The sequence below is a fragment of the Astatotilapia calliptera genome, chromosome 7 (genome assembly GCF_900246225.1).
Source record: "Astatotilapia calliptera chromosome 7, fAstCal1.2, whole genome shotgun sequence".
Classification (NCBI taxonomy): Eukaryota; Metazoa; Chordata; class Actinopteri; order Cichliformes; family Cichlidae; genus Astatotilapia; species Astatotilapia calliptera.
The window spans coordinates 52,594,127-52,699,492 of NC_039308.1; the positions used below are offsets into that span (position 1 = coordinate 52,594,127).

Genomic DNA, 105,366 nt, shown 5'->3' on the forward strand with positions numbered 1-105,366 from the left:
TGAAGTCTAACGACGACTGAATTTAGGAGCTGTTGCTGCTCGAATTTCCGGCTTGATCCATTTACACTTGTGCTGTTTTCTCTCTTTTCCCCCACATATTTGGAACACAAATGTTTCCACAAATGTCATTTAATAAGCATCTGGCTTCCCCGGAAAGGAAGGGAAGAGTCCTTTAAAGGTTAATAAAAATATATAATTTTTTTCTCTAAGTAGGAGGTTAAGGTCCTACGCCATGCAACAACGGGAATCAAAGCGGTCATATTCATCCCCTAATTGCATTAATGTCATGTGTTGTATCTCCCGCGTGTTTACAAAAAAAACTGTCCCCCTTCTGAGCTTGACCTCCCATTTCTACTGGCTGCATAATAGCGGAGGTTGAAGCTCGGTGTGGGCCCTACTTCAGACGTGCGTCGAGCCTGAAGGTCGGAGTGCTGCGTGTGCGTGTGTCTGATCCACTGTAGGCTACTGAGGCGGCATCAGCTTGAGGAAGGCATTTCTCTTTACCCCGACAAACCTTCAGGGGGCTTTTAGCATTTGTTCAGTCTGCAGTCTCTGGAAAACATCTGATTCATTTTTTAACCAGTCCCAGATGCGCCAGTGTGAGAGTGTGTGTGCATGAGCGCGGCAGTGTGAGCCTGTCAGTGCGAGAGAAATTTGGGAGAATATCTGCTGTCTGTAGAAGGGGAGGGAAACAAGAACCGTGTGGATTTTTTTAAAAATATATCTTTTTAGGTATGAACGCAGATACGTGCGTCTCATACTGCGATATGACATCGATGGATTCATATTATAGTACATCTACTGCGCAAAGTAGAGATCACCAAGCGAACCCTTTCAGGACTTTCCCAACCACTGAAACAAAATACAGTCCCACGTTCATTCCGGGTAAAGGGCAGGCTTACGGAGAGAAGTCCAGGAGTCCTTTCCAGCCGGACTGCCAGTCACTGGATGGCGCTGAGGAGGGCACCTTCAACAAATACCAGCTCTTCATGCAGCGACCGACCTGCAAAACTCCCCCGGAAGGCAGCAAGCTGCACCCGGACAGCACACACAACGGGACGCTCATCTCCTGCTATGGTGAGTGCGCACAAGACAAAGTGCGATTTCTGCAGGGAATATATGTGTTGGCCAGAAATTTAACGGAAATGCGAGGCAGGACCGGACATTTGCAAGCAATAAGTGCAATTTATAGTATTGTCTAACACACGGTGTGAAAATAAGCTGTCAAAGTAGAGCAGAGAGGAGGAGAAAGTGTGCGCATTAGTGTTCGTTTGTTGAACCCATCAGCCTGACTGGAGAAGCCGAGGTATGAAAAGAAAACACATTTTGAAAAACAGACCTATTTTCTTTGAGCATAACTGGTTCTGACTCAGGAATATAACCTTCACATTAAAGCCCTTAAATCCGGATAATTGCAGAAAAAGTAAATATTAGAAGTAGGCTGATTTTTTTTTTTTACAAGTCTAGTGAGATTAAAGGATTTTAGGTACTTGTACATCTGCAAGGTGACTTATAATTAATGCATCAAACCTCTGGGTTTTATTTTGATTTAATGAGGCGCTTTGACCAAAGGCAGTTTGGTATTTTTGTGCCTTTAAATCGACTTTTTGTCCGTTTTTTGCGCACTGACGCTACAAAATAAAAGCACTAACGCAGAATTTTGTTTCCTGTGTCTGTCACTGCATCGCTGGACTGGCGAGCCCGCAGCACCGCTGTGACTATTCTCACTCAACTACAACTGCAGCATGTTATCGTCAACAATAAATTATCTTGATCGTTGACAAATAAACTCAACTCGTGGAATATTGCTGTTATTATTATTATTTGGGGCACTTTGAGACCTGTCTGCGTTACGCGGAACCCTCAGCCTTACAGCCTATGAAACATAAGGCTTAATTTTTGGAGAATTTTTTGGATGTGCAGGGCCTATAATTTTCTTTCCAGCAAGTCCTGCTTATTCTGTGAGAGTAAACACAAAAGGGCAAATTCTTCTTTTTTCAGGTGTCTTTGTTAATATTAATTAATCCATTTGATGGAGGTTTATAAGCCAAAAGCAATGCTTAGTTTATGTCCCTTAATTGTCCGTGTAGTCAACTTCGTACCAAATGCATTTAAATAGCGTTTATAATGAAAGCTTTACAGTTTTGCGACAATCGACAATTCTGGAGCCACGCTTAAGGTCGGCAAAAGAAAAGGTTCTGCTTTTATTAAAATCAAAACAGACAACTTTATTAAGCCGATGAATCCGATTCAAATTATTCCGAGTAACAAAATGTCAAAAGGGCAATAGGGTGAAAAAAGTAACAGACAGTAATCTTAAATATTTTTATGTCATATCTCTATAATATTCTACATCAAAAATCAGATTTTGGTGAACACTGAGGCAGACCGGTTGGCGTCAATTCCAGATGTTTACCACAGTGATATAGACGAAAACATCTGTTGGGATCACAGCTAAAACTAAGTGAATCGAGTCCTTTGCAGCAATCCATCCTAAATGCATCTAATGCAGTTCTCACTGAAGTTCAGAAAAGTTCCAAAATTTGAGATCTAAAAACTGCTCATTACACATAATGAATAAAAGTGCTTTGGTCTAATTCTGCTCTGCGTGATCTGCGAGGAGGAGACCGGCAGTATACATTTTTGTATAACCACCATCACACAGCCACAAAGTGCAAAGTGTTCTTTTTTGTTCTGAGAAAAAAAAAATGGTGTCACTCTTCACTTTAGTCTGAACTGTCACCTTTTCTGCCTCCAACATTTTCAGCACCCCTGCACTGAACTAAATCGACTTGGCAAGTGCATTGACAGAATCATTTAAACACCATCATTAAATGCAACATTGCCTCCCTTGAGGAGAGCTGTGCAATGTTAATATTGAAAATGTTGCAGCCAGATGAAGGCATCGTGGCTCTGGGGAGGATACTTTGGGGACTTGCCAAAGCCTCAGGCGTCAACAGGGTTGTGCTGTTATGTGTGGTCCTCAATGGGAGATATATTGCTCAATACTGATGCTTTATCTCCATCATGATGACAAAACTGTCTTGTCCCCAAAGGGAATTTTGAATGTGGTAACTTCAGCTACGGCTCTAAAGCTGTTTATGGCAAATCTCTATGTCATTCTGAAGATTTTACATGAAATTGTTTTCATACATCAAAACACCCAAAAGAGAGGCAACCAGCTAGGCCATCTCTTTTAGATATGTATTAAAACTGCCATTTTTTAAATATACATAAAGTGCAAAGAACTGGAATTTTATATTATCGTGGAATGTATTTAATAACTGCTCCATAATATCCACATTTCTTCTTTTAAATTTACACCTTTGATTTAGGAGATCCAAAACCCCTGAAACACCTTTACATTCACATGATTTCAGTGCAGCTCAGTACAATTCATCTGAGAAAATTGTAAAGTTATAGAAATCTAAGAAATATTTTAAAATCCAATTTAAATATTAATCAAAATATTTCAAGCTTTTTTTTTTTTTTTTTTACTTTATTAAAAAATAACATCCAGGTTCAGGTGGTGTGGATATACTCTTAAATCTTGTTTATTAATAATACAACGTTGTCTCATAAACCACGTGTGTAGAAAAAGCAGAAAACAACCCTGACTCAGCAAGCATGAATCAACATGCAGCCGTGCACAGTAGTGGCTCCGATCGGTGGGACTGTTCATTCTAAGCCTACGTTAATCAGGTAGACTGTCCTGCAGTGAAGACAGGGATGGAGCCGACTACCTGCTCACATGGCGATGAATGAAATAAAAATCCCTGGAGCTGATCGAGAGCTGAGGAATGCAGGTCAGCGCCGCAGGAGAGGGCCGCATTAATGCAAGGCAGATGTGCATTACTGGATCCTATAGTTATTATTCATACTCCCCAAACATCAGATCTCCGAAGCTACAGAGAGTCCCCAAGATGACAAAGTGGGACTGGTTTACATAACCCTGTCTCAACAATACCTTGTACAAATAAGCAAGGAGTCAGAAACAGACATGGAGATTGGGTAATGATTTGAGAGACTCGAGAGAAATGAGAGGGTTTCCAGGAAAGCGGCACATGTGTGGGAACGACTGTTTACGTGCACAGCACTTTATTGAACTCACTGTTTAATTTTAATTAATTTCAGTTTTTTGCCTTTGATAGGGGCTGCTCGCTTCAGAGAGGAGATCATATTGTTTCATGAACATAAAGCAATCATTAGAGTATTCTCACTCAGTATTTATAAAATGAAAGTAAGGCTTAAAGGTGGCAATCAGAGAGACACTAGTATTGTGGTAATACTAGTACAACTCGGGCTAAAGGCTCATATCCTTTTCGCCTCTTCACAAAATAACCAAAGCAAATTATACACTCCGAAAGTACAACAATTGTCAATCTTTGTACTTTTAAACAACCCCTCCTCCTCCTCAGTGGGACATTGAGCATCCTGTGATATGTAAAGCATTTTCTCAGCATATGAAAACCAAAACACAAGCTCAAAAAGTCCTGGCAGCTCTTTAAAAGCGTCCTGTCAAAATACAGTATTCTAAGTACGCATTAAAAGGCTTGGGGAAGTGATGTCACAGGATACACATGTGCTGATGACTAACACATTGTGTTGATTTTAGCAAAAACGCGAGCGCCAGAGTGACACCTGTGATCGTACCAGCATGCTTCTGCGAACCAGAATAAATTCGAATACGTAATGAGTGAATGCTTGGAAGCAGTGGCTCATATAAATGTGTGACTCGGGACGCAAAGGAGCAGCAACTGGCCCGCCATGAAAAGAAATATACATCCATATAGCTTTGGCAACCCGAGATCTTGTACTGTGGGGTGTTGTTTTTCTCAATGTCAAGTTCCTGCTTGTATCTGTTCCTGCATTCACTCTTTCCGCTGTGTTTTGCTGCTTTTATGCTTAAACATTCAGTCATCCCTCTTACAGGCGAAGGTAACACACATACCAAAAATAAAGCGACTGACTCGGGCCAGCTGGCACACACTGTGGGGCCTGTTGTGCTGAGTCTGGCTCTGTGGCTTCACCTTTACTACTTTCATCAGTTAAATCTGACTCTAATCTAACCTCTGCAGGGTTGTTGAACAATGCGAACATATGGCCGCGCAGGACTGTAGTGTGATCAAAAAGAGACATGGGAATGGCAAGAATTTGCTTGCCACTGTGATCTACTAGAAGAGAGGGATTTTGTAATGACCAACCTAATTGTAATGTTGCAGCATTGCCACATTACATTGCCAATAAATAACATTTGCCAAGAGTGGCAAATGTTATTTATCTTAATGCTTAATATGCAGTTTATATACAGTTCAAACACGTGAATGTTTTTCTCAAGATTCTCCACGTTTAAGAAAGACACTTGTGTTCTTCTTCCACTAGTTTCCCCTCAAACGACCTTAACCCCACAACTATTTTTTGCGCATTTTGATATGAGACAGTGAGCGACCCAGCCCAAGGTAATATGACAGCAGTGAGGTTTAACAGAAAGACTTTTTCTGTTTCCCAGGGAATCTGCATTCTTGCATGAGCCGCTGGCATCGATCTCTCCTCAGGAACATCTGGGAGCCTCCCTTCCACTGAGGAAACAACAGTCAACATCAGGTCTTAGAGCGCGGTGCAGAAAAAAAATAATCCGGGCCGAAGCATGTCTGCGAGCCGACATTAACTGTAAATTAATAGTCACCTGTTGACAACCAAACCTGAAGGAATATTTGACTTTATTTGGTGGAGTGCTGCTGTCAGCTCCGAATGCTTTGAGAGAACATTTCAGAGCACTTTGTTTAAAAGCATTCCCTTCCCTATTTAGTGTTTGGTCATTAACCCTTCCCCAGGTTACTAATTTATAGTGTTTCTTTTATTTGGCTTCACTTGACCCTCCCTGTCCCGTTCCATAAAAACCGAGAGGGTGCCCTGTTGCTTTACAACCAGTTAAATTACACTTTGATGTTTTCTCTCTGTTTTCAGCAGTGATTAAATTGCTGACCCTAGTAAACATCTGACCTCGGCTAAATGAAGAGGTCTGCAGCTTGTCACAGAGAAACTGGCACATTGCGCAGATGGTGCGTTCACATATACGTTGCTGAATGCTCAAACTAGAACAACTGTCAAAAACACATTCCTGTGAATGCCAAAAAAATTCGGAGCCAGCGCAGTGGAATCTTGGCTCCCAAAAGAAAGCAGTGTGTGATGGCTGTGTTCTCCGGAGCAGCGTGCAGAAGAGACAGCTCAGCATGCGGGAAAACTGAAAGATGCTTGTGGGAAAGGATTCTGTGTGGTTAGCGTGACAGAGAGAAAAGGGATGAGTTTGGCATACTAGACAGACAAAAGATGTTGATTATTGCAGATTCCAGTGTAAAATATGGTGGTAAAAGACTGGGTTAAGCTCAGAGACTTAAAGGGAGAGTTCAGCGTGGGAAAATCCCTGATTAAGTCTCTTCTTGGATCTGATGGATGAGACAGTTATTAACACTTATAGGGATGTATGCTGTAGCCAGTTAACTAACTGTAGACTAGTAACTAGTTAAGCCCAAAATACATCTATAAATAGATTTCAGGAAGAGCAAAATACAGCCAGGTGATCAAAACTGACTCGCAACAGTCTCAATTTCTCCTGCAAAATCGCCAAAGAACAACGAAAGAACAACAAACAAAGTTAAGGAATCTTGAGGCAAATGATTGCAAATAGTCAATACTGCTTTATGGGATTTCCAGTGCAATATACTGCAGTATAACAACATCAAATCCCAACCTAAATGAATGGAGAGAGACTCATAACCACAGTTTAAACAGTGTAAGGGGCATAAAAACACACCACTCAGATCTGATGAAATCTGTTTAGATGAGTGACTTTGCCTCAAAAAAATGTTCCCCTTTAACGTTATACCTCCACCACGCTTGAGCAAAGTTTTACCACATTATGGATGAATTTACAACCCAGTCCTGAGTGCTGACACAATCACTGTCACTCGGTTATCCCATCAGAGTGCTGAAAATGGGATATGAGACACAGCATGCCACCACACAACTGAAAGGGTCATGAAAGTTAAATGTGTGTGTGCATCAGTGCAATAAAACTGGATTGAAATATATGTTTCTGGGTTCAGCTGATATAAAGCACGTAGCTCAGGATGGCTCTTTGGATGCAAGGGCAGGACAAAGCCCCTCTTTGGTAGTATCTTTGGCAAATTCCCCTATATATTTCTATTCAGGATTCTTTGATTGTCATACCCTACAATGTTTCTGTTAAAGGGCATGTTTTTTGGATCTATGCACAAAGAACTGAAAATGACAAAGTTTTTACCAGACACAGTCCTGTGACAAATTAAGTTCACCCTTACTGCTTCCATGGGAATTAAGAGGGTAAGTAGGAGCCAGGCACTGCTAATCAAATGCATTTGAATAATTGATCATTAGCAAATGTGACCACCTCTCTAAAAGTAGAAGTTTTAGCACTTTGCTGGTTTGGAGCATTCAGATGTGTGTTAACACAATGTTATCATTACTGTCCCAGAAAATCCACTCCAAGGTCAGAGACAAGAGCGACATTTCAAACTCTACAGTCCTCACTGAGCATGTTAGATGTTAAAGTTCAAGGCAGTACAATTAGAAAAAGACAGAATAAGTATGGCTTGTTTGGAAAGTTACTCTTCTCTCTAAAAGAAAAATTTAAAAAATGGCAGTACGGCTTAGGTTTGCACAGTTGTATCTAAACAAACCACGAGAACTTAGTGACCTTTAAGCAGAGGAGGCCAAAGTGGAGATGTCTGGCTATAATGCACAGTGCCACGTTTGGTGAAAAGAAAATGCAGCAGATCCACACAAACACCTCATACCAATTGTCAAGCATGGTGGTGGGGGGTTGATGATTTGGGCTTGTTTGGCAGCTACAGGACCTGGGCACCTAGGATCACTGAGTCGACCAGTGAACTCCTTTGTATACAAAAGTATTCTAGAGTCAAATGTGAGACCATCTGTCCAAAAGCTATAAGTTGGGCAAAACTGGGGTATGCAAACAGACAATGATCCTAAGCACAGCAGCAGATCTAAAGCAAAATGAGTGAAAAAGAAAAGAATAAAGGTGTTACAATGGCCCAGTATAAGCCCGACCTCAACGTAATTGAAATGCTCCAGAAACCAAAGAGACCTTAAGTTCTTGCTACAAACCTCAAGGCCAGCAAACCTCAGTAAAATGAAGCAACCTTATAAAGAAGAGTGGGCCAAGATTCCTCCACAATGATGTGAGACATTTGGTAAAGTCATACAGAACACAATTATTTCAAGTTATTGCGGGTGAAGGTGGTTCTACAAGCTACTGAATCATGGGGTGTACTTAGTTTTCCTCTTTTACATGACTATATGTTATATATATGTTACTTCCTGGTGGAATTTTTTAGTGACAGGCAAGCAATTTACCTCATCTTTCCAGTCCTTATGCCTTTAGCAGGCTGCTCACGGTAGCCTCACATTTAGTTACGGTTATGGGATTGGCATTGATCAGTGGATCCAATGTCTGGATAAGAAAAGAAATATGTGTATTTAACAAAATGTTAAATCATTTTTTTAATTGCACTGACAAATTGGAGTACCTCCCACACTCCATCCTACCCTTTTCCCATCTCCTCATCTGTGTGCAGCTGCAGTCTCACAGGATATGTGCCCCTTGCTCAGGGGCATAACTGGATTTTCTCTCACAGATGCAAATGCCAGACAGGAACCTGGAGTTGACCTGTCTTACTTTACTAACACTAGAGCCATGCTCCTGCCCAGAGGCAGAATAAAATGACTGTACGTAGCTCGAGGATACGAGGCCAGCTCAGGGGTTGGTGATGTCAGAATATCTGCCTGCATGGAGACTGTAAAAAGATCTGACAGGTAGGCCACTGCTGTATGAGGACATGAACTCCAGTTGGGCAACGCTGTGTTGTTCCATTAGTGTTTCAGCCCATGTAGGTCTGAGCCAGAAAGCAGGGAAGGGCTGCAGCAGTTCTGAGGGGATGACTATTGACATCTCATTGTGGGACACACAAGCCCAAAGCGTACTAATCCATGAAAACAAACATGCTTGTTGCAGACAACCACCGCCTAACTTCATCACCCTAAAACTATTCAGTCATCTTGTTAACCACTAAAAAACAAGACTCTGTGACTCACTGTGTGTCAAAAGGTGTCAACTCTTTCAGTGAGGTAACTTTCTAAGAATGACACACAGCGATTACTGACGTTACTCAGAAGAAAAATGCAACGTAACAAAAGCAAATGCATGCATACAAGCCCATAACTTTCAATCATTTGGCACTTCCTAACTCTGAGAAAAATTCTGTTGGATTAAAGTAATGGTGGTGTTGCACAACACTCACAAGTCTGTTTATATGGAGGAGACCATTATGCGCTGGTTTCAGACCAATACAGTTAGGACAGGGCACTCTCCATGCCCATTTGCAGGAAAGGCAAACAGAGGCTGACCGAGCACACTGTTCTCACTGGCCTGCAACCAGAGCCCTTCTGCTTATTTATTCACACGGCTGTTTGTTTATTGAAGGAGAAGGGACAGCTTTCTTCATCTCTTAAAAGGAAACAAAAAGCCAGCATGTGCTGACAGGAACAGAGCAAGGTCTGTAACAAAATGGATGCACTGAAAATTGAAGGTGACAAACACAATGTTGTTTACATCTCAGGGGGAAGGCCGTGGGGTAAGCGTGGTTGCCCCCATACACAAGGCCCGCCATACACACGGCCCGAGACGCACAGGATTTTGTGTGGCTCGGATTTCAGGTGGCGTGATTGAGAGATGTGAGGGGAGAAGGGCTCGAGGGTTGTGTCGCAGGTCACACCAATGCGTCGTGACATATCTTTCAAACTTTCTTTCCTGCTGCACACAGACGAGGCCTTTGAACCTTAAAATAAAACATCACAGAGATGATGTGTGCTTAAAGTAAATGTCATTTGGCGGGGATGCTGTAATGTGACGATGAGCAGACACTCTTGGTGGCTTGAATGTGATCATTCAGCCACATTTTAAAGACACGTTGCTCTAATGAATGTTCTAACTGTAAACGTGGGACTATTACTGAGAACACATGGCGGTTTTTATTCATCTGTGAGATGGTCAGAAAGATAACTGTCTGTTTATTATTACACAAATGAACTGATTTCACAGTAAAGCCACACTTTAGTCAAATTTGAGAATGTTTTCTAAGTTGTTAACACCTTATAATACGAACAGCGACCAAGGGTGTAATTGATATTTAATCAAATGGAATTTCAGCACATTTCATTTAAACTTACAAGGCAATTATATTTACATACAAATACTTAAAGGTTGGTACTCTAGAAAGAAAGGGGGTAACAAGTTAGGTTTTTACAGGAAAAAAGAAATAATTATACTGTCAGTAAATTTAAGTCGTGTGTGAGTAATTTTAAGAACTACGTAAATATCGTTAAAACGTTGCACTTTTTGGGTTGCATTATGGAGTTACTTAATCTTGTCTTTTTATATCTTTATATTTCTACATTGTTATTTAAAAGTCCTAATGATGGTGAGCATCATGGTTCATAATTTTGTATTATTTAATTGTCCTTCTCTTGTAATTAAAAGGCAAGGTACCTACCTTTAAGTATTTATATATAAATATAATGACACTGTAGTTTAAATAAAAATACACTGAGATTCCATTTAATTACAGGGGAATTACACCTTTAGTTGTGGGTATAGTTATAAAGTATTACCTTCATCTTTTAATGCTTCACCCAAACGCTTGTATTTTCACATTTTAAATTCCACATTAAAGTTTTGAGCAGTAACAGGAAGCCACAGAAGGAGTACTTGAGCGATTTAGTGCTTGAGAGCATTTTGAACTAAAAAAGAACGTATAAAATTTGTGTGGTGCCCCTTTAAAAGAACAAACTGTTAAAAATAAACGTTTTGACCTCTTCTTTACTTTTCTTATCTCCAAAATACAGGAAAGGACAGCAGCAGCCTGACAGAGTCTGAGTTGCCCCAGAGCGTCGACCCTCCTGGGATGGAAAGCAGCTACCTGAACCTAAAGGACACTGGAGTGAAGGGGCAGAGCGAGCGCCCGGGGTCGGACCTTTCTAGCCCACTGGAAAAAAGCGAGGCCGAGAGCAACAAAGGCAAGAAGAGGCGCAATCGCACTACGTTCACCAGCTACCAGCTGGAGGAGCTGGAGAAGGTTTTCCAGAAGACACACTACCCTGATGTATATGCCCGTGAGCAGCTGGCACTCAGGACAGACCTGACAGAGGCCCGTGTACAGGTGAGGATGAAGTCAAAACAGAGGGTTACGCTTGAAAAGCACCTTTCTGCATTGACATAAGCTAAGAAGTCCTTTATTTATAAGAGAAAATGAATCTCTGTCATCTAATCAAAATATCACCAGATTTTATTTATGTCATCGAAACAAATTACTGTAATACACAATTAATCTACTTTATGACATATCCCCGTGTTGTTGTTGTTCCTATATCAATCACAAAAATGTTGATCCAGGATCAAGATTGCAGCTGACCAAAACTATCACTAGCAACTTGCTAATATATTTATTATATTGTATACATTAATTAATAAAAACAGTTGTAATGCTTGTCCCAGAAGAGACTTTTATATGAACAAAATAATTTCTTTTCGTTTTCCTCGACAGTCCAAAGCAACATCACAACAGTGTGATTGGTTAGTTGCGCTTGTGGACAAACATAATTATGATGATGTAAGAGCAACACCAGCATAGAGATGTCAGACAGACTGGGTCACATGCATACCCCCCCACTCAGAGTCATGGTTCAGGGAAAAACAAACAAACAAACATTAGGTGTTTTGATTCTATTGGCACTGTAATAAAACATATGGTTTAGGAATGAGCATGATCGTGTTAAAGACAATGTTGCATTGCGAGTGGGAAATTAACAACTGTCTGTCCACTGGAGAACTTTGAGACTTTAATACAAACATATGTCATTTCCGTGCACTTGCTGAAGCAGCTGATGGTGTCCTTCTGTCTTGTTAAGACAGTTTCCATGAGTACAGTTGTTTGCACGCTGATAATCATTGGGGGAACTGACAGGGAAGGCTGAGAGTTACAAAGACTGTTCCTAGCATTAGACAGCAAAGCCTATTGTTCTCCATCTGTCTTTGTGCCTGCCAGTTTTAGATCAGAGTGGGATGGAGGAGACTTAGGGAATACGCTGCTCTTAGCACTTACACGGTGTAGACTCTGGAAAGGGTCAGAGGCCAAGGGTTTCTCCCCACACCGCCATGTTTAAACTACTTCGCTGCACAGCTCTGGAGGCAACGAGGGAAAACACATGGAACACCATCAAAGCTATTTTGGCATGGATATAAAAAACACTTTGAGATGCCAGTTTCAATTTCCACACATAGTCCGAGACATAGTCAGGGACAGAGAACCGGGCCTGGTCCTTGTGATGGTACAGTAAAATAAGTACATTCATGTTGCATTCACACAGACCCATCTATGCCCCAGATGAATATAATTAACGTCTTCATCTGACAGGCACACTGCAGACTCTGTTGAGTCACTGTGAGGTTTGACCCATACTTCTAAAATCAAACCCTAAATATGCACGCAATCAAGACTAAACCCCACAATTTCAACTGAAGGTACATTGAGACAAAGTCCAGGGATATCCAATTGTTGAATACCAAGGGGCACTCGATGCTCGGAAAGCTATCGAGAATCCTTTTCATCTGCAAAACAACAGCAATTGAAATCCAGAATACAGATGTTTTCTGCCAAATTGCTAGTGTCAAGGTCCTACGGTTTCATCCTCAGTTTTGATGTTGAATGTCTTCATAAAATCAGGCTGCAGCTTTCCAATAACACAATCTGTGACTTCTGGTGCCATTACTTTCTTTAGAAGCAATTAGCTCAGAGCCTCGTGACTTGAACTTCACCATACGGCCTACTTTTTATTGAGGAGGAGGCTGTACGTGATTGACTGCTGAGGCAGTCTATCAATTGCAGTGGTCCTAGATGACAGAGATGAGGTGAGACGGCTGGACTTCAAAGCTGCTTTTGGAGTTGTGGACTCTGCCCTCCCTTTCTCCCTCTTCCTTTCTCTCTGCCTGCTGGCTCTGGAGCATAAATAAAGCTCTTTAATGGCTCTGTAAGCTGCATTTCGCTGTCAGCGTCTTTAGCAATTACTGTATCACCGCCAAGCTATTTGAGCTCCAAGACCACTGAGCCACCTTCCTTGCAGATGTCTGCTAAAATAAAATAAACAGGAGTCGTGAGTGTGTGTAGTTGGTAAATAGCATCATTTTGGGTTTTATATATTATTAACCACTGGTGTTCATCATGACAAACAATTAAGACAATTTATGTTAATTGGAAAACTGTTTGCACAAAGACAGCAGTGACCAGTTTCTCAAGAACTGCATGAATTTATAAGTCAGGGACTATGAGAGATGGAGCAGCAAGGGACACATCTGACTCCACAATGTTCCCCGAATTATCTCTCTGCCAAACTATTTGGCAGGGGTCTTGTTCCTACTGCCGTTCAAAGGAAAAGCTACGTAGAGCAAACTCTCTGTGAAACATTACACACTCAGAAACCAAGACAAGGGAAATATATGTGCTCAGAAACTGTTTATGAAAAAGCTTCCAGTAAGTGCTTGAGAGGGTCCAGGTTAAAATACTGCATTTTTTGGAGAGCAACTTTGAAATGTGAGTATAACATGGTATGCAAATGTGTGTGATTCTGTGTGTATGTGTGTGCACGCCTGGTCCACTGCTCTTGTCTGCACGCCTCTCAAAGGTCAGAGGGGTTAGCTGCGGAAAGCCGAGGGCTTAGGCATCAGGAAATTAAACATGAAATGAAAACAAGCTCCAGTTTGAACATTCTCCCATCTCACTTTCCAATATCCCCACTTCCCCTCACTGACTTAAAACGGAGGGAGGAGAGAGACATGGAGAGAGGGGTCGGAGTTGGGGGCGGGGTGGCGAGGGACAGAAGAGCCTGAGCTTCAACACAGGAGTGGGAGTACAATAACGGCGCTGGGTGACTGACAGCAGAGCTTTGAAATATGCGATTTTTAAATATTTTTGATAACAATCTAAGACCAGAATCAAGAAGGTCATTCATCAGGCTCTGTTGCTATTCTGACAACATTTCCTCAAAGAGTTTTATAAATATTTAAATGAAATGTGACTATTTTCATAATACAGGTAACCAAAAATTAAGGCTAGTTTACAAAGACGGAGGGAAGGGCAGTACGACTCTGATGGTTGATCCAGCAGATGCTCTTGTCCTGCATGTATCTAAATATTATAAAAATCCAGGAAGTCTAGCTACATATCATGTGGTGCCAGCACAGTATGAAAACTGAATGAGGCATCTCTATTTGTCAAAATCACAATTAAAATTAAAAACTTAGGTTTGCTGAGAAAGAAACACGTATTTTTCGTGCAGGGCCCTGAAAAATTCTTGAAGAGTCTGAAATGGCTTTAGAATATAAGTAAGTTTACATTGTGATTAACTGTTTACAATGTACCTGGCTTGTACCAATCACTGTTGTATCAATAGACTGTTACATTTACTATAAAACTAAATGAGGGTACCGTGGACATCATAAAGACCTTGTGGTTTACCTGTGGCGAGTTAGTAAATGGACAAACTTATACGCCATCTTTCAAACTTTGCCAGAATTGCATATATCTGGAGGAAAATTAAGTCCTTGAGCTGGTAATACATTAATCACATTAGTAACATATCTTTGTAGAACTGAGGCTGTAATGAAACTTAATGTTGCTGTTTTCATGTTGGGGCTTATATTTGGAAACTTGTGATATTATGAGCTTGTGCAACCAAAGAGCCACCAAAGGAAAGGCATGACAAATCTTAAACAATAATAGATCCCAAATCCTCAGGAGGAGTATAAAATAGACCCACAAACCTACTTCCAAACATATGATATAATTCAAAGGGCTCCAACCCCTCACCTTGACATTGGGGTTCAGTCACAACCTCACATATCAGCTTACCACTCAGTAAGGGTGAGCTGTTCTCTAATCTCACCAGCTGACCCAAAGAATGTCGGAGTCAGACGAGACTTCTTTACGTCAGTTTCTTGCAAAAATACAGACATATGGATATGTTATTCACTTTGACTTTGCTAGGAGGTCAATGCATCTAAAAAAATGAGACGATGAGTTTGCAGGTTAGGGTGCTTATAGGTGGTCTTATCTCATATGTTTAAAGTCAAGTCCTTACTATAAGAAAATCAGCATTTTGCAAATATGCATTTGTACGACAGTGCTCAATTCTGCCACCAAACTTTATTGTTGACTGAGAGAAATGGCCAGAGACAAGAGTGGGGATTTGAAGGGGATGACTGAAGGGAAATTGCATGTCAGGGACTGTGAAAACCACAAGCTGATTGGGCTGGGAATCAGCCCAACAATCCAAGTCCTAACCCTTGTGTCAAACCGAGGCTGCCCTCTCTTTTCTCTTTGAAGAAGTTTCCCCCTTCTCTCCAGGGAGGATAAGATTCAAACAACCAACAAATAGATACAGATAAACATGTGGAGACTCCCAGTAACCCCCTCTGCTTTTTCTATTCTCTCGCAAGGAGATGTGAGAAAATTCTACAGAAAAAAAGTTTAACGAAAGATGCAGTTGCTGTGATAATCTGTATGGTTTAATCTGTATCTGTTGACTATTTTGAAACATACAGTACTGTATAAAAGTCTTGGACTACCCTTTATTTCCTTATATTTTGCTTCCAAGGCGCCAGACTTTCTCAGAAGTTTTTAAAATGGTCTAAGGTTTTGTTTGGACATTGGCTCTTTTTTCTCTCTCATTTTCAGTCCAATCTTTCTAACTGACCATTTTTAGATGAATGTTTTTTCTTGTTTGTTAACCCAGCTAACAGTGACTTATGCATCACTCAAATATAAAAAAAGCATCTAACTCAAGGGATATGGGGACTCAAGGGAACTCAAGGGAACCAGTGTTGTATGTAAAACGCATCTTAGTAAAGAATCACTTTTAAATTTTATCTTTAGGCACTTTTTTACTAGCCAACTGTTACAAAAGCGCATCATTTGTTCATATTTATTTTATTGAATCTACAAAAAATGCCAAAGATAACACACCATGGCAGAAGAAGTGGCAAGTCTATCAAAAGGTCAGGTCCTTAAAAAATAGGGGTGGAAATCCAGCAAATACCTGACACAGGACATGTGAGATCCGTCCATCTACTGTTTTACTGGAACCACATCAGAAATTGCCTGAGTGGAGGGGTGGCTGTCAAGAAGTCATTCTGAAGGTAGAGAAACAGGGAGAAAAGGCAGAGGTATGCCACATTACACAAGAACTGGACTGAAAATCAGTGACAACAGCTCTTCTGGAGTGATGAAGGTAGATTTTATATTTCTGGTTGTCGATATGTACGGAGAAAGTGAAGAGAGAGGTAGTGCAGCCTCCTGTACAATACAATGGAGGCTCTGTCATGGCTTGGAGCTGCATTTCAGCCCATGGTGTCAAGGACCCAGTGAGATTTTGATGCAATATCGTCTGGAAAGCATCTCATTGGCAGCAGCTTCAACATCACAATGATCACAAACATACTGACAATGCAGTAAAACTATACCTGGATAGAAAAAAAATACACTGTAGAACACTACTGCTTATGTAATGGCTTCCCCAGAGCCCAGACCTCAAAATCTTCACAGAGAATAGAACAAAAGACCGCTAACACCCAAAAAAGACCTTTAAATGTCCTTCAAGAAGCCTGAAGAACTATTCCCACAGACCGCTTAAAGAAACTACACGCAAGTTTGCCTGAGAGAGTTCAGGTTGTGTTGAAGAATAAATGTGTTCATGCCTATGCCAAATAAAACAGTACTTTTGCAAAGTACTGTTTTATTTGCTAATCATCTTCTTTTCATTTTAGTTCCCAAAACAATAGGACACACAACTGGGCTACATAAAACAGAATAGTACTAAGTTTGCAACTGAATATTATTTTCATTGTTTGTTATTAGAACAAATGAATTCTTCATTTATTAAAACATTAATTATTTTACCAGGTAGTTGTATGTGTGTAATCAATATCTAGTATGTATTTTTCCTTATTTTTATCCACACTCATCAATATCGTGTAACCCTAGATAAGGAAGAAACCTTTGGAAGAGCAAAAGTGATGAGATTTGTCTTCCAGTATGTAGAACATCATGAATTTCTACAGTGTATTAGGCATCACATCAATTAACACTAAGATTTTAGGGGGGAAATGTTCTTGGGGAGTTCTTTTAGGCTTCAGCCTTCATAGCCATCTTCTACTTTGCAGTCATGGAGAAGTGGACTAAGCAGCCTGCACTTGGTCTGTCAGTAGGTTCCCGAAAGCTCAACCCTCTGAGAAGTAGCAAGTCTACAAATCTGAAGAGCAGTAGTCATTTCATGTGCTACAAACAATGCTCAGTAAAGCTAATGATGAATATACACACATACATATACTCTATGCTCATATATACAGTATATAAGATAAGATAAGATAAGATAAGATAAGATAAGATAAGATAAGATAAGATAAGATAACCTTTATTAGTCCCACACGTGGGAAATTTGTTTTGTCACAGCAGGAAGTGGACAGTGCAAGAGTTATGAGGCAAAAATTAGAATACAATAAGAATAAATACAGTACACAACTGTACAGAATAGAATAAAATAAAATACTATATACAGTAGAATAAAATAAAATAAATATACAATAAGATAAAAATAGAATACAAATACAAATACTATATACAACTGAGTAAAAATACAACGATGCCAGAAAGGATTATTGCACTTAGTATTATTGCATATGTATGGATGTGTGTGCTTGATCAGTTAAAGTCTTTATTATGGAGTCTGACAGCAGTGGGGAGGAAAGACCTGCGAAATCTCTCCGTCCCACACCGTGGGTGCCGCAGTCTCCCACTGAAGGAGCTGCTCAGTGCTGTCACAGTCTGCTGCATGGGATGGGAGATGTTGTCCATCAGGGATGACAGCTTAGCCGCCGTTCTCCTGTCACTCACCACCTCCACTGGGTCCAGAGGGCATCCTAGAACAGAGCTGGCCCTTCGGATCACCCTGTTCAGTCTCTTCCTGTCCCCAGCAGAGATGCTGCCGCCCCAGCAGACCACGCCATAAAAGATAGCAGAAGCCACAACAGAGTCATAGAAGGTCTTCAGGAGTGGGCCCTCCACTCCAAACGACCTGAGTCTCCGCAGCAGGTACAGCCTGCTCTGCCCTTTCCTGTAGAGGGCGTCTGAGTTATGAGTCCAGTCCAGTCTATTGTTCAGATGAACACCAAGGTACCTGTAGCTGTCCACAGCCTCAATGTCCATACCTTGGATGTTCAGTGGTTGCAGTGGAGAATGCTTGTGCCTGCGGAAGTCTACCACCAGCTCCTTGGTTTTACTGGCGTTGATCTGGAGGTAGTTCAGCTGGCACCAGTCCACAAAGTCTTGGGTCAGACCTCTGTACTCCTTGTCGTCCCCATCAGTGATGAGGCCGACTATTGCAGAGTCATCAGAGAACTTCTGCAGGAAGCACTGGGTGGAATTGTGGGAGAAGTCTGCAGTGTAGATGGTGAAGAGGAACGGAGCCAGAACCGTTCCCTGTGGGGCCCCCGTACTGCAGACGACCCTGTCCGACACACAGCCCTGAGTCCTCACATACTGTGGTCGGTCGGTGAGGTAGTCCAGGATCCAGGTAGTGAGGTGATGGTCCACTCCAGAGTTCACCAGCTTGTCCTTTAGAACCGAGGGAAGAATGGTGTTGAAGGCACTGGAGAAATCAAAGAACATGATTCTCACAGTGCTTCCAGCGGTCTCCAGGTGAGCGAGGGAACGATGTAGGAGGTGATATATATATATATATGTCCTGGTCAAAAGTTCAACATTTGTTCCATGGATTATACAGAGGATTCCCCACTGGATCCCACTGTGCTGACATGTGGGAGAGAGCACACCTTTCTCAGAGTGATTTATGCACGGCTACAGGCCCAGATGTGGATCTGTCGACGCGGGCAGCCTGAAGGGAGGCAGACGTCTGTGTATCAAAGGGAGGAGCTGAAACATGCAGCACCAGGGGAGACTCACCATTTTCACATCAATAGCTCAGTGTGGACGGCACTTTAAAGACACGTCAAGTCTTAAAATCGGGTCTCGGACTTTCATGTGCGGGAGAATTTATTTGCTTCACTGTCCTCATTTTATGTGGTCTTTTACTTTGTCTTTCTTAGCAAGAAGATGGCCCAGTTTTCTGTGGGAAAAACTAAAGCACTCTGTGTACTTTTTAGGAGCTTTAATGGCCTCGTTTAAGAAGGATATTCACATTTCTGTTTGATAGTGTTTGGTCTCTATTTGGTTAGAGGTATTTTCCTGATAGTCTGTTTTCTTCGCAGGTGTGGTTCCAGAACCGCAGAGCCAAGTGGAGGAAGAGAGAGCGTTTTGGCCAGATGCAACAGGTCCGCACGCACTTCTCCACAGCTTACGAGCTGCCGTTGCTCACTCGACCTGAGAACTATGCACAGGTAAATGTTCAGTCCTCAGTGGTGTGCACATTACAGATACACCTGATGGCAGATATCAGAATTGCAGTTAGGAAGTGTGAAATTTGCTCTCTCTTAACGTTTCTTCGGTCTAAGTGTTAAATTTGAGGGCTTCTACTATTAACAGCAGCTGATGTGGCAAAAAAATCAAATCAAATCAAAAATAATTCTGTGCAGGTGACTATTCCCTCGGGATGAATAAAGTATTCTGATTCTGATTCTGATTACTATGGCGGGACTAATATTTTTCATGTGTTCATTTGAAACAACAGTTATTATGAAAATATCTCCTCCTTTTCTTCTCCAGATCCAGAACCCTTCATGGATAGGGAGCAGCAGCGGGGCATCTCCGGTGCCCGGTTGTGTCGTGCCTTGTGACTCTATGCCCTCCTGCATGCCCCCTCACCCTCACGGTCCTGGAGGCGTCTCTGACTTCCTGGGTGTACCAAGTCCAGGAAGCAGCCACATGGGACAGACTCATATGGGCAGTCTGTTTGGGGGCGCTGGGATCGGTGGGGGAATCAATGGCTATGATCTCAATGTTGATCCAGATCGAAAGTCCTCCAGCATAGCTGCGCTGCGTATGAAGGCCAAGGAACACAGTGCAGCCATCTCCTGGGCTACATGATGTTCCAGCCCGATCCCAACCTGCCCCCATAAGGCCCCTGCCCCGGAGCAGCCGTCAGCAAGCACTATGGGGGGAGGAGGCGAGCACTAATGATAACACAGGTCAAATGAACAGGGAGAGACTGTGGAGATAACAGAGGCCACCGCAGCTGCCGATGCAACCAAGACAACTGTGTCTATGATAATCAGCAGATGCTGAAAGTGAGAGACAAGCAGAGGTGTGACTTAGATGAGAATATCACCTAGATGTTCATTCTTGATTCCTTGATCTCTCAGGTCTCATGCAACTATGGTGTTTACACCCCAATAAACCGTTTAACATGACGCTGTTTTCAGTAAAATTCAGCAAACCCAAACCTGGTTTTATTAATGTCCTCATAGCCTTATAGCCTATAATGCCAAGTACGGTATCGTCATTTAAAGAGCAGATCTTGATTCACATCATTTGCCTTCTTCATCCTATCTTTTATACCGACCATCCCACCACACACCATTCTGTTCCACTGCATAAACCAGTTCATTTCTGTACATTTCACTAGTATGTTGTTGGGAGTTTATTTCCCTGCAGAGAAGGGCAGAGTAAGTGAACAGAGTCTAACTGAGCGAGAGCAGACATGGCCTGCCAATTGAGTCTGGGTGGAGGGCAGGGCTTGGATTGGCAGCAATTTCAAATGAAGTTGTCATTTCCCTCCCAGGGTTCCCTCCACAGGTTCAACTAATAGGCTCAGGCTTCAGGTTACAGGAAATGGTGTCTCCATTGGCACAGGAATGCACAGCAGCAACCTTCAACACCAGCTTACCACGCCAGCTCTAATCAGCAACCAGCAGGAATAGACACAGTTAATTAGCATCAAAATGAGCCTTTCTGCCCTGTGAAAGCTGCAGTACATCACAGTCTACATGGTGAGGACATACGGTACACACACAGAAGTGATCGCTTCATCACTAGACGCGGGTTCAGCAGGGATGAAGGTTCGATTCATAGCTTGGTAACAGAATCTTATACATGCCAGAGACTGCAGGCCAAATCAGTGGGCCTAATCGTCCCGAAGAGCATTCAGTAATGTTTGGTCAATGTGATGACATTAGAGCTGGACTACAGGAATGTGGTGAGCATGTCCAGTGATTGTAGGGGTATCTGTGTGTGTGTTACCCCGCCGGAATAAGCTTGTCACCAGAGCTGGGCTCCAGGCCGAGGCTAGAGACAGGCTTCATTAGCTTTTTGGCTGATCTCTCTATGACGCATGCTGGGCTACATATCGGTTTTCTTTCCTCCTGCGTGGATGATGGCAAGAAACCCAGTGTGACGTCTTAAAATGTCTCGCTGCCCAAAACCCAAAGATATTCAGTTTATGGTAACATAAGATAAAGTTAAACATCAATTCAACAGTTTGTTTGGTGCTTTTGCTTGACAAATGACTTCATTGATCAAGTGTATATGATTATAGTGGTTGAGTTACTGTGACCCACTGCTGCAGTCACATCTGAGATTTCAGCAATATAAAAAACCCTCTTTTAATGGTGATACTTGTCTATTCAACTACTAAATGTTGCGTCAGCATCTCAAACCAAAACAAAAGGGCCCGCTGGCCACTGCTCACCTCCCTCATTTCATATTTCAGTTACAGTTAGGAAGGTATTTTACATGACAGCCAAAAACACCAAAATCCAGTCATGATAATTGGCTGACGTCTGCATTGTGAAACTTATTGCATGGTAGCCATGTGCTTTAAGTCAGCTGATCATGAGCCCACCGTGGTGATGAAAGTTTGTGTTGCCGTTCTCCTTTTCCGTTCTGCTGCGGCTGAGGTGGTAGAATAATTTGACAATGAAGTGGAGGGTTAGCAGTTTGATTCTCCTCTCTGGGCAAGACAGCAAACCCAGTTTAATCTCAGTGACAGGCCCACACCTTGCATGGCTCTGTCCTCTTAGTGGTTGCTTACTGGTCTTAATCTTCAAGGTTTAGTTTCCTGGACTTGGAATAATTCTAGTCCTGGACTAAAACGTTTTTCAGCGGGGATCCTTATCAACGTTTTCTTTTAGTCTTGAGCTAGGCTTAATACAAGCCTAGGACTGATACAAGCAAACGTGCTACATAAGAACTGTCCATTTACTACTCCTCTGCTCTCTGTCTCACTGTGTGTACAGTGCGATGGAAACAAGCACAAGCAAAAGAGAGCAAAACAACAGGATTCAGATAATCTGAAATGATGTGACTGCACAGAAAAAGATGGATAAAATACTTATTTGCTTCTTGGGAAAAATGCTGATTGCTCAGCCTCTACATTGTCTTTTCATTTTTAGTGTCATTCTGGTCTCTTTATGAAGACGTCCCAAAGAGAGGGACTCACATGCACTAGCATGTACAACCATGTTTTCCGTTCAAAACATCAAAAATGTTAACGTTTACCTTTGTGTGTGCAAGGAAAGACCATTTAAGGAGGACCAGATGATGATGTCTGTATTCTCTTTATATATTCCCTGCAGAGGGTACTCAAACCTCAGCAAAGTAAAAGACAAGGACCTCTAAGATTAGAAATGTGTGGCTCAATCCTTACTTTGTCAAGTTGACCTTGCGTTGCCGGTACTCCCTCAGTGCTCCACTCCTCTGCAGCTCCGTCCGTGTTGATACTACTGAAATAAAGCAATTGAAATCCATGGTTGTAATGTCATATTGTGTGAATATGAACAATATAAATAATATTGTTCATTTGCTTGTACATTTGTTTTGCTTATTTGTCAAATAATGGACCACAAGAGATAAGCCAATGAAGTATTACCTTAATATTGCCGAGAAATGTAAAATTATGTTCTTTGTTATTTTGAAAAGTAGCCATGGAAGAAAGGCTGAAAACTTGTTCACATTTTGTTTATGGCTTTAAGCGTTTTTTTGTATATTAATCAAATATTTCCATGTATGATTGTGCCAGTGCAATAAGTTATTGCACTTAGATTGTCCGAGTTTTTTTTTAATCATTATTTTTGCCTATTCCACTGGGACGCTTCCTTTAATAAAGCCAGAGACTACGTGGTTTTGGTTTTGTCCCAGGAGAAACTAAGAAAAACTAAAAAAAGAGAAAAAAAACGAAGCCCGTCCATATTTAGCGCTGCTCATGTGCTGTATTTTTGTACAGAAGTAACTCGCTGTGTTTGTTAATGATGGTTTCTAAATGATTTTGAAATAAATTGATCTCCAGTGGTAGAATGAGTGCAAATAGTTTTGTTTTTCTTTCTTTGAAAGGTTAAGAAATTTAACTCATGTCCACCACAATCATTTTCTGAAAGAGAAGGAGTTTGGTTTATTTGGGCTGTTTCTTTGGGTGAGTGAATGCTGGCTGTAGGATTGTATTTAACGGATAGATGGACAGCGACTTGTAAACAATTATTAAACCGACACATTGAAAAACCAAAAGTAGTGGCTCTATAGTTATAACTTTTGGAGCTACTTGGTGTTTTTGTCCCTTGTGAATTTGGGAGCAGCTGAAAACATTTCTTGAATAAACAATAAGAAATAATGTTGTGCAATGTTTTATGTTTTCAGCAGTAGCACAATAAAGAGAAAAGTAAAATTTTCAGACTCTAAAAACACTCAGCAGTGTACTGCATGATCACAACAGTGACCTACGAACTTTTCATACAGTATATGCAAAAAAAGCACTGACAGTAGAACCTATTGTTTAACTGTTTATCTATGGTCAGCTAGTTAAGAGTAGATCATATTTCTTCCATACAGAGAGAAATCATCTTTGTTGGTTTCTTGTTAAATTCAGAATCCGTTTAAAATGTGTCTCCTTACATAAAAAGTTCTGAACGATCAGACCTCATAATAGTTACCTCAAATCTCAAAAACATCAACATATTTCCATTTGAATGCATAAACATTCTGTCTTCTGTATCTCTTCTCTTTCTCCTCATTCCCAAACCAGTCACGACACATAGCTGCTCCTCCCTGAGCAGGGTTCTGCCGGAGGTCTCTTCCTGTTAAAAGGGAGTTCTTCCTCCCCGCTATTAGTAAATTGTTGTTCACATGGGATCATGTAATTGTTGTGGATCTCTCACTAAAATTGTAGGGTCGTTTCTTTATCTTGCAACATAAATAGCTCTTATGGTGATACAAGAAAAAAATGTAACTGAACTGAACATAAAATTACACGCATTTATTAACATAAATAGAAAAATACAATAGGTGCCTCTAAAAATGAAATAATTAACATTTTTAGTGATGTGTGTGTGCGAGTGTGGATGTGTGTCTTTCTGTCTTTCTGTGTTCTTGGGGTTGATATCCGATTCCATCCTTTTTCTCGCATCAACAGCGTCCAGATGGGATGCTCTGCCTAAGCCATTAGACTGAAAGTTAAGCCTAATAGTTTGAATGTGCTTTAAATACCTACAGGTGGTCAATCTAGCTGTAGCCAGAGCTAGAATAAACTGAGATGTAAGAAAATATAGAACCTCTTTTCACACAGATGTTCTTTGTTTTTGCTTTACAAGTCATGAGACAAGACAGTGTTCAGGAAATCTTTTCTTATAAATGCTCCAAAATATCTTTCCTACACTGCAAAATCTCTGTGTGTAATCAATCCCCCCGTTATTACCCTTTGTTCTGAAAATCCTTCAGAGAAGGAGCAACCACTTAGAACAACTCTCATGTAAGAGGAAGAGAAAGCATGGCCAGGAAAAAAAGAATAAAAACAATTATAGAAAACCTGTGGCAATTCACATCATGCCACTGCTTTGGTCTTTGGCCTGGAAAAAAAGAAGAAAAAAACATTGCACTGAGGCACATCCATTTCTGTTTGCTCCCAGAAACAAATGCTAACTTTTCCACTGCGCCGCAACAGTTTACTGGAGCACTTCGATCACGTTACAATGGCAGAACTCATGAGACGCCTGCTGTCACCCAATAAAGCTTCCATGTCTAGCAGAGGAACTGGCAATCGTGAATACGAGAAAAACGGCTTCATTGCAGGCTTGCACATTTCAGACAAAGCATACAGATTTTTCAGAACAACGTAATAAGTAAAGTTTACTTAGACTAGAAAGTGCTCTTTAAAATTCTAAATGGTCTGCACTTATGAGGCACCTCTTAACCTTAGCAGTTCTACAAAGTGCTTTACAATGTGCTTCTCATTCACCCATTCACTCACACACTATTGGTGGCAGAGCTGCCATCCAAGCCTCTGGCCTGCCATCTGGTGTTTTCCAAAGTCACTTGGTCAAGTTGGAAATGCCTGGGATGGACCCTAAGATTAGAAGACAACCTGATCAAACTACAAACAGCATTAGGAAGCCTCATAGTGTTCTTACAATAGCACTACACAAAAGGACAGCAAACTCTAGTGTTACCATGCTTTTCAGTACCTTTTTACCTTCTTATCTTGTCTTTGACACCCAGCTCTAAAGTAAATCTTAAAGCCAATCACAAACTTTCTCCAATTAACTTGGTAGTTGTGTGATTCTGATGTTTTAATACTTTTTAAACAAAGTAAGTCTGTAGATCAGAACAATTTCAGTGTTTTTCCACTGCAAGAATATGGAAAATACAACATAATTCATCCTTGTTAACTGACCATTAATCACACAGCCCTATTAAAAAGAGAAAGACCCACAGAATAAAATGGACTGTGAGCGTAAGAGACATTGCCGCTGCCTTTGCACTTTGCTTCAGTCCAAAACACAGCTAGACGAGATAAATAAACACTTACAGAGAGGAAGAAGAGCAGCCTACTGTGCCCTTAGCAGCACTCGTTAAACCTAATAGGTCACGCTGCTCCAGCCAGGCTCCACTGACACCCCTAATAGAAGCCTGCATGGTTAAAGGACCATGAAGACCATTAGGGCACTTCAAAGTTCACCCCACTACATTAGGGCCCCGCTGATGTGGCAAAGAGGGGACAGATCCAATTCCTCATTCAGTACTTTATTTTTCCATCAGTTGACCTGTCAGTCAGTCTGCCCTAATAAACAAGTAGATGCCTGAGCTGCTCATTAAGGGCCATCGTTAGCCAGGCTAAGGCTGTAAATGAGTGCTTATATCAGCTTTCAGCAAAGATTTCTTATAGGTCATATTTTAGAGCTGGCACTTGCAGTGTTAAATGATCCCTTGGTTTGAAAAGAAAGCTGCTGCTTGCACTGTAAATCAAATTTCTGCACACATTTTTGGGCCAATGAAGAGACCTGCAAACTGTAAAGGACTGTAGCCGAAGCAAAAAGACGTGCAAGCTCTCCAGTAAAAGGCCTCACTCCTAACAGGCTTAGACATGCGAATTCACACCAGTCATGTTCACTGCTCTGAAACCAAAGGATACCGCGCTCAAATAAGGAGTTGTCATTGTTAATCTAAAGAAGCTGATTTGTTGATTCTGCCCTATGGGAAGTATAAGCAGCAGCAGTCCCCTGTTGTGGCTGTACATCAGTGCGGGGGAGTAGGCAGCAGAAGATAAATGTCCAGCAAAACATCCCAGTAAATAACTCAGATTTATAATTTTTGACACACATAAGAAACTAATCCTCAAGAGGATAAATAATGAATGATCTAAGAGAACTGACATCTGTTTTTAAGTAGGCTCTACAACTAAAGAAGGAAAACTGACAAAGAGCGTGATCGAGAAATGCGATGATACTGCCTAGAATACATTTTGTGACTTGCTGTAGTATCCAATGAAAATTTTGCCTCACAAAAACAGAAATCACTGGGGCCCAAAATGTGTTGTGTCTGCACAAGAGCATGACATGTCACAGGTTATTGTGTTTGCAGTAGGAGATAAATGTTGCAGGAGGATATGGCTCACAGCTGAGATTAGAGAGGCGAGCGGGTGAAGCATATATACCTGCCTTCCCTGGGCTCCTTCTAATGGGGTCTTTGGCTATGAGCCAGCTTTTGCTATTACCTTTAACTGAACTATCATTGAGATCAGTTTCATGTCTTTTCATGCTCATACAGAACATCTGCAGTGTTGTAAATTTGCATTTACAGCAGTTATACCTGACGGGCACATGTGTTTTCTACTTACTGTTACTGTCTGCAAGAAAGAAAAAGTGTTGAACTTTTTCAAAGGATCTAAACCAAGTATTATTCTCCTTGTTGACTTAATTAATTTCAATTAAATTATCTATCTATCTATATATATATATATATATATACATACATACATACATAAAGCGATAGATCTTTCAGTCCAATTCTACTTTTTCTACATAATCCATCATACAAAATGTAATCAAATGGAAAAGTCTCTTTTTTTAACTTGTTTTATCAGTTTTAATCTTTTAACTTTATGCATCAAGCAAAAATTTAATTATATGCAACATTCTCTGACTTGAATAAATTAGTTTAACATTTAAACCTATTCTCTGCACATTCCAGCACATAAAATAAAATATTTTTTGTGTTTACACTCACTCTTTCAAATAGATGCAAGTAAAACACAGCAGGAAATAAATAAAGTCAAAGACTCAGCGGTCCTGTTGCTCTATTTTCACCTGTAAAGCAGGACTGGGGGTAGGCGGAGGTTTACCCTGGTGCAGGTGTGCCGCGGTCAGTTGAAGAATCCGCGAGTTTCTCTGTGAATTTCCCATTAAGTCGTAGCGCACTCGGTGCTTGCTCGGAAGTTTAGGGGGGTTTTTTCGCTGTAAAAAGAAATTTTCTTCCCACGCACGATGGACGCTAATGTTTTTGTCACTTTTTATGGAATCAAACTCAAAGTAAGGTCAGTACTTCCACGCTTTAAACGCTGCACGCTCATACTCTCTCCCACAATTGATATGTGATCCATTGTTGATCTGCACACAGCTGTTGTCACTAACGGCGCACTCGCTTACGTCACTGTCGTGAGACATTCTCGCAAAAAATCACGGTTTTAGTAACGCAGTAACGCAGCGTTCCTACGGGAAAGTAACGGTAATCTAATTACCGTTTTTGCAATAGTAATCCCTTACTTTACTCGTTACTTGAAAAAAGTAATCAGACGCGTTACTGCCCATCTCTGTACACACACATATATATATATATATATATATATATATATATATATATATACACATATACATATATATATATATATATATACATATACATATATACATATATGTATATGTACAAATCAAAACAACGGTGCCTCAAGGTGCTTTATCCTACAATAATAGAGAGAAAACTCCAACAATCAGACAACTCCCTATGAGCAAGCTCTTGGCAAGAGTGGTAAGGAAAAACTTCCTTTTAACAGGAAGAGACCTCTGGCAAATATGGTGTAAGGGAGGCAAAGGTTAGGGGAGGGACACGGGACAAACTCAGCACTTAGTACTCAAGTGGGATTATTGTCAAAAATGGAGATTCCCAACTAATGGGCCACAATTAGTCCTGCTAACAGTCACTGCCAGGCTACAAAGAAACAATATAATTTGACAAAAAGACCCTCAGAAGATACAGAAAAGGCTCTCCTGTGAACTTAACCTTGGCAGAGTCTCTCTTTGCTGCATTTTCTCATCTCCACATGTCCAGCAACAACACACAGTCTTTTGTAGGTATGCAACACAACAATCTTTCTCAAACCAAAATTTGAATGTTGTCATGAAAACTTTGGTGAATATAGGAAGTAATCATCATGAAAGACAGTAAATAATAACTTTATTTACTATTTACTATTAAATAATAATAAAGTTAAATTTCCATTCACATGTTCTTCCAAGGTTTATTTGTGCAATAGCAGCAACAAATTTGCCAACTTCCGCTTATCCAATTCAGGGTCATGGCTGCCGTCACAGGTGAGAGGCGGGGTAGACCCTGGACAAGTTGCCAGTCTGTCGCAGGGCTACTTTGCCAACTCGAAAAAACAAAACTCCCGATTGAAAGCCTAAACGAAGGCCCAGGTGAGAGCAAGCATACTTGGAAAGGAAAGCACAGTACACATGCGCTGGGTTGTCTTCAGCCATCAGCTGATGGTGGCCACGAAACACGCCACGGTCAGAAGCTGCTTGACAGCCATCTCTGTGGTCTGTAACCATGGAGATGGCCTGGCTGCAGTTCCCATCCTTCACTGGCTCTCACTAATAAAATCTAGTTTATTACAGTGTGGAAATGTCTAGTGTGGCTTTTTGACATGCTAACATAAATATAGAGGCAAAGGATTTAAAGTGGTACTGGCACGTGGGTGTAGGTTTGGGCAGGCTAAAAAAGATGAACAGCATCAATGTAAAAAAACTGGGTTAGTGGGTTAAACCAGCACTCATGTACTGTTATAGGGACTGTTAAGACACAAGAATAAAAGTGCATATTTGCAGAAGCATTACATTGGAAGAACAGCCTGGTTGGGTTTATAACAGCAGCTTTTTGCATTTACTAGACACGTGTTGTAGAACATGAATAATACGACGGATAAAACATGCTTCGACTGTGAGCTGGCATGCTGTAGCCATGAATGACTCACTGTGGTGATTGCTGTAGTTTTTTACTCTGCCTGAGTCAACATACTGAAAGCCTGACTGCAAGTTCCACCCCAACACCCTTCAAGTTTGCTATCAGCCTGTGTTTTTAACCCCTCTACGTCTTCGCTCTGGAGCAGCCTTTCGTCTCTCCGCTCAGCAATATGCTTCCAATTATGAATCCTGTGTATATGGGGATAGTAAAGCGTTCTTCTGATTTATTACGCGCTCAAGCTCAGTTTTGTTCAGTGCATTTGCACATGGATCCCTCCTGCTGCAGGGCTCAAAGGTCAGACATACACAACAATTGACCTCTCGAGGACTCATGTGCGCTGTGTCACTCTGGATGTGATTGACAGGCAGAGATGATGGCTCAGCAGCGAAAGCCAAGAGGCCGACGCAAAAGCTGCCAAGCGCTGCATTAGCCTCACGTTGTGTGGAAACTTTGGAACGCAGAAACACAAGACAAACAGTGAAACAAAAATAAAACAAACAAAAAACCCCCGACAATGATACTAATCCCAAGGAGGCTCCAGCACTCACTATCACCAGATTCATGGCCGGCCACTAAACTTTATTTTTCTCATTTGTAACCATAGAACACTTTGCGGTCCTCTCACATGGGTTTGCTGGGGCCATCTATTTGTAGTCATCTGTCCCACGGACTGAAAACACATGCTCCACAAGTGAGTCACAGATCTCTCAAGCCAGTGGTGATGCTTGGCCTGAGAAGCAACTCATCCCCGTAGACTAATTTCCCGGCCTTTCTCGCTTACTTCCTGTTTCATGTTGGGCCGTAGGCACCGCATTGTGCGTCACAAGTGCGGCCTGGTCAAGTCCAAAACTGCTGTTTCTGTGGGACAGTTCTGATGTGCTATACCACAACACTGCACAGGGACCTAGAGCATTACCGAAGCTATTATGCTGTCATATGCATTTCCTAGATCCTTACATTTCTATGAGGGTTTTTGTGGATAGATGTGAATCATCTCCCGTGGTATAGTTTCTGCTAAACGGTCCTCAAGGGCTTCTTGTTGAGCACTTCAGCTCTGCACCGGATGTAACACCTTTCACACTGGATCAGCAAAACACAAAAGAGAAACCCAAGTTTTATGTTAAAGAGTGGGTTATTACATGCAGGAAAACGACTCTCTGATTCCACTGGGAAGCTAACCACCCATAAATCACCAAGCAATGAAAGTTTCCTCTCCAAACAGAGGGCTAAAACAAACTGAACATGGAACCCCTCGGCCTCACCTCACCCCCATCCTTCACTCCTTCGCTCTCCTTCCCGGTAGGAATTTTTATGAGGAAAGAAGATATGCGGCGGTGCAAACATACACTCGAGCAAAGAGGTAACTGCTACGACATCAATCCTTTAAGATGACCCTTTACTATAACAAACCGAATAAATAAACAAATAATAATAAATAACTCTAACAATATTTTAAGACCTTTTAGGTTCTTAATCAGTAATGAATGGACTTCAAATCCAACCCCAGTAACTCATAACTGGAGAACAAAGGCGTATTCTCAAATAATGCCTTACAGGGTTTTGTTCTTCTATTAGAAAATCCAAAAGTTCTGGCAGCACCAATTAATATGGAAAATAATCACACACTGAAAGCAGTTTTTTCTTAAAACCACAAACTGTCAATTCATTTCACTAACTCAAAGCAAAAATGTTTCTTTTGGTGTTCTTCCCTTGTATGAAAGAACTCTCAAATGGAGATCGAAGATGCCAGATTTTGAATTTCAGCTGGTTTTAGTTTGATTTCATGGGTCCAAATGTGTGTCGAGCTATGATATCCCAGAGGCAGAACAGCAGAAGGATATCACAATAAATGTCACAGTACACTGTCTCCCGCGACTTTGTGCAGTGCTTTTTGGAGCCTCATTAACATATAACGATGTGACCCGAGCGTGCTGCAGAGAGTAAACACCCATGATGGGGAAGCGCTGCTGAACACCTGTAAGGCTTCACTGCTGAGATCCTGAGCAGATCCGAACATTTCAAATGACAGCAAAGGGAGTGGAGGGGGCACAAGCATACACAAACTGCTACTGGTGCTTAAGTCATTAACAGAAGGTCAAATGCAAAACGTGCTTAAAGCACCACATTGTTTAAATTTGCTTCACAGTCATGTCATGTTTGCAGGATTAAAACAATCAGGCCTCTTGAGAGGTTTTTCACTGTTTACAGATCTGATGAAATGTTACACTTTAACACATCCACTGGCGATGCTGCGTTTTGTGGCGATCCTTTATGCCATTTTAAAATACAAAACAACCTAATCTATAGACATTAAAGATGACAGATTTACACTCTGGGATCGACGTTAAAACACTCGCTACACAAAAGACCCTTCTTGTTCATGCTTAAAGAAGAAAATGTAGCCTCAAGAGAAGTGCATGGAGCAGGAGTAGGAATGCTACTGCCCTCATGTGGTGAATTAAGTCCCTGCTGCCTTAAAATAACCACAATTTTAAATAAATTGGCGTTATTCACAACTAATTTAACATCTACAGTGATGCGTAAAAGTGAATTTATTGGAACACGTGCAAAAATAAATGGACATAAGACACAAATGGAGTTGGAACAATTATTAATTAAAAGCTCTTCTTCTCTCAGCACAACCTGCTGACGTGTGTGAGGTAATCACCCTTTCAGCTAAATACATTTGGCATTTTTGTAACAAGTGGTAAGTAAAAAAAAAAAGTGCCCCAAAGTGCAAATACAAATGGGTTCTTTGTTAATTTTTTAAAAAGTATCTATTCCTTGGGTTTGGTTCCCTTTTGCTTGAATAATTTATCAGTCATTTCTCTGATAATGTTCAGTTACAAGAAATGGACTGAAAATGAGTGAAAAAGCAGCCAATGCCCTAAGAAACTTTCAGAAAGCTCAGAGAACTATTGATCAAGAGTACTTTCAAAATGACAAGAAAGTCTGGCTTGAAAGCAACACATACATTAAATTCCTTAAATACTGCAGAGTGAATAATAATGCTGCGGTTTCCAAAACCTCCAAAATAACATCCCGGTGAGCTCTAATAATTGAACTTGGACTGATTCAGTTTGGCAACAATTCACTTAACACCGATGGTTACTGTTTGGGACCATTTTTTAATGCCTTTGGCATTTCTGGAACAAGAAACGAAGCTGTACATTCTTCTTTTATTTGAGGTGGCAGTAATGAGCTCCAGTATATGGTAATGAGGCAGCGAAACTAAAAGAAGTCAGCTGGTCATTGTTTGGTACACCTTGAGCTTAACAATTATTCATGCATGTGTAAAAGTGCACTCTTAATAGGGTCATTAGGAAAATTGTGATCATATGTTGGGTCGGGTTGAGTTTTTGAGAGACTGTGAACAGTGTAAATGGTTTATAAAGAAAGGATGAACACAAATTATACATACAATTAGAAATGATAGATTGTATAATAAGACTGAATAACAAACCAGGTTAAAAATTAGAGTACTTTTCAACATGCTCTGATTGGCATGTAAAATGATACGATGCCTCATTTAGAACTAAAGTAAGTGAGTGCTGCAGTAACCCACTGTACCATTAACATGACTATAATATTATGAGCTGCTATATATTCATTTTTGCTGTAAAACTAGCCAAATGACAAAGACGAATGACAAACCTAATGTTGGTCATCCATTTTTTCTTAAAAAAAGCAAAAAAGCAAAAAAACCTCACATCACGCAGATAATCGTAATCACACTGGATATACAGTCTGTGTGTGGCATTCCCGTCTTGCCCTGGGGAATCCCAAGCACAGATTAGTGAGGATGATTTAAAGTATTAAAGTATGGATGATATAGCATCGGTTCATTTTGCTTTAGTTGCTAAATCCAGTTATAAAGTATGCTATATTGTCACATATATACTGTAGGATGCCTGCAGTAGATGACTGTAGGCAGCTGTGTTATGTTGAGGTTAATCCAATCGTTTAAAGTAAAGCAAATACTGATTTTCTTCATGTTTGGCAAATCTAACCTTTTATTAAGAAAATCAGTCTCAGTTAAACAACAACATATGACATATTATACTATTTATTTAGCAAAACCTACACCGGCATTCAAAAGCAGCATGTAATAACTACAATCCTGCTGCGTCTATAGGAATTAAGAGGGTGAGTAGCAGCTGGGTTCTGCTAATTGTATGCATCATCACCAGGAAGTGTGAACATCTCTGTAAAAGCTGAAATTTGAACCATTTGCTGATCTGCAGCATTCAGGTGTGGTGGTAATAAAATCCCAAAAAGGAAATAAATCATATCTTAGTTGACATACGAGACCAAAGTGGAGATGTTTGACCAAGATGCACAGTGCTGTGTTTGATAAAAATCAAAAGCAAATCGGCACAAATACTTTGTGCCAACTGTCAAGCACGATGGTGCAGGGTGCTTGATTTGTGCTTGTTTTGCGGTCTCTGAACTCCTCTGTGAACCAAAGAACGGGATAACTATCCCAACCACATCAGAAAATCTACAGCAGAATGGCTTCAAAACACCAGAGTTATGTTTAAATAACTATATGACATGATGTGATGTGTCATTTGTTTCATCTCAAGTTGTATTTACCTAATTTCAAGACCTGCTAAGGACTTTTTCATTATCTACAAACAGAATAGAATAGTCATTTTGTTAGGTGCAACAAATTTTATACTGCATCTCTCCTATGATCATCAGAGTGTTATCAGTTCAAGTTATTATAGCGTATGAGTGGGGGGTTAAAGGGGTTTAAAAAAAGCGGTTCCTTCCTGGCCTTCTTCCTAAGATAGTTAGCTCTATTGCTATCACACGCTGTGTACTCTATTATCTCCTGATATGTAAAACCTGAGAATTGACAGAGGGTGCCATTTCTTTGTACCTCCTTATTTTGTTCTTTGTTTGGTTTCAGTAAAAGGTTTTCTGCTGTCATCATGACAGCTGAGGAGCTGAAGCCTGGTTAATTTTTTTTTATTTTAGATGGAGAAGAATTCTAAGTGACATCAACAGAGCCAAGAACCACAAAAGGTTGGTGCAACTGTTGAGCTGAAGCTTGAAATTCGACTACTTGTTAGACAAAAGACAGATTCAGTGTGGGCATTTAAGAAGACAGACAGATTTAAACATGCAAAGAACTCTTTACCTTTTTTGACAGTGGAGGTAAAGAGCAAGGGGTGAATCTGAGAGACACTGTACATTCGTGCTGTAGCAGCTTGTTAGGAGATAAAGGCTCCCTGAAAACAAAACCTGCTTTTTGACCTTTTTAACTCTAGGGGAGGGGTGGGGGCTAATTCATAAACTAAACATTCTGCTGTAGTCAATAAAACATGAAGCTAACCCATAACTCATCAGGAACGCGTTTACTAAAACAGAATATTATCTGTCTGTCACCACTGAGAACCTAAATAATCCACAGAAGTTCTGGAAAATCATTAAGTCTCTTTCAGTGAGTAAAAGCTCCCACGCTCTACCCACCTATGTTTTTAAGGATTCTGTTCCTGTTTATGATAGGAAGGAGATTATGAATTGTTTTAACAAGCACTTTATATCTTCTGGCTCTTTGTTTGACTCTCTGAACCCAGTCTCTGTAAAATCTGGCACAAACCTTTCGGTGTACACTGGTCAGCCATTTAACTTTGTTCCTTTCTCTGTGCAGGAGGTCTGTAAAGCTCTTAAACTGTTAGATCCTAGAAAATCTCCAGGGCCAGACTTACTAGATCCTTACTTCTTGAAACTGGCAGCTGATTTTGTAGCAGAGCCTCTCACAACACTTTTCAACCTCACACTGGATACGAATAAAATTCCCTCAGTATGGAAATCAGCTTTTGTTGTTCCTCTATTAAAAGGGGGCGACCCAGCAGTGTTAACTAATTACAGACCAATATCTAATCTATCTGTGCTGGCCAAAGTTCTTGAAGCTCTTGTGTGTGAGCAGTTAAAGGAGTTTTTGCACATCAATGCCATTTTATCTGAATATCAATCAGGCTTTAGGAAGAATCACAGTACTATCACAGCTGCAATTAGAGTGGTAAATGATATTACTATTGCACTTGATAAAAAACAACACTGTGCATCCCTTTTTATTGATTTGTCAAAAGCATTTGACACTGTTGATCATTGTATTTTAAAACTTAGACTCTTCCAGTCAGGACTCTCTGAGAGAGCAGTGGCATGGTTCTCAAACTACCTCAGTAACAGGACTCAGTGCATTAAATCTGACGGTCTATGTTCTGACTTTGTTACAGTGCACAGCGGAGTGCCACAGGGTTCTGTATTAGGTCCCCTTCTATTTATCATTTACGTAAACAATCTTAGTCTACATGTGCCAGATGCAAACTTGCACTTCTATGCTGATGATACAGTTATTTACAGCTGTGGTTCAACTCTTGTCCAAGCCATCGACTCCTTGCAGAAAGCCTTTTCTGCTGTCCAGCACTCATTACATCAGCTTAAACTTGTTCTCAATGCAGACAAAACAAAGCTCATGTTGTTTTCTAAATCAAGGAGACGAGCCCAAACAATCCCATCAGTAACCACTCTTGAAGGTAATAAAATAGAGTTGGTTCACACCTATAAATATCTGGGAATCTTAATTGATGACTCGCTTACCTTCAAACCACATGTAGAGAATCTTGTGAAAAACCTGAAGTTAAAACTGAGATTTTATTTTCAAAATAAGTTGTTTCTCTTTTAATACAAAGAAGCGGCTTGTTGCTGCAACATTCTTGCCTGTGCTGGATTATGGTGATATTCTATATATGAATGCTTCTGCTCAATGTCTTCGAATGGTTGATTCTGTGTATCATGCTTCTCTGAGGTTCATCACTAACTGTAAATTTCAGACTCACCACTGTGAGTTATACTCTCAGGTAGGATGGCCTGCTTTGGTAAGTCGGAGGAACTCTCATTTATACAGTTTTATATATAAGGCGATACTTGGGTTGCTGCCTTCTTATATATGTTCCCTGCTTGTAATGAAACATGCTGGTCGGTATTCTCTTCGTCCGCATGGTTACTTGTTGCTTTCTGTTCCATTTGCCCGAACTGAACTTGGTAAAAGAGCTTTTGTCCATTTAGCACCCTCGGCCTGGAACAAACTGCAGAAGGAATGGAAAATGACTGAATTCATTTCATTAAGTGATTTTAAATCTAAACTACGAATCCTTGAGGCCAAGTCCATAACATGCAACTGTTTCAATTAGATTGATTGTCATTTTAACTGACTTTTTATTTTATTTGAATTTTATTTTTATTTTATTTGTATTCTTTCACTTATTGTTGCATGTGTGTTGTTGCTGCCTGTGTTTGAGTAATTTCTGTAACTGTGAGACATCTGCTGCTGCCTATCTTGGCCAGGTCTCCCTTGAAAAAGAGGTTTTTAATCTCAATGGGATCTTCCTGGTTAAATAAAGGTTAATAAATAAATAAATAAATACTGAGATCATCAATCAAAGGAGCCAAAGGGTTGTTTTCCCAGAGATTTCTTGTTGTAACCAGAGGCGTCGCCCTCTGCTGGCTGTAAGAGAGACTGAAGACTTTACAGGCATCACCTCGCTTTTCAAACGATTAAGTTATGTCCACCTCTCAGAAATGTTCTACAATGTGAACCCTTTCAAGTTGACTTCAACATTAAATTGCTGTTACAGAATTCTTCCATAAATTCAGGATTCTCTCAGCGCCATCTGTCTTCTGCACAAAGTCTGTGGGAACCAGCATTTACAAGCCACAAAATACAGCCTATGTACTTTGCACAATCGGTTTGCTTGCATATGCAAATAGAAAGATTAACTGTTAGTAGCACAACCCTCAAACACTATAGCAAGCTAACAAGCAACACACAGCAGGAATGAGGTTGCAAGCACTACTCTAAAAATAATATTTATGTTACAGAATAAACATTTTTGCTTCTCTTTGGATATCACTTACCAGTTGCTATGATCTTGTGTTTTCCCCTCCAAATGGCTACATTTTGCTGAAAATGTGGATTTGTTACTAAATGTCAAACAAAGCCATACTTGGGTTTTTAGTAGGCTTTGTCATGCACGCTGTTTGGAGGGAGTATGCAAAAAGGTATGCAGTAAAAAAGATGAAAAAAAGACCACATTTAAAAAAATAAAAAAATAAAAAATAAAAAATAGGATGGCAAAACAAGTGAAAATTCATGTATGTAGGAACTAACCTTCATTTTTACCCATGTTAAAAAGTTTTGTGTCTTTTCAATTTCCATCGGTTTCTTTGCTCTGAATACTAATGCAAATTCCACAAATGAAGGGTTTCATTTTCATCCCTACCATGCTTTTTTGTTGCATTGCATGCCTCCCCTTTTTTTCCTTTGATGTATTCTTCTGCCATTTTCTGAGGCTGCTGCAATAGATCAATGTCCACAGGCATTTCTAATCAATACCTTTACTTTTTTTTGCAAATAAAATCAATGCACTCCAGCAATATGGTTGAGATTGATTTCGTTACAAAAGCTACACCCGGAGTCATATAAATATATATGGACACTAAAGGCTAATGGCATTTTCTTATGGTTTGGCTATTCAGCAAATAAAACCCCTTCTTTGTTTCCAGACTTCAGTAGCACAGAAGAATAATTTCATGTGGGAAATGTGTAACAGTCACATGTATCCTATAAATGATCATAAATGTGACATAAGCTCTTAAAAGTTAAGCTAGTTAGTGATCTAGACTTGATAAGCAATAATCTTTTAACAAACACTTGTTTTTAATTATCCTGTGATGCAATATCATTACTTACCAGTGTCTTTATAAACGGGGTCGAGCTTTCATTTAAAAAAAGAAAACGAAAATGGTGTGAAATTGTGCAACCAGCTTGAGAAAACACACGGGAAGGGTCAGGTAAAATGCCATTTATGTAACTTACTTTTCAAGAATCTAATACAAAGGCATACACATTTCACCACCAAGAACCACATATAACCACTAATGCAATAAAACATCACCATACAAACAGGAAAAAAAGAATTAGAGTAGTTGGCTTTGAAGCTTGGGAGAGATCACGGAGAGCCACAAGCTCACATGCATACAAATAGGCTCATACACATTCATAAAGAGCATTCAGTATATACACGCACACTCATACACACTCGCACACACACACGCACACACACACACACACACACACACACACACACACACACACACAAATAAACAGAGCTTATATAATACAGCATTGAAGAAGTGTGGCTGTAAAAAAAGGCATGTGGAGGAAGGGAGGTTATTACATTATACAGTATGAAAGGGGAAAGGATAACAGCCAGAGTTTACAAGAAACACATTTTTCATTTTTACAGTCAAGCCAACTTTACTTAATATAAATATTCTTCATCCAAAAGTCAGTGCAGTGCCTTCTGCTCAGGCTTCACCTGGTCCTCATCCCCGGTCCACTTTACACCCAATCTGCTCAAGACCTGGTCCACAAATTACCCTTTCCACACAAATCTTTTTTTTCTTTTTTTCTTTTTTTAAACATCAGTTTTCTCTCTAGTCTAGTCTCAATGCAATGTGTGTCTCTCTATGTCTGTGTGTGTGTTTGTATATTTTTTTAATCACCCAGTACCTCAAAAGTCCAGCTGTGAAGTACAAGAGTTTGTTTTTCTACCAATTAGCCAATAGAAAAAGAGATCCACAAAATTTACAAATGTCCTTTTTTTTTTTCTTCTTTTCTCCTGAATTCCCTTTTTGTTTTTTAGAGAAAAAAAAAAGAAGTTCGTGGATGGAGCAGCTCTACTGGATTCCCCTGAAGAGACACATTGCAAAAACCATGGCAAAAAGCTGAGGAAAGAGGGAAAGAAAAAGAAATAATGAGCACACATACAGAAAATCCCTCCCTCCCAAATTGTTAATAGAAATAAATACACTGTACTGTCCAATATTCACCTCATTTTAAAAACCACTATGTTCTGTGATACTGAATTTTAGCACAAGGTGGCGATGTTGCTATTCAAAAAGCATAACACTGGCATATTCAGGCAAATAGCCTTGGGTTAAAGCAGCCTTGCAAATTTTCTAAAATGAATATTCAGAATACACTGGAGGCAAAAAAAAAAAAAAAAAAAAAAAGTTGCATATTTTAAAACTTGCTCATACCTCAATGGTTAGCACCACTATGGCCAGGGCTCCAGCCACATAGATGTACAATTCGAAGTAGTCAACTACTGCAGAGTAACAACCCTGTGGACACAAAGACGTGACACTCAGCAGAGAATCAATAGGCTATAAACTTGCAGAATTACAGAGACAATTAAAGTAACATCACAGCTTCAACTGAGTGAGAGTCTGAACAAAGGCCTGACTGAATGAGTGGGAAGGAGGGCCTCCAGCCTCACTGGCTTTTAATGAGAGCTCTTTGTGTGAATGAACAGAGCGAGGCACACACGGTGGATATCTCTCATTGTTCTAATGGGCTGAAAAACAACAGGTGGAGACTGCAGTAAAAAAGCTCTTCCTATCAGCTTTCACTGTAATTACACTCAAGGCTTCCTTTGTGCACATGGAAGCCATGTGAGCAGGGATGTGGGCATGCACGTGTGTGTGTGTGTATATATCTCACACAAAACACACGCACACATCCACACACATACATAGCGCTGTTGTCTCTGTGCTCTACCACACAGTAAGATGGTCTTCTGTGACACCCAAAACACAGAAAAGCACTAATCAGCCATGGAGGAGTCAGCTAGTCCCTGGATGTCACCCCTCAACCGTCTTCAGCTCTAATTAAGCCTTGAGGAGGTTTAGAAGAAGGAAGTGAAAGTGAGAGAGAGAAAGAGAGAGCGAGAGAGAGAGCGAGAGAGAGAGAGAGAGAGAGAGAGGTCTTGACATGGTGGATGTGAAAAGTTACCTTATTATTACGGAACATCATATTGCCCGATAAGCACTGCTCCTGGCTGGTATAGGCTGACTCGGCAGTCTGAGCGGCACGCTGGCAGCAGGCTTCTGGCACCACATGATTTTGGTTCATCATCCTGAACATGCTTTCCTTAAAATCCTCTGGGCTGTTCACCCCACAGCAGTCAAACTGAGAGGAAGGAGAAGAAGAAGAAGCCCTTATTGTTAAGCGCCCATTTGCGCACTGGCCTGTGGTCCACTGTGTGCGTGCTGCAATCCAGCATGAATATTGACCTAAATGTCTCGGATTTATCTATAAAATATAGCCCTGGCTGTTAACCTTAACGTTTCCACAGACTGTTTGGTGGAAAGGGTGAGTCGGTAAAAGCTGCATTACGTCAGCTCTCTGCCATGTGTGCGGTGGTCTTACTGTAGTCATGATGGCGTTCCATGTGGAGGTGAAGACGTCGCTGTTATTGTAGCCCTGATAATGTTTCTTCAGCTCTTTGGTGAAGTACTCTCTGGTCAGCTAAAGCGAAGGCGCACGTGTTAGCGTCACACAGATAACATCGGTTACTTCGAATGATTTCACTGAATTCTGGGTTGGGCTGAGTGTCATTTATATTAGGGGACTGCGCTAACTTAACACATTAAAGTCTTCTCAGGGAAATCTGGTGGTGCTACGGCAAAATCTAGTGGTGTGGAGTTACAAAGAAGTGAGCTCACCAGCAATCTTCTCCTCATATGTGTTTGGGGCTACAGACTTGAGGCTAGATTAGGCCAAATCTTTGTGGTCACACGCCTAATGAGTAATGTACCAAACAGGTTTTGACATGGAGAATTAGAGTGCATCTCTGGTTGCTGAATAGAATTTGATCCCAATTTTTAACTGTGCATCACAAGCACAACATTGTTATAGGAATGCAATGCTATAAATACAAACACTTGTGCAATACCTGAACACCGTCAAAAGAAATTTTCAGAATCATGATTTAAATTAGCAGCTGTCAGGTCCGGAAGTACAAAAAGTAAGAATCTGAGCCCTTGCGTTTTGACACTCAGCCCAACTGCAGACTTGTGATCAAAGGTGGGGTGAACTTTTTAAGAAACTTACATGCTCCCGGAATATGAAGGCTAGGATGGCAGCAGCCAGCTCTGCTAAGAAGATCAGGAGGATGAGCATGAAGAACTGCAGTAAGACAAAAGGAAAAAGGAAAGGGTCAGAAAGAGTATGACAAGGTAGATGAGAGTGAAGACAAAAAAGTGCATGTTCATGTGTTTAAAAAAGAAAAAGAAAGGAAAGTGAAAAATCGCATTTTGGTGGTGCTCACTTCACTCAGCACAAAGACAGCATACAAAAGCATTTTGCTCTTTTGGCTTTCTGTTTCAAGACTGACAGAGAGAATAATCAACACACACACACACACGAGCGAGTGGTAACACAGCTATGTTTCGACTTTGTCAGCCAACTCACAAAGAGGAGCAGACACTTGTTTTCACGGATGGCTCCACAGCAGCCCAGGAAGCCGAGGAGAAAGAGCATGCCTCCCATACCAAGGATGATGTAGACACCGGTGAATAGCAGGGGGTTGGTTGCTACGATTTCCCTGAACCCTGTGGGGTCCACCAGTACCCACACTCCCACTCCAAGGAGGAAAGAGCCCCCCAGCTGATAACGACAAAAGGCAAAGAGTACATTACTTAGACAAAATAGAAATCGACAATTCAGAAGATATAGTAGCTTTGTATCCCCAGCAACTCAAAAGATTCAACCAGAGGTCATACGGTGACTTTTTTTCTCCACTGTTAGCTATGCAAATACCACAGAGGTTGGAGGTAAAGCTAAAATAAAAGGCTGGGTATCTACAGAGCCACAGTACCTCAGTGGGGGTAAGGGTGGATAAATCTACCCCCTTGAACTACTCCTCCCAGCCTCCCCACCTGCTAAAGAAATGCAATGAGCTTCCATCCTTTCCCATCCTCCCTTTAATAAAATCCTCTCTGCAGCCACTGTGGGGTGACTCATGTGATTAAGAAAAGAAGATATTGAGTCAGGGGGAATAGATCTGAGCTTCCAACATTTTTACCCCAATCCCCTTCTTCCTGTCACCTGGGGTTTGTGCAAATGATAGCCACTCTGTGGTACGAGGAGAAGAAGCAGCCATTTTCAAGGCACTGGGCTTTAAAAGAAATGCTGCTGAGTTACACGAGTGTGAAACGGCCTTAGATAGACACACTTAAAAAAATAATAATAATAAAAAGAAAGCTGTGAAAAGTAGTTGTTACAGTGATGCCGACAGTCAAGTTCATTCTTTGCTCTGCTGGTTGCATTATTACCCCAGCCTTGAGCAACCTCATCTAAACAGAGACTAAATGGTTTGGTTGTGCTTAATAAAGCAGGAAAAGAGACAAACCTTCTTACTCTGACCCTCCCCCGCTTTACGGCTTCAGACTAACAGGATTACCCTTGATTGTCTGATCAAGACCGATAAACTCAGGTGCCAGTCACAAACTCCACATGGCACAATGTGCCTCAGATGTGTGTCAGCACACTAAAATTTAATCAAAAGAGAATTTGATAGAATCAAGATTGCCTCATCTAATGAAATGCAAATGTGGCTCCATTAGTCAGTCAGGCAGGGAGCACGCAGAAGCCCTTCTTAAATCATTAGATTGACACAAACTTCAGAGACGGCCAGATTAAGTGTCTTTGAGAAAGAGATGAAAAAAAAAAAATACTCACAAAGATGAGGAAATTGAAGACAAACATGAGGTACTTGATGCAGCTGAGACAGTCCCCCTCCATGGTTGTCCCCCGTGCTGAAGCCTCTCCCTGCCCCTAAAAGAAAAGACATTAAACACAACATAAAACGTGCCACTTAATGACTCCTGCCAAATGCTCACAGTATTCCCCACTTTCCTGCACCCTGGATAAGCATTACGCTGAAACTGCCAAGAAAAGGATGCTCTGCCAGAACCTGCTCACATTCTTAATGAGTTCTGTCAGTCAAACACACAGCACACACACGCACGCCTGTCAGCTGATTTGGTCCAATTTCAGATGAAAATCCTCATATTATCCCTTTAGGTGCATTGTCCCCAGCTATAGTCCTGGAAATCCCCAAGCAACTACGAGATTAGGCAGCACAATGTCAACCTATCTGACACATCTCATTTTAGCGTGCTCTCAAACTTAGCCGTCTGTCAGCTCCTCCTGTCTCCGGAAAAATGGCAACCCTATGTTAGTGCGACTGGAGGGGACGTCCATCTCTGAAGCATTTTAAGGAAATGAGTCCTGACAGGGGTTCCATGTTCATTAGCCGACAAGAGATGGCCTTTGCTATGGAACTTCTTCTTCTTCTTAATGTAATGAGAGGCCTTGTGCTCCCATCAGCCACCCCTCCATCTGACACAAACACACTTTGCTTGATGAAGACCCATCCTAGAAGCACTCCTGGTTAATGAAGAACACCTCTCCTGCATTAGCAGACTACACTGGGGCGACAGTGTGTATGTGGGGTGGGGTGTCTAAAAATCCATGTCCCAGTACACCTAAAAATGCAGCGTGCCCTCGCTGAAGCAAATGTTTAACCTTTCAAGCTGCAGATGAAAAGATTTCTCCCTCAGCCTTTGTGAGCTAGGGACTAGGGCTGTGCGATATGACCAAAATCTCATATCTCGATATAAGACATTTATCATCCGATAACAATATAAATCACAAAACTTTAACATTTTCTGTAAATTCTGTGAATCTCGGGCAGCTCGACTTGAGTGAAGTGTTTCCAGCTGGGCGTTGTGTACCTGGAGTCAAGTGTTTTAACTGATGCATGAAACGATACATTTTAGACATAAGTTGTAACAGCCGCCGTTTTCTTTGTGAGTATTTATTACACAGGGTGCTGCGGGGAAAAGCCTGTTCTAACGTTTGAATCTAATGTTTATTTTTTAGCACCTGACGGCTCTTTTTTGCTTCTCAACAGTAAGCACTCCACATAGTCTTTCACGTGGGTAAGTTTATTTTGAAAAGTCTCAACAGGATCTTGAGCTTTAGTGTGAAAGGTTTATGCGGAAAATAAACAAGCGGACATGCGATGGCTTTACCATCGTTGTTGCTAACGACAACGCATAAAAACAGGCGCTTGTCCATCCCTAGTGTGGTTATATTAAATATAAGAGAAAGAACTTTAAGAAATTAATATAACCACTACAGTGACCATCAAAACGATGAAAAGATATTGCCGTAAACTGTTTATTTTGCGACACCACGAAACAAACCATAGCATAAAATGAAACGATAGACGTTTTTATATCGTCATCCGGTCGTTATATGGAACAGCCCTACTGGGGACTGTGTAAGGACTCATATCTACATATTCTGCACAAACTGAAATGAAAACAATCTGTGGGGCAGCTGTAATTGCAGTCTCAGTGAAGGAAGAAAATTAATTATTTGGCAGAAATGAATTGGCACTCTTTGCTTTGTACTTTCTGATTATTAATTTGCTCTCCCATAGTGATAGCCAGGATTGAGGCTGGCTAACAAGCGGATTAAAAAACGATTTCTCAGAGGAATTGTAAATAGGTTTACACAGCTACACACTGCACCTGCAAATTGAAAAAAAAGAAAATCTTTAAATGCCTTCTTCGCACTTCTTTTATCCGTACTTGCAGAACATCCATCAGCTGTAATTTCATAACGTGTAGGCAAGCTTTCCTTTGCTTGATGTGATGTCAAAGGACTCCTCTGGGTGATCTCTCTCTGCTTCTCAGGCAGGAGTGAAACCTCTGTTGTGATCAACACCGGGCTTGATTCCCGTCCATCTTTGAAGACCCTCGGCTGTCGCTCAAATCTCATTCCGCCTTGACCCTTTCATCCCTGTGCTGCACACAGCAGACTCACAAATGTTGGCTTTCAGGTATGATAAACCATAGCCCAGCACAAAGCCCTGCCTAGGCACAAGCAGTTTTGAGCTGCTGGAGCAATTATTTCCCACAGAAGAAAAGGAAGCGTGTGAATAATTAAGGCAGAACTGATATCTATTTCTAATCTGTTTTTCTATTATTACAGCGCACTAACACTGGTTTGTTTTTCATTCTGCGAGCCTCATGAAAAGCTTATTTTTTCTTCCCCCCATTGCATTGTTAACTCTCATAAGTTGCCGTGACAATAAAATTAAACAGTACTAAAGATATGACGGCATTCTTTGTCTGCTGTGAGAAGAAGCTACCCTACAAAAAAAGACCTTTTCCTCTCCTCACCAGCCAGAGGGCTTATGCTTCTGTTTGTTCCCCTTTACCGCTTTCCTCTTTGGACCCAGGAAATTGATTTAGACCTATGGTTAAACACTTTCTGTAAATCATAATAATATGCTTAGGTATTGATTACCCTTCTAGTGGTACTCTGAGAGCAACCAACAGATTCATTGTCTGAGATGGGTTTTAATTAACCCCTCCCTTTCCTAAGCCCCAGAAAGGTCTAATGAGGGCACAGGAGGTCTTAACTGAGATTTGCATACATTACAGTCTCATAGAAAAGCATCAGAAAAGGTCCATTCCTATCCCTCCAGCTCGAGCCTGTCAATTCTGGGCCCTTATGAAGGGTGCAAACTGTATTTATTGAGGCAGGGGATGAAGAGGTTGAATGAATAGGAGGGGAGGAGGAGGAGGAAGGGGCCGGCTGGAAAACCTCTCAGGGCACAGCTCACTTCTTATTCTCTAAACAAAATGTCCGATTTCTTTTCCAGCTTCACCCTTTTGCTCTTTGCTCCCATTTCAGGGTCAAGCTGACTGTCAGATCTGGAGCCAATTTTCTTCTGTGCATTAAAATGCATTGAATATTTAAGAATGAAATGGGTTATAGTGTAAGGGCCCAGACAGGCTCCAAATAACAAGCCTATGGTTGAAAAGCAGCATGGTATAAATCAAAGTGCCACTGAGACCCCGGAGAAAGTGCAGAGTAAACAAACCGGTCTTTCCCATGACTCCTGTGGGATCGCAGGTCCTCATCGATCACTGGCCAGTCGCAGAGATCAGACCACTAAGGCTTTCTCTGAATATTCTGCAGTGTATATGATGTAGACAAGGAAAAACATGGTTCACACCCCAGGAGCTGCAGGCTTATATCACTTTTGAAAAATTGCTACTAGGTTAAAGGCTGGTCCTCCTCAGGTGTGCCGCTGAGCAATGCTAGCGATGTGTCAAGAAAGCACGCTGTACTGGCTAAAATCTATTATAAATAAACATGCCACACATGCACACACAAAAACAGTGAGGAGTACTGCACTGCTACAACTACACAATGTGCTGGATTTTTTCTTTAAACATGCAGGAAATACTGTATGTCCTCAATCTGACAAGCTAAGCGACAGTCTTCGCCCCGAGGTATCCAGCAAATGCCAAATCTGTCTCCATCTCCTGTAACTGACATCATAAAATGTCATGCGGCGCTAAGAACCCATTGTTTACTCCTGGTGAAAACTGATCCACAGTCAGCTTAGGCTATGGAAATTGGCACAGATGAGTTTGATGGTGAATTGATGTGAACTGATCCTAAAAGCATCAACCTCACACTACCAAAAGAAGCAAGAGCTCTCTAATGAGGACAAACTGATCCGACCTATATTTGTCTCAATGGAAGCGTGAGGAATAGACCTTTTCTTTTTTTTCCCCATTCCTAACTCATAAAACCAAAAGTCTGTTCAGTCGGCACCTACACGATCAACCATTATGGTGGTGTCAACCCGCTGTAATTAAAAGATAAGGAAGACACAGACTAGATTGAAAGTACTCCACATATAAATAGCACACCCGTGGGTGATTCTCCTTGAAGATGTCACTTTCAGCAGGATTAATGAAACCAGTCCATATTCCCTTGCTCCCCCAGCGGCTGCCCTGGACAAAAGGATCAGAATTACAAGGACACTCTGTGTCTGCTCCTCGTCAAACTGTCGCCATCCTCCACCCTCACATAACCAGCAAGTTCACTTCATCTTGAGCATGATCCTGCATTAAAAACAATCATTAATACTGAAATCCTCTCGAGATTTTATGGGTTGTATCTTGACCCCTTTAAATATCATTGACCCTCTAAGTGATCACCTGTAATTGAACCCTGGGGAGGACACATTCGTTCCCAGGCTCCCCGATGCAGCTGGAGCAGGTGTGTTTTGTCATCAACTGCATGCCAGTCTAAGCTCTCCGTGCATGCGCTAATACCCTCTGACAATGACACTAGGGGACCACACACATGCCACATCAGCCTTTATCTCAATTAAAAACCCATTTTCATATTTCTCCATGACTTCCTAGATCAGCCACAGCAAGTAAACACCCCCAAATCCGAATAAAGACAGGCTCCTCTGGCAATGAAATGGGTTCCCGTGAGGCGCACCAAGTCCTTAATGAACCTCCAATTAGGAGAGAATGAGCCCTGGGCTCTGCTGTCACATGGAGGAGCTTTGAAGTGCACAGAATGCTAAACAGCAATAGCACTGTATACTTTAGAGGGCATACAGTTTTCAGACAACAGCAAACAACCACACGGAGAAAGTGTACAAAAGTAGCTCAAAGGCAGCTCGCAGTGTGTGCGTGTGTGGGTGTAGCTCTCACACAGAGAGGAGTGCAGACACTGAGCCGGGCAAGCTAAAGCAAAGGTCCTAATGCTGGTTAGATGCTCAGGTAGGTATTTTAACTTGTCTTTCCTCAGGCAAGTTTAGCTTAATGAGTTTTCAGAGTACACACAGAATATCATCAGCTTCTGCACATTACAGGGAATGCTAGTTTGCTCCCCTCCAAAAGTGGACAGTTTATGATGAACTGGTTCAGTCGTGCAAAACCCTTTATAATTTCATTCAATTTGTGCTGGGACTACAAAAGAGTTATACTCCAGCACTGTAACTGGTGCAGACAGGCTACTTTGGTATTTTTCACGTTTGTTTTTTTTCATTTTATTATTATTGGTTTTCAGTTCACTTTAATTCCATTACGTTTCCAGAGTAGGGTTCTCTCATTTTGGTTAAGTTTTTATGCAACCCCCCCCAACCTACTCAAAAATCTTTTTACAACATGCCTCACTCACCCATATTTAAACAAGCCCCCTTTTTTCTTCCCCCTATCTAACATTCACACACACTCAAACTCCGATTAACGCATCAGAGAGCAACTCTGGGTTCAGCATCTTGCCCAAGGATAATTTGGCATGCAGGCTGTAGCAGCCAAGGATTGAACCACCAATCTTTCAATTAGTAGGTGACCTGCTCCACCTCCTGAGCCACAGCCACGCAGAGGCATAAAAGTTCAGAATAGGTACAAAAACATTATTAAGGCAATGAACTAAAAGACTACATACACACAATATGCATTTCAATCAGTTAATTTTCATCTAAAGTCAAATTCTTCTATTTTTCCAGTTCAGATTTCAGTTCCTAGCCTACTCAGTTTGAAATGACACTATGTGAACCCCAGAAGGAAGCAGTCCTCTGACCAGGCAGCTGACACACTCCTGAAAACCAGGCTGATTAACAAGAGGAAAACTCCCAGAATGAACACTAAGAAACAGACTGACCATGTGTTGTCAACACTGCTGCAGGCTACATTCCTGACATCCCAACTGGGCACACATCCAGCTGTTAGTTCAGTAGTAACAGTTGCTCCGAGTCCTACAGCGAAATCGACTCTCCAGCTCCTTAGATTAGAACTACTGGACGGGGGAGGGGGAAGAGCGCTAATAACTTCTCGATAGTTATCTTGAGCAGAGGACATGTGATTGAGTGATGAGCAGATTTTGACTTCTATTGAACCCTGCTGTGTGTGAGATCGCTCATAGCAGAGGCTTTCACTTAATCGTCTCGGTACCTCTATCTGGCTGAGCGAAGATACAAACTGGCTGCGTGAGGATGGATCGATACCAGGCCCGGGCACATGGTCAATGATGCATTGATCCCCTAGAGCTCCAATGCTTAGTCCACTGGTTGCCTGGTAGTGAGGGCATGTGGTAACAGCACACAATGAACACATAAACACTTCGGTGCTGCCGGCTGTTAGGACTCGGCTAAGGCTTTTCCCACGTTTTTAGAGAATGACACATTGCCTTTGGGGCTTTCCACAAAAATGAGTTATAACTCAATTCAAAACTAAATGGTCTAAAATTACTGAGCGAACAACTGAGGGAATTATATCACTGCACTGTCTACTTCTGTGGGTTATTCCACAAGTTTCTCAGTCTCCTTCTTATATATCGGAGTCACAGGGAGAAGAATCGATATCAGTTCCGCGTTTAACAAAAACTTGGAAAAATCCAGTCAATAATTTCACCAGCACTCCCCTGACCACCATTTGACCCTCAGGCAAGAAACAATTAAACAATTATTTTCTTAACACTGAATATTGTTTTAAACGCCACTGAATACGAGGTTGTTGTCTCTGTCGGATGTCCATATCATCACAGATGGCCTTTGCAGAAGTAAACAATGGACTATTTCAGGAAAGACAACACTTTTAGCCTCAGGGCACTAAACAAGAACAGGACACTGGGGAAAAAAAGACAAAGGAACACAAAATACACGCAAGTCACCAAACATCACTAAATCCAGGCTGAAAAACCCCAAAAAACAAAACCATGAAAAATTAAAAAATCTTATTTCTTAAGCAAACGATACACATCTTTCAAAACAGAAGGATTTCCTAAATCACGTGCTGGAACATTTCCAAAAAAAGACTCTGGTCTCTACGGCAACCCGGATATGGGGTGAGAGTGGCCTTTGTCTGCAGAGGACTGTTTGGCATCTCCACTTAGCTCGAGTTCCTGTTCGAAAACAAAGGGGAGCAGAGCAGAGCACTTTACAACGGGGGGGACAGCTTGGCCAGCCATTTGTCTAATGAGCAATCACTCACACCCTGTTGCAAGGCCATATGCTAGTTTGAATACAGCTAGTTCCCCCGTGTGGAAAGCCTAAAAGCTGTTTTATCACTTACTGATGATTCTTGTGTGTGGCGTGCACACACACAAATATCACGCACTTGGCAAAAGTTCAACAAAATGAAAAAGAAAAATAGCAAAAAAACCAAATCAAAAAACAACAGTGTAACCTACTTTGTGTTACAGGCTGGGGTTTCAGTGCAATGCAAAGATCAAAACAAAGCCTTGAGGATAAAGCATGTGAACGTTTGTGTTTTTGTGGAAGCCGCAGATAAAAGAGATAACGGCATACTGTATATTTGAGGCCCCACTGCAAAACAAGTTGATGTAAGTAAACCAAAAGCATGTTAGCAATACTGAATGTATCAGAGAAATTAAAAGATTATTCCAGTTTGTTTGGATCTCAGTGGATCGCGATTTTGTCTTTAAATACTGAACTGTAAAGGAGGAGCTAAAGCTCGCCTTTCATTCCAGGGTAGATAAGAACTAGATTAATGTTTGTGGTGAGATTGTTGAAAATGAGCTTTTAATTCCACCACATTTCCTTATTTAAAAAAAAAAAAAATCCTCAAGTGAAAGCTCAAATCAGACCTCAGATGGCATCACATAATAACTATAAGGATCGAGCAAACATCACAGAGATTATTGGAAGCAGAAACTTAACTAGAAAATTAAACTAGCTTTAAACACACCTTACATTTTGATTAAACTAACTGAAAGTTTAAAAACCAGACTTCAGGGAAAGAAACTCCGAAATAATAGAGAAGCAGAAGAAGACTATTTCATTTTAGATCATTGTGCATGTATCCATCATTAAAGGTTTATACATTAAATGTCTTTAGACGTCGTCAGTTTTATCAGATTTGTTAAGACAATTATGAGGTGGTACTAGTTTAGGTCCAGAGTGTCTACATGCCTGTGAGTCAGCTGCTGCTACTGTATGTGCATGGGTTGGTATATTGGTTTATACATGCATACTTTACAGAATACAGGAAGACAAGGATTGTTGTTATTGCTGAAATTATTGTTACTATTAGCATTTATTGTCAAAGGAGCTTGCAAAGAAAAGCGTCTGGACTTCTTTAAGTTACTTGAAGACGTTTCACCTCTCATCTGAGAAGCTTCTTCAGTTCTAAAGTCAAATGGTGGGGAGTCCCAGATATAAACCTAGTGGGAGTAACCCCCCACAGAGGGACAAAAGGACCCCCTGATGATCCTCTAATCGCCTGAGCCAAGGTGTGAAACTGGGTGTGGGTTCCAATAAGCCAGAGTTTTGGGTGAGTTCATTGTGAAACCTGGCCTCCACCATTTGACCTTAGAACTGAAGAAGCTTCTCGGATGAGAGGTGAAACGTCTTCAAGTAACTTAAAGAAGTCCAGACGCTTTTCTTTGCAAGCTCCTTTGACTACGATGACCTGGATGACTGAGAACCTTCACAGACATTATCATTTATTTTGTCCCATCTTTTATTTGATCACTGGGGGAACATGATTGAACCCACTCAAACAGCAGATCTTCGCACAATTTGCATTACACTCATTTTTCTATCCCCACAATCCCCCTTTTCCATTCATTGTTTTCCTATTTGCGCTGTTCTTTTGAGTCTTCTATATCCTTGTCCTGGATTTGTCTCTTTCAATTGCTGTCCTGCGGTAAAAGTAAAACTAAAGTTTAAAAAAAAACTGAAAAGAAAAGAAACTCAAATATAAAGCTGGTTCAAGGTAAAACTGAAAGTGACCCCACCCAACAATGTTGAAATAAAAAAATAAAAATAAAAGAGGAAGACATGTTTATAAGTGAAACCAGGAAGCCAGTCTAGACTGGATGTTTAAATCTTATATCCTGGCTTGTATTTTTTCCTCCTTTAAGTTTATTTATTAATGTGAATGTTTGTTTCTTAGATCAATCAAACCAGCAGTTCCTCCACTATAAGGGAGTGACTCGAATGAGTGACAAAACATTACTCCCACTGAAAACAACGCCCAGATGAACAAAATCCACTTTCCTGTATTTCCTTAGCTGAACAACTGAGCATGCATCAAGGTGTGACTCCTCATATATAAAAGCTGAACTCTTCATGTATGATTCTAAATCAAATTTAGATCTTAAATCTTTGCAAATGAACCTCAGCTGTAACGGTCGAATCCGAATTCACATGACTCATCAGAGCAGAGTGCAGCAGAGCATCTCGTGGGCTAAAGCGGTCCTTTATATGCTCAATTTTACATAACATTATTTCCATGAAGCAGATTCACCATCCCACCCCTCTTTGCTGCAACTCCATATCCACACAAAGCTCTGTATACAGGTAGCAGCTACTGTGCCACAAAAAAGCCGATGTCAAAATCCTCTTCCTTATGAAAATCAAATTAGAGAACATATTTTCTGGCACTTACGGCACAGAAGACTTACAAATGAAACCGTTACTGCTGGTTTCTATTTTGTTTATTCTTGTTTACATCTATAAAATAACATTTTAATAGTTTTTGCTGCACATACACGTCAGTTTAGAGTTCACTCTGAAATCTGTTACTCGTATTGTCCAGATTGGGCTGGAGTCAAACCTAAACTTTTGCTTGTGTTAAGTGAATGCGTTAACCACTACACTACAGAGCCACTATCACTCAAACCATTTTATACTATTAGTTAAAAAGCACCAGATTTGCTGTTATCATCTCCTGAATAACACATCCTTGCCACTTACAAAAAACCTCTGCATCAGTGTTGGTATAACAGCAGAAGAAGTCGAAAGAGGAAGCAAAGCGATCAGAGATTTCTTCAAAGTTTTCTCCCAAGTGTTTGAGCTTTTCAAGCTGCTGCATGGCGGTAAAGACCAATACAATCACACCCTTCCATCTTCAACCCAACCATGCCGGCTGCACATCAGCTCACAAAAAAAAGAAAATCAAACAGCTATGGTGCCACTTTTGGCACATGCCGCCATCCGCAAGGGCAATAATACGAAAACCATAAAAGGACCGTTAGATTTGCAGTCCGATCATAGCCATAGAGAAGTTCAAAGGTGGTAATGATCTTGCAACCAAAGATAGCTTGGGAAAATTCCAAGATGGTCATAGCATGGAAAGAAAGAAAGAGCAGGAGTTGCAACTGTGCGTGTCATAGCCTCCAGTTCAGCAGCCATTATCACTGCACAGTCTACATCCAACAAACCTGATGTCATTGCCAGGTTTATTAGATTCATGCACAGTGTGGCTTGACCGTAAGGCGCCTGAAGGGCACCCAACAAGTGACAGCTTGAGCATTAACACACACGTTGCAATAAACTAAAATGAAAAGTTTAAAATCAATACTTATGTAACTGAAAACAGCTCGACTTTGCTCATGATCTTACATGTCACTTGCACATGTAGCACATATTATTTGCTTCACTGGATGCTTTTTATGCTTCCATGTATGACTGACTGCAGCTGATGTGTCTGGGTCTAACATCCCCTTTAACCTTTCAATCCATACGTGTCTGCTGCTCTGCTGTGTCTGGAATACTAATGCTACAAATGCCAATGCAAATCAGGGACTAACAAAGACCAGTGCAAGACTGCTATGATAGCAAAGGGACAAAAGCACGTCTGCCTCTTTGCAGGACCGGCTTCTCACACACACACACACACACACACACACACACACACACACACACACACACACACACACACACACACACACGTTCTTGCTCTAGCACTGTGCCTCCTGTCGGCGATAACAATGGTTTTGCGCCTGTGCTGTCAGCATCTTACTGAAAAGAGTCTGTCAACAACCTCTTTATGCAGCGCCTCTCAAACAATTTTAAGTGTGTTGAAGTGGAATTATTGTTGGATTTGCTAGAAATTATTCATGAAAACACCCCCACGTTCCAGACATATACTGAGGAAAATGTAAAGGAAACACATAAATATAAGGTGAAAATGAAAAACTGCGCGTGTGCCGCTTTAGCAGATAAAACACTACCGTACCATGTGTATCTGCTTGTTCCTCGTCTTCGTTCAGGTGAAGCTGATGACTTCTCTCGCTTTTCTCTCCTCTCCTGTTTTCATGGGCTGTTGGAGAGAAGCACAGCAGAAGGAGCACAGGTCAAGACTGAGGTAATGAGATGAATGAACAGTGAAGCAGCGGCGAAGAGAAAGAAAAGTGGTACATTTGTCTTGGTGCACGTAAGTCATCTGAGCAGAGTAAGAGCGAGAGCTTGGAAAAAAAAACAGAAAAAACACAGAAAATAAAATTCTAGGACACTTAAAATGACTGAGTTTGCATTTATTATGTATGAAGCGCTCGCTCCCCGCAGTGCTCCAATCTAGGACTGTAACAGTGTTTTCTCTGTGTGAATTTTTCCACTTCTCTGCTGGAAGGCAAAATTAAACAGGGACAGAACAGGAAAATGCACTGCCTTTAGTCGCAGCAACCCAGACCAAAGTTCTGGGCAGGTAAAATTTTAATATCTGCCTCGAGGTATTAGAAACTGTGTATCTTCTCACTAATTAACTATCCTTTATTAGAAAACCCAACACACCACAATCTCCTCATGCAGTTTGCGACTTGACCTTGATGAGCATTTGAACTCATGCATTATTCACTGGAAGTAGAATACCTTGCTTTCTTACCGCACGTTGCTGGCTTTAACTGTCAGTGTAAGATACGTCTCCAGCCGAGTGTGTCTAATGAGCATAAATGCTTTAAACTTTTTCCTGTTTCTAAACTGCTTTGCCACAACTGTCTCTCAGCTGAAAATAATGATATTGCAATGAGAGCCAATTAAATTGGTGGTATTTCAGCCTCCATGTACAAAAATAGGCAGCAGCACAGTTTTGACTGACAATACTTTGGAGCCAGTTTCAAAGCACTGGCACTGACAACTACCGCATCAAATATGGAGAGAGCTGCCTACGAAGACATGAACGGCAAGCGGCTGTTGCCACATTAGATGGTGAAATACAGGCAGGGTATTCTCATTCTGACAGAGGCTCGGGGATGGAGAATATCCCAAGAGTATTCTGGCTGATAGAGCCAGCCACATCATCCCGCAGACACACCATATTGCCAGCAGACATCAGATTCACCAGGACACAAAACCTAACTGACGTTGCCAGCCCCATATAGAATAGAAGGCGCTGATTGCATCTGGAAAAGGCAATCAAAGGCTGACTGAGGAGAGTGGACAAATCTGAGAAGTGGGGAGATGCACTGGAATGATACACTCCCTTATCTAAGCACCCTGAACTCAGACAATACAAGGTACACGTGCTCAGGAAATCATTAACATCCTTACAGTGGATACGCATGCATGGGCAGCCTTGTTGAGTGAGTCTTATAGAAAATATTCACCATATGGTTTAGCTCAGAGATCCCCAGGTAACGCAACACTGTAATCCTTTTCAGTTTTGCAGCAGATTATAACAAACAGCAGCATATATGTAAGTAACTCTCGTCATTACGGTTTGTAATCAGGTACAGAGCGGTCAGATTTTACCATGAAGCCTGTTGCAGTGGCAGTCTCTTTTGAACCCCTGTTTAGAGAGTTATTAGCCAGTGAAGAGCAACAGTGTTGAGGGTCTGCATTATTTTTTGGTTTCCATGGAAACCCTTCCATGGGAAAGTGGAGCACCAATAGGATCGCAGAGCCTCAATGAATCGCTTATGGGGGGGGTGCGAAGAGAGATCAGCGCAGGCGGCTGAGAAAGCACAACAATAGGACGAAACCTCGAGGGGAGGACTAGAAAGGCCAGGCCACTGAGGGTCCAACAAAGAGAACGAGTCAACACTAGAGAAAAGGTTTCATCTACATCCGCTCGATGACTTTCCTTTTAAAGGAAATCTCCCTTGCCAATTTGTCACTGACATTTAAGCGCCGAAGCACTGTGGGCAGTTTAAACATCAAGGCAGCCACTAATTGATTAGTCTGTGCTGTTATTTCAGGCTCTGGCAATATTATTGCATCATCAACATCTATCTTGTGTGCAAGCCATCAGCACATGATAAATCACGTGCTTCAATACCACTCACAATAGAGATAGCAGGGGAAACTGTAGTATCATAATGCAGTAAGAATATACTCCTTATATAAACACTGCCCTCACCTTTCCAGGCATTTCTCAATACAGTCTAATATCCATGGCCATTCTGAGTGTCAGTGCTTACGCAGATAACCGCTGAAAGGGCTGAAAGGGAATTAGAACAAATTCATTTTGGTTGAAGCACCAGTACTTAGTGAGTACTTATGAACTATGGATATCAAGCTTCTATTCCCTCCTTTTTTTTTGTTTTGTTTTTTTTAAAACGAAATTGATGATTTTTGTGTGCATAAGGACAAATGCCTTCAATAAAAATGCTCAAAAGCCTCCGTATGTTACTGCCATTTGTCAGCTTCTCTGTCTCTTGCATCATCTGTGATGCCAGATTGATTCTTTTAAACATGCAGAAACCTCAAGAACTGAACAATGAACCCACCACAAAGTGCCAAAATCTGCAGTTCCTCCAATCGGCACTTGAGGCCAATTTCAAAAGTGAGTCAAACCAGATGGAGTCCGCTGTTAAAATGCATCACTTTATAGAAGAAAAAGACACATCTATAGCTTTGTACAAAGAAGCTTTTGGTCTCTATAACTAATACCCACCTTCATAAGAACTGTAAGGTGAGTTCATCTTTTCAATAACTCATCAAGTTGAAGCACAGCTCCCCCACAAAAACTGCTGCTGCTGAATGAAACTCTCTTTGAAAGCATCCTCACAAACAGCATCAAGGTGCGGTGCAGAAGCTGCACAGCTGCTGAGCAGAAGGACCTACACTGTTGGTGAAGACTGCCTAGCATGTGGTAGGGTTGGAGCTATGACACCACAGAGATGTCTACACTAACCGTCTGAAGAAGGCAAAAGCCTCAATTCAGACACTTTCCCCTCCGGTCAGCCTCGATTTGAACTTCAGCCATCAGGCAAACAGATAGACAAACAAATTAATACAGTCCCACACAAGCTGAGCTTCCCCCGAGCTATGGCCTTCATCACCCCCACCCAACCCCCCCATACACTAGAACAACATGCACTGACAATAACTTTCAGGACTATCTTTGCACCCCTATATAACCACTCCATCTTGAATAATAATCTATTTATGTTCATTTTTCCCGGTGAACATAGGAGAGATGGCAGTCTAAACATCGGTATACTTGTATAACAACAATAAAGTATTTTCGATTCCATTCAAACTTCACTAATGCTAAATGTTTGAGTTATTAGGGCCTGACAGCTTTGAGTGGCACTGACAGCTGTAGCTGCTAGCTGCCTGCGAGGCTTCACCACAGCTGAGTCACTGAACACAGTCGACCACATTGATTTTTAATAATCTAACATTACACGCATGACTTTCTGTGCTCATCCAAGACACGTTGATTTAATAACATTTTTTTAAGCACAGGCCAATTTGCATGTTAGGCAGGAAACCTTTTGTGACATGTCAGAAGTCAGAGCACAGCACCCAGTTTGAGCTGTGGCACTTCCTCTGAGGAAAGGAAGTGGAAAGGACAACAGTACAGGAATAGACAGTATTTCCATCTACACATTATAATTGGGTTTAACCTCAACTTCTCACTAATGATGACAAAGAGCAAACCCCTGAGCTTTACAAGGAACTCCAAATTTGGAGATAATAACCTAAGGGGCGGTTTACGGCTCAAATCCAACTTTCATAAAGACACTTAAAGGAAAAATCTACAGCTCTGGATGTCATTCCTCCCTGGTGATCTTTCGCCATATACATCAAACTCTAATATTACAGAAATGAGAAGGAGGCCACTTGCCGGCAGCTATACATCTCCTGAGCGTCCTCTTTAATGAGGGCAATGCTGAGGCAGAATTATCGCCTTACTCCAGCTGGATTTATTGATCTAACAGTGCGAGTCAACTACCAGAGACAAAGATAAACCAGCACGATGGAGAAACAATCCCTGCACTGATCAGAGGGCATCCAACAGCTAATCACTCACCCTTTCCTCTCTGGCCACAGCAAACCCAATTCTTCTTTGTTCCTCACGCTACAGTAGGTGCTCCGGGGAGGTTACACGCGGGGCAAGAGTGTATTCATGCATTTGGGGTGCACTATTTTTCCAGCTAAAAGATGCAGACTGAACTCATTAAGCAAGCCTTGTGTTTTCTCAGTGTTAATCGCTTTGAGCTAAATGGGAACCTGATGAGAATGCAGCTCTTGGAAGTGTGTTTGGAGGGTGCTATTTTGATGTGGATGACAGATGACACTGTGTCCAACCTCTGTGGCAAACATTAGCCAGGGCTCGTCTCTATTCGCCAGGTTTTTTCCGGCAGGAGCTTGTACCTCTCACCTCTGCAAAGAACAGCGAGACATGTCTTACACAGAGCCTTTCAGGTGTGCGACTTGCTTCTCTAAAAACACAACAGCAATTTCTCTCTTGTGACAAAGTGATGAAAAAAAAAAGCAGTTGAACTACTTATTTTCTTTAACCCATGCCTGTCTAACTTAACCAGCTGCTTTGTGCACCACCACACTTTCACCCTACTTCCCAGGCCCCCAAGTCTAGCCCTCTCCTTATCTCCGAGGAGCCAGGGGCCTGGGGAGGGGGCATCAAAATACCGCTTTGAAGTCAAGCGATTAAAGAGGAAACCTGTCGAATTGGGATGATGGGGCTAAGGTTGGGAGAGGAGGAGGATCAGTAAGAGGGACAGGAAAGGCTGTGAATACTGAGAGCTCGGGACCCATGGGACACAATTAAGAGGAAGGTTTTTTTAGTGAGGGTTACAAAAACACAGAAAGGATAGCAGCAGTGCACCCTTCCAAGCCAAGGTAAGAGTTCATTACTAGATACACAAAGGGGGAGGGGGCTGAGGCTGCTAAATCCAGTTTGTTCACCGCCAGAGGTGCGAGCTGTCGAACAGCCACAGGATAATCATTTTCCAACCCACAGAAATCCCTCAGTCAGTAAGTCTTGAGAACTGTGCAGAAGTGAGCTCAGGGAGCTTCAAATCTAAGAGGAATTTGGAAGAAAATCCAAGCTGCATGCACAGAGAGGAAGTTAGCACAGTTTTCATAAAGTGTTTCGTGTAGACAAAAAGAAACAACGCCAGATCTGCGCTCAGTTCAAACTATTAGATCAGACTATTGTAGACATTTTTTTCATTAGTAGAGCTGTAACATGGGATGTATACTGATACAACTGATACCAATCCCATTATTGATTCCGTTTACTTTTTAGTTCTTGATTACCGTCCCTTTTTGATCTATGTGATCTCCAAGTCTATATACAGCATACAAACAGTGCTTGTTTGAGGTTTGTAAAAGTTTCATATCATTGTTTTGCTGCATGTAAGTCTTACAACAGCATGCCCGTACTGATGAAAGGAATTGATTAGCTGGAAGGCAAACGATTCTGATAGATTCTGATCGATTAGACCAGGGGTGCCCAATCCTGGTCCTCGAGAGCTACCGTCCTGCAGCTTTTAGATGCATCCTTGTTCCCACACACCTGAATCAAATGAATGGCTTGTTATCAGGCCCTTGCCAAACATGATGGCATGCTGAAGAGATCAAACCATTTGATTCAGCTGTGTTGGAGTAGGGATGCATCTAAAAGCTGCAGGACGGTAGCTCTCGAGGACCGGGATTGGGCACCCCTGGATTAGACCATTTGGAAACCATTCTCAGCTGGTTCCGATCACTAATTGTTGTTTTATTTATCAATCCCAGTTAAAGGTCCTAAAGCTCAATGCAGTGTCTGCACATTGATATTTTGAATCTTTGCAACAAAACCCAAAGCTTCTGAAAACATAAAATAAACACCATTTACTAACAATTTAAAATATGGAACTTTTGGCAGCGTCTCCTGAGTAACTGACAGCCTATTTTTTGTTGGTCACTTACAGCTATAGCAATGACAGCTTGTCAGTCAGCCTGCACATACAGATCAGGCTCGATGCTGCAAACAGAAGACCGTTTTACAAAATGATGTATTATGCATGTATAGAACAAATACAGATATCTGCTGCACCTAAGAGACTGAAATATATTATGAATCAGCTACATTTTGTACAACAGCGTATGATATCCTGACTCCCCCCGAAGCACGCTGTAGAAATATTGGCCCACTGTTGTCCTATACACCCAACAAGCTACTTTAAAAAAACAAACAAAAAAAAAAACCAAACATCTGGAAACCATTTCTAGGCTTCACTTAAATGTTTCTGCAATACCGTGAGGTAATAGTGTTTTTTGTATAGCTGTGAAGATCTGATTCCCTACATCTCTGAGAAGAGATGTAGAAATGGCAGAGAGAAACATCCTGTACCTGTGAGATTAGCTGCCATGGGATATGATCTTTCTCACCTTGACCTTTCTGTCAGCTGAAGCTCATGACTCTATTTAGTGGGTCATGAGCGGTAAACATCATAATGCAAAAGAGACACAAGAAGTGGAAGCAAGAATATGTGCGCAATGGGACCAGATGAAACTTATTTTCATGATTAAAACCAGGAGGAGGAGGAGTGACTTGGACTCCTTCCTCTTCTGAAACGTCCATACGCTTGACAGGCTGTGCCAAGCCAGTGATGTTTTGCTTTTGTTAATCTGAATTTGCTCCATGGCCACTTTGTAACAGTTTGTACATCACACTGCCGCATGAATGAAAACAAAAACTTTTGGCACAACTAACGTATAAATCCCAAAAAGGAGCAATGTCTGGATCACTGCCTGGTACTTACAGCATCAGATCTGGTTCCAATTCTTAATGGTTTTCACTACATACCTTGGTGAACACACCCCAGTGAAGCTTCCTACTTCAGAAATAAGATGATGATGATGCACCGACTGACAAAAACTATTTTGTCGGCGTATTTTAAGTTCTAAAACCGCTGTTTGCAAGTTGTTGTTGTGTTCAAACAAGGGGAACAATGCTGTAAAGGCTGGGCTATAACAACACATGTTGGGCTTATTAGCGTGCAAACATGTGGGTCGCATTACTAAAGAAAAAGTACAAACACACACAGAGAAAGACTGCAGGACATCCTGATATATATCCAGGATCTGATGTCATTTTGATTTCATACCTCAAAGAGATGCTTAATGTGAACAAAAATAATCCAGATAACATAAATATACATACATTTTTGGCTCTCCTTTAGGTTTGTAAACACAGCAAAAACCCCTTGTTTACTATATTTATAAAAAAAAAAGAAATATGCTTGAAGTTTATAATATTTTTTACATTTGCCTGCAATTAAGACTGTGACATGTTGGTTTCATCTTGCAGTAAATTATGTGAATGTCAAAACCTTTTGAGCCCAATTTATTGAGAAATAAAGAAAAACATTAGCCATTTCAGCATAAGCCAGTTAATCACAGCGTGGTTTGGCAGTTTTCTGCGGCTGACAAACACCGAGGCATTTATTCGGGTTGTCCAGCAGCTTTTTCCATCTATCAGACGCATGTTGGGAAAATTAAACATGGTTTTTAAAATAATCACACCCGGCAAAACCAGTTCAACATTTAATCTGTTAAGAGTTTTCATTTAGGTGAATTCAACAACGGCTTTAAATTGAAACTCCTAAACCAGAGACATGCAATACAAGCAACACAAATACTCCACATGCCTGATATGCAGCAGCACGTTATGACTCCTCCTCCTTCCAAGGAAAGATGGTAGCCTTCGTTTTTGTGGACTTTGCAGAGGGCTGCACGGGAGCAGTAAGGCAGGTGTCCCACTGGGTTATGAGAGCCAGAAGCTTTGCATCTGGATCATTTCCTCGGCACACAGGCTCCACACTGGGAACTCCTCATAAAGCTGCACATATGCCAAAGAACCCTGTATCCCTCAGAATTCCTCATCCATGTCGGCCTGTATGTGGCAGCTGCGGTAACAAGCAGCAGGTAACAAGCTGTGACAAACTCACAACTGAGAGCGACACATGTGTTTTGTCTCTCACACTGTCAAATATGCCTGCGCTAATAGCCAAATACCGTGGAAGTGTGTTTCAGCGTGAGCCAGAAAAAAAAAATCATTTTATCACCATGAGAGCAGGGTGCGATTCATGGCGGGAGGATTACTGGAGCAGCGGACGAATGATGAAACCTGGATAAAGTATAAGTACAAAGTGTGTGAGTAAGACTCCTGCTCACTGCAAAACCTTTCCACACCGGTTCACTCTACGCTCGATTCTCCTCGGACAAAGCTGAGAGATATCTGAATGAAAGAGGAAGCCAGGAAGGCAATGAAATGTGGAAAAAGAGGGGGAATGGAAGCTGGACTATTGCCACGGTCCAATCTCGTGAAAATGCAGAAGTGCTTTGAGAAACATTCCTTCAATAGGCCGAGGGAACCTAGTGAGACTCCTGACGATGAGGAGACGTCAGGAGAAATCATGCTTGGCTAAACACAAAAAGCACTCAGAGAAATGAGATTTAATCTGCTGATCTTAGAGTAAATTAGCCAGATGTAAACAGCCAGTGCCATTTGTGAGAAAGTTCACTTCCACAGTCCTGCTGCTTGGAAAAACGAAACACCAAATATCACCAATGAAATAAACTCTGCAAACACTGCTTTTTTCTTTTCTTTTTTTTCTTTTTTTTTTATTAAAGGTCAACATGAAACTTTCACAAGACACGGACATCACAAATGTGGGAATCTGAGGGTTAAGGTTAACAGGCCACACTGAAACACTTTCTCCCTGAGAATGATCTGCCTCCAGTCCTGAGATGTGGGAAAGGGAGTTTATGCAATTACATCACATTGATTTATGGGAGAGGGAGGAAAGATAGGGAGAGGATGGAAACTGAGCTGCTTGGAGAGGCTCCAAGATTAAGTCCCAGAAGAAACACAAGTCAATAGATTTACACCACAGAACATGATGGATCTGAGACAATCGTACGGGGAGGACTGCGGTCGTAGAAGCACGGGCAACACGGTGAGGTCAAACCCATCTGAAATTATTGGTTTCGATTTAAAACTAAAAACAAAAAAAACAAAAATGCTAAACTATGAAAACAGACATAATTGTAATGCAGACTCTTCTCTGCGAACCTGCTCATGGTTGCACACGCCGATAACAAGCTCAGAATAGCAATCACACCGCTGCTGATATACTTTTAATTCTCTCAACTCAACTGAACTCAAGCAGAGGGACTGATGCAGATGCTGCTGATGCCGTCTTGAGTATTAATTGGGATGGTGACGAAATTGTGAGTAATGCGCTCAAGCGTGCACTGCAGCTTTTGCGGGGTAGCACAGGCTAACAGTTATAAATAAATAGTCCACTTAGTGCTCCCACAGTCCTGAAACAGGACCACAGGAGTGACCACCGCTGGGATATTTATGGCGAAACACATTACAGATTATGTGTTTATTTAAACGTCTGACTGATTTTAAAATGAAAAAAAAAAAAAAAAAAAAAAAAAGACTGATGTACATTCAGCAATCCTGCGAGCTGAAGCAGAGGAGTACTGCAGATCAAAGGTATCCAAGGGGTCTGTTATATAGTCTTAACAACAACAAAAATATATCTACAAACAGCTGCAAACAACATTTAAGCCTAGAGAACAAATATAAGATGCAACTCATTACTTTTCACGGCGTGGGACTTGTGTTTATGTGAGCCACCAAATGGTGAAGAGATGAACAAAGCAGAGGGAGATTACAGATGATATCCCGTATAATGAGCTGTGGTGATGCAGGAGGAGATATGGAACGCTTTCTTTTCTTTCCTTTTTTTTCTTTAAAGTTGCTGTCTGCAAAGTCTTGAGCTTCTTGGAAGCACAACACACATTTGGCTCAAGCCAAAAGCAACAGGATAAATATATAGACACACGGAGCTGACCAAATATTTGAAGGGGGGTGTTTTGAAAGCTCACAGTGTATAGACTCCACGGCCGCACCCGATGTGGCAAATAGCTCACCCTGAGATGTTTTGAGTGAGGAAAGGGTAGACATCTGTTCCTTATTTTAAAAAAAAAAAAAAAAAAAAAAAAAAGTCCATTTCCAAAGTGCCTGCAAAGATAAGCAAAAGTGGTTGTGATAACTGCCCGCTATATTGGCTTTCCTCTGCCTCATTGTTTCTTTTGTGAGACCAAATTTTAAGCATTAAAAGGAATTCATCTAAAAGCTGTTTTATCTTTGTTAAATCCTGTTTTGTCATCTGTCCAATTAAAGCAGCAGTCTGGAGCCAGCAGCAGAACCACCATTTTTTTTTTTTTTAAGCTAAAAAGAACCTTTACACGTCCAGGGGTTTTCACAGACACCCACAAAATTACTTTGGCTTCATAGTCGGTGCCGAGATATTTCATATGGGATCTGCCTCCTGCCAAGCGTTATCGGGAAAGACGATCTGGCAAGCGATCCTCCGGGGTGCAAACTCTTGGAAAATTGCCTGAGCTGTCTGTTTTGTCCTCAAACACTTCACACTTGTGAGCGTCACAACCAGGTGGTCAAGAGTACATTGGACCACTGTGCGAGCAGCCTGTCATCTTGACGTGAGACGAGTGACAAAACGAGCGGGAAGCCAGCCAAGCTCACCTGATGTTCCACTGAGGGGGGAAAAAAAAATCTCCAAGTGTGTCTGATCTGGGGGGGGGGGGGGGTGTTCTCGCTTTTTGAACATTTAAATCGATGAGCACTGCAGCCAATTTGATTTCACAGACTGGAGACACCTGTCCTGCCTGTGCTATCTTTGACAAACACACGTGAAGGTGATCCCTGGATGCTGGTGTCAGAAATGTTGGAATCAAACACATTTTCATAAAAATATCAAATGCTTTAATATTACTTTAAATAATTAAACAGTGGCCAGCTTTTTCAATTCCACAGACTCTCTTCTCAAGCTTCAAAGCAAAGAAGCAACAGAGAGTTACGGATTAAGGAAAAGGGAATTATGCTTCATGGTTTGCCTGTGTTTACCCTAATAACTATTAGTGAATAAAAACTATTTTACCATGAAGAACTACAAAAGAAAAAAGAGATCTATTTTCTTCTTAGAAAACGCATGACTTCTTAAGAATTCCTCTTGGAAGTTGCAAAGCCACAGAGAATATTAAATGCAGCACATTTCCTTCATACTAATGGTGTGGTTTGCTTGTGGCTGCAACACATCAGCTGGGGTTGACGTACCGTTTGCCCAAAGGACAGAGGCCGGGTTTTAGTGCACTGACCCATGAATGCTGTCTCGAGCACGCCGCACTTTTAAAGAGGCAGCAGGTTAAAAATTTCATAAAGCGCCATGAAAAAGTCATGAGGCAGCAGTGCGTACCGTCTTTGCCGTCTAATTGTTTTCGCCTTTGAGGAGTAAAAATAACAGTCTACACCGTGTACATCTGATCTGCTGTTAAAAGGCAATTATTCAGTCAGACGTGAAGGGGGCAGACGTTCAGCACGCAGGGAGGCTGTCCAAGAACCATCACTACGATCTTCACACAGGCCTACTCTGGATTGCTGGAGGATGCTGGTTCACTTGGACAACCTCAGTTGGCTTTGAGGGATACATTGCGAGCAACAGTTCAGCTTCAGTTTTCAACCACATGTAGTCCAACAGTGCGACTGTGTGCAATAAACAAGGACGACGCTGAAGGGAAGCTAAATCCGGCAAGGAGCACACCTGTGTCACACTCGTAAGACGCTCCATAACCTCAGGCGACAAAACGTTATTGCACGAGTAAAGCGAATCACAAGCAAGCCTACAAAATGTAAACAGAAAACAGCGGAGGCAGACGCCCGCCACATAAACTGCCACGACTTTTAAAGATTTTCACTTTCCTGTTAACAAGCTCGAGGTAAATGCAGTCGTCTCTCTCAGAGGCTTGTGATCATGGTGGGAGAGAGACCGTTATTTGCCCCCCCCACAAGTTTCCCCAGGTACAGCTTCTAACCTGCTGCGAGCTTCTTTTTTTTTTTCTTTAATTAGAAAAAACCGATCTGTGGCCTTGATGCCCTGGAAGCTAACAGGGAGCCCGTATGTCTAATAGACCTGTGGCAAGTCTGACCCTGTGGGAGGGCCTGTAACATTGCTGTTATTCCACAGGAGCTACAGGGGGGAGCAGCACTGTGGACGAGGTGTGTGGGCTATAAAGACAGCAAAGCCAGCCAGCTGACAGGAAAAGGGACTGAAACGTGAATATGAACGCACATAATCAGTTTGCAGTGAAAGAATCACATTAGCCTACTTACGTCTCTTGAAGTTTACAACGTTTTCTTCCAGGTTAAAATAAAGAAATCTCTGCTTAGCTAAGGTTCCCCCCCCCCCTGTGCGATTCAAAACATTTCACCCACATTCAAGCAGATATGAAAGACATATGCAGTAAATATGAAGCAACCCCATTTTCCACTAGAGTTGTAGCAGCAGCACCCAGGCTGCAGGTGTGTGTGTGTGTGTGTGTAGGTGTGTGTGTGTGTGTGTGTGTGTGTGTGTGTGTGTGTGTGTGTGTGTGTGTGTGTGTGGGAGAGCTTCATGTGCACTTGTGGTTTTGTATTTGAGGTTTGTATGGGTATAACTGACTGGAACAGCAAAGTGTTATTAACAGACCGGGATGCAAACCCATATCACGCTGAATATAAATCTCCAAAAAGCACTCTATAATTCAGCCACTTTGGAAAAGCAACAGACAGCAAACAAGACGACGTCACACACCAACCAAGCGTCCGCTCTGTATCATTAAACCTGATGCGACTCCACCCTCGCCGCTTTGTTTCCCCGACTTCCAATCAGAATGTAAATGTTTGAAAAAGTGAGTTAATGAGGTATCATCCAGCACCAACATGCCTTTAATTTGTTTACAGTGATAATGACCTAATTATCTGGGTCATCATTAACAACCTGCTGTCCATCCCTACGATAATTTGTACGCTCTAAATTGCCAAATCAATTTCTGACAAGAGCAAGTGTGTTTGTATTTGCAAGCAACAATTATCATATCACATTATACTGTGTAGACCGTCGTCAGTGATTAAAAATAAACAGGGATATTTACAGGCGCTCAGATCCCCTGTAGGCAGAGGAAATAAAAAGCACCGTGCTGAATATGGAATAAAATAGGGCACATTTTAAAAGCCTGTGATGACTAATAGGGGTACTCTTGTAATGCTATGGCCTTTTTATCCAAAAACCTGGATGCACAGAGTGCGAGCACTCGAGGAAAAGAACCTACAGAAAGAGGAGATTTGGGACGCAGTTGTGGTTGAAGCAACAGAAAAAAGGAGGAGAAAAAAAAAGACCAGAAGCTGGGAGAGAGTCCCATTTCATCAGAAAAAATGCCTGAGTCAGGAGCAGAGAACCATTAGGCCCAGTGAGTCACAGGGAGAGGCTGTGAAAACAGATCTGAACTGAGTGCAGCTCCCAGTACCATCCTCAAAAAGCAGCCAAAGAGTACAACAGTGGCCTTAAACGAAGTGCGATGGGTTTTCATGTCCGCTGATGTCTCCTTATCAGTACATCTACTCAGATAATGCGCTCATGCTAGCCACAGACTGCTAATGTGCTTCAAGGATGCTCAATTAAATGCATAAGGGACTGCAGGAACTTTCTAAAGTTTGCAATTTTATGTGCAATTAGAAATAAAACAGCTGGTACACTGGTTGGTAAGAGGTTTTATTTGACTCAAAATAAAACAATAAAACACATATATTGGCTGGGAAAGTATTGTTTTTTGTTCAATTTTCTGTTGCTACCTACAGATGAGTAAATATAACTTAAGCTGCTCTGTCTGATATCCTTTTTACTCACTGCAATGATGCTCAGTCTTCAGTTTGCCTTGTTGCTTGGATGCAGATGTAGTGACTTTGCATCTGATTTAAAGGCTTTAAAAGCCTCACAAAAAATGGATGACCAGGATTGCATTTTGCAAGCAAGTCTTGCTCTCCTGGCACAGCAATGTTTTCCTTGCCTTCTCTCTGGGTGGTGAGCACTGGTGCACCGAGTCAGAGAACAATAAAAAAAAAAAAAAGTATGAAATATATTCTTCTTCTGTGTGTTTGAGCGAAAAATCTACATTCATGTTGAAATTGCAGATGTGATCTTAACTCCTGTACACCAGCAGATACTTATTATTTTTCGCTATCGATTACCATTGAAGCTCAAAAGGCCAAAACATGGCATTTAGACAGCGACAGCCCTAAAAAACACAAACAGTTGATCAGAAAAACTTAGTGAATAACTGACTGATGACTGGCATTGATGACTCACTTCAGCTCTATAATTGCACAATTTCCAATTCTCACATCACCGCTGAGAGTCAAACACACAGTGAAGAATGCTTGAAACACAACACTGGAGCTGAAGTGGACAATCAGAGTGACGCTTTTGCACATTGTGCAAACAGAGAAACATGGTGGAGTCTTACAATGGAGTCTTTTCCCATTGTTGTAGAAAATGGGTTATTCTTCCTGTAACACACTTCTTTCCTTCCTCATTGATTCGTAAGCAGTGTATAATCCCCCCCCCCCCATTTGAGTTGCCTAATGAATCATGTGAGCACAGGGGCTTTATCACAATGTACAACAGCGAGTGAGTCGTTTCTGCAAAAGAAGACAAGAAACAGTTTAAAAAGGGAGGCCAAAAGTCATCTACAGTGAGAAAGAGCCAGCGTTAGGCAGAGAGCGTGGAGAACAATCGCATCCGTAAAATGAACTCTTCCTCTCTGGTACTATTTGATTATCAGCCCAGTGAGCCGGCACTGAACCCAATGTGAGCGAGCCCAGCCGCAAACACAAAACAAATGCCTCCCTTTTACACACCTAAAGCAAAGAAAACTTGTGAGGCACTCTGCTGTACCTTTGCTACAATGCTTTCTGCATCAGCGACGCGCTTAAACTTAAACATCATTCAGTACAACCAAGTCGCTCCACTCTCTGAAGCCAGGCAGATAATCTCACCGTGTCACATACCTAGACTCCTGGTCTGCCTAAGCCCCTCTCTCAGCTTTAACTACATCTGGGGGTGGGGGGGGATGAATAGACCACAAGGTGATGAAGAAACCTCCCGGCTAAAGCACAGGGGATTTAGCAAGTATGCTCGCTCTGTGTAATAACTCGCGGTTCCTCACCAGTAGCCTTTAATGGCCACCTGAGTGAAATGGTTTATTAATTCTGAAAAACATTATGCAGAAGGAAAGATGGCTTGAGGGCGGGGTTGGTGAGGGGAAGCAGGGGGGAGACTTTGAGATATTTGAACAATCTGAAACGTGGCTGAGAGTGCCCTCAACTAAGAGCCATAAGCCTATTGGAGAGCCTGCTATCTGCTGAGGCCAGCTTGCCACATACATACCTTTTACCTCATTACCTGCTCTGCACAGCCATTATTGAGGGAAATAGGGTGAACGCTAGATAAGCACAAAGAATTCTTGGGCTGAGCACAAACAGACGTCCTGCTTCCTCCAGATAAAAACGGAAGAGGCCCCTTCAACTTCCTGCTCTCAGCGAAGTGTGGAGCTGCCAACTGCCCCATGTTTAGGTCACTCTCTGCTTCCTGGTGCACATGGAGACACACCGGGGACACAGGAGTGCACGATTGTGTGTTCATGCAGAAACATGACTCGACAGCAAGCTAAGACTGAATTTATATTCACGTTGATTGGTACTTTATAATATTTATAATTATATGCATCTCAAATAAACAGTTTATATGCACTATGATGTAGCAAAACCTTTTAGGTGTGTTGTGTTTCCAACACACCTTTGTTCTAACAAGCAACTGCACTCGTGAGGTATCCAGAATTAGCATATAAACACATACAATCATCAAATATAAAATTATAAAGTCCCCTTAGAAGGATATGCAAGTGTTTAAAATACTTGCTTAACCATACTAATGCTTAACAATTTCCATGTCTCTTTTTCGCTATGGCAACATTTACAGTATAAACAATTTACTGCGTCTACTTGCTGCTACAGCTTTGACACAACACTTTCTCACTCCTGACCAAAATTTGTTGATACCCGATGCAAACTCTTTCCTCGATCCAGATGGATGTTGTTAATCAAAGAGTTTGAATGCCTAGATGATTATTTTTACACTTTCCTTTTCCATTTTTCCTCCAGTTGTTTGGTCAGGATCACAGTTCAGGTTAAAACACCCAATTATGACACACTTCACCAGACAAAGTTTTCTGATTTGCAACGAGCTTCTCTCCAAGCAACGACAGCAGCACAGCAAATTTGAGTCTCAAAGCATCTACTCCAGAGGTTTAGGGACTGAGTCAATCCTACTGGAGAATCTTGCACATTGAAAAATGATTTAAAAAGGGATATGCCTTAGACTGCTTCCCCAGCGACTAATACCCAAGAACAAAACAGAAAATGGAAGCGTGAACGGATGAAGGTTGAAGATGATGGGGAGGGTAGCTAAACCCTAGAAAACCCAAGAATGTGCAATACCGCTGGTCAATACTGCAATAAAGATTTGGCTTTTTAAAGATGGTGCATATTAGCTGTTCACTTCCTTATAAAAGCTAAGTATAGGTCAATCAAGAATGTAAATAATCTGGTACGAACAAGGTTAAATGTTGCCGTGCCTGGCACATTTAAAGAGAATAACATTTTTCCTATTCTAATTAAGGGCAGCCTCATCTGAGGAGGTTAATGTGTAAATTCATATTGGAGTGTGGATGAAAGTACCATTTATTGCGCATCATCGCCGGACAAGATAAGAGCTGTTGTTTGTGCTTGCTTCTTCGCTCTCCAAAATGTCTCATCAGACACTTGTGATCTCAACATGCTTGTTTTGGCCTGCCACAGTTTCAGGCGTCCTCAGCGAGAGGAAGTAGTGGGCTTCACTGACCTCGTACGCTCATTTTTCTACCGAGCTTTGCTGCGTTTTGCTTTCACGGAGGAGCAAAGTTTTCCACCTCGGCTTTATATTTTAGCAGAGCTGTGTTGTGATCAAACTTCTAGCGGAAAAACTGCCCTCAGCAGAGAACATCAAAACACGCCGGTTTGGACATTCAAGCACAGACGTGGCCCGTACACCAACACGCACCTTCGCTGCTTTTAAACAGCTGATGAAAAATACACCTTTCAGAAAGTAAATTATTTCTGCCAGCTGAAAAGCAAATTTCATTTTCTCCTGTCTCTCGACAACAAAGATGCCGAACCCATTACAGGCCGGGGCCTCTGCATCACACACATTAAATGAAGGGTCCTCTAGCAATCGAAAAAAGCAATTTTCTCATTGAGCCAATAGATACTCCATTTAGTTCCGGGATCTCTACGGACCACTGCTGCTGTAGTGAGGCTGATACAGGGGAAAGCGAGTGTAGAGTGATGACCCAGCCTCATTTTCCCTGTGCCTCCGCTGCTCTGAACTCATCAATATACAGACGTGTACTGCAAACTGTGTAAGGGCAGAACGAAGAAAGGTACGATGAGAAAGGATGGGAACGAGATGAAGAAGGAAAAATAGATTAGATGCAACAGACGGAGAGAGAAAGAGAAGATGGAAGGAGGTTATGGTGAGGCATAGTGAATCAGGAATGTAAACTCAGGGTCGGTGATCAGCCTCCCCACCCCGTCATTTGCATGCACATCAGCTGATATTAAAGAAAGAGAGAAAGAGTGAAACAGGAGGGGACGGAGAGAAATCAGAGGCACCCAACCATGTGGAACCGCAGACTGATTAATTTCAGGCCTTTAATGAGCGATGCACTGCCAGGCCAGGCGGCATCAAGTCAGTCACCCCATCTTCACAGCGGGAGCTGCCATACACTACAATTCACACTTCCCCATCTCTGCCAAGGACTGAATGACACAGGAGCAGAGAACTCACCACACTTCCTCTCCCTCTTTCCATCTCGCCTTCTCTCTCCTATTAATGTGTTTTTGCTGTTCACTTCAGCGCCGGCGCATAAACGTGTGATTAAGAGCAACACATTATCAGAGGCACTATTAAAACGAGTGCACTGATCACCGGTGGCAAGTCTCACACCAGGTGTTCTCTGTCTGTAGGTGGAATAAATATCAGCCGGGCACGCCGGAGACTTGAGTCTACTCAAACATGTTCCCATCTAATTGCTGTCCTCCGGAGTCTGCATTGTTGCTGCTAACCTTTATTCCCCGTATAAATTACACTGTAGGTTTGCAAAGCCCCTTGCTGACATTTGTACTTGTATTGGAAACATCGCTGAGCAAAAAAACAATTTCTATTTTCCAACACTCATGTGAATCAAGCTGAGGAGAGAAAGGCTTCAGGCGGAGTTTAGTCATCCGTGTTGGCTGCTGCTCCAAAAGCATCAATACTACTGTTTCTTTTCCCCCTTCCTCCTCTTCTTTCTTTCTGTCTTTTTTTTTTTTTTTTTTTTTTTTGACAAGGCAAATGTTCATCCGCAACATGGTGAACAAACATGCCTCTGTTCCCAGTTTCTGTGCTTCTTCTCCAGCCACCAGCTCACATTCATCTGATTTGTAGGGGGGAGAAAATGATAATAAAGAAAATAAATAAGGTGGAACAAAGAGCAGGCAGCAGAAAGAGAGACGGAGAGAGAGAAATCTTCACATGAGGCAGCCGTATAGTGGAGCTCAGCTCATTTATCAAGACAGAAGCTGATTTGTCAGTCTGTCCAAGCTGCTGGGGCGTGATATGATTCTGCTTTCTCCTGACACACTGTACCACCAGCCTCGGGGAGACATGGGCCCGGCAGTGACTTTAACTTGAGGCGAGAGAGCCCAGCAGACCACGCTCACCTGGACACACCGGTGAGCGTGTTAATAGGTCCCTTGGAGCCAATCTCCTTGGGCAAAATCTGATTATAACCCGATTCCCAGCTGTTACACTCAGTGACAGATGTTTTGAGTTTCTCACTGCATACTGAGTGAGTTAGAACGTCAACTTTTCACTCTATCCAACTTATCAGTTTAAAAACAAAAACAGCCCAAGTTTACTAGGAAAAGCCACAAGTACGGGACTTTCCTAAGAGTGCCGGATTTGCCCTTTCAGTCTCTGAGTATTTCATGTCTGGTCCAGAGGAGCTCTGACAGACAGAAACATGGAGGAGGTGATTTTGGATGATGCATCCCTCTGATTAACGCGAACTGACAGTGAACTCCTGCCCTACAACGAAGGTAGCGCCATGAGAGACATCCATTTGGTGGCTCCATAAGTCTCTGCAGACAGCCTGCCCGTTTTTTAGCTGGACCCCCGTGGGAAGAAAGCCAGCTTGGAGACTGACAGACGTCGCTCTGGACTGCCCCTGCTGTCAGGTTTCTCACACTATAACCCACAATTAAATGAAAAGATTGAACTACTTTCAAAGAATGTAGATATGCATCGATGCATTTTTTTTCTGCATCTCTAAAAGACGAAAGAGAGATCTGACCCGTGGTTAAAGAGGTTTTAACAACCCAATAAACGACTTAAACAATTAACAAGCGCGCTCCTGCTCGTGTCACTTCTTGCGAGGCATTTCATTTCTGCTCCTTGTTTGATGTGAAAATTAAACTCTCCGCAACAAAGTAGCTTCTGCAGAAATCAAACAGTGCGCACACAACAACACCCCTCACACCACCACCCATTAGACAATTAGACACGCTGTTGAAAATAATGACTCAGTTCAACGAGGCAGTCACGAAATTCTCTTTTAAATCTTTTGCCTCGGTGCGTAACATTTGAGTTGGAGACACTTCTGAAGAGCAGTTTCTTACCTCAGTGCCGAAACCTCTGGCTGTGACACGCTGTTTTCGCTGCTACTCACAGCCTATTTCTGAGAGCTGCTACTACTGATTGCAACCTACGTATTCAGGTGAAACAAAACCAAAAAGAAAAGAAAAGAAAAAAAGGAAAGGCGGAATCAGCTGGGATGTCCACTGGAGTGAAACGTGCCCAACGGCGTCCAACTGTGAAAAAAGATCCACCACTACGAGATCGGCGATCCCAATTTAGACCCGCACGCAGTGTTTGGGGGAAGATTGGTATGCAAACAGTTTTCTGAACTCACTGAAAGCTGAGCGGCTCATACAGCTGCCTGCTCTGCTCCGGAGGGCGGAGACTCCGGACCACATACACGCCTCGAGTTTACGCTCACTGTGTTGTTTGTGCGTGTGTGGCAAAACGCAGCAGAAACGTGCGTTTACCAGCTTAATGGAAAGCATCAATCTGTCAAAATTAGGTGTAAGAACAGATGGGTGGTGTAATACATATCGCCAAATATGCCCTCCCCCCAAGTATTTTAATAATAATAATAATAATAATAATAATAATCATAATAATCATAATCATAATAATAATCATAATAATAATAATAATTAAGCTAGTACCGATCAATCAGTTCTTGAAAAGTTCATTAGTGACACATTCATTCAAATACCACCAAACACAAGTGTAATCAACTGTAATAACGGCCCCAGACCCCGACCCCCTGCTTAGATTTGGTCTCCACTAAGTTGTTTCTACCTGGTTTCCAAACTTTGGGGAACTCTGGATCTCTTAGGTTTTGTTCATTTATATTCAACCTTTATTGAACTCAGAATTGGAGCTGCTGAGTTCAATAACTGATTAGGCCTAGTCCATCTAAAGAAAATCATAATTTTTAATGGGTAATTAATTGTTTAAGTCTTTAAATAGGAGGGGGAAATGCAAGGAACCTTCTCTGTGTCTCATAGTTTAAAAATAAATAAAATATAAACGCAAACTGGGTGTGGGAAAGATAATTTACACACTTATCTGTATTGAAAATAAGTTGCAGCACTAGGCATGATTCAAATAATCACTTCTGCAGCTTGTGGTTAGCAGAGAAATGGCTTATAAAGTTGCTGGGTTGCTGGATAAAATGATCATAATGTTTGCAATCATCCCTTGTAAAGGAAAACCGTCCGCTCAGTGTCTTTTTTGCACAGATGAGGGACTCTGTGGTTCCCTATCTAACATTACAGGGTTTTTATCTTATACTATATAGCATCTTGAGATTGCTGCTGTTGTGATCTGATGCTATATAAATAAAACTGAATTGAATGCCGTCAACACTTTGGGGGAAACTAACAAAATTCCACAGCACAGAACAATATACTGCTTCTAGCGAGTACCCCAAGGCATACAGGAATATTATCTTTATGAGACTAACGAGTATGGGTTCCTTTGAAGCACTGTTGATGACAGTCACAGATAAGCAACAACTTACACATAGGCAGCTGATAGTTATTGTTTGTCCCTTGTTAATTATTCATGCTGTGTGACTCTCTCACCAGCCAGAAAACAAGGCGAGTGCTTTTGTTCCAGGTTTGGGGGCGTGGGGGGTTGAGCTTGAAGTGTTTTCTATCCCTCTGTGCTCCTCGTGTCACCAAATCTACTACAGATGGAGAGCAAGATAAGCGCTCCGGAGACTGATCTTTTTTGCCCACTCCTCTAAGGTCATGACACTGACATTCCCACTGGCACATGTGATACCTCCAACCCCCAGTCTCCTGACTCTTTGCTCATTGGCTCTCGGGACACGTCTATTATTTTAAATGTATTTCTAATGTTAAAAACAACAACAGCAAAAAAAAAGAAAAGAAAAGACATCCAGCGACTTAATGTGAAGTTTGGAGGAGGGCAAAGATTAGCTTATGGAAAGGCTGGATTCAATAGCTCTTCGGGGTTCAGGCGTAGGGCGAGTAAAGAGAGGTATATCTGGAATGATTTGGCTGCAGAGAGAACAGCTGTGAGGTATTTTCCTTTTGGCTCCTTGGGTATTTTCAGAGGGCTCAGAGTAAAGAAAAGCTGAAGTGAATCACTGACTAAACAGCCCCACTCCCATCTGAGCGCTCACATGGTTCACTGGCGATGGGAGATGTGCACTCTTTAAGCTCTGACACGGTTCAGTTGAGTGATTATTTGTTCTTTTCTTAGCTAATCAGTGATTGATCAACGAATGTACTGATCTGTTGTCCACATGATGCAGCGCGCCAGTCACAGTCAATACACAGCCACAAAATTGGATTACAGTCTCGGGTTTTGACCTTTATTTGATGGCCTAAGTCGGATTGTAATGGCTTAGAGTGACATTTTATCCCCCCCAATACAAAAGAAAATCCAGGAAGTTATTTGTTCTCGAAACTCCAAGTCATATTTAAGGTGCTTCAGATGGAAACTGGTGCAATTAACCATTTATTTGTTTATCATTGCTGAGAGTTTCCAGCTAAGTCATGTGCATGTTAAACTGTTTAGAATTTGGATTGAAAGCAGACTTCATTACTGTTTCTCCTCCATCCATGCAGCTGCCAGTGAAATTTACTTTTGTGTCCATGGTAATCACATAAGATGCACATGACACTCGCAGGTAGAACTATCTCAGCCTATAGGCAGCTCCTCATATGCACATCCTTATCGCACACATACCCATTTAATTCAATTTACACTGCCGGCACTTCAATTTCACACACATAGCATCATAACACATGCTATCTCATTAAACAGGCCATGGCCATGCTTCACAAGCTCACACAAAGTGGGACTCATTGTTATGTACACACAGAGACATGCATAAGCACACACAGGGGATGGAGTCTGAAGGAATTTCCCCAGCAACGGCATAGGAGTAATTTAATTTACCGCATTTTGTGTTAATGCAATGCTGTCTTGTTTTCTCTTTAAATGTTTTGCAGCATGCAAATATCAAGTCCTTATGAGCAAAGGATGAAATATCACCATTGTGTAGCCACTGGAGGGAGAAAATAATGCTCCTACACTTCAGCAGCACATTTTAAAGCCGGAAAATCTGTGAATGTTTCTGCTTGAACAATCATTTCAGCCATTAATCAATACATAGAGAGTGCCAATTTGTTTTCTATCGATCAGCTAATCAATAGGGTAATTGTTTGTGTTCTAGAGGTTGGCTAAATATGTAGCTAGAGTCAAGGGGCCAATAACTTGGAGGGGTAGGATCACATAGGTTTATACTTCTTCCTATTCCTTTTAGGAGTTACTTATATGCAGATGCATGGTTAATATATTCCGTATGTTTGAAATAAACAAATCTATCTATCCAACTTGTCTTTAAGACTGAAAGCAGATGGAAACAGCTGGCTAAAAACTACTACCAACACCCATGGAGCTTTCACGCTAACACCGTAAGTTTACATTTAAAACACAGAGGAGCCTGGCCACACCCTCTGGAGCAGAACACATTTACCCCCATTATATGCATCTGTCAGCTGAAGTGCTATTGGCTAGAGCTCTGTGTCTACTTAGTTGTAAGAAAGCTAATGTCAGTTATGCGTTAGCAAGGCACTATTTAGCCCTGAGTTAGCAAACATAATTAGCGTTACTTATAGCTTTTAGAGTATTTTACATTGCAGTGTAACACTGTTCAGTGAGCCTAAGGTGATATTTGGATTTTTACCTTATTAGTGACCAGTGTTGGTCAAGTTACTTGAAAAAAGTAATCAGTAACTAATTACTGATTACTTCCCCAAAAAAGTAATCCAGTTACTTTACTGATTACTTATTTTCAAAAGTAATTAATTACTTAGTTACTTTTTAAAAACATGATTTACAACCTGAATAGGTGATGAAGAAATAGATCTTTCAGCCCAGTTCTACTTTTTCTGCATAATCCATCATACAAAATGTAATCAAATGGAAAAGTCTCTTTTTAAAACTTGTTTTATTAGTTTTAATCTTTTAACTTTATGCATCAAGCAAAAATGAAATTATATGCAACATTTTCTGACTGGAAGAAATTTGTTTAATATTTAAACCTATTTTCTGCACATTCCAGCACATAAAATAAATTTTTTTTTGTGTGTTTACACTCAGTCTTTCAAATAGATGCAAGTAAAACACAGCAGAAAATAAATAACATCAAAGACTAGCGGTCCTGTTGCTCTATTTTCACCTGTAAAGCAGGAGTCAGGTAGGCGGAGGTTTACCCTGGTGCAGGTGTGCCACAGCGGTCAGTGGAAGAATCCGCGAGTTTCTCTGTGAGTTTCCCATTATGTGGTAGCTACTCGGTGCTTGCTTGGAAGTTTAGGGGGGTTTTTTCGCTGTAAAAAGAAGTTTTCTTCCCACGCACAACGGACGCTAATGTTTTTGTCACTTTTTATGGAATCAAACTCAAAGTAAGGTCAGTACTTCCACGCTTTAAACGCTGCACGCTCATACTCTCTCCCACACTCATATGATCCATTGTTGATCTGCACACAGCTGTTGTCACAATGTAGCACTTGCTTACATTCTCGCAAAAAAAAATCACGGTTTTAGTAACCAGTAACGCAGCGTTCCTACGGGAAAATAACGGTAATCTAATTACCGTTTTTGCAATAGTAATCCCTTACTTTACTTGTTACTTGAAAAAAGTAATCGGATTACAGTAACGCGTTACTGCCTATCTCTGTTAGTGACATAATGCTTGCTCCAAAGTTAGATATACTGATAACTGTCCGATTCTTTCAGTGTTACCTCATATCTTATATCTGTGTTACTTTGGTCCCTGAAACACACAGGATTGACTTTCTTGCAGTGCAAATTAAATGAAGCAGAATTAAATTGTATAAAAGATGGACACAGCGTCTGGGTCTGAAAAGTAAAGGCAACCGTAAAGAATCTTTAAACCTGCATTGTTTTTTGGCTAGCAAGAGGTGACGCCTCTATGTGCAAAAAGTGTTAGGACTGTATAAATGTCTACACCAAAGGTATGCCAAATTATGCAAGAACTGGACTTTCAGTGGCAACAGATCTTATGGGTAGAATGTGAAATTGTATGGAGGTGGTCAGCAGAGAGGTACAACAGTGAGTGTCTAGACCCATCTGTAAAACACGGTCGAGGCTCTGTCATGGTTCGGGACTGCATTTCTAACAGTGATGTTGGGGATCTTGTCAAAATTGATGGAATTATGATGAAAACTATAATGAGATTTTGATCCATCAGCTAATACCATCTGGAAAGCATCTGACTGCCAACAGCTTCATTTTTCAACATGGCAGTGATGCCAAACACACTGCCAATGCAGTAAAAGCATACCTAGATAGCACACGTTTCAGTAAATCACCTCACCTATTTTTCATTTCCCTTGCAAAATATAATGAAATCAAGGGTGACTCTTGCACATTACTGTAAACAGAGCAGTCCAGCCATAGACTTTTATGACAGATCAATTTTTTTTACATGTTATTTACTTGAACAAACAGACCTTTACTTGTCCCAAACTGCGCAGTTTGTCAATTCTGATTAATGTAAGACCCTTAAGCGCACACAGTACACAAATGTGAACACATCTTTGCAGCCTCAATCTGTCAGGGGGCATCAGCCAATGCCCAGGGGGGACGTGGCATGTGTCCCAGCTTTTCTGCCCCCTCTAAGTCTCCAGGACGGGACTCAAGCTGTGAGGCAGAGAGTAGACTCATCCTTTGGATCAGGGCTGTATAACACACATTCAAGTTGCAATGCCACTGCACTGAATGAGCTTGCTGTCTTTAATTTTCCATTGTATTGTTTGAGTCATAATTTGGTTTTCCAGATTGAATTTAGGCATGCATTTGCCCAGAGAGGAAACTTTTGGAGAAAAAATGATGATATATATATGTGAAATATATGGGATTTAAGCTGAAGCAGTACTTGTGAAGAGAGTGGCAAACAAATTTCCCCTCTATGACTTTGTCTGCGACACCATTTAAAATCAGTGTGCTTTCACATGAAATCATGTGTGAATTCATGCGGCTCCATCTGGCTTAGTGAGCCTGTCTGCATCTGTCACGTTCACCAAGCTGATGGAGAAGGGTTAGAGGAAGGTGACAGTAGACGTGTCTGTTTAACTCTTAAGCCAGAAGCTAAGGAATCATCTTTATTTGGAAACACCTTCATCTTAGCAACTCTGTGGTGACTGCGTGTGTGTGTGTTACCTGGTGGTAACCTAGCAACAAGCCCCCAGCGCTGTTTAGAGGAGTAATTGGACAAATCCGTGGGAAGAGGAATAAATAAGGAAATCAGAGCATTAGCAGGCTAAATCTGGAATTAGAAAGCTTTGAAAGTATCTTTAAGGCTCACTGTATTGAGACTGCTCTGGATTGTGTTTCTCCCTCTGCGTGTGCATTCCTTAGCATTAAAAAACACCTGTAGGCAATCTAGCGCGATGCCTTCCTCCACCTTAATAATTATGGATGTCTACCTGCTGTATCTCAGTCTGTGACAGGAGCCCGAGGATATGAGGGGGTGTGAGGGGGAATACTGTAGAGTTATATGCCAGTCTAACCAGATACTTTATACACCTCTTCATTCAGGAATGCACACAGCAGAAACATCTGGAGGGCCTGAACTTAACCAAGCGGAAAGGGGAAAGAAAGAAGCCACACACGAGGCTTATAGGGCCACGGGGTGAGTGCAAATGGAGAGTGTAAAGATGGAAAAGAGGAGCGAGCGGTCCATTTTTTACCTTTGCATGCTGACTCTCCACCCATCCCCTCTTGCTTGATGAGTGCAGCCATTTCTTTGCTGTTGTGGTGGCAGGCCAAGCGTGGCTGAACTCCCTTCATATACCGTACCTCCAGTCTTCCCAGGAGGATGAACTGGCTGATGAATGGAGGAAAGTAGGCCAGGCAAGCCACCGCTGCATCCCCTCCTCCAGAAATCTGATTCACTGGCAGGGAAAGATCCATTTGTCTGTCACACTGAATTTCTCTCCTTCTTCGTTTGACATGGGCTGTTTGTTCTATCTCAGATACAACATGCACTTTCTACTCTGTAGTCCTGTGCGTGTGCCACACAGTCTGCGTATGTTTTGACATACTTAATTCAAACAGGTTTACAAGGAAGCTGCTGAAGCCAGTCAGAGCCCCATGATGCTTTGCAGAAGTATGGAGCTCTGTGGTTACTGGTTGAGCCAGACACATTTTCTGGTCTGAGAGTCTTGGAAAATGGAACCGTGGGACATAGAAAGGTTTTTCCACCCCAAACACATTCACTTTGTGCATAAGACAGTCAGCACCATCGCTCATATTCAAATGAGTTCATTTGAACCAACATTAAAGTAGAGACATTACAAGTAAGAGACTAAAAGGATCCTGTAAGAAGTCTCCAAAGATATGCTACCCCTGCCCTCAAAGAGCCAATCATCCGAAAGAGAAATGAGCCAATCAAACTGTTGCACTGATGCGCGTGCACAGTAGCGCTATACAACAGTTCAGCTAATATCTGGTGGGAATTATATCCACTTGCTATTGGAGTAAAGATGTAGGTGAATGTTAAGCTGTTAATAAAGTTGTAATAATGTAATGTGGGGGGGAAAGCTTCTTAAAACCTACATATTGGGGCAGAGACAGCAGAAATTTTAATCTTTGGCAGTTCTATAAACAATTATACTGTAAAATTGCTCCAATTTTAATTCCGATTACACCTTTACACCTAATTACACCTAATATCACCATAATTAAAAAAAGATAAACAAAATAAAAACTATTATTGTGCTGGATTCTGATTTGTAATAATGCTCTTTCAGCTTTCATTTTCCTTTTCCCTTTCTCAAAACATCCAAATTCACTCCACGGAAAGTGCAAAGGGATACAAGATACCTGCCAGAGAGCCCTCATGCACTTGACAATTTGAAAGCCCTTGGTCCTCATGGACTTAACAGAAAGTCTGTGAGTGTGAATTTGAATGTCTTTGCTGCTTTTATGTCACATATTGGGCCAGGATAGGCATCAGGTTTTTGAGAAAATGCATGACCCTCTTACCGTAGCAGCATTTTGCACCCATGAGTCACTGTTCTGCTTCTACTGCGCCTCTCAATTCCTTGATTAAATAGTAATTTAACGTCTGGGATACAATCACTTGCTGTAGAAGATCTGTGGATCTGCTGTGATACATTTACAATGAAGAACTGCTTTAAATTGCTCTCTGATGTTTTACAGTGTACTTTGGTGGCTTGTCAGCCATAGCCTGCTTGTCTGGTTTTGAGTGGAGAGCAGCAGTCAGGTGTGGAAACAACATCACGGTGGTCACTGTTTGTTTTGCTTTGCGTCTTCTCTCTCTTCGGCCAGTTTGGGACCTCGTTGACCAAGTTTGATGTGAACACGTGTTTATAACATTTGAATACGGGGCCATAAGTCTAACAACTGTCATATCCAACCACTCTGGTTGTTGTTTTAATGTCCTGTGAGCCAATAATGACGTTCACAGAGTTTCTTTTGGATCTGATACACTTTACATTGCAGCCTTCCTACAGATGTCCAGGTAATTTTCCTCCTTTGGCTTCAGAGAACTCGTATACATAAATGAAATATGGATGTAGCTTGAAATCATCTCCAGCGGCATCCAATCTCTTGAATCAACTTTGGGGATGTTTCCCTGCCAACTTCTGCTTGGATACCAGCACTTCCTTAGCAACTGCATGGCCAGAGGCTATATATGTGCATTTAATGCTGACAGGAGCTGCAGGGCTCAGCTGTTGATGGAACACAGTTATCCTTTTTCTCATTACTGTCTGCTCTATGTGAGATTCAGCAGGCCTGAGGGAAACCATCAGAGACTTGTGCGTTTGTGTGCACAGTGTGGCCAATAAGGAGAACAGGCCGGCTCCTTGGAAAAAAAAACACCTGTTCAATACCCCGAACAGAAATCTGAGCACACAAATGAAGGATTTCTTCCTCATCACACTCCAGATGTCATCAGATATGATGTCAACAGAAGAGAAATTGCTCAGACATGTTCAAAGCACCAGAACTTGCGTGCGTGATTTTCGTTGAGCTCCCAAAACACAAATCACAGGCTTCTCCTGTGACCCTGTTTGTACATGCACTGGAACTGCAGGGTGGGCGGGTACTCTAAATCCACTCTGCAAAACAAAATGTACCATACTGGATGGACCTCTATTTTGGGCCTAATTCTAATGATAGATAAAAACCCCAGGGCAGAGAGACGTAATCTAATTTTTTTTCATGAGACATCTTGACATTTCATACTTTACAGCTGGCATCGCCAGACAAGTTGCGATGCTTGTTAAACCAAGTAGCTGCAAAAGGAAAAATGTCACAGAAACCTATAATGTCATTGGAGGAGAAAGCAATATAAACACTGTATTCCTCTTTATTGATTCCTCTCCTTCCACCCACAGAACTTATTGTGCGTGGGCAGCTCCTAATGGTCGTGCAAGGTCAACAGCACAGGCTTTCCACTGCCACAACAATGCATTTATAATTAAAGTTCAATATTGTAGAGCCGTATAGTCTTCAAATGAAATCTGCAGAATCTCCAAAGATATACAGTTAACTGAAAAACTGTCTAGATTGTGTAGTTTATTGTTTAAAGCTTATTATTACAATTAGTCTATGCTCACTTTTTGGCTCCAAGCAAGCTTAAGATTTTGAATTGATTCTGGGTTTTTTTCACCCATTAAATTAGTAAGCACCTCCTAAACTCTGTGATCTTGTTACTTCGCACATTCTCATGAAATCAGTGAGGTCTGCTGACCAGATGCTCCCGGCTGTCACGAGGTCCAGATAAAACCACTGACAAGTAGCTACTTCTAAGTTGTTGAACTGTCTGCTGCTTCACACGAGGATCTCACTTAAATCAGACGTCATTAAAAACCCAACTGAAAACACTTTTTAAAAATTCATCAGCTTTAAACCAAACTGAGTTAAGCCATGTTTTGTTACTTTGCCTCCAAGAGCCCAGAAACTCAGTTAATGCAGGGCTTTGTGAGGGCATACAGTACTAAAGATACATATAAATTAAAAGGAACTTGTGTCTGATTAGATGTTAAAGTTAGCTCAAGTATGGCTGTATTAATATGTTTTGAATCCAGTTTTTACTCACAAAAATGTCATATATACAACATGTGTGTAAATGACATATATGTGCATATAAAAATAGTAATAATAAATAAATAAATAAATAAATAAATAATAACAAAAAAAAGAAAGATTCTTTAGTTTTATTTTAAGGTTTAGGGATACCTCTCATTGTTGATGAGTCAGAGTTAAGGAAATTTGGAGATAAAAAGCTATCTCGACAAATGCACTGCACTTATAAATAGCGTTGTGTTCTTTTTTCATTTTAATTTTTATTAGTAGTAGTATTAGGAATAATTATTTAGACATAACATGTAGACGCAGAGTAACCTTTTAAGCAAAGCTATTAATTTGTACTCCACACCTCCCATCTGTGCTTTTAGTGATTATTGCCTCGCTCAGATCCAGAAAAAAAAAGAAACTGCTGTCAGATTCACAAGCTACCGTGTTCAATATCAGTATAATTATAGGGACCAGGTGGTAATTATTAAAGGGTAAAAGCAATCATAAACATCTATCACAAAAATTGGCATCTACTAATTATTTTTGTTTTGCAGAAAATATAAAGTCCTGAATAGTTTAGGACTAAACCTTGTTAAATCTGAATATACTTCTTAGTTTGCTCAGACTTGAAAGGAACAAACAAGGGTTGGTAGATACATTGCCCTATTAGTTAAAGAAAGTCTTAATGCTCCATTGCATCGCTGAATTTTTTCAACAATGCTGCAATTGAAGCACTGGTGTAAAACGCACGACATACTGTTTACCCGTAGATCATCTAATTACTTGGCTCGTGGCAGCTGTCATGTTAAGGACATCCTCTTTTGTACTTTCTCTACAAGGGAGACATGGATATGTAAGTATCAGCAGCAAGCAGGTTCTGGTGGAGTCAAGTGTGCATGTGACTATGACTGCATGGCTTTTAGGTTGGGGTTGGAGGAACTCTTCCTCCCCCAGTCCAAAGATATGCTTGTTGGGTTAATTAGTCAATGTTTGTCTGTCTCTTTGTTTCACAGCCCCTGACTAGCCCTGTTATAGACTGTCCGGGTTGGACTCCACCACGGCCGATTGTGGCTGAAGAGTTCGGAGTTCGCCTTGTAATCGGAAGGTTGCCGGTTCGAGCCCCGGCTTGGACAGTCTCAGTCGCTGTGTCCTTGGGCAAGACACTTCACCCGTTGGCTACTGGTGGTGGTCAGAGGGCCCGGTGACGCCAGAGTCCGGCAGCCTCACCTCTGTCAGTGTGCCCCAGGGTGGCTGTGGCTATAATGTAGCTTGCCATCACCAGTGTGTGAATGGGTGGATGACTGGATGTGTAAAGCGCTTTGGGGTCCTTAGGGACTAATAAAGCGCTATACAAATACAGGCCATTTACCATTTTTGTACTACGACACACCTGCCCTCACCCCCAGTGGTTAAGAAAACACATGGATAGATCTAATTTTCCATCTTACACACCTTTGTGCTGATGTGAATTTAAAAAAAAAACCCTCACACATTCTCAGCTGTTTAATCTCTTAATAATCAAAAGACTAGAAATGATAGACAGCTATACACACTGATGGACTGTAATTAAGTAGCTGCCATGAAGACAGTGCTGGGACAGTCACGACACCATCAAGTCTGTCAAAGAACGTGAAAGGGCGAACAAGAAATAGACATTTATTTGTTCACCGACAAAAGACAAAGATGATACCCATTTTGTCACAATGATGTGACACTTTCATTTACCGATGAATCCCCATCTCATTATTTGAAGATGTCCTAGGTGTCGCAGAGACAATCCGGGTGATTGATTAGAACAGTCTATCGTGAGTCCATGGTACAAATCTTTGTAGAAAGGATGAGGTTGAGGGGCTGGTGGGGGCTGATATAATGTTTAACCTTGAAATCACATCAATGGCAATGAGTCAAAGCTCAGGCTGTGCTTACAGAGTGCAAAGCTGAACTATTGCTTTATCAAAGTGCAGCTTCAAGATCCAATGTAGCAGCTGTTCCAAGAATAAAACATGTATAAAACCGAAAGGTTAACGAAAAAGGAAAATAACAGGGAAGTTGAAAAAGAAAAGAAGGGGAAAACAACAAAGCACAGGTTAGTTCTCATTTTCCTCATCCTGTCAAAACTCAGCAGGTAGTTTCAGGGGAAACACCTGACTGCTGAGTTTCATATAAAATCACATTTTTAAATCAAAAATCCACCCTGGCTCGGGTCTGTCAGGGGAGAATTGATGCCTTTGTCAGCTGGCAGTGTACATATTCTTAATAAAAAGGATCTGATTCTTTGATGCGATATTTATATTCCCCCCGGGTTGAATGTTCAATTTGCTCCGATTCTGAAACTGACAGTAACATGGAACTATATATATATATATATACACACACACACACACACACTGCATCAGTTTATCTTGTTGGAGCTTTACAGGAAGACTTGTTATGAATTTGTTCCCGGCAGTCAGAGCGTGCTTCAAACTCGACTGCTTTCTGTTTCTTTATTAAACTGTTGTCCTAAAGGTAGCTGCCTTGTTAATTACTGCTAACAATAGTGACGTTTGATTGCCGCAGGGTCATGTTTAATAATGAATGCATTTTCCTCTCCTGGAAGCGGGGTGTGATAAACTGCACAATACTGGTAAATTGGAACAAATGACTGAATTCTTTTAAGACACCGCTGCTTAAAATACACCGTCCACGTGTCAAACTCAAGACTGAAGAAAGATTTCCTTTTTTAAAACTCGTATTTATTGATTGTCACATCACATGCCCATGGTTTTAGGTGCTTGTATTGTTCAGTCTGCTGTATAGTGTGTTGATCTTTTAGAGTGTTGTTGTTGTCTTCTCTTGGCATTAGGTGCGTCATTGGCCTCATTAATATGCAGACTCCACTGTATCTTTCTTTGTGCCTTTTGTCTGCTATTTACACAGGCTTAGACTGCACATAAAGAGAAAAAAACAAACTAGGAGCTGCATTGTCTTTGAGCGGAACAATGCTGGCACAGTCATGTGAGAAAAAAATTACACCCTCTGTCAGATCTAAGGTTTTATGTATCAGGATATAATAATAATAAATAATAATTAAAAAAATCATTTTGTCCTTAGCAGGTTATAAGGTAAATGGTAATTTGGTAAATGAACAGCAACACATGATATATTACATCCTGCCATTAATTATTATCATTAACAGCATCTAAGCCAAAATGCAGAAGTGGGAAAAACTAAGTACATCCCATGATTTAGTAGCTTGTAGAACCACCATAGTAATCGTTTTCTGTGTGACTTTATTAGTCTCTCACATCACTGTGGGGGAATCTTGGCAGAGGTGTGGACTCGAGTCACATGACTTGGACTCGAGTCAGACTCGAGTCATTAATTTTATGACTTTAGACTTGACTTGAAAAAATGTTCTAAGACTTGTGACTTGACTTGGACTTTTACACCAATGACTTGGGACTTGAATTGGACTTGAACCGGTTTACTTGAAAAGACTTGATATTTCACCCCAAATATAAAATTTAACATGCATATTATATAGAGATTGAAAATGTGACGTCATTCACGGGTAGAACCGCAAAGGATTCTGGGAACTCGTGGCAAGCGGTACTAGCACACACAGGCTTTCAATTAAAATCAGTCACACAGCGATAAAAAGAAACACAAAAATGTCAAGAAGCTGTTGTATTATTAACTGCAATAGCCGGTCGCATGACAGCCACGGGAAGCCGACGGGTAAAGAGATCGGTTGTTATCGGATTACGTCGTTGAAGAGAAATTGTTCAAACCATGTTTCCGAAGTAACAAAGAGGCGACTGGATTGCAGCCATTCAAAGATCAAATATAACGTCCCAGAACAATCCAGCTCACAGGTTAGTCTGCTCCAAGCATTTCCACAAAGGTCAGTCTGCTGTTGTAGTTAATGCGTCATTTTTCTTAACATAATTGGTGATATAGGTTACAAGCAAGTCTGGTGCTGAACAGAAATTGTCGCGCTATGCTCCTTTGTTTATTGTGCATAAATAGTGAATTGTCCTGACACAATATTGCGTTTCGCTTCTGTTATTATGGTACATTGACAAAAACATATACTTTTATTCACAGGATAAAACAGGTTTTTTATATCACTAATTGTCCAGTACGATTACAGCATACAATATTATTGTCACTGCTACATTTCTGTGATGCTACCAGAAATTATTTCCACTACTAATTAATTACCGTTGAGCTCAAAGGTCCTATTAATAAACGGTTAAGGAATGTGTATTTATGAAGACGATTTGTGAGACTGGTAAACTTATGATACGTACGATGGTCTTTACTTTCTACACGGTGCATTTCAAGGTCCTGTACCCATCCGTCGGTAAACTGTACCTGGGCTTGTTGCAGTGACCTGAAGTTACTAAACTTCATGAGTGTATGCACTCACTCCAAGAACCGTATAATTATAAATATGCATATAAATATGCTACGATGAGATAGCTGACTTCATCTAACTAGCAAATGTTGTCCAGGCTACGTTGGTGATACAGTTTTTTTTAATGTGTATGATATTTTTGTCATGCGATTTTAAAGCCGGTCCTACAACCGCATCCAAGAATAACATGCAGCTTATCTCAGAACTGTCGGTGAAAATTATTCTTGGAGCTAGGTTTAATTGAGCTGCATTTTAAAGAGGTGCAATTTCACAATTTGTGTATATTTTCTAAGTTCACTATTTTGTCATGTGTTGAGAAAAACACAAATTTAAAAATTACATGGTCTAATATTTACATTTAGCATAACTGCAACATTATTTTTTTCGTTTTTTTTTTAATGACTCGAAAGGACTTGAAATTCAAAATTTCAGACTTGTGACTTTACTTGGACTTTTACACCAGTGACTTGAGACTCGACTCTGACTTGCCTGACATTACTTGAGACTTGACTTGAGACTTGAGGATAAAGACTTGAGACTTACTTGAGACTTGCAAAACAATGACTTGGTCCCACCTCTGAATCTTGGCCCACTCTTCTTTACAGTGCTGTTTCAGTTCATTGAGGTTTGTGGATATTCATTTATGCATAGCTCTCTTAAGGTCCAGGCCACAACATTTCAATCTGGTTGAGGTCTGGACTTTGCTGTGCCATTGCAACACTTTAATTTTTTTCTTCTTTTTCAGCCGTTCTGTTTTAGATCTGCTGCTGTGCTTGGGATCGTTGTCCTGTTGCATTACCCGGTTTGTCCTAAGCTTTAGCTGTCGGAGAGATGGCCTCATATTTGACTCCAAAATTGTTTTGGTATGTAGAGGAGTTTCTTTCTCTTGGCAGCCTTTCCAAACAAGCCTTACATATTCAGTCTTCTAATTGTCCTGTCGTGAACTTTAATATTTAGCATGCTAACTGAGACCTGTAGAGTTGGAGATGTAGCTCTTGGCTTTTTTGCAGTTCTCTGAGCATTGCATGGTCTGACCTTGAGGGTGAATTTGCTGGGACATCCACTCCTGGGAAGATTGGCAACTGTCTTGTGAATAAATTTTCTCCCTGTAGAATGATGGACTTTAAATTGTTTGGAAAAAGCCTTATAACCCCTCCCAGACTGAAGGGCAGCAACAGCTGTTTCTCTGAGATCATTACTCATGTCTTTCCTGCTTGGCACTGTGTTAACAAATACCTGACTGCTCCAGACTGGCAAACCGGAAAAACCTCTGTTTTCACAGATGATCAGGTAACCACGTGCATTTGATTATCAACTCTATTATTTACCCTGTTATTTCCTATAGAAGCAGTTAGGCTATACTTAGTTTTTTCACAATGCTTCTGTATTTTGGCTTCGTTTTTATTAAATAACTAATGACTAATATGTTGTGTGTTCTTGTTCATATTAGTTTGTATTTACCTAAATGTAAGACATATTAAGGACCAGGGGATTTTGTTTTCTTATGTTCTCATATATAAAACCTTGAAAGAAAGAGCATGTGCTTTCTTTTTCACATGTAGCTGGTAAGAATGTCTGTCCTATAATGCAGGATAGTGCTTTCAGAGATCAGCTTAAAAAAGGAATCTTGATTGTAATTGACCGGCTATTTGACAGAAGTAATTTCATGTCTTTTCTAAGCTCCAGAACCAGTGTGCATTGTGGTAGCATGAGACAGAAAGTAAGCAGCAAACTCTAAAGTCGAAAACTGAAGCCAAGCACAAAGTGCTAAAAACTGCAGTTCCTCTAATGGCCACTTGAGACTATCTCAAAAAGTGAGTTAATACACATAGACTCCCATGTTAAAAATCTGCGTGTTTACACTTTAGTGCAAGAGTTTTTTCTATTCTATATAAATATAATTATAATATATCATCGTTTTTCGCACCATCACAACTGTACAGTTAGCTGAATATTTGTACTTCAGTTTTGATGAAATTCTAGCTTTAGCCTGACACTTAGCATGATTACCTGTGAAGTATCAGACCTGAGCAGTTTATGGATGCAGACTGCTAAAAAAGCAACATAGCAGATTGAAAATAACCCCACGCCTGGCTGAAAAACAACGACGTAGCATTCCCCTAAATGCCAATGTTGACACTTAACAGTGCAGAGTGCAGAAAACAGTGAGTATCATCACCTTAACGATGTACATCTTTTATAAACAGGCTGTGGTCAAAGGTCAAGAAGCCCGACAGATACTGAACAGTTGAGTTCCAACAACTATATTATTGTTACTTTTAGCCTAAGACATTAAAAACTCAGATACTTGGAAGGATGTCAGACAGATTACACATTAAATTTTAGACTTAGGGCTGAATCAGGTGACACCTCTTTTCTACGATGGCCCTGAGAGTTCAAACACACTACAACTTAAGTAAATGCCACAAATACAAAAAAAAAAAATCTTTGAAAACACAACGGAAGTGTTTTCAGAGAGACAATAACTTGAGGGAAGGCTGCAGAAAAGACAGAAACCAAAAATGTGTTCTTGTAGTAATAACTGGATTCAAGAAAGGAGTGATTTTAAGAGACAAAAGCTGAGGAGAAAGCTTTGGGGGGGAAAGCTGCAGGAGGAAAATTCTCCAAATGTTTACCGACATTGGGGTTAATGATCTGTGTGAAGTCTTATATTCATAAACAATACAACAGTTCAAATGGAATATAACCGAAAAGCTGTTAGTAGGTGTTCATGCAAAGACTTGGACTGAAACCTGAACATAAGAGTTTGAGGCAATATGTAAAAAGTGTTCCAGGTCAGTTTCTGTATTGACAAAACATTAAAATATGTTCAGAGGTTATATTTTTACAACAAATATGGAAAATAATCAAAATAATCAGTTTCATTCAATATTCTCTTTAACTGGTAAATATCTAAAAATGTTAGAGAGATATCATTTGCACATATTGCTAAGAAAAAAAATTATAATACTAAAACAATACTTTTAAAAGACAAACGTATAGCTACAGCTGCTCTAAAGAGTAATAAACTTAGTTATTTAAAAATTAAAGACATCCAAAGACCAGCTTTGAATGATAAGAGAAACTGAATGTTTTAAATAATAAATAAAAAAGACTTTTCTGCAGAGTGAGAGGTGAGATAGGGAGGAGGACTGGACCATCCTCTATTCACATCATTCCCTGTGAACCCTCTTCTAATGGCTGTTTAATTCATTGTACTAACGGATTATCAAAGCCTTTTAAATTAGTCATTATGGAGAGGATGGATTGTGAGACAGCCATGGGAGGTTGGTCACGTTAACCAAAAGGCTTGGAGGAAAGATGGGGAAAGCATGCAAATGAAATATAAAAAGGATCATTTTTCTCCCCTCCCTTTAGATTCCAAGGACTCTACGTATAATTTAATCTGCTATAAATCTGAGCCCACTGTGGGAGCCTCTATGCTGAACCTTTACCAGAAATAATGTTACAGATTCAAGAGAACTTCAAGAGAAAGTGCAAAGACAAAAGAGGATGTGCGCATTAGAGAACAAAGCTGGAGAGAGAGAGAAATGGGGAAGCGGGGCGCCGAGTGTGAAATCCAGGCGGCACAGAAGCCAATAAAATATAGATCTTATGCACATTGAAGTGACAGGGTGACCTTGTAGCCAGGGAATGCAATTTATCAACACAGAATGAAAAGGCAAATACAGTAAGATTGGACTGTGTTCATTTAAAGTAAGCCTTTTTTACTCTTCCTGCTTTTCAGCTCTGTTTCCACATGGCCAGAGAACAAGATCTATATTTTAAATTTAAGAGTAGTGTGAGCAACATTTATCAGTTTTCAGTGTAAAAAAATAAAAGAAAAACACATGGGTATTGTTGTTCTTATATTGACTTACCTATTTTTGCAATCAATGAGAAGACTGATGCCATATAGTCTGCACCTTAAACAAGTTCCAGCAACCAGTTTTCTTAGCTTAGCGTAAATTCTCAAAGCAGTGGAAAAAAAGTTAGCCTGGTCCTGTCAGATACATCTGCCAATAAATGCCTCTAAAAGTACAACACATCACATTTTGTTTATTTGAAGTGTAAGAGCAACATAATGATTTACACCACGAGACTTCAGAGACTTTTGATGTCAGGCTAGCTGTATCTGCAGTCCTAATGCTAAGCTAGGCTAATCATCTTGATGCTCTAGATACATGTTCATTGGACATTAGAGTGGATCCAACCTTTTCTTTACATGTTGTATTGTTGCTCAAAAAATATGAGAGAAAGCTTGGTCACAGTCTTAGCAGATTAACCAATCCCATGGCCAACCCACATTGGCTAACTACCCATCTGAAACCCATACATGCATCCAACTGCCAGATGGATTGGCAAATACAAGCAACAATTGCTCCACATTTGCAAGCCACCTCAACCCCAGCTCCAACCAGTGCCCTGTCTGTTGTCACATATGCCCGCTGTTTAGCAGAGGAGGTGTTGCTGTGTGTCTCCATGACTGCAGCTTTCCACCAATGCACGTGGAAGGTTGTGGAGGTCTGACAACAGAACGAAATTTTCAGATGCTTTTTTTAAAATCTCACTTTAATAAACCCTAAAAACCTGCTTAAAGATAGTCAGTATTTATTCAAATATTTAGTATTTTTTTCATGCATGTTTTTCTCAGTTTATATTGATAAAAACTCTTGGTTTGTATTTACGTGCAGACAGTAGACAGGACTATCAGAATCAGCATACTTTATTAATCCCTAAGGAAATTAGGGATGCTTACTCTCACCCAGTGTGCATTGTGGTTAACTGGCTGTTAGTCATTGTCATCTGTAGGTTTTTCAGTTCCTCCAGAGAGCATGAAGGATGTAAGTGACCCAAACCCTAGCACTACTTGGTGCAGACAGCGCCCGTCTGTGTGAATCCACTTAGAAGTAGAGAAATTAGGCTTACTTGTTACATTTGGGATGCATAATTCATGCTTTGTGAATTTATCTGGGTTAGCTAAGCATTTGCTCAATACAGGCACTAATGTGCAGGTAGACTATGTGGTGATAAATCAGCAACATTTTTTTCTTGTATGAATTTATTTTATATATCAAAGTGAAACAGCTTCAGTTTCTTGATTTTGTGAGGGGTCTCTTGGGGAGGTGCTGTTCAAATGACCCATTCACTGCATGTAAGGATGCAGGTGGAACATAAATTAAGATGGCAAAGTGTGTTTGCGAGTTCATATATTGTGTTGGGCTGGATTGGAGTCTTTGCCGGGTTGATTCAGTCTCCCTGGCCTTATGTTTAACACCCCTGGTGTAGGTTAACGCAAACAGACAAACCTACACCTGCGTGAGATTATTATTAGTTAGTTAAAGTTCAACACCATCTTTATTATGTCCCACACTGATCATACCCCCTGCCCAGCCCATCGCTTAACCTGATATAAAACAGAAGAAACAACAGAGAGTCTGGATTCTGTAACTTGTCAGTATTTTGTTGTATAAATTGCCAAATCAATTAACTAACTGCTGTTTTTTTTTTTTTCTTTGCTCACTGCAGTCAAAGAATACTGTGAACGCTTCATTACCACGGCTCTGCAGCAGAGATTAACTGTTCAAATACGGAGCACGACTGAAGATATTCAAATGTATGTTAAGCACAATGAGTGCTTAATTTGCATGTTATAAAACCCAGCATCATTATTCTTATACAGTATGGCGCTGAGCAATGCACTTGCGCCTCCACACATGGGCACACCGACACAAATGTCTGACAATGCTCGCCACAGGCCACTGGCTCTCCTCCACCGTGAAAATATCTTCCAAACCGTATAAATATTTATGTCCATTAATAGTAAAGAGGCAGTACGCGTAGATGCATAATGCTGTGTGCTGGTCTTATTTTCGAAGGAGATGCACTCCAACTGCCACGACGTCTCCGTCGCCATGACAACAGAGTTCAGTGTTGCGAGCCGAGCAGGACGTGGCCCCGTCAGTCTGCTCACACAGAAGCAGCATGACTGTCATGGAGAGGTGAAACAATGTGCGCGTTAAGTGTGCTCCGGCGACAAAATGCATGTTAATGTTCACTTGAAGCTACTTAAACTGAAGACATTCATCTCAGAAGTAGAGTTTGAACAGCACGCTTCAGTGCCGCCTCTAAACAGGCTGCACCGCTCCGTCAGCATGTGGACATGGACGTAATTAGATGATCTCAGGCCATTTCTAAATGTTGTTACTGAGTAGCAGGAGCTGCACGGAATAGTTTGACCATATAAAGACGTGGATACTCATGAGAAAAGCAGATGTGAGAAATTACAAGCTCTCACATTTAAATTCCACAGACCATAGTGCACCAGAGTCCGAGTCCAAAACATTATCTTAGGAAGGAGACAAAGATTTATTGTAGTCAGAAGGGTCGATTGGAGGGATTTAAAGTAGTCACATCAGACTGCACATATGAACGCACTCGGTCTCATTAACAAACAAATAATTTCCCCATTGCTTTACTTTTGCTCTCTCCCACACACATATACATGTTGTTGCTGTTGCCTTGGACGTTTATCATGTCAGTGTTGACGTTTTGTGAACGTGGACACCGTTTCTCTTTGCACCGATATCTTTCTTGGGAACAACAACATTACTGGGATGTGAGGTGGAGGAGAACGAAGCGGGATTCTTTCCAGGTCTAGCCAGTGGATGAGGCACAAATGAAAGACAGGAAGCACCAACAAAGCTGAGGCGCGCGTGAGAAAAACAGGAGCAGAGGGTTGTTAGAGTGCGCGTTGAACACAGCACACTCCACGAGAGATTAGAAGGCCGAGCAGCAGGAGCGCTTTGCCCCAGAGAGTAGAGCGTACAGACTTTCAAGGTAACACGGCTTTCACTTCCAGACTCAGCAAACACGCACGCATCAGCTCAAAGTGCCTCTTGCAAGATTAACAAGAAAGTTTGCTCGTTGTGTGAAGAAGAAGAAGAAGAAGAAAAGTTGTGTTTCTTAACTGTCTGGCTCTTGCTGTACTCAAAGATCTGACCCTGAGAGTGAAGCCCAATTGAATCAAGTTTATTCTTTGTTTAGCACCATTACCGATGATGTTGCATAACAGCCACGTTTTTTCCTGCTTCAAACTTGAAGTTGAATAGCTGGATACTTCCAGGAGACAGTAAATGACATGCAAATACACGGGTCAAGTATCTAACTGAGCAGATTTATAAAGAGACATATAAATCAGTAGCAACACTTAATAAACAACTGTAAATATTTAGAGCAGGGCTTGTCAATCTTTTTAGAGCCAGTACCAACGTTTTTAAGTCAGCAGAAGGTAGTCTATGTCTTTAGTAGTAGTCGTTTATAGTCAAATGCTTGTTATGCTTGTATAGATTTATACACCAAGAACACATGGGTCAGGTTTAGGAAAAGATTAATATTTGGGTTAATGTAGGTTAGGAATTTTCGCTACGTTTTTCTGAATTCATTTCCATCAATTTTGAGAAGATTCCCAACATCATTGGTTGAAATCCAGTCCCAAACCATGACAGAGCCTCACACTCACTGTTGCACCTCACTCCTGACCCCCACCAAAATGTTCACATTAGGATTCAACACTCCATAAGACCTGTTAGCACTGATTTTCAGTCCAGTTCTTATGTAATTTGGCAAACTTCAGCCTTTTCTACCCTGTTTTCCTTCCTTAAAAAGGCTTCTCGACAGCAACCCTTCCAAAGAGGTTATTTCTGATGAGGCTTCAATGAACAGTAGACGGATCATCTAAAAGCAAAAGTGCATCTTTCAGGTTCAGATTGTGCTTGATTTCTTTTTCTATTTACTAAAGACATGACCTTCAGATACTGTTCATCTGCTGCCAATTCTTCATTTGTCCTCCACTTGTGCAGTTCCCTCAATTTTTTTAGTGACGCACTGCAGACTGTGCTGAGATATTGTCTGTTGTTAGGGTTGTCTGTTAATAGCTCCTTGGGAATCACCTTGATGACATAAAAATACTATTTTATGTCGGTTAAACTGTTTTATCTTTGGCATTTTTTATAGACTGTTCTGAAGAAAATGTAACAAATGATGTGTTTCAGCAACAAGCTGCTGGTAACAAAGTGCTAAAAGATACAATTAAAATTCATTATTTGCTTTATATACCAGAGTGATTTTTAGTAGGTTTTAAGCTTTTTAGCAAACAAAGAAGAAAAACATTCCTCTGAAGATGATCCGGTACAATGACTGGATTGAAAAAAAAATGTAGAAAGTCGGGCTCCTTGGAAACAAAATATAAAGAAAAGAGCCGTTTCACTATTGTCATAACTCAGTGTGTCAGCCAAAGACCCCAAAGGACAATGAATAAGAATGAGCTACCTTTGTCTTTGCCAAAAAAACAAACAAAACTGTGGAAGGGGGCAGTGGAGACATCATGTAAGTTTGTTGGTGTAAATGGTCTATATCTGCCAATGTACACTTTTTAATATCGCAGCTCAACTTTACAATCCTCTTGGAGTTCCCCACATCCACTGATTTAAGTCTATTGATTATAGCAAGATTGCACCGAACAGATTAGCTACCGTAATCATGGGACGTGATGACTTCACTTAAAACGGTCAGACTGGAAAACAATCAGTCTGAAATGATTTGTAAATATAGAAAAATGTGAACAGTAACATCGTCTCACACCCTGTAAATCTTTGTCACAGCTCATAGACTGACATCGTGCTACAGCTATGGGTTGGCTTCCATATAAACTGTTCACAAGGGTTTCATTCATGTTCTAGTTATTACTGAAAAAAGTAATGCATTCCACATTACTCTGGAAAATTGCTTATCTACTTCCTTCCTTTTTACATATGACATTGCTGTTGTACAATCCCACAGCATATATTCCCACCTAATTACCAGAAACCTAAATATATATGTTGGTGTGTATACATTAATGCTGCTGGCTGCTTATTGTTACTTTTCTTACCTGCTGAATATCGAGCTCGGGCTGCTTGGCTTAAATCCACATACACACAGCTTGAACATCATTCTGACTCTCAGGTTCCACACTAGTAGCTTTGTGTTAGCATGCTGTATTTCCAAACAGGACACGGTTTGTGCTTTAGTCTGCCATTCTTGTCCTTGTGCAAAACATAAGAAAAAGAAAAAAAAAAGTGCTGTGCTAAACAAATAAAGACCACTGCCATTTTCTTCTTCCTGCACAGGAATTGGTCAGATGATTCCAGGAAAAGGGCTCTCTCTCTCTCTTTGCTTATCCTGCAGATAATCAAAGAAATTATGCAAGTAACAACACAGTTGTTACCAACTTGTTACCAAATGCACTGTGATTACAGTTACACAAAGGGTTTAATGTGAGATTTGGCAGGTAGGTAAATCCTATGATCAGGTGCAGCATGGGGCAAAGAATCACTTAGATATAAGTCACATCGATTATAAAGTAGATTTCATTCTGTGTGCAGGCTGTCATCATGTGACCTGCTCTGCTGCTCTTTGGGGGATGTGTTTCTGCTTTTATCTTCTTGGATTCCCACCCTTAGACAATATGGCGCAAGTGTGTGAATGTGTGTGTGAATGGGTGGATGACTGGATATGTAAAGCGCTTTGGGGTCCTTAGGGACTAGTAAAGCGCTATATAAATACAGGCCATTTACCATTTACCAAGTACAAAAGGTAAAATCATGAATCATGAATGAATCTAACCAGCATCAATACGTTAAATCTAAATTAGCTGATGTAGCCTAGCATTTACCATGAACACCACAACCTATTCTGTACCAGTGTTGTTGTAATTATTGTTGTAAACTTCACTACAGAGCTGCAGACTAAGTGGTTAGTACAGTATACTTGTGCAAAATTTGGATAACACAAGAAGAGCACACTTAAGTTTGTTTTGCATGAAATTCAGAAGAACAAAATTTAGCAACACATTATGTATAGAGACAAAAAATCTGATAGTCTTTAACTAATTCCTTTTCCTCACCCCCTTGTTTCGCTCTTATTTTTGCCCACAAGTGACAGTATCAAACATTGATGTGTTTTTAAAAAGTTTTCAGCAAACATGAAATGCTTCATGTTTGCTGAGTTGATTGAAAAGTTACACCTTAAATTGCCTGCCGCTTCAAATTCAAATTTTATTTGTCACGTACACAGTCATACACAGTACGATATGTAGTGAAATGCTTGGACAACTGCTCGTGACCTAAAGAGAACAAAAAAGGAAAAGGCTATGAATAAGATAGGAAATAAATATGAAAAATTAAAAAGGGTAAATTTAACTAGGAAGGAATAAAATATAAATTAAGGTTAAAAATGAAATAACTGTACAACACAAATTAGAATGAAGGGTAAATTTAACTGGGAAGAATAAGATAAAGATAAATATATAAATTAAAGTTGAAAATAAAATAACTGTACAACAAAATACACAATATAGAACTATATAAGAATGTATGAAGAAATCTAAATATAAATAAATATATACACAATAACAGCAGCTGTACAAGTATTAACCGGAAATGAAGAATATAGTGACCAGTGTTGTGCAAAACCAAAGTCCAGAAAGTCCAGTGTGTGTGTAAGAACTGTATGTGTGGGTCAGTACTGTGTGGTGGTGTGATTGAGAGACCGTATCGCCTGCGGGAAGAAGCTCCTCCTCAGTCTCTCTGTGTTGGTCTTCAGGGAGCGGAATCGCTTTCCTGACCTCAACAGAGAGAACAGTCTGTTGTTGGGATGGCTGAGGTCCTTCACGATCTTCCTGGCCTTGGTCCAGCACCGCCTGCTGTAGATTGAGTGCAGGTCAGGGAGCTCGGAGCGGATGGTGCGCTCAGCTGACCGCACAACCCTCTGTAGAGCTCGTCTGTCCTGCATGGTGCTGTTCCCGAACCAGGTTAAGATGTTTCCCGCCAGGATGCTCTCTATGGTGCACGAGTAAAAGTTCCTGAGCACCTTGGAGGGCAGTTGGAAGTCTCTCAAGCGTCTGAGGTGGTAGAGACGCTGTCGGGCCTTTTTCACCACAGTGTTGATGTGACAGGACCATGACAGGTCCTGCGTGATGTGAACTCCGAGGTATTTGAAGCTGTCCACTCTCTCCACTGGGCACTCGTTGATGACGGGGGTCTGGTAGTTCCTCTCCTGCTTAGTGCTGAAGTCCACTATCAGCTCCTTTGTCTTACTGACGTTTAGAAGGAGGTTGTTCCTCTGGCACCAGTTCTCCAGATTCCTAATCTCCTTCAGGTAGGCCGTCTCGTTGTTATCAGAGATCAGGCCCACCACGACGGTGTCGTCAGCAAACTTGATGATGGTGGTGGAGCTGGTAGTGGCCACACAGTCATATGTGTACAAAGAGTACAGCAGGGGGCTCAGAACACACCCCTGGGGGGCTCCAGTGCTGAGAGTGGTGGAGGCTGAGACATGTCCGCCCATCCTTACTGCCTGTGGTCTGCCAGTTAGGAAGTTGGAGATCCACTGACACATAGATGAGCTGAGTCCCAGATGCTCCAGCTTGGTGGTGAGTGTGGAGGGAATTATGGTGTTAAATGCAGAGCTGTAGTCTATGAAGAGCATTTTAACATAATTCCCCCTTCTAGTGTCCAAGTGAGTGAGTGATGTGTGGAGGAGATGAGAGATGGCATCGTCTGTGGAACGATTTGGACGGTAAGCGAACTGTAGTGGGTCCAGTGTGTCTGGTAGTGAAGAAATGATGAAGTCTCTGACCAGGCGTTCAAAGCACTTCATCACTACTGAGGTGAGGGCTACAGGGCGATAGTCATTGAGAGAAGCAGGGTGGGGTTTCTTCGGGACAGGAACAATGATGGACTCTTTGAAGCATGTGGGGATCACCGACTGAGATAAAGAGATGTTGAATATCTCAGTGAACACAGGAGCTAGCTGGTATGCGCAGTCTCTTAGGATACGACCTGGGAAGCTGTCCCTTTTATGCTCACTCCTCTACGGTTGTGCTAACTAGATGCTGAAGCGCCACAAACGTAACTTTGACATCTGCACCATGAACCCATCACAGGGACGAGAAGGAAAAAGTGATGAGCTGAAGGTGTAAGCGGATGGTGGGACGTCATTATTTTATTACTGAGCAAGTATCTCAATGGAAACAGCTAACAGCTAGCAGCTGGAAACAACACCAGGAAAAATTAACTCTCTAACTGTATTATGTATTAGCCTTCATACGAGATTCAATTGCTCGTTTATTGAAGGTGGCCGAACGCTGTTCCAGATTGTTCCAGCCCACTTAAACCCCTGGTTACACATTAATGTGGAGCATATCAGATCCAACACTGACCCCCAAATAAAATAGTTTAGATCAGATGGTTTAGGGTTCTCAAACTGGCAGCGCTTTGGTGCAGATCAGTAACATTTGATGCTGAATGAAAGCACGGTGAAGAAAGAATGTCGAGCGATTTGAGAAAGAAATGGTCATTTGTCTCGTTACTTTCAACTGCAGCCAACATAAAGAGTAAACCTTCCTAACACTGACAAGTATACTTCTGTCAATGGGGTTTAAAAAAATGTATACACATGAAGGAGCCCTGACATTTTGATTATAGCACAAGCCAGACACATTACCGGCAGTAAAACTGTTTGATGTGTGCATTTCTTCAGCGCCGGCCTCAATTATATGCTCACTCACTAAATTGGCTTTGAGTCGTTAAAAGTTTGAGAACTCTTGTTTTAGTTTTAGATAATTGGGCGTAACTTTTGGCTTGCTTAAAACTGTCTGACTGAGTAACCCCACCCACCCTTTTTAAAAATTCCCTCAATTTATTCAAGGAGACGTTTGTATTGTAGCAATGTCCTTCTCATATTCACTCTTCAGTCTCTACACATGATCACAGCAGTATGATAAGGCGGCCGATTAAGCATTTGAGATTAAAATCCTTGCACCTGCATCTGTTTCACATGGATGGGAGAAATCAAGATTTAGTGCAAATGTCTTGGCATCAAAGCAGTGACCTTGTTGTTATATTTCCCTCACCTTTAGGACAGGCTTGTGGTGAACGTGAAACTAACAGTTAGTTGAAATAATGACTGCACCTACACAACAGCAGCCAGTATATTCGCATTTCCCTGGTTCTTGTTAGAACACTGCTTTGTACTCTCTGCTCATTAGAGGGGATGCTGTTTGTTCAGACTGCAACCCCTCCCAACATCCCCCACGCCAGCTCGGGAGGGAAACCGACCCCATGTAGAGACAAAATAAGTAAGAGCGTGAACGAAGGCTGGCCAGTCTGGAGTGACAGCGTGATACACCCCACACACACACACACACACACACACCCTCTGTGTCATCCCTGGTAGCCCAAAAATTAGCAGGAACCCCAGGGAACAAGAAAGGGTGGAGGATCAGAGGGTGGTCTTCTATGATGGGCTGTATCTTTGTATGGGTAAAGCTCTAGACTGCGCCTGAGGACAGTGAGACAGCAAAAACCAGGACAGTAATGCACACATAAATCCACACACACACACGCATGCACATGCTGCTCACTGTTATTAATACAGGTTGTCAATTAGGCATGACCCAGAAAGCCTGTCTGCACGCAGGGTGCACAACAAGCTGAGACAGACTGACGGGCTCAAAACACTCAAAATCCCTCCACTCAGCTCGCTGTCTAGGAGACTGGATTAACTAACAAAAACAAAAAAAAGGGTACAAGCATTTACGACACAAAATCCATACAGACAGAAAAGGCCAGTTAACTTAAAATAAATCTCTTGAGCCACAAAGCAGATTTGCAGATGCACCTACTGCAAGACAAGAAACAGATATGGGTGGAGCTGACGTAATTAAGGCATTGTGAAACTGTGCTGTTGTCAGCAGAAGAAATAATTAGTTCCAGCATGTCTATAACTTGTTTCGGAGACTCTGCAGGTGCACGACAACAACAACACAAAGCTGGTGAACCATGTACTCTAACCTGCACTGAGTGATATGGATGCCCTGCCTACTATTTTTTTCTTCCTGTGTTTTGCTTTTTTCTTCTGGAGTGTAGGGAGCGACTGTCAGCTAAGTGAGAGTATTAGCAAAGGAGGCGGATGTGGAGGCAGAAGGATGTTCTGAAGGTGAAAAGGGTGAAAGTTGCCCTCCCGCAATGGGCGTGCACTCTTTAGTTAGCGGGCAAGGACATGTCAGGGGCAACCAGTGGTGTTTGGCTCTGTTCCCTGCCTCTCGGTTTTCATTCACGGCCTGGTCTTAAAAGCTTTCCCCCTTTTTCATTGTTTCACAAGGCCTATCTAAAGGGTTTATGCCTCTGACTTGAGCTAAGCACTTTGGGTGACACTGCTCATCACAAATCCTAAAAACCTCTGCAAATGCTTTTTTTTCACCCCTCCTTCCTCCCTGCTCTCTATATTATTGTTTTCACTCCCTCCCACCGCCCAGACCCGTCCCTTAGTCCCCTCCCTCCTCACTCTGTGCTCTCTTCATCTCTTAATGCCTCTATCTCCTTTCCACTCTCACTATGACAGTGGAGTGCAGGCGTGCTCTAATCTAAGCCAGATGAGCTAGAAAAACACAGGCTTCCAACGCCAGTTGCTTTCGCCATTAACCAAGAGGCCCATCATTTCTCTCTCCAATCACAAAGTAGACTTCTGGGGTTTACCAGCACAACTACATATGCACAAAACCAGACGAGCCAGTAAAACTCATCTATAAGTGATTTATAATGACACTTGGACGGCTTTGCTGCTGCCATCGTCTGTCTCGCCATCACAGACGATTGGGCTGTGGCTTTGAGCCAGTCTCGTAGCACCTGTTGAGGCGACTGTGCTGTCAAAGCCGTTTTACATGATTCTCTCTTTTTATGGATGGATTTCCAACATATTTCAGATCCCAAAGGTATTTTTTTCAGATCATATGGGTGCAGTGTTGCATGTAAACGTGTGGCCTCTGACCACAGCGAGAGTCCAGTCACCTTCAGGGTTGAGCTGAGGCTCTGTCCTCTCTGTCACGATGAGTTTGGGCTGAGCATTTCATTTAGGATTCGCTGAGTCTCGCTCACTGCTGAGGCAGAAGGACGTCAGCTCCCTCTGGGGACATTGCTGTCCCACCCTGTCACTTCCACTCTTGTATCCACAGACCACAAAGCACATGGCGCACAAGTCCAGACTGCAGCCAAGCAGAGGAGGAAGGAAGAAACCAACTGGACTCCTGGCACAGGGACAGAGAGTTGAATGAATAACTTGCATGAATTTTTATATGGCATTTATCTGACTTACAAAAATAGTTTTGCTTTTCCACTTTCCTGTGCGTGTCAGAAAGACTGATTCTACTCTTGTGTCGTATGGTAAATGTGAATCACCAGCAGCTGATTAGCATGATTCAGCACACAGACCTGAACCAGTATTAACCCAGTAAATATAAGCCTCTTTAAGTAACACACTATATGTTGTTATTTAAACTATAGAAAAACAAACATGCCAAAACAACAAAGACCATGTCTGGAACTGGCCAATCACGTTTTTGTAATGTGACAACATTACAAAAGTCAGGGAAAAAAGACTACACCAGAAGGCCTTCAGTGCACTCTCAACAAGCACCAAGACCTTTTCAATAGATAGTTAATGTTGTGAAGCATCCATTTTAATTGAAACCATTATCTTTTCCTTAAGATAACTGAGGCTTTTTTTTTTTCTGTTACACCTAACCAATGTGCGACTGAAAACTGCTTTAAGTAGTGCCATGTTTACTTTTGGTTTCAGACAAAGCCATGCTTTTTGGGGGGGCATTGTGGCTCAAGAGTTGGCAGTTCGTCTTGTAATCGGAAGGTTGCCGGTTTGAGCCCCGGCTCGGACAGTCTCGGTCGTTGTGTCCTTGGGCAAGACACTTCACCTACCGCCTACTGGTGATGGCCAGAGGGGCCGATGGTGCGATATGGCAGCCTGGCTTCTGTCAGTTTGCCCCAGGGCAGCTTTGGCTACAACTGTAGCTTGCCTCCACCAGTGTGTGAATGAATAGTGGAATTTGAGGGTCTCGAAAAGCGCTATAAAAATGCAATCCATTATTATTAGTAGTAGTATTTCATCCATCACAACCTTAAAGAGAAGTGGAAACCTTAGGCCTAAGAAAATAGGCCAATCTGGAATTGCCAAAAACTGCTTGATGGCAGTTGCAGGAAAAATGATGCTAAAGCCTCAGTCATGCAGGCAAGAGTACAGACGGGTTCAGTGCCCCCCTGTTAACCACTGGTCACTTGGGAAAAACCTGTATTCCCCAAATCTGTTGGCAAAGACTTGTGATTGCTTTGCTTGCTAGCATATTGGTGCAGTTGCAGACTGAAGGAAGGTGGTAGAGCTGTCTACAAACACGGTCCAGCCACTCTCCAAGCTTTAGTGAAACTGTGGAAAGCGTGAAACAAGCCGGAAATGGAGACTGTTTACTGTTGAATTAAAAGTGGCGCCTTTTGAAACATGTTACCTGCAGAGCTAAAACACAACTTTTACTTTGAAGGTGAACCTTTTCCATTTCCAGTTTGTATCACATTTTTTCACTGGTTGGCCACTAGTTTGCAAGTGTTTAAAGACAAACTGATGGCTACCAATGCTGACCCCAAGACTCCTAGTAGATCTATGGTGTCTATTTCTATGGTGTCTTTGTCACCTAGTTCTCAAGTTATTGCATACACAAATTTGGGCGTTCACGCCACCCACGGTAGGTGGGTGACCTGGACAACAATACGCCATGACCCTTTTACGGCTGAGGGGTAAAAACTACCGTGGCAATCTGTTTGCAAGCAAAAAAAAAATGCTGGGAGGTTTTTGCTGCAGCATCTTCTTTCAACCAATTTTGCCCAGCAACCTCCAGGAACCACTGCCAACCAATCAGTGAATGAACATTTTTCCCAACCAACTGGTGACTGTATCACAGCCAGTATGACAGACCACTACTGAGCAATGTGCAC

General features: G+C 41.3%; 2 protein-coding genes across 2 annotated transcripts; one reads left to right on the plus strand and one right to left on the minus strand.

Annotated features, from left to right (window-relative positions):
* The first annotated feature begins 260 nt into the window (after positions 1-260).
* Positions 261-20,530, plus strand: alx4b (ALX homeobox 4b). Its single transcript, XM_026175678.1, has 4 exons — positions 261-1,077; positions 10,963-11,276; positions 19,433-19,561; positions 19,887-20,530. The coding sequence occupies exons 1-4, from the start codon at positions 735-737 to the stop codon at positions 20,205-20,207; spliced, it is 1,107 nt and encodes a 368-aa protein (XP_026031463.1). The 5' UTR covers positions 261-734; the 3' UTR covers positions 20,208-20,530.
* A 17,952-nt stretch (positions 20,531-38,482) lies between these two features.
* On the minus strand, positions 38,483-74,390 carry LOC113026666 (tetraspanin-18). Its single transcript, XM_026175699.1, has 9 exons — positions 74,028-74,390; positions 54,363-54,446; positions 43,222-43,317; positions 41,953-42,147; positions 41,593-41,667; positions 40,909-41,007; positions 40,492-40,668; positions 39,738-39,821; positions 38,483-39,422 (listed from the first exon to the last, which is right to left on the minus strand). The coding sequence occupies exons 2-9, from the start codon at positions 54,363-54,365 to the stop codon at positions 39,375-39,377; spliced, it is 777 nt and encodes a 258-aa protein (XP_026031484.1). The 5' UTR covers positions 54,366-54,446; positions 74,028-74,390; the 3' UTR covers positions 38,483-39,374.
* Positions 74,391-105,366: the final 30,976 nt, after the last annotated feature.

What these genes read in the sequence shown, in the direction of transcription:
- alx4b (XM_026175678.1), top strand. Translation starts at nt 735, where the DNA reads ATGAACGCAGATACGTGCGTCTCATACTGCGATATGACATCGATGGAT. An exon ending in TGACAGAGGCCCGTGTACAG is followed by an intron (nt 11,277 to 19,432) that starts GTGAGGATGAAG and finishes TTTTCTTCGCAG; the next exon opens with GTGTGGTTCCAGAACCGCAG. An exon ending in GACCTGAGAACTATGCACAG is followed by an intron (nt 19,562 to 19,886) that starts GTAAATGTTCAG and finishes TTTCTTCTCCAG; the next exon opens with ATCCAGAACCCTTCATGGAT.
- LOC113026666 (XM_026175699.1), bottom strand. An exon ending in ACAAGTGTCTGCTCCTCTTT is followed by an intron (nt 41,668 to 41,952) that starts GTGAGTTGGCTG and finishes GTCTTACTGCAG; the next exon opens with TTCTTCATGCTCATCCTCCT. An exon ending in TAGTGGTGCTAACCATTGAG is followed by an intron (nt 39,423 to 39,737) that starts GTATGAGCAAGT and finishes CTCTTTCCTCAG; the next exon opens with CTTTTTGCCATGGTTTTTGC.